Source organism: Colletotrichum siamense (assembly GCF_013390195.1).
Source record: "Colletotrichum siamense strain Cg363 chromosome Unknown KSG_Cg363_contig05, whole genome shotgun sequence".
In the NCBI taxonomy this organism is placed as follows: Eukaryota; Fungi; Ascomycota; class Sordariomycetes; order Glomerellales; family Glomerellaceae; genus Colletotrichum; species Colletotrichum siamense.
This window is the reverse complement of record NW_023501018.1, coordinates 1227427-1366627: the sequence shown is the minus strand read 5'-3', so window position 1 is coordinate 1366627 and position 139201 is coordinate 1227427. Positions and strand designations below refer to the sequence as shown.

Here is a 139201-nt window from a genome sequence, read left to right as displayed (position 1 = left end):
AAGGTATTTAGCTTATAAGTATTAAAAATAAATATTATTTTCTTTTATAAACTTAAGGTTATAAGAAAGTTACTCTTAAAAAGTTATAGTTACTAATTATATAGTATTTATAACTCCTAAGTAATTTATATTAAAATAAGTTTATAATAAAAGTAAAGTAAAGTAATTAAAAATAAGTTTATATTTAAAAAATAAGATATTATTAATATATATAAGTATTTAAAATAGAGTTTTAGCTTCTCTATAGTAGATCTTATTAATATATTTATTTAACTAAATATTAGTATTCTTAAAAAAGGATTTTAAAATAATATTAGTTTTAAAACCTTTAATATAGAAAATATTCTTAAGAATAAGATTTTCTATTTATTCTCTATTAAGTTTATAAAAAGTTTTATAAAAAACCTTTATATTTATTTTATAAATTATTAGAACTTAATTTCTTATAATAACCTTTTTAGGTCTCTTAAATAACTTATAATCTTATAAGTAGCTTATATTATTAATAATATAGTTTAAAGCTATAGTGTTATAAATTATAGAGAGCTATAAAAAGTTATTATTTTTTTTATTTATATTAAAAATAGATCTAAATCCCTCTTTAGGTATTTTAGGAGTAAATAAGTTTATATATAGTAATATAACTATAATAGTAATTAAGTTATTAAAATATAATATATTCTTAGTAGTATATCTTTTTACTTTTATAATATCTTCTAATTTAAGCTATTTTTTATTTATAAAGTTATTATAAATTAGTTTCTACTTTTTTAAAAATATTTTAATTTTAATATTATTTTAGATTTCTATAATAACTCTTAAAGTTAGCTAATAAGATATTTTACTAATTAGTATAAATTTAATTCTTATATAATCTTTAAGAAACTAAATATATTATAAGAATTATTTTTTATTAATAAATTCTTAGTATAAGTATTTTTTAACCTCTTTAGGAGTATTTTTAGATTCCTAAAACTTTTTATCCTTAAACTTTAGTCTTTTAGATTTAGATCTTCTTAAAGTTAAGCTTAATACTTATAAGCTATTAGATCTACTACTAATTATTATAAATATTTTATTAATCTTAAGTTTCTTTTAATAAGAGTTTAATTAGATAATTTCTATAAAGATTTTTCTATAATCCTTTAGTTTAAGAAATAATTAAAATAATTCCTTATAAGTAATAAGATCTTAAATTATTTATTATACTTAATTAGGAGTAATTTAAACTTCTATAACTTATAAGAAGTACTTAACTATAAAAGCTCTTTAGATATTTAGAATTTTATAAGTTAATACTTAGTAGTAGTAATTAATTTATTAATTATAGAAGTTTCTTAAGCTAATATTTAAATAAGTAGCTTTATAAAGGATATTAAAGTAGTTCTCTCTTATTATAGTTTAAGTAGCTAAATTACTCTTTATAAACTTATTTTTAAATAGTTTAATTACTATTTAAAGAGAAAATAATCTATTACTTTTATTATTTAAAATAGTTTAGTTTATAGGTTTTTATAAATATATAAATACTAAAGTAAGATTTATACTATTATTTAACTTAGAAGTATTTAAAGTATATAACTTAAGTAGAAATAATACTTTATATTTTAAAATAGGTTTAAATAAAATATAATTCTTATTAAGCTTATTTAAGATCTAAAGTTTAATAATACTTATAAACTTTTTATTAATATTTATAAAAAGCTAATTTTAGATATATTTTAAGAGTTAGTTTTTAGTTTTCTAGTTATTTTAAATATTAGCTTCTAAAATAAATTATTATTTAATAAATATTTTATATTTAACTTAAAAGAGGGGATCTTTAATTATAATAAGTAATAGCTTAGTTAGCTTAAGAGGAAGTTAAGAATATATAAGTATAAGAGAATATAGAAATATAAGAGAATATAAAAGTATAGAAGCTTATATAAGTATAAAAGTAATAGAGATTTATAAAACTTCTTCTTTACTAACTTCTTATTATTATTAAGAATTAGCTATTTTTACTTATTTTTTTTTTTAAGTTTTATTTACTTCTTATTTCTTAAGATCTTTATTATAAATATCTTATTTCTCTTTATTAAGCTAAGTAATATAATTTTTAAAAAAAAAGATATTTACTCTATTAATATTTCTAAAAATAAATATATTAAGCTTATTAAGATTAACTAAATCTTAGATATTATATATAATATATATAACTTTAAAATAGTTAAATTAGATTAGTTAGTTTTTATAAATTTTTAACTTAATTTAGTTATTTTTAAAGTAAAAGTTTATTTTAAAAACTTTTCTAGATAAATAAGATATTTTATAAAGTATAATAAATAGTTATATATAAATAGAAATATAAAAAGAGAAGAGAGAGTTTTACTTACTCTATATTAAGGAAGTTTCAAGCCCACCTAGTAGGGGTTTTTACAGTAGGGGAAAAAGTAGTAAAAGTACCTTAGTCAGTGCTCAGTCTAATAGCTTCACAGTATACATACCTAAGGGTCCGGAATAACTGCCCACGCTAACCCTAACTCGCCTATTATGGCTGTCAGCCTTATTAATAATAGCTTTATTGCTAGCAAGGTTAACAGCCTCACCTGCGTAACTCACGCAGAGATAGCTTCACAAGGTCTTCAGCTACAGAAAAGCTTATCTTAGCTACATACTTAAGACGCTACTCACGCTAAGCTTTAAGCTTATTCCTCACCCTCAATCTCAAGTTAATACTACTAAAGTAAACCACCTAGATTCCTACACCTTTATAATATATTCTATCCTACTTAATCTATAGGATCTTATACTATAAAGCTTTACCTAAGGTATACCTTAAGACACTAAGATTAATACTAACTATAAGGCTAAGCTTATAGTAATTAGTAAGATAATACCTTTCAATATATAGAGCTTTAGGGACTAAATAGCTATAGCTAGGTCCTACCTTAAGGTCCTAGAGGCTAACCTCAGTAGTAATAGTATAAAGGCTACCTACCTGCTTTAGTAAAGCCTCTCGCTTAACGATATAGATATATTTACTACTAATCCTAGTATTTACGCCTACTTTAATAACATCCTTAGTAAGATAGTATAGCTAGTAAGTTAACTAGGCTAACTATAATATTATAGGTATTACTAATAAATATAGACTATAAAGACGTTAGCCTAATTAATAGAAAGTTTAGATAGTAGCAATAGCACTATATCCCCCAAAAACATCATAATAAATATCTATCTTAGAGGGTATATATAGCGTAAGCAGTAGAAAAGATAGCTAAGCTTAACGACAGAAGGTATATATAAAGGTTAGTAGATAGGTTAGAAGGCTAGAGAAAGTCTACTTCTATAGTAATTAAACTTAGTTAAAGTTATAAAGTTATTATTAAAGTGATATTAAAGGTGATGAGATTATCTAATAGATAGCGTACCTAAGCGTATGTAGGGGAAATAGGGCTGAAGAGATAGCAATCTGTAGAACTATCTAGCTAAGCAGAAATCTAGGGCGATCACGTGACCAGTAGGCCGTTAGCTAAAAGGTAAAGTTAGAGGTCGTTATAGTATAGATTCTAAGTAAAAGTTATAGTAGCTAGCTAGAGGCCTTACTTACTCTATAAGATATTTTAATAGTAATAAAGAAGTAAAATTAAAGTTCTAATAAACTAAGTTTATAACTATTAAGAGCTAGTAATTAGAAAAAACTAAAAAGTTTATAAAAAAGTATATATTACTTAAGAGGAAGTTATCCTCTTAAGTGTTCTTAAATTATAAGCTTATAAGGCTTATACTAGTTATATAACTTACTCTCTTAGTAAGGCTTACTAAGAGGGCTATATAAAGCAGAAGATATATTATAAGATAAATTATTATAAATCTATTTAAACTATAGTAATAAAATATCTTAAAAAAGAGGGTAAAAATAAAAAAATAAATTTATAGTAAGTAAGAAAGTATTAATTATAATATTAATAATTTTTATTAAGAGTTAGTAAGAGTAAATAAAAAGGAAAAAAGTATAATTTTTAAGGTATTTAAGTAATAATTAGGCTTAATTAAAATATTATAGTTAAATATAAAAGTATCTATTAAAGTAAGGTAATTATTATATATATAAATATATAAAGTTATTTAGTAAAAAGTTAGTAGTTTAAAATACTCCTTTTTATAGATATTATAAAGGTGAGTTTAATATTAATAGTTAATATTCCTTCTAAAAATATAATTTTTAAATAAAGAAAGAGCTAGTTAAGTTTAAAAAGTAGTTTTCTAAAAGTAAGATTTATATAAGTAATTAAAGTAGTTAATAGAGTTTTAAAAGTAAAATTTAAGCTTTAATAAAGTAGTAAGTATAAAGAAAAAAAAGTAGTATATATAATTTAATACTTTATAAGGGGTTAAATATAGTTATTAGGGAGTTAGTTAGGCTTATAATAATATATTTTTAAAGAAAGGGATTAATATAGCTTATAGAAGAGTTAAAGTTTCTTAAGATCTATTTATAAAATATTTAGAACTTATAAGCCTCTTTTTATAAATAGTAGTACTTTAATTTATATATTTATTTTACTCTTACCTCTAAAATTTAATTAAATATATTTTTTAGACTAGTTAATCTTAGATTTATAATAAAAAGTCCTTTAAGTTATTCTTTTTTATCTTATTAATAGATTATTATAATAAATAAGCTTTTTAGTTATTATAACTACTATTTTAATATTAACTATCTCTCTTTTTAGATATAAAAAAGTATATTTCTTCTACTTAGTTAGATCTTTTCTTTTTTCTTCTTAATATATTAACTTTTATATTTTTTAGCTTAATTAAACCTTTTATAATAATAGTTAGACCTTCTTAAATTATATAATCTTTATATTATAGATATTAAAATTAACTTTAATTACTTTTATACTACTAGCTAGAATATTTTATATAAGCTTTTCTTTTTCTCTCTATAACGATTTATCTTACGATATATCTTCTGCTTTATATAGCCCTCTTAATAAGCCTTACTAAGGGAGTAAGTTATATAATTAGTATAAGCTTTATAAGCTTATAATTTAAAGACGCTTAAGAGAATAACTTCCTCTTAAGTAATATATACTTTTTTATAAACTCTTTAATTTCTTCTAATTATTAGTTTTTAGTAGTTATAAGTTTAACTTATTAAAACTTTAATTTTACTTTTTTATTATTATTAAAATATCTTATAGAGTAAATAGGATTTTCTCTTCTTTTTTTATACTTCTATTTATATATAACTACTTATTATACTTTATAAGATATTTTATTTATTTAGAAAAGCTTTTAAAATAGACTTTTATTTTAAAAATAACTAAATTAAGTTAAAAACTTATAAAGACTAGTTAGTTTAGTTTAACTATCTTAAAATTATATATATTATATATAGTATCTAAGATTTAGTTAATCCTAATAAACTTAATACGTCTATTTTTAGAAATATTAATAAAGTAAGTATCCTTTCTCTTAAAAACTATATTACTTAGCTTAATAAGGAGAAATAAAATATTTATAATAAAGATCTTAAGAAATAAGAAGTAAATAAAGTTTAAGAAGAAAAATAAATAAAAGTAGCTAATTTTTAATAATAATAAGAGGTTAATAAAGAAGAAGTTTTATAAATCCTTATTACTCTTATACCTATATAAACTTCTATATCTCTATATTCTCTTATACTTATATATACTTTTATACTTATATATTCTTAACTTCTTCTTAAGCTAACTAAGCTATTACTTATTATAATTAAAGATCCCCTCTTCTAAGTTAGATATAGAATATTTATTAAGTAATAGTTTATTTTAGAGGTTAATACTTAAAATAATTAGAAAACTAAAAACTAGCTTTTAAGATATATTTAGAACTAACTTCTTATAAGTATTAATAAAAAGCTTATAAATATTATTAAGCTTTAGATCTTAAATAAAATTAATAAGAATTATACTTTACTTAAACTTATTTTAGGATATAAAGTATTACTTCTACTTAAGTTATACACTTTAGATACTTCTAAGTTAGGGGATAGTATAGATTTTATATTAATACTTATATATTTATAAAAACCTATAAGCTAAATTACTTTAAATAATAAGAGTAGTAGATTATTTTCTCTTTAAATAGTAGTTAGATTACTTAAAAGTAAGCTTATAAAGAGTAACTTAGCTATTTAAACTATTATAAGGGAAAACTACTTTAGTATTCTCTATAAAGCTACCTATTTAAATATTAACTTAAGAGATTTTTATAACTAATAGATTAATTATTACTACTAAGTATTAACTTATAGGATTTTAGATATTTAAAGAGCCTTTATAATTAAGTACTTCTTATAAACTATAGAAGTTTAAATTACTCCTAATTAAATATAATAAATAATTTAAGATCTTATTACTTATAAGGAATTATCCTAACTATTTCTTAAACTAGAGGATTATAAAAAAATCCTTATAAAAATTATCTAATTAAACTTTTATTAGAAAAAACTTAAGATTAATAAGGTATTTATAATAATTAGTAGTAGATCTAATAACTTATAAGTATTAAGCTTAACTTTAAGAAGATCTAAATCTAAAGAACTAAAATTTAAAGATAAAAAGTCTTAGAAGTCTAAAAATACTCCTAAAGAGGTTAAAGAATACTTATATTAGGAATTTATTAGTAAAAAATAATCTTTATAATATACTTAGTCTCTTAAAGATTATATAAGAATTAAACTTATATTAATTAGTAAGATAATTTATTAGTTAGTTCTAAAAGTTATTATAGAAATCTAAAATAATATTAAAACTAAAATACTCTTAAAGAAATAGAAATTAATCTATAATAACTTTATAAGTAAAAGATAGCTTAAGCTAAAAGATATTATAAAAATAAAAAGATATATAGCTAAAATATATTTTACTTTAATAACTTAGTTACTATTATAATTATATTACTATATATAAACTTATTTATTCTTAAGATATTTAAAGAGGGATTTAGATCTATTTTTAATATAAATAAAGAAAATAATAGCTTTCTATAGCTCTCTATAGTTTATAATACTATAGCTTTAAACTATATTATTAATAATATAAGCTACTTATAAGATTATAAATTATTTAAGAGACCTAAAAAAGTTATTATAAAAAATTAAGTTCTAATAGTTTATAAAATAAGTATAAAGGTTTTTTATAAAGCTTTTTATAAGCTTAATAGAAAATAAATAGAAGATCTCACTTTTAAGAATATTTTCTATATTAAAGGTTTTAAAACTAATATTATTTTAAAATCCTCTCTTAAGAATACTAATATCTAATTAAATAAATATACTAATAAGATCTACTATAGAGAAGCTAGAACTCTACTTTAGATACTTATATATATTAATAATATTTTATTTTTTAAATATAAACCTATTTCTAATTACTCTATTTTACTTTTATTATAAATCTATTTTAATATAAGCTACTTAGAAGTTATAAATACTACTTAACTAATAGCTATAGCTTCTTAAAAGTAACTTTCTTATAACCTTAAGCTTATAAAAGAAGATAATACTTATTTTTAATATTTATAAACTAAATACTTTAAATAGAAAGCTCTTAAATATTTAGTTTAAAATACTTAGGAAGTAAAAATTAAAAAACTAACTTATTTAGAATATAAAGATTATTCTATAACTTATTTATAATAAGTTATCTTATAAAGACTATCTAAATCTAAAAATAGATATTTTTATTAATATATCTCTTAAGATCTATTTAACTACTTAGAAACTTACTTAGAAGTTTTATAGTTTCTTATAATTAGGGATAAATATATAGGAAAGCTTTTTAAGTTCTACTTTAGAAATAAAACTTACTATAAAGTCTTCTAAGTACTATAAACCTTTAAAAACTAGGTTTTTAGATAGAAAGGACTCCTTATATATAAAATAAAATAAAATATTAATAGATCTATTATTATAATCTAAGGAATAACTAAATACTAATAATAAGCTTAAAAGAATAGTATTAATATTAAGCTTCCTCCTCTTTATATAAAAAAACTAGTTAGTAGGAGAGAAAAAGTAAGAAAAGAAGTAATTATATAAAGTATATAGATATTAAACTTAGTAGGACTCCTACTTAAGCTATAAAATAAATTAATACTTATAAGTATCTTCTTATATAATATAAGTCCTTATATATTAATAAATTAGAAATCTCTTAATAAGGTTAAAGAGGAATAGTTTAAAGGATATCTTAATATATAAATACTAACCTATAATATACTATAAAGCCTTAAAACTTAACCTTATTAGGGAGGGATATATACTTATAGTTATAAAGTATATATCTTTAAAAGAGAAAGAGAAAGAGAGATAGAAAGAAAAGAGTTTAAAATAGTTTTATATAGCTATATTAAATATCTTATAAAGTATATACTTAATATATATAATCTCTATAAAATTTAGATTTTAATATTTAAGAAAGTAATTATCTTATAAAATATTACTTTTAATAAGAGTAAGTTTTTCTTAAAGAAGGATATTAAAGAAGGATTAAAATTAATAGTTATAAAAGTTATAGTTAAAGAGATAGAGGAATTATTTTTAACTTTTAATATATTTATAAGTTTTAATATTCTAAATAAGAATAATTTTATAATTAATAAAGGAATTATAGTATAATAGTTATTATAAAGCGTAAAAAATAAGAAGATTATACTTAAAATAGCTTAATATCGCTTTCTTATTCTTAAGTAATCTTTAAAACTTATTAATTAGATATTTAGAAATAACTTTCTTAAATAAACTCTAAAGTTCTTAAGTAATAGAGGTTTTAAGAGTAATATTATTACTAATACTTTAGAATCTAAAGAGAATCTAAAATTAACTAATAGAATAGAGTTTCTATTAAAAAATATAAGAAACTTTAAACTAATAGATATAAATAGTTCTTATAAGAATTTACTTTTTCTTAAGGATTAGCTTAACCTTAGAGATATATAAAAAAGAACCTCTAAGCTAAAAAAAAAGCATTTATATATAAAGAAAACTTATACTTAAACTTACTCTTATAAGGGAAGTAATCTTTAGAGTAAACCTAAAAGTGTTTTTACTATTTATATTAATAATATTATTAGTCTAAAAAATAAAAACCTAATATCTAATAAATAGGAATAAAATAACTTCTTTATATTTTATATACTAGAGAAATAGAAAACTATTAAAGAAAGTAAAAAACTTTACTATATATTTTATAAAATAATAAAGGTTAGATTAACTAAACCCTTAAGAGATAATATTTATAAAGGATTAATTTTAAAGCTTCTTTTTAATCCCCTATTATAATCTAATAAGATATATTATACTTAATTATTACTACTCTTAAAGATTTAAAAAGAGATTAAGAAGTTTCTTAAATAGCTCTAAAAGTTATTTATTACTATATATTATAAGGAACTTAAGAAGATTATTAACTTTAAAATATAGAGGATTTTAAACTACTTAAGAGTATACTTAAAACCCCTCTCTTTAAAATAAGTTTTTATTTATAAACTAAATATAAATAGATATTTTATAAATATAAAAGCTTAAATTATTATAAAAAGAAACCTCTAACTAAGAGATCTTAAAAGTACTTATATTATAATACTTACTTCTTAAACTTTTTAAGTTATAATAATAATTACTATATAATTTAATTATAAAGTATACTAATATAATATTATTAATATATTTTTAAATATAAAAATACTAAAAAGAGGAGATTTAGTTACTTATAAGATATTTTAAAGTATTAAGGAACTTATAAGATATTTAGATTTCCTTATTAAATATATTATTAAACTAAATAGAGCTTTATATAGGTTTTAAGATATACTACTTTTATAGTATAAAGAATTTAGCTCTATTTTTAAGAAACTTAGTTTATAAAGCTTAAAAAAGGACCTCTACTTCTTTTAAAACCCTAACTAAAAAGTTATAGTTATATTTTATATTAATAATTTTCTTATTTTATTTTATAAAAATAATAAGAATAAAGCTTATAAAGTTATTAATAAAATTAAGAAAGAGTATAAGATTAAAGAATAAGGAGATATTAAATAGTATTTAGAAGTAAGAGTTATAAAGGATTAAAAAGCTTAAAAAATCTTTTTAGTTTATAATTTATATATTAAGAAAGTTACTTAGAAGTTTAATTTATAAGATATTACTTACTTATTAACCTCTCTACTTTAAGTAGAACTTAAGAAAAATAAAGGATAAGTAATACTATAAGAGGTTAAGACTTTTTAAGAGATAGTTAGATTAATACTCTATATAGCTATACTTATTAAAGTAGATATTATATTTATAGTAGTATTTTTATTTTAATTCTTTATAAATCTATTTTAAAAGTATCTAATTACTATAAGATATACTATATAGTATTTATATAAGACTTAATACCTTATAATTTACTTTAATATCTTAGGGGGTAAGTTTATAAGTATTTAGATATTACTTATAGCTATAAATACTTTATTTATAAATAATAAAGTAATATATTAATCTTTATAAAGATATTTTATAATACTATTTAGGGGATTAATCTAATAGAAAGTAACTAAATAAGTAATAATTATAATATTAATTACTAAAATAAAACTCTTAAGCTTAATAGAAATAGTAAAAGAGATAGTAGCCCTTTAGAAGCTATTTAAAAATATTAAACTTAAGCTTAATAATATATAGAATATTTACTATAATAATTAGTAAATAATTAGACTTATTATAAATAATAGAGAGAGAATAAATACTTACTTAAGGTATATTAATATCTATAATATATAGTTAAAATAGGAGTATTAAAAGAGAAGCTTCTAAGTAACCTATATATTAATAAATAAGATACCTATAGATAGACTTATAAAAAATCTCTTATAAGCAAAATTTAAATATTTTTACTTACTTTTAAATCTTATAGATATAATATATATAATTATAATATACTTATAAAGATTATAAAGTAAAATAAGGTTTCTCTTATTATATATAAAACTTAAAAGAAAACTACTTATAAAACCTAAAAAGTTTCTTATAAGACTAAAAACCTTATAGAACCTTAAACTAAATAAGTTATCTACTAAATATTAAAATTATTATAAAGATTAATATACTTAAAAGCTTAATATAAGTTACTAAGTTTATAAATAGTATAAGAAAAATCTATATTAGAGAACTATTTAATATTAAAGAAATTCTCTAAGTTCTTAACTATAGTAGCTTATTTATAAATAGAAATCTTATTATCTCTTAATAATATTTTAATTTTATTATAAATATCTAAGAAGTTTCTTTTAGAATAATTATAATAATTAAAAATAGATTATAATATATAAGTAAATTAGTAATAAACTACCTCTCTTAAATAAATATAAATTAAAGTAGTATTTTAAATAGAAGTAATAAAATCTCTATTTTAAGAAATAAATAAAATAGTTTTAGCTTATAAAATAGCTAAAGTTAAAAAGTATAACTTAAGAAGAGGATTATTAGTAATAATAGAGATTAAAGTATAAATAAGTTTATAAGAAGTATAAATCTCCTAAAAAGTAATAGAGAAAGTTATATTAAATAAACTAATATAAAGTTTCTTAATAATAAGTTTATAAAAAATAAGCTACTCCTAAAAATATTTAATAGAAATAACTTACTAAATTAAAATAATAGCTAGAGAAATATTTATAAAATAATTATTACTTTTTAGAATATATTTATTTTTATAAATCTATTAATAAACTTAAGATAATAACTTAAGAGTAATATTATTATTTTTAGAAGAATTAATTTAATAGATTTAACTTAACTAAGAATTATAATATTTATAAAACTAAATAGTATAAAGGATAGTTATAAAAAGAGGAGTAATATAATAAAAAACTAAAGAAATAAGTAACTTAAAAAATATCTTATTTAAAAGTTTTTACTTAATTTTAAATAGAGTAAGACTTTAAAACTTCTAAGAATAAATACTTTTATAAGAAATAAGCCTCTTTTAAATCTTCTTTATTTAAGAAGTTTTTTTCTTCTCCTCTTTAATAACTTTATAATATTTCTAAATAGTAGCTATTTCTTAAATAGTAAACTAATTATAAACCTTAAGAGTTTTATAATATTAAGAAATAAAATAGTTATCTTTATACTTATTCTATATAAGTTTCTAAGTATTATAAGCTTTAAAAAGATATTATATATTTATAAATAAAATAAAAAACTTATAAAATAAAAATTTATACTTTAAGTTTTCTTAACCTTAATAGTAATATAAATAACCTTTATTTTATAAATAGTAATATTTAGCTTATTAACCTCTATAGTAATCTTAAGAGGGATAATTATATACTTATTATAATAGCTCTTAAGATATAAGTTATAATAACTAAGATTTAAAGAATAATAATAATATATATAATTATTATTATAACTATTATTTATAATATACTTAAAATACTTTATTTTATTTAGCTTACTAATTTTATAGTTATAGCTATTTTTTCCCTCTTAAATAAGTATAATACTTAAAAATAATTAGTTTATAAATATATAAAAAGAGAAAAGTTAAACCTATTTTTCTACTTCTAAAATAAGAGAGATATATTACTACTACTATCTTAGTAATTCTAAGGTTTAAAAGAAGTATATAAAGCTAACTTTAAAGATAAATTAATAAATAATTTTATAAAAAAAAAAAGAGAAATATATTTTTTATAAACTTAAGTTTCTCTTTAATAATATTATCTTTATAAAGAATAATTACTTTATCCTTACTAAAAAGGAGACGTTTTAGAATATATTTATACTTATAAGAGAAGAAAAAACTAATACTTAAACCTTTATAACGCTAAAGATCTAAAATAATTTATAAATCCTTATAAAAGATCTAATTAAAATTAAGCTTATTATTAATAATAAGAATAGTTTTAAAAATAAGATCTTTAATTAAAAGCTTTTTAAGAGTAGAACTCTTAAGAATAAGCTTCTTAAGAGCTAGCTTTTTAAGAGTAGAATTCTTAAGAATAGGATTTTTATTAGTAAGCTCCTAATAAGTAAGCTTATTAATAATATAAGTATAACTATTAATAAGATTATTAAAAATAGTTTTAAGAGGGTATTTATAAGGATAGTTATAAATATAAACCTCTTAAAGTAAATCTTTATAAACCTTATTATAAGTATTAAGAGCTATAAAGAGGCTTATTAATAATAATAATAAAAAAGAAAAATAAAATACTTACTAAGCTTATTAAATAACTTATAAGTATTACTAATAATTTAAGTAGTTTACTTTTTTACTATTATAACTTATTTAGTTTATATTTAGAAATAGTATATATATATAGTATTATAAGATAATATAATAGTAATAGCTTATAAAATAAAAAATAACTCTTAAGTAGATTTAGAGAGGATATATAATCCTTAAGAAAAGTTATTATAATATTATAAATAGAAAGTAAGATCTTATAAGAATATAAAAAGTTATATAAAGGAAGGAAAAGTTTTATATATACTTTAAGAAAAATCTTCTATTTTATTTACTTTTTAGTTAGTTAACTACTCTTACTTATAAGTATAAAGTATATAAGTTAGTATATTTTATATACTTATAAAGCTAACTAAATATATTATAAATTAAAAATACTTATTAAGGTCTTTTTAATAGTATTATAAAGAGTAAGCTCCTAAGCTATTTTTTTTTAAGAGAGGGCTTTTAATTTTATATATATAATTAGTCTTTATATAATATTTTTTTAGTTTATAAGTATTTTTATATATATATAAAGCACTTTTAGCTATTCTTATAACTAAGGAGGTATATAATAATTTATCTTATAATATATCTTCTACTTTATATAGCCCTCTTAGTAAGCTTTACTAAGGGAGTAAGTTATATAACTAATATAAACCTTATAAGTTTATAATTTAAGGATACTTAGGAGGATAACTTCCTCTTAAGCAATACACACCTTTTTATAAACTCTTTAGTCTCCTCTAACTATTAGCTCTTAATACTCTCTTATTCTTATTACTATTATTAATAAACTAAATAAAGATAATAAGTTTTATTTATATTAAATTATTATATTTATTTTAGTTATAATAAGTTAATCTTAGCTTTAACTAAATTAACTATTAATTTATATATAAACTTTTCTTTCTTTTTTATAAACTTTAGTTAAAAGTTCTATTAGTTTAATTTAGTACTAACTTAGATTTATAAATAAGCTTTATATTAAAGATTATACTAAAGTTATAGTAAAGTAGTTTTAAGAGTTACTTCTAAAGTTTTTTACTATATATATAGCTTTAACTAAGAAGTAAAAAGTATTTCTTTATTAGTTATTTTTTATATATAAGGTCTATATTACTAAAAGTTATTCTAATCCTTAAAAATAATTATATTAGAAGTTAGATAAGTTAGAAGTAGTTAAAGTTTTATTAATCTATATATATAGCGCTTATAACTTTTATCCTTATAATAGATATTTTAAATAATAAGCTAAGATAGCTTTTAAAGTTACTAAGAGTAAATAGCTAGTTAAAATAGCTTTACTATTTTAGGAATATATTTCTTATTAAACTAAATAGGAAGAGGCTTATTCTAATTATATTTACTATAAAAAGGGCTTATTATACTTATATAAAGCTAATTATAATAAAGAGGAGATAAAATAAGTTAAATATATTAAGAAGAGTAATCTATAAAAGAAGATTTATAATAGTATATTTTATATAGATAATAAGGGTATAAAGTCTTTTCTTAATAGTTAGTTAGATTTCCCTTTAAGTGAGGTAATTAAAGAGGATTATAAAGCGTTTTTAATTATATAGATAAATTAAGTAAAGAGTTTAAATTTAATAAAGAGAGAGATATTCTATTTATTAGTATTCCTATAATAACTTAAGTTATAATTAGATAAGTAAACTATTTAAAAGTAGAGAAAGAAGCTTTATATATATAATAGGAGTATAGAGTAGTTTCTAGAAATAATAGTTTTTAGTAAAGTATTTAAATTAGCTTAGATTTAAATTTTTTAAAAGTAGTATTAGTTTTTTTTAAGTTTTTTAGTATTTTTTTAGTTTTTTAATATTTATTAGTTTTTATTATTATATATCCTCTCTTTTTTTATAATAATATATATTAGAAGTAAAAGAAGTAATATAAATATATAGTTTAATATAAATTATAATATGAAAGTAACTAAATAAAGGTAAATAAAATAATATTTTACTTATTAAAAATAGATAAAAATAAATAATTTTTATAGACTTAGTTATTTTTTAGTTTTTCTATATCTCTATACTAACTATTAAATTCTTTATTCTTTATAAAGATACTTACTATTATTTTATTCTTTTTTTTATTAAATATTAACTTTAGTTTATAGTATTTTATTTTATTCTTATAATTACTTAATTTATACTTTTATAATATTAAAATTATTAATTTTTACTTCTTTTAATATAGATAACTTATTAAGGTTTAAGATCTCTATTAAGCTAGGTATATTAAGATTAAGTTAGTTTATAATAAAAAAAACCTTATTAAAGGCTTATTTAAGGTCTAATTAAACTTCTATTTTAGAGATATTATTTAGATAGCTATTCTTATTTATTATAAATTTCTTTAAGTAATTACTAGCTACTATCTACTTAATTAGGATTTTAGTAAAAGTTTTAAGTAGATAGAATAAAGTTTAAGGGGATATTTATTAAATATAAAAGAAGCTTAATTAGTATATATTAAGCTTATTAGAAGAGCTTTTATTAATAGATAGCTTTATATTATAGATAAGAATAATATTCCTAACTTATAGCTCTTTATACTATATTTTATATTTATTTCTTTAGTTATAATCCTTAATAATTTAGTAGTACTACTTTATAATATATTTAAGAGCTGTTTATTAGTTAGAATTAAGCTATTTAAAGGTCTATATATAAAAAAGGAGTTTAGTTTTAATATCTCTAACTCTTAATTAGTTTAATACTTATTAAGTAATATTTTTAGTCTTAATTAAGGTAATTAGGTTATAACTATAAATAAAGTAAAAAAGAGAATATTTTATAGAAGATCTAATTAATATTTAGTTAGTAAAAAGGGCTATATAAAGGACTAAAGTCTAATTTTTCTTACTAAAGTCTAATTAGGTTATAAAAGTATAAATAAGAGGTTAATATCTCTTTTTAATAAGTTTATTAGCTTTTAAATTATATATTAAGATAATAAGGTGTTATCCTCTATAAATTTAATTAAATTTCTTAATAAACTTTTTATTTTTTAGTCCTCTATTAACTATAAGAAGCTTATAGATTCTATAGTAGTAGATAATATTTTCTTAAATAAATTTAGCTATTATCCTTAAATTAATATTCTTAGGAAGTTAATAAGCTTCTATATAACTAATAAGTATATTATAAACTTTAACTAAAGAGTAATTACTAATTTTTTAAATATTAATATAAATATACTAAAATAGGATTTCTAGAAGTATAGAAAAAGTATAAAGGTTTTTAAAACGCTTTAGTTAAGCTTATATATAAGATAGATAGCCTTTTATCTTATTACTTATTATTTAATATATATTTTCCTAAGTATATTACTTATAGAGTTTAGTATATATTATATTTTAGCTTTAATATCCTCTTTTAGTATATATATATTAAATTAACTTTTTTTATTCTTCTTTATTATTTACTACTTATCTTAATATAAGGTTTAACTTTATTCTTTTTTAGAAAAGAAAACTATCTTAAAGTATATATTTTATTATATATAACTTAAATTTCTTAAAATTAATCTAAAAAATAGTTTTTAAGTATAATAATAAAGCTAAATATTTAGTAATTTATTATAAATATTAAGATTAAACTTAATTAAGGCTTAATAGATTATTAGCTTTAGGTTTAAGATCTTCTTTAGCCTTAAGTATATAGATAGAGTTATTAATTATTTTATTTAAGTCTTCTTCTTATTTAGCTTTTTAGATATTAGATTCTCTTATTAGCTTATATAAAAAACTATTTATAGCTTTATTTTTTATACTAAGTATATAGTAAATATTAAAATTAAATATCTTAATCTAAGTAATCTATTATATTAAAACTACTTTAAGTAAATCTAAAGCTATATTACTAATTTAGTTTATAAGGATTTTTATATTAGTTTTAAGAGTAAATTACACACTATATAAGTAGTTTTTAAATCTCTTAAGAATAAATAAGACTAATTAAAGCTTAAGCTTTCTTATATTATAGTTAAAAGCTATACTTATTTAGATTCTATTTTTATACTTAGTAATATATCTCTTACTTTAATAATATTACTTAAGTATAGCTTTTTACTTCTTAGTACTTATATTAATAAATAGATAGATTTTATTAACTTTTTCTTTATAATTAATAAGTTAAAGTAATAAAAAGCTAACTAAGTAAAGCTTAAAGGTTTCTATAACTAGTTACTATTCTAGCCTCTATTTAAAAAATACTTTTTTTTAAAGAAGTCTTATTAGTAAGGTAGAAATAGTTCTATAATCCTTAATCTATACTTAATAGAATTTAATAATATTAAAAAGACTTTTAACTATTATAATATTATTATATTTTTCCTATTTAAAGATCTTAATAACTTTATTCTAGTTAGGTTTATATCTCCTACTACTTATTATATAACTAAAGAGGTTAATAATAAACTAATAAATCTAAGATTTCTTAAAAGAGATTATAATACTAATAAGTTTAAAGTTTTAAAATATTATATTTAGGTTTATAAAGTATTTAAAAATATATAAGTATACCCCTAAAAGCTTAACTATATAGTTATTATTATATATTATTTTAAGCCTTCTAATAGGGATATTATTAAAGAAAAGTTAATAAATACTTAGAATTAAGTTATAGAGGATTTTTATTATAACTTTTATAAATTAAGTAACTAAATTAATTACTCCTTAAAGTAAAGTATATATTCTAAATAGCCTTAAAAGTATAGTAAATATAGTTAGGTTTTAACTTAACTTATTAAGTAAAACTTAGTTATATCTAGAAAATAGATCTAAAAAGCTTATAATTTTATAGTTAGTAAAATCTTCTAAGAATTTATTAGTACTTAGAGGAATAAAAGTATCTTTAATACTAATCTTATTAAGCTTTATATATAAATTAATTAGCTTTATATTACTATCTTTCTTAGTAATAAAGAACTAAGAGTTTCTACATAATTTATAGGATTTTTTTAAAACTCTTTATATAATTTATAATTTAAGTATATTAATAACTTTACTTTATAAAGCTTTTAGAATAAGAATTCCTTTCTCTTACTAAGTAATATATAGAATAGTTTTAATCTTTTATAGTAAAGCTATATAAAAGTTAATATAGCTATATTTTATAAAATCTTATATTAATACTCTTTTTTAATTTATAAGGATATATTTAAGTATCTTAATCTCTCTTAGTAAAAAGTATAGCTATATAATTTTAAGTTTTAAAAACCTCTCTAAAATAAAGTAAGTCCTTTAGTTAAACTATATAAATTATAAATATATATAGTTAGTAAAAGGGGAGTTAGAAAGCTAATAATAGCTTTTTACTTCTTAAGTTAAGATCTTCTTTTAGTCTTTTTACTTATTAAGAATAAACTTATTTAAAAGTAGATTATTAATTAGATAAACTTTTTTATTTTTATATTTATATATTATATAGATATTAATAAAGCTTTAGTTAAGCTTAAGATCTTTTTTAATTAACTTAAAGAACGCTTAATCTTTTAAAACTTTAAGAAGATACTATTAGCTTTTAGTATTCTTAAGAAAATAAGCTTAAATAGTTTCTATAATTAGAGTAACTATTACTTTAGTAATAATTCTTAAGATATTAAGTATAGCTAAAAATAAGATTAAAATAAAGTACTAATTAGTTTTAAAAATAAGATCTTTTTATTTAAAAAAGTTAGTTTTTTTTTTTTTTTAAGTAAAAAAGTGCTCTTTTTTATAATTTATTATAATATTAATATAATAAGTTTAAACTTTATTATATATATTATTAAGGTTTTAGTTAGTCTTAGGTTAGCTTTTAGTAGCTTTAGAAATATTATAGATATTTTTTATATAGTTTTCCTATTTAGGGAAATAGTACTAAATCTAATATAAAGAATTTAATTATATAAAGCTAACTAAAATACTAATCTTTTAGAATTTATTACTTCTATAGTTTTTTACTTTTATTATAGTAGTAATAAAACGTTTTAAATACTTAAAAGTAAGTTCTATAGAAATAGTAAATAGAAATCTAAAGAATAAGTTATAATTAATAGTTTTAAAGTTTACTACTATTATAGTTATTATAATTTTATAATTATTAATCTAAATAAGTATATAGTATACTTTAATAAAGTATAACTTTAGGTTACTTTTAGCTATTATTCTTATTATTAGAGTAGTAATAGAAATTAGAATATTATAGTCTAAGATATATTAATAACTTATAAAACTAGATTTTATATTAATATTAATTACACTTTATATAAATAAGTAGTTATTAAAGTACTTACTACTAATAGAGATTTTTAAAATAAGTTATAGTATAATAATTATAAGAACTATTTAGTTTATAGTTATAAAGATAATAGCTTTAACTAAAAAGATCTTTAGATAGTTTTAAGTTTAAATAATTTTATTATATTTAGAAATTTAGTTAGTTTATTATGCTCTTTTTTTTAAAATTTTAGTAAAATTAGTAAAGTTTATAGGAATAAGTATATAGATAACTTCTTTTAGATTATCTATAAAAATATATATCCTTTTAATAAATTCTTCTCTATACTTTAGCTAAATTTTATAAACTTTTTTAACTAATAAACTAATTAAGCTATAAAGTTTATATAAAATAAGTTTATTAATAAGTTTTTTTATTTTTAATAGATTTCTAATTTTTACTATTAAGGAATATATCTAGTTAGAAGTTATTTTTAAAAAAAAATAGTTTTAAGATAAATTTTAAAAAAAAAATCTTAATAACTTTACTAAGTATTACTTCTCTTTCTATTTTAATAGTTCTTTTTAGTTCTAAAGTATTAATAAAAGTAAAAACCTATTTAAAAAAGCTTTTTTCTTTTATTTTAATATCTAAGTTTTCTTTTTACTTTTCTTAATTAAGAAGTAAATTCTTTTCTATAATTAATATTTCTAGTAAACTTAAATAACTTTTAAAGTAAGATTATAAAAAAGAAAGTCTTTTTAAAATAGTTAGAGTATCTTTAATATCTTATATTATAAAATAAACTTTTTTAGAAAGAGATTTTAGAGCTTTTTTCTTAACCTTTTTAAAGTTTAGTAGTTTTAGCTTTTTTTATAGAAATAAGTTAGTTTTATATATTTTTAACTAAGTAATTATAAACCTAAATATTATAAAATTAAATAAATCTTCTTTAGTTAAACTATTAAGTTATATTAAGTTATATAAATAAGAAAACTAAACTAAATTCTTATATTTCTATTTATTAATAACTAAAACTTAGAAAGTAGAGGCTTAACTAAATACTTTATTTTCTAATATAATACTTCTTTCTTCTATAAATTTATAAAAAACTTTAATTAAATTAAAATTATTATAATCCTATAAAACTTTAATAAATATAGACTAAAGTTAGCTAATATTTTATTTAAGAATCTTAGTAGTTTAAGCTTTTATAGCTTTATAGCTATTTTAATTCTTAAGGTAAATAATAATAACTTCTTAGTTAAACTTATTATTTTATTATAATAAAATAATAATTATCTAAGAGATATAAAACTTATTATTTTATAATTTATAAGAATAATATCTTTAGAAGTATTAAATTAAACTATTTTTTTTATTAACTATCTTTTAAAAATAATAGCTTTTTTTAAAGTTATAATCTATATAGCTTATATATTAGTACTAACTATATAAGCTATAAGGGAAAAGTTTAAGATTTTCTTTATTAATTTTAACTAAATAAACTAAAGCTAAATAATAATTTTTTATAGTTAGAGAAGAATAAATAATTCTCTTAATAGAGATTTTTTAGTTATTTATTATTTTTACTAAGTTAGAGAGTTATTAGTTTAAAAACTAGCTTTAGAAGTTCTTAATATTTTAGTTAAACTTAACTTTACTTTTTTTAGTTTATAAAGGGAGGGTAGCTTCTTTTTTTAATACTTTTAGAGGTATAAGAAATAAAGTATAAATAAAGGTAGTAATTTAAAAAGTTTATTTTTAAGTAGCTTTAAAGCTAAATTAATTTATTAAGTTAACTTTAAATTTATTAAAATCCCCTTTTTTAAATAACTTATAAATATTAATCCCTATAAGTAAAGTTATTCTATCTAAAGCTAACTAATTAAATCTTAATATAGCTATTTAGATAATCTAAAAGCTAATTATAATATTAAAGTTATATTTTATAGCTTTAGTTTAAATATTATTAATCTTTTATAAAAACTATATAGCTACTTTATAGTTTAGATTATTTATTATTAAGGTTATAAAAATAATTTAGTTAATTTAGTTATCTAAAAGTTCTTAATAATCCTTATCTATAACCTTATAATATTAAATAAAATAAATTTTTATAAATAACTAAATTTTCTTATTAAGTTTTATTTAATTATTAGCTTAGAAAAGTATATCTATATAGAAAATAATATTTAATACTTTTAAAATATTAGTTATCCTTATTACTTCTATTATAGCTTTATAGCTTTTAAGAAAATTTAAAATATTATTTTTAGTAAAGAATAGTACTTTAGCTATTCTAAGTTATAATATTTTAAACTTTTAAAATTTTAAACTATATATTTTAGAAGCTTTTTAATAATATTTAATAGAGTTTAAATAGCTTTATATTATTTTATTTTTTAAAAAATCCTCTTTAAGTATTATATTTATACTAAAAGTATTACTTTTAAAAGCTATTACTTTAAAGATTTTAGTTTCTATAATTACTTTAGAACTCTAATTTAAATCTAAAATTAAAAGAGGTTTCTCTTATTAAAGTTAATAAAAAGAAAAACTTATAAAAAGACTTACTAAAATATTATTAATAACTAAGTTAGCTTTATTATTTATTATTTCTAATCTAAGTTATTTATTTTAAACTAAAATTAAAGTCTTTAAAGCTCTAAAGTTTAATAATATTATTCTAAAAAAGATATAAGTAAATTAATAGAAAAAGAAGTAAAAAAAAGCTTTCTTAAAAAAAGCTAAAATAAAAAGATTATATAAGATTTAAATAAAGCTAATAATTTATTAATAGAAAGAGTAATAGAAGAATTTTTATAATATAAGTTTAAAAAGATAATAAAAAGTAAAGAGAGAGATAAAGAAAGAAAGAGATATTCTTATTATTATTTCTATTTTTATCCTTCTCTTTTATCTAAAAAATATATATATATTTATTATCTTTCTTTTTTTCTATTATCTTAATAGTAAAGTTATTTTATACTTTAAGTTTCTTTTTCTTTTCTTTATAAAGAGAGTTTAATTATTATTAGTAATATCTTTAATAGCTTTATTTTATAATACTCCTTTTTTATAAGTTAAATTTAAAATTTAATAAAATCTATAATAAAACTATAATATTAACTATAAATTTTAAAAAAAATACTTTATTTTAGCTACTTATTTACTACTTAAGAATATAGAAGAGGAGTAATAGAAAAGATATATATATTTTTTTTTCTATAGAATTAATATAAAATTATTCTTAAAAAGGAGAAATATTTTTAGTTAAGCTTAGAAAATATTCCCCTCTTCTCTTTTTAAAAAGTTAGTATAATTATAATATTTTTCTTTTTTAGTTTTTTATACTTTTATACTTATAGTAATTTATAATTTAAGAAAGTTAAATCTTAGTATTTCTATATATAAGTATAACTTAGATCTTAAATTTTTAAACTTTTTAGTATTTCTCTTTATTAGTTAATATATTATTAGAAACCTTTTAATAAGTTTAAATAAAGAGAAATTTCTTAGAATAAATTAATTAATTTTATCCTTTTTAAAGTTTATAAAAAGAGTAAAATAAATCTTATTACTTTTATAACTTTAGCTTTAAAAGTAAGAGTAAAATAAGTTTACTTTATTTTAATTATTTTTAAGTTATTATTATAATAGTTTATAATAAAGTAATATATAATAATTTTAAATAAGTAAATAGTAAGCTAATAAAGAGGATTAATTAAACTTATATAAAACCTTATTTACTCTCTTTTACTTAATTAAATACTTTTCTTCTTAAAGTTTTTTAAACTTTTATAAATTTAATTAATCTTTAATTTTAAATATTTAAGTTATTACTCTTTATTTTAAAAAAATAGAGGTTAAAAAGATATTAACTAAATTTTCTTCTAATATAATAATACTTAAATTATTTCTTTTTCTAAGCTTTTCTTACTTTAGCTTAATAAAATAATATAGAATAATTATAAAAGAAATCCTCTATAGTAGTTTAGTTTATACTCTCTATATTAGTTATTAATTTTATAATAAAATAAAAGAGAAAACTTATTAATTATATTAAACGCTTTACTCTAAATAGAAAGTTTTTAAAAATACTTAAATATTTATATATTAATTTTCTAAATAACTATAAGAAATATAAAAATAAATATATAAATATAAGCTTAACTAATTTATATTTTATTTATATTTTTTACTCTCTTTATATTTTAAGTTATATAATTCTTTAAGAGAAAATAAGTTACTAAAAAGAAGTTTAGTAATATTATTTATATAGTATTCTATTCTATCTCTATTTTAAATAATTAAAGAAGTATAATAAGGATTAAAAAAGAGGATAAAAATAAAGCTAACTAAAACTAGAGAAACTTAAAAATATTTATTCTTATTTAATTTTTAAAAAGTAAAAATTAATAAATTTTTTCTATAAACTAAGTTAAAAAAACCTAAAAGCTCTTCTAAGAAAGTAGTTACTAAAGTTATTAAAGAAAAATAGGAATTTATATAAAAATAAGTGTATTTTTTACTTATTTACTTTAGTTTTTTTTATTATAAGCTAACTAGGCTTCTATCTACTTATATAACCCTTTTCCTCTTATAATAACGCTTAATGCTTATAAAAACGCCTATCTACCCCCTTTCCTTTAAGTTAAAATTACTAAAAAATTCTAAGTTCTCTGCCCCTTTTTAATACTAATTAATGAAAATAGTAAAGATTACTCTATATTTAATAATATTATATATAAGTTTATTAATCTCTTCTATTATAATAAGTTTAATAAAGCTTTATTTAGTTTAAAATAGCGTAAGGTATTTACTAACTACTTCTAAAAAGGTATATAAAGTGAGGACTTCTTAGATCTTAAGGATTTTATATACTTATATATATTAATATATATAGTATTACTCTTAATATTATACTTTTAGATTTATTATTACTATAGCTCTCTATAGTAAAGCGAAGTAATTATCTTATATAGTAGTAACTATAGAGAGGACTATTAGTATAAAGTAATTCTTAAGTATATAAATAAAAACTTAAATTAAAGTGTTCTTAATAAAAATAAAGTTACTTTATATTATTAATAATATCTTATAGTTAACTATAGTATAAACTTAGTTTTAAATAAAGTAGTAACTTATAATAAGCTCTTTTCGCTTTATAACTTATATCCTATAATCTATAATATATTCTATATACTTTTTTTAAATATTTTTAATTATAAATATAGGTAGTAATAGTAGTTTAGTATTAATAGGGTTTAGTTAGTAAGTATAGCAGTAAGTAGCTTAGTTAGTATAAAATTAGATATATTTATATTAAGCCTCTTCTTATTACTTTATATATAGTTCGTTCAGTATAAGAGGGTATAATACTTACTATATTAAATTAGGTGCCTCCTCACTATAAAGGTTAATATATTCCTATATACTATTCTAAAGTATATAAAAGTATAGTTATATAAACTATATAAGCTAGTTATATTACTTCATAAAGAATATATTAGTTAGCTACTATTAAGCTATTAAAAAGATATTATAAAATAAATAATAAACTACGTTAAGCTATAGCTTATTTTATAGTATATTAGGGGGTATGAAGTATTATATTAAGAGCTAAGCTTATAACTATTATATAGTAGAGGTTGTAGAAATAGGTGAAAATAAGGTTAATCTCTTAGAAATAGGGATATAAAGCGAAGGCGTATTAAATACACCTATGCTACACAAAGCCATGAAGCTATAAGTGGCTGAGTGGCTACAACAGTAGTACTTACGAGAAATTGAGGCCCAGATGATAGTGATGGAATCAGCTAAGATTTGAACATTGTCGATAGCTCACCTCTTTGAGGCTCAAGATAGTATCACACCCAGCATCCTCAGCTCTCCTAACCCACTGCTTATAAATTTCATTGACATGTATAGTTCCATACATGTTTATGCTCAGTGCTATTACCCTCTGAAGTGAACGCCTGTCCCATGCAGCAGTCCCACAAATAACTTCACCTTTCACCTTTCGCCTCAACTCACCTCACCTTTGTCCTCCCGCCATCCAGGTACCACCACAACCAACCCTCACGGTCTCACCACCCACCCCTTCCTTCCATTATAGTCAAGGTAGCCATCTGGTTCTCTCGTCCTGGCCGGCCGCATCCGTAACTCCAGAGGCCGTCTTTAGCCCAGCGGCAAGTCAAAGTGAGGGTAGAAACCAACCTTCGGGTGAGTTTCATAGGTTCGAATCTCCCTTGGGACTCTGCACCCCAATCGAGATTGTTCCGAACTTTTGCTTTTTTTATCAATTTTTGTTTGCTGAATTGACTGGTTACTTTTTTTTTTTCTTTTAAAAAATGTCTGAAGGGGTTTTGTGGTTTTTGGTTGCACCTGCTCGCGATGATTTGCTACATTTGAATTTAGGACTTTGACCTGGTGACCTTAACTGGTGAATTTCTATTAAAAAGAGTCTGAAGCGATTCTGTGGTTTTCGGTTGCGCCTGTTCTGGCTTGCCATGAAGTTGGAAATGTGATCTTCGTGGAATTAAAAATATTTAAGGGAGCGTTTTTGTTACATCCGATCGTACATGCAGACGTTAATAAGCCCGAGAAAGAATCGCTTCCCTGCGTCTAGTAATCATCCTCATCCTGCTCGTCTCCCGATTCGCCCTCCTCGGCCATGTTCATGAACATGCCGCTCTCCTCATCCTCGTCCTCTTCTTCATCCTCCTCATCGTCGGTATCGTCAACGCCAATGGTGCCTTCCGTCTCAGGCTCCGACTCGGACTCGATGGGGTTCTTGCGACGATGGGCCATGAGCTTCTCGGCGAGCGACATCTTCTTTGGCGGCGCATCCTCCTCCGAGCTTTGTTCTTGTTCGGACTCGTCGTCCGATATCGGGTTTTGTCGGCGATTGCGTTGGAGTTTCTCAGCGAGCGAAAGGGGCTTCTTTGCTCTTGACGGTTCCTCTTCCTCGTCCGACTCATCCTTGGTCTTGTCGACGCCAACTTCTGCACCGCCCTCGTCTTCGTCTTCTTCCTCGTCGTCTGATGGTAGTACCCGAGCGCGTCGCCCTGCCGGTCGTGCAGGCTTCTCTGCCTCGTCCTCCTCATCTTCGTCTTCGTCATCGGATACAACCACACGTCGGCGCCGGGTTGTAATCTGGGCAGGCTGTTCCTCCTCGTCTTCGTCCTCAATCTCGGAGTCGATCTTAAAGAATTCACGTCTTCGGCTTCTGGCTGGGGGTTGCGAGTCTTGTCCCTCGGTCTCTTCCTCCTCATCATCGTCGTCCAGTACCACCAAAGGCCTACCGCCTCGCCCACGCGGGCGGTCTCCCGCAGCCTCCGGCTCGGGACTTGAAAATTGTGCCGCTGAAGCATCGCCGTCGACCAGCATGCTGCCGCCGTCCTCGTCTCTCAGCGGAGAGAACCCGCCAAAGTCAGAAGCGCCACCATCTTCATCGTCTTCGCTTTCCTGGCTGCCGTCGATCTCAAGGTCATCCACGTCCGGGTCCTCATTTACAGACTCTTCATCGATGGTGGCGTCGTCGATACCGTCGCTCTCGTACTCATTCTGATCCGAGTCGTCTTCTTCCGATGATTCTCCGACCTCGTCGCCTTCTTCATCTTCATTGGGGTCGTACTCCCGTGCATCACCATGCTTTGCCAAGAATGCGGGAAACCCATCCGCGGCGTCCCAACCGAAGCATGTCATTCGCCAGTACTTGATGTCGCAGAGCTGCTCAAACATGACATCCCACTCCTCGACAGTCTTGGCTTCGAGGTCAGGGTCCCCTTCCAGGATCGTCTCCCGGAGTTCGTCGCTGAGTTCATCCAGACCGTCCATGGCCGCAAACTGCTCAGATGCGTGTTTCGCGGCAAATTCCGGGTGCTTGTCGACATCAGGCCAGCAGTACACAAAGTGCAGGTCTTCGCCAATCCGGCACTCTCGCTGTAACTGCTGGAGCTCGTAACGGTGAATCTTGTCCGAAGCGCACCATCGCAGCTTCTTTGGGGGACGTCCCTCATTGTGCCACTCGAATTTGTAAAAGTTGATCACCTCGGGAAAGGAGGCGAGAGTCTGCATTTCCTTGAGTTGGAAGTAGTCGATATCTGCAGCGAGGTGGAGCACGTTTTCTGAAAATCCTGGGATGACGGCGTTGTGAGCCCACTCCTTCCTATGGCCATTGATGTGCACAATGTCGCGCTCCTTGTTGAAGTGCACGATCCGGCGACCTTCGCGAATGGCTAGCGTGTCTGGGAACGCCTTGAGCGCGATCTCGCGACTTTCTTGGTGAAGACCTAGCATCGCGTCCACCGCCCGGATCTGGTTATCCAGGGTCGCGCTTTCCCAGATGACATCTTGCGTCGGTGAGCAGACCATCTGAAAGGAAAGAACGCGCGGTGAACGATCAAGATCAGGACAGAAGTACTGCCAGATGCGATGGCGCAGCTCGATAGGCAGCTTCTTGAACTGGGTAAAGACGGCCTTGGGTTGCGCCTTGCGGCTGCTGCCTGCCCCAAGGATGTCGTCGTAGTCTGATTCCTCATCGGACGAGTCGTCGCTGGACTCGGAGTCGCTGCCGCCTGATTCGGAAGCCTCGACGTCGAGGAAGCCGGTGCCCTGGTCTTCGACCTCAGAGTCGACGGAGTTTTCCGAGTCGGATGCATCGTTCTGCACGAGGCCGACGCCCTCGGTGGCAGATTCGTCTGATGAGTCTGTCATTTTTCGTGGGTGCTCTGATGAAAAATGAAGGCCTTTCGTCGTTTGTTGAAAGGTTTTTGGTTGGGCTGGCTTGTCGTCCGGGTGAGACGCGGTTAGGTCGTTGGCGCCGGGCGCCAAGTGGAAATTTGTCACGCGCTGACAGTGCCAGAACACGTGACCCAGATGGCTTTTTTCTCTCCCTTGCTGGCCCCACACCTGGTGCCAGCTGCGATTCGTCGGTGCATTCACTCACTCTCAATCTGCCTGGAAGCATCATGAGATTCTTTAATGCATCATTTGTAACTCAGCCAATCTTCATGCTGACCCAAAGAAAGTTGCATGAATGAGGCCAAACAGCAGCATATCTGCTGATGCCTTGAAGCTTGTTAGTAAAAATCTCCCTTTCTAGATAGAACATGAAAAAACAATGGAAAAATAAACCGGATAGAGAAAACCAAATCTTCACGAAAGCATTTGAAATATGGAAGCGCTGTGAAATTTCATCTCAAATAACTTTGCAGAGTTTTGCAGGAGTCTCAAGCTTCTGAAGCAGCAGGTCTCTCTATGGGTGTTATTTCAGGCCTGAGACCTCATCCTCTTTCTCACTGGGTACCCAGCGTGCGAGTGACTTTAACAAGTTCTTATTGTTCGCTCAAACGTCTGCTAATCATAATGCAAGCTCTACAAAATAGCCATAGCCTCAGATGAGCGCACTATTCTTCAAATGCTCAATTCTCGAATGCTTTCACGTGTCTCTGCGAGATTACAACGCCTCAGCAACAACGCCCAGAGTCTTGACCGCCTCCGAGAGGCGATCCTCCTTCCACTCAACGCTCTCCTCTGGCAGCACGAAACTTGAGTATGCCTCACCCGCCGTCTCAATCAAGGTCTCAATGCCAGGGCCGTTTGTAAACACAATAGCCCTTACAAAGCGGGTGCCGAAGTCGAGCGTAAAGGCCTGTCCGGCAGAAACCAGGAGAGTCTGTCCCTCGCGGACCTCAGTCCATTCCCCATACTCTTTCAGCTTGATCTTGAGCACGCCCTCCTGGACACAGAAGCAATGGTCCACCGTGGGGAACGTCAGCCACCTTGAGAGAGGCGACTTCTCGTACAGCTTAGAGGACTCGAGGCTGGTAATGGCGAACTTGCCGCTGCACTGCGAGGCGTTGATGAAAGGGCGTGACAGAACACCGCCGAGGATGTATCTGGGGCCGGTGTTCGCACGGAGGAAATAGGGCTCCAGAGGTCCCGGGAGGACGTTTTCGCTCTCCTGCCAGTCTGAGACCTCGGGAGGCGTGTAGTTGCGCTCAAAGTGGACATCAAAGCGGTCCTTTGCGGCCATGACCTTGGGAATCAACAAGCTCTTAAGGTCGCGATTGTCGTTTTCTGGTACGATGACGCCCTTGTATGTCTCTCCGACATAGCGGAAGAAGTCTACCCAGTCACCAGGGGCGACCAAGCCCAAGGTTTCCGTATGAGGGCCCAGGAGCTCAGGGTTGTGAATAACTTTCTGTTAAATATTAGAATTCAATCTCTCCACAGAAAGGATTTCGAGCGGGTGTGACCTACAGGGGGAACATAGGCAAAGTCACCAGGACCCATGATCCTGCACTTGTCGCCGTTCCATAGCTTCAAGTAACCCTTGGTAACGAGGAAGACGTCGTGAGCTTCCGAGTGCCAGTGAAAACCGGGTGCATCGGAAAGAACGGCACCGCTGGAGAAGACGGCGATACCACCGTTTGTCTGTTTTGAAGATGCAAGAATTCTGAAAACACCCTTGCTGCCGGGGATCGTGACGCGCTCGCCCTCGAGCTGGTCAATGATGTACGTCGTCCTGGCGTCAGGGGGAGTCGAGTGGACCGGAATGCTCATGTTGGGCAGTAGTGTCCAATAATCAAGGAAAGAATGCCTGTTTGCGGATGAGGTATGTGTGGGGTGCAAGGGGGCGGCAAGCTGATTGCACGTGTGAACGAGTTGATGAGGGGATGAGGGGTTGAGGGGTTAATTGTTTGTCGATGAGTGCTTTTGGGGCGCTTGTCGAGCCTCTTTTTAGAGCTGCGTTTCCCCGCGTTCGCAACGGCGCTGGAGCCGAAATAATGAGGGGACGCCCACCGGGACCACATTGCCTTGTTGGCCTCTAACGTCGGGATATCAGAGCGGCGTCTACGGATGCCCGGAATTCCCGGCAGTTTCCGGAACACCCGCGGAACATCCGCCGTCTCGAGGGTGAGTTGCCACAACTCCACACCCCGGAATGCCGGCTCGGAGGGAATTCTCACGAAGGTCCACAAGCAACGAGTTCTTGTTCAGCTATCTAGGTTGTCCCCGCCGCACTATTACCCCGGACTTTAAGACTGGATTTGTATCCGAGATTTCTCTCTGCAGAAAGATTCCCGTATTGAAGCCAAGCACGACAGCAGCCATGACGACCCAGCCCCCCTTCCGCGCAGTCTACAAGACCATAGGTCAGCAAGAGATCGATGTGGATGTCTACGTGCCCCCGCCGGCGGAGGCCAAGGCATCGCATCCGGTTGGTATGTTCTGACCCATGACTGCCTTTTGCAGCACGAAAGGAGTTTCTTCGGACTAATGTGGGCCTTGCCAATAGTCATCAACATCCATGGAGGAGCCTTCATGCTAGGCTCGTCAAAGATGGTCAACAGAGACCAAGTAAATGACTGTCTCAGCAGAGGATGGATCGTCTTGGCTCCTAATCACCGGCTCTGTCCCCAAGTCTCCTTGCTCGATGGACCCATGAGGGACTGCCGTGACCTTCTTGCTTGGGTGTACGATGGCAGTCTGCAAAAGGCCGTTGATATCCAAGCTGAGGGGTCATATGCTATTGATACTGATCACGTATTTGCGTTTGGAACTTCATCCGGCGGCACACTCTCGCTTAGCTTGGTAAGTTCATGCAGCTCGAAACTAGACTTCAGAGGGACCAAGTCTCCAGATTAGCGAAGTGACACATGGCGCTGACGAGATGACCCAACTCAGGGGTTTGGGGTTCCCCGTCCTGTCGCTGGAATTTACGACATGTATGGCCCAAGCAACTTCACAGATCCGTTCTGGACAAAGAAGCTCGAACACGTCGCCGCTAGACTTCCCTCAGGTCTGACTGAGGAGTTCCTAAACAAAGTGTTTGATGAGGACCCAGTGCCTATTCTGGGTGGCGTTTCCCTCGAGGGACAGGCCCCGGGTCCTCCGAACTTTGACGACCCACGACAGGCGTTCGCCATGACGCAAATCGCCAATGGCAACGTCATGAACACGATAGTCCCATCCCATAATTGGGACGAGGTTGACCCCATAAGAAACATCAGCGCGTCCTTCCCGCCGACGTTCATAGTCCACGGGCAAGCGGATACAATGGTCTCCATTGATCTAAGCAGGGCGCTGTTTAAGACTCTGCAAGAAAAGGGGGTCAAATCTGACTTGAGGGAAATTCCGGGCGAGGAACATACCTTTGCCGCCAAGATGAAAGTCGGATCTCAGACTTGGAACCTCCAGCGCGAAGGCTTCGACTTCCTCGAGAGCTTGATCAAATGACCCAAATGCATTCGATTCATGAGCTAGTTTGATACAAAATAAGTTAGCTGCATCATGCGTTCTTCGTGCCAGCAACCCGGTTCGGAGATCCGGAGAGTGAGACACTCAATTTCTCTTGGTGGTTGTCAGTCAGCCTCTACACCAGCATCGTGATCGCTTGGGCTAGCAAACCACACCGTCTTGTGTCCTGATTGGCTCCTGCCATCCGAAGTGTTATTGAAAGTCAATTGGCATTGACAGCTTAGGCTTGCGAATACAAAGCAACTCCTGCCCGGATGTCCCGTGCTGCATGTTCTCGGTGCAATGTGTAGCGGGTGGCTGAGGACCCAGCATTTTGACACGACAAGCCCATTTTTCTCGGCCTGGTGGAAGTGTGCGATCACCTGCGCAGTTACGTGTCAAGCGTGACAGAACCAAGCTTTGCCCCAATCTGAAGTGCCGATGGCCAAAGTGGCTAGTAGCATCCGGGGACCCCGCCACCCTAAGCGTTGGAGAAGAGTCTGGGGTGCAGTCGGGACTTCCGGCCGCGAGCCCGGATAGATCCCGGCCAGCGTCGCAGGAACCTGCTTGTCGAGTCGGTGAACTTTGATATAATCCTCCGTGGTCAATCAGCCCATCAACACCTGGCCATCGACTGACAATCTAGATCTGTCAACAACCACATCGGAAGGTCCAGTCGCCGACGCTCCGTCTGAACCACAGATCTTCACAGCAATCCTTGAGAGATACCCCGATACCCTTTGTGCATTGCGCAGGAACGTAAAGCACAAGCGAACCAACACACCGGGTCGGCGTTACTACTCACCCGACGACAACGCGGTCGAAGCCGCCTGCCAGGCGAACGACTCTGAACGATGGACTCTCCTCGCGACGAGGTTCACGACGTCAAGGTGGATGTCACGCACAATGAAGAGGCCCTTCGGGAGGCCGACCGCCAGATGAGTCCGATGGAGTGTTTGCGTCGGAATCCGAAGATTGCTCTTTGGACTCTGTACGCCAACAGTAAGTAGTTCGTCCGATCACGGTTGACATGCAACTCTAACAAATGACAACTCAGTTGGATCTTGTCTGGTTGGTTTCGAGAACCTGGCATTGTCAGTATGCTTGGCCATGCCGGCATTCCAGTAAGTCAACAGCGCAAACTCTGCTTCGCCAGACTCATTGAGCGTTTCTAACAATGAGGTGTTTTCAGGATGACCTTTGCGTCTGAGGTCAATGGAGCTCTGATCATTCCGGCGTACTGGCAGTCAGCATGGAACGCCATGTACAACACCATGATGTTCTTTGGATCATTCACTGCTGGATACGTTCAAGATTGGTTCGGTCGTCGGGCGGTCATGGCGATGGCGATTGTCGTTTCCGCTTGCGGTATTGCAATCAGCTACGTCTCAGAGACCCCCTCTCAATTCCTGGGAGGCAAGATCGTCACTGGATTTTCTGTCGGTCTTTTCACCGCGACTACCCAGACGTATGTCTCTGAGATTGCTCCTCTGCCTATCAGAGGCATCGCGCTCTCGGTCAACACCATCATGCTGGTAAGTGTCTTTCACAAGCAGGCGCCAGTTGACAGCTATGCTAACCAGCAACGAACAGAACTTGGGCTTCCTCATCGCCATCTCATCCAGCTTCTCCCGAACCGCAATCATGGACAAGTCCGCTTTTCGCGTCGTTTTCGCCGCGGCCTGGGCTTTCCCCGGAATCCTCGCTCTCGGCTTGCCGTTCATGCCCGAATCACCAACATGGCTGGTGCTCAAGAACAAGCACGACAAGGCTCGCCGGTCTCTGGAGCGACTTTCCGGCGCCACGGAAGACATCGACACCCGCTTGAACCAGATCATCGAGAACGTCGAAGCCGAGCGCCGTCTGGCTGCCGAGAAGGCCTCCTTTGTCGATTGCTTCAAGGGAACCAACTGGCGCAGAACTCGCATTATCCTCATCTGCTTCTACATCCCGCAAGTCACTGGCGCCGTTCTCTCGTCCAACGCCCCTTACTTCCTCAACCAGACCGGTCTTGACAGCCACACCGTCCTCATGCTGGTGCAGGTCGGCATTGCTGTCGGTCTCGTTTCTGCCATCCTCAACGCCTTCTCGATGATGAGGTTCCGCCATCGCCCGTTGATGTTCTTTGGTATCACCGTGTGCGTCTGCTTGTACCTGACCATGGGCATCGCCGCGGCATTCCCGAAGACGAACGCGTCGCTCCTGACCATCGGTGTGGCCCTCATTTTCACATCTATATCCTACGGACCTGCGGTCGGTGCATCCATGGCTGTTGCAGGCGAGGTCTCCGCCTCGAAGCTCCGTGCCAAGTCCCTTGGCATTGGTGTGGCCTTCTCATCCATCGTCAGCACCATCTGGACCATCATCCTACCGTACCTCTTCAACACCGATCAGCTCAACATGGGTGGTCACATTGGGTGGATCTTCTTTATTATGGGCGTTCTCATGTTGGTGGTTCTCTACTTTGATGTTCCAGGAACCAAGGGCCGCACGTTTGAGGAGCTGGACCAGATGTTCGATATGCGCATCTCGGCGCGCAAGTTCGAGAGTTACCAGTTCAACGAGGGGCCGGTGGATACCAAGTGAAGCGGGTAGAAAACAGGGGGTCCTGTTTTGAGTTGTTTTTGTTCATTTTAGCTACGAAAGTTACGAAACTGCGTTGGGTAGTGCTGGAAACTCTTTTTGCGGGTCTCGCTGCAAGCTCCATCAGCTTTTCTCCATTGTGATTGCTCGTGCATATGACTTGGATCGTAAAGATCGTCCGCTTTGTAACATTGGGGACTTTTGATTTCGGCCCTACTCGCGGGCTGCAACGTCGGCGGCAAAGCCGACGTAAACAAGCCGGAATTGCCGGCTGCGAGTGGAGTCGGCCATGACTCTCCTTAGTCTCTATTGGAGGTTTAGTAAGCGGAACAAGGGGTTTGCCAGAGCTGGCCAGGAGCTCAAGGTCGCATTTGTTTCTGGCATTGAATCTCAGAGTGAAGATCGATACTACTAACATGGATTTCATCTGATATGGAAAAGAGAAGAGGACACGAAAATCTTGAGTTGGCCTATATTGCAATGGGTTATGGTTGCTGCCCCTGAACGCGTTGGATGAACACCCCTTTTCGCGCACGATTCAGCTCAACATTATTCGCGCATGACCGGGCCCCTCGTGACTGAAGCAGGCTGAGCAAACAACTCAACAAGACGGCTCGGCCAGATCCCCCATGCCATCCACTTCAAAGCCCGTCAAGCCCGCCCCCGGCCTGAGGAGGAGCTGACCAAGCTTACCAATAAACACACATGCAATTCCGTTGAAGAAGGGGTTCCGCGATCGCAACCTTACCCCACAACACGCCGTCCCCGCATCGTCTTGCCGTCTTATGCCGCTTGTCTTGTGCGGGGAAGTGGAGAATTGATCGTTCCCACGTTCCTGCGGCAGAGCTGCGTTTCGGATGCGCGGCGGGCGTCGACAGCTTCTGCACTTTCTGCATACAACCACAAATCTCTGTGGCACCCCCCGTCTTCCCACACTCGCGAATCGAAGAGTGGCCCAGATTATCAAGCCGAAGACGGGTGTTCCGATACTGAAGTCATTCACGTACGACGCGCAGTCCCACGGGCGGGCAGTTCTCGCTGTTTTCAGCCGCTACAGAGGATGGATTCTGCAGAGGCCCAGCGCACGACGCAGAACTCTGGCATCAAGGTCCGCCGACCCCGGGCCGCTCGAGCGTGCGATCTCTGCAGGGCGAAGAAGAACAAGTGCGATGAGCTGTATCCTTGCACCTATTGCAAGAGTGAGTTTTTTGCGCGATTTTTAATCCCGCAATTGAGCTTGTTGTGGCGACTAATGTGAAAATTCAGACCGCGGCGCAACATGTGTCTACAAAGGCCAAGACATGTCGAGGAGGCATTACACTCCAGAGTACGTATCTCATCTGGAGTCTTTCTAGTCTAACGGTAGCTTTGCTGATCCTCGACAGGTATGTGAGACAACTTGAAGAACAGGTCAAGAGCCTGTCGGCTCTCGCAGAGTCTCAGAGCCAGAAGGCTCAATCGACAGACGACAACGCCTCGGTATCCGCAACTATTCCCGAAATAGCCGAGGGTTTCTCACCGGCAGACTGCAACCTCCAACGGCGGCCATCACGAAGCACGACAGTCGGCTCACCGTCAAATGCACGCTCCAGAAATGCTGCTGGCCAAGAGGTTTCCGGCGTCAACCGACATACTCGGAACGTGGAGTTTTATGGAAGCTCATCGTCAGTCGCTCTTCTATCACATGTGCAGAGAACCGGTGAAGAGCCTGTGGTATCAAATGACTTGGACTCCGATGCGGGAACTTTGCTTTCAAATCTTCACAATCCCGCCTTCTCATCACCAGCAGCCGATCAGCCCCAGGGAGGACCAGCACACACCGGTGAGGAGAGGTCGTCTGCGAGGCCGGTAACTCACTACCCACAATGCCGGCACTTTCTGCAAAGTTTCTTTTCCAGCATACACTACGTGCATCCCATCCTCGATAAGAAAATCTTCTTCGACCGCTGCGAGATGATTTGGTCGAACCAAGAAGCTGCCCGGACGCCATCGAGTTTCATCGCTTTATATTACAGCATTCTGTCTTTGGGCGCCCTTATCGGAGTGCGGGAGGATGAGCCGATTGACGGGATCGAGAACTTGCAATGGAGCAGAAGGTTCTTTGACGAGGCAAAGAGACGGTGTGATCAACTTGGAATGGTGACTGATCTGGAAATGGTTCAGTGCTACTTCTTTTTGGTAAGTTGATTTAGACGGCGGCTGGTTGTGCGAAGAAATGCTGACAGTTGTGAAGGCGAAAGTTTGTCAAAATGAGTTGAACGCGCATTGTGAGTTATTTCATGTGTGTATAAGTCTGCGTTGTTTGAGCTGATGAGTGTCGATTAGGGTCATATATGTACGTTGGACTTGCTGTCAGAACAGCCTTGGCGATGGGTATCAACCGCGAACCTGGCCCAGGCTGCAAGAAAGATCCAGCAGAGCTGAGAGCAGAAACGAGAACCTGGTGGTAAGAGAAGCCGATGCTCTGCAAACAATTCGAACGCTGACAAAGTTCCAGGGGATTATACTCATTAGAGACGTAAGCCTTCAAACTCATCAATCATCTCGCCAACTACTGACTTGAAAAAAAAAGCGAAATGTCTTTCTCAATGGGCAGACCTGACACATTAGGAGCCGACCTCTACCACAACCGACAATTCCCAATTATTGGTGAAACTGAAAATGAGTACTCATCTAGCTCAGACCTCGTGGATCCTCCGTCTTGCGCCATCATCAAGTCGATGGTGGACTACTCAAAAGTCATCAGAAGCATCTGCCTGGGAATCTACTTGCCGGAAACGACGGTTCCGAGAACGGTTACGCTGGCGCATCAGATCGATCAAGACTTGCAAAAGTGGGTTGAAAGTCTCCCGGAGCCGATTCGGCCGACAGGGACGGTTCAGCCGCGTTCACTGAAGAGCGCCAAGGAGGCTCAGTGGATGAAGAGGCAACGACTTGTTTTGACTATGCGTAAGCCTTCGTCGTGTCTCTTCAGCCGTGGCAACCCGCTAACTCGCTTGCCAGGCTATCTCAATTTGAAGATTCTGCTATTTGGGTCGATTCTTCTCACATCGACATCTGCAGAGCGTGCATCAATCCCGGGGTCTCATGAGGGCATTCAGACGTGTCTTGAATCTGCCAAGCAAACGATTGAAATCATTTACCAGACGTATCAACATCATGATTTCTTCCGCACATGGTATGAATTCCCTCACAATAAGCATCGCATGAAGACTTGGTTGACAGCCGCCATAGGTTCTACAACACAACATACACAGTGTTTGCGGCATCAATGATTCTGGTGTATGTCACTCAAGAGGCTGTAGAGTCAGAGCTGCAACCTCTTCTTAAACTCGTCGGCATGGCCATAGAAATTCTCGAGACCATGGACGAGTGCGTAGTGGCCCTAAGGTCGGCCAAGCTTCTGCATAAAGCTATTGAGAAGGCGGAGAAGAAATTCTCGGCATCAACACCGTCCGCGGCAATGATACCAGCCATGCCACCCGCAGATGCAATGCTGCAACTGAACCATTACTGGGGCCCCTTGAACATCCTCGACAATGAGATGGACTTTGGATTTGCGATGCAGTTTGCGGATTTCGAGGGGACGAATTCGCTGTTCATGGCGTTGGATGATCAAAGGACCATGTAAAAGAATCAAGATATACGACCTAATGACGAGCTGCTTGCGGGATCCAGATCATCTTCTTTCTTTCATCCGTCGGTGTAAACCTGCCCCAATGATAGGGAAGCCGTGTGTGGCAGAGGCTGCCTCCGACTCTGATGTTTGTCAACAAACAATGCCGATACAAATGTCACAACTGCCGTGGGGCGCAGGAACGCGGACACGTCTTCGTCTTTAAGTAGTAAATGGCCCGCTCGGAGATTCCTACGATGCTGGACATCCGAATCATGCCCCCAAAACAGCAGCAACCGGCGGAAAAGCCGAAGCGGGGGCGGGATGTGGGGGTCCTTTGCTGATGAGATCTCATGCGGGGAAGTTCCGGGGTCGGAATGTCGGAGGCATCGGGGGGCTGTGGCTCCGACTCGTGCATCATCACATGGGGTAGCTAGCTGGAAGCTCCGATTTCACGATGTTTTGGTGGCGGGACAAAACGATGCAATTTGCAAACTTCATCCTGTTAAAGGTCCAAGTGCCGTCCGTCTTGAGGAGAAGTCCAGACGTCACGAACGGAAACACAACCACAACTACAATCACAACATTTCCACGCCTGCATTGAACCCCTCCACCTTCAATTGACTCCAACTTTTCCACATTTTTCTCCAAAATCACGATGGGGTCGCAAGTTGACGAGAGGGACTTCACAGCCCTCCTTTCCGAACTGACGCTGGAAGAGAAGGTCGCGCTCCTCTCAGGACGTGACTTCTCCACAGCAGCAGGTGTCGCGCGCCTCAACATTCCTCCCATCAGAGTAAGCATACTCTCATGACGTCTCAAAATGTGTCAAGAGACGGAAATTGACTATTTCACTTCCAGGTTGCAGACTCCATTGCTGGGGTTCGCCCGTCAGGAATCACAGCCGACCTCACGACCGCATGCTTCCCCAACACGGCCTGCCTGGGCTCAACATGGGATGCTGAGCTTCTGGGCCGCATGGGTGAGGAGATCGCCAACCAGGCCCGTCTCAAGAGTGCGCAGATGGTCCTGAGCCCGACAATCAACATTCACCGCGATCCCCGTGCCGGACGCAATTTCGAGTGCTTCAGCGAAGACCCTCTGCTTTCTGGCCAGCTTGCTGGCGCGATCACCAACGGCATTCAAAAGCATGGATTCGGATGTTGCCCAAAGCATTTCGTGTGCAACGATTCAGAGACGCTGAGACACTTTTACGATGTGCAGGCGTCGATTGATAGCCGCGGATTGAGAGAAGTCTACCTCGCGGCGTGGCAGCATTTGCTGAGAACGTCGAATCCGGCTGGCATCATGACTGCGTATGGCCCTCTCTTCCCTCAACAGAGATCTTCACAATGCTAACAGCCGATGTGTGACAGGTACAACAAGGTCGACGGCACATTTTGCAGCGAACACGAGCCATTAATCGAGCGCGTCCTGCGAAAAGAATGGGGTTTCGACGGAATGGTCATGAGCGACTGGTTCGCCGTCCACGACGTGGTTGCGCCAGTCAAGGCTGGTCTGGACCTCGAGATGCCTTTCCCGGTGTTTAGAGGCGGGCGGCTGGTCGAGGCCGTCAAGTCTGGCAAGGTGTCTGAAGCAGAGATCGACGCCAGAGCTCTCAAGATGCTGGAGCTTCGAAACCGCACGAGGACAGTCCACGGCGAACGGCCGGAGAGGTCTGAGATAACCGATGAGACCAACCAGATCGCGCGGGAGCTTGCGGCAAGCGGCATCGTTCTTCTGAAGAATACCGACGAAGCTCTGCCCTTGGATACATCAAAGACGAACAAGGTCGCCTTGATCGGAGAGTATGCTGGTGCGCCTGTCGTAACTGGCGGAGGTAGCGCTTCGTGTACGCCGCAGTACCGACACTCTCCTCTCGAGCTGCTGAAGAAGGCTTTCTCCGACGAGAAGGTACAGTATGCCGCTGGTGTGCGAACGAGGCGCGTCATTCCGTTTGCGCCTGCATCAAAGCTTACCGCACAAGACGGACGTCACGGTATGGATGTCAAGTACTTCAACGATGACACTCCGGAGCCAATCTTGACCGAGTTCCAGGAGAAGGCAGATGTCTGGATGTTGGGCGAGTTCAAGGCTGGTCTCAAAGTTCCGGGATCTCACATCGAGATCACCACCAAGTTGACCCCGGAGAGCACCGGAGAGCACACGCTTGCGGTCCGAACCACCGGAGAATACTCCCTCACAGTGGACGGCAAGGAGGTTCTTTCCGGGCCGCAGAACAATATTGCAACGGAGCAGTTCATCTTCAACCACATCAAGCTCGAGACACGCGTGCAACTTGCCATGAATGCGGGGCAAGCCTACGACATCAAGCTCAGCATGAAGTCGCGGGACGCGCTAGTGAGAGGCGAGCCCACACCCTACGCCGCATCCCTTTGCTTCGAGGAGTACCGCTCCGACGAGGCTGGCATCGCCGAGGCAGTCGAGCTCGCGAAGACATCAGACGTTAGCATTGTCTACGCTGGCCGCAATGAGCAGTACGAGTCTGAGGGCTACGACCTAGAGGACATTCGCATGCCAGAGAACCAAGCCGCTCTAATCAAGGCCGTTGCCGCCGCGTCCAAGAAGACCGTCCTCGTTCTTCACTGCGGCAACCCCATCGACGTCAGCGCCGTAGTCGACGACGTCGACGCCATCCTGCTGGCACATTTCCCCGGACAGGAGGGCGCGCAGGCGACAGCGGACATCTTGACAGGCAAGACGAACCCCAGCGGACGCCTCGCGACCACGTGGTTCAAGACGTTGGAGGACGTGCCCAGCTTCGGCGACTTCCCGGCTACCAAGACCGAGGACGGCAGCATCGCGCTGAAGTACGCGGAGGGCCTGGGTGTGGGTTACCGGCACGCTAACGCGGCAACACGGGCGCGGTGGGCTTTCGGCTACGGCTTGTCGTACACGTCGTTCGCGTACTCGGACCTGGACGCGACCGTCTCGGAGGAGTCGGGTGTAGCCAAGCTGAAGGCGACTGTTAAGGTCACCAACACTGGCTCCCGCGCAGGCAAGGAGGTGGTCCAGCTGTTCGTCAGTCCCGCAAAGGAGACCTCCGTCTGGAGACCCGAGCGCGAGTTGAAGGCTTTCACGAAGGTGGATCTGCAACCGGGGGAGTCTACGGTGACGACGTTGGAGGTTGATCTGAAAATCGCCTGCAGCTACTGGGACGAGGCGCAGAAGGCTTGGAGGTTGGAAAAGGGGGTCTATGGCGTTCTTGTTGGAGATCGCCGAGCCGAGATCTCGGTTGCGGCGGAATCGGTCTGGAACGGGTTGTAAAAGGGACAATGGATAGAAAATTCGCCTCCTATTCTAGACTTCGTTCGGGTTTGTGTGGCATACTTGGCGACTGGAATCATTGTGCTTTCCAATTATCATCTATCAAGTTAGTCGAAATTACATGAGTTGACGACACTTCACTGCTAGTCTTCCTCACTCTGGTCGCCGTTCTGAGGCGGGAGTTTCTCCATTGCCGTATTAGTAACTCGCTAGAACCGATCCGAGACATTGAACGCTAAGTGGCTCAAGCCACCAGATTTCCGTGTCTAGACCTTCATATCCAAGACATTAACCCGGGGATGGAGAGGCTAATTCAACAATCTCCCTGGTGTCAGGATCAAAGTGCCGTCAATGTGACATCTCTTGGCGGACTCTATGGATAAAACTGTGTCCATCGCGAATGCGAATTTGTCGTATTTCAGCCTAGGCCTCGTTTGCAGCCTCACCCTGCGCATCCTCTTGCGATATTGGGTCATCGTCCGGTGATCAGAACACTTCCGTCTTCTTTTCCGTGTAGGTGTGCGAGGTGCGGGACGAATAACCTCAAAGAGCTAGGGGTGCGGATGGACCTTCTCTTTCAACCTTGCAAGACAAGCTCTCTCTGATTCGGTCCGCATTCGGGGAACACCTCTGTCGGGGAAGACACTTCAACTTTGATAGTTCAGGCGGTGGAGTTGGAGCATCTGGCCCGCGCTCGTTGACATCACTTGAACGAAATCAACTTTTTTCTTGTGTCAAGGCCGCAGTCAAACTCATGGGTGTTCCCCTCAGACAATGTCTTCACGCGATGGGCCTAACCTCAAAGCATACACGCCACCAAAGCAAGCCACCGGCTCGTCAAAACATAAGCGCTGATCCCAGTTCCCAACTTAGTTTCCATGTCTGAGACCTCTCCCATTTTCGGCTGACAAGCCCGAAATGCATGCCAGCCACGCTTCTCTAGCTCGTGCGTGCGCCCTTTCCCCCTCACGGATCCCACCTGAATGGGTGGGAAGACGGAGAGCAGGGGCCAATGTTTTGAGGTTACGAAGCTTAAGCAATACGGGAGTCAAAACTTATGCAGCCAATGGCCCAATGCCACTCCTGTTTTATCGAACAAGGCAGGTCACTCCAGATGATCTGCACGCCCGTTCGAGTACTCGAGGAGCATGGGCCATGCTGCCCAGGCGGACGAGTTGTCCATGCCTCCAGGCCCGTGATATCCTTGCGATATGAGGTTTTACAGCGAAGCTTAACAGCTTCGTCTGCGTGGTCGTGACTCCTGTTTCCCGCCCATCCCTGGCAACGGACAGGGAACAATCCCTTCGGCTTTATCCTCACGAAACGGAATTTAGTTCCCTTCCCACACCACTGCAGCCTCTCCAGAGGCTCTTCAGCTCGTCAGCTTGGTTTCGTGTTACCAGCCAACAGCGAAGCCTCTTGGCTCCTTTGGGCCTTGGAACGGGGCGTCAACAGGGTGTCTTGGCCAAGATGGTGTAGCGCCTCCGCCCCTTGCATTCCTCTTAGCACCTTAGGGCTGGATGATGCCGGGGTACCGCTTTGACTCTAACGACACTCTAAATCGCTCGCTAGCTTGTCCTTCATGCTTGGGTCTGATATTTTGCCCAAGTCAGTCCGCAGTATCTCCAGACCTTCTCTTCTCCTCCCACCCAACGGCGACCCGCAACCCGACGTTGGCTCGCGCATGAGAGCCACGGCCAGACATCAACACCGCCCCACCGACGACTGTCCACAGACGATGTGAATGGGAAGAATCGACGTCGTGAGCGAAGAATCTAGTCTTTGACGGCTTGGTACTCAATGATTACAAGGCATTTTGGCGACGGCCAAGGCTCGGTCGCGAATCGATATGGATATGGAATCTTTCAACGTCGACGTCATTGAGGATGGCGGCCCGCCCGGTTTGGCGCCCCAGGGGCAGTCTGTCATATCTTGTGCAGTGGCATCGGCTGTTCTTTCGGGGATCATTGTCGGCTTGAGATTCTATGCGCGTCTATCACCGGCGCGACTTTTGGGGTGGGAGGATGCGTGGATTCTGATCGCATGGGTACGCTGAAATCTACACCAAAGACACCAAGGATCGATGACAATCCGCTCGAGCTTTGAGGGAAGCGGTGTTCACTGAAAAGGAATCACAAGACTGACTGCGATATGGAATAGATTTGGTCCGCCTGTCAATCCGCTGGGATGGCTATTCGTAAGAAGCCTGAGCATCCTGTTCCTCTGTCGTTGCTAATTATCTGACAGAAGCAATCACTGGTATGGGCGAGCGGTACGAGACACTGAGTGTGCACCAACAGCAGACTTTCTTCAAGGTAAGGAGAAATTACTGGTCCAGTCCCATGAGTCGTTGAAGTCGAGTCAAGCTGACAGTCATGAGTAGTGGTCGTACATCACTATCATCTTCTACAACCTCGGATTGGCCTTCGTCAAGGTCTCTATACTGCTGCTGTACCTGCGGGTACTACGAGACCTCAATTATCGCAAAGCGTGCTACATTGCACTATCTCTTGTCGCGGTAGTCTCCACATGGACGGTTTTCTCATCGGTCTTGTTTTGTCTACCCTTTGAGAAGAATTGGAAACCAAGGTCTGTTGAGTTCTGTTCACCTGAAATGCGGTTGTTGTAGTGCTGACCATGACTACAGTGCACCTGGGAAATGTCTTGACAGGGGAGCCACCTGGTTCGCCAACGCCGCCATCAATATTTTCACCGATTTTGTGATCCTCATCCTCCCCTTGCCGATTCTTCCAAAGATAAAACAGCCCCGCCAGCAAAAGATCAGTTTGTACCTGATCTTTGCACTCGGGTTCTTGTAAGTACCGGTAATTTTGTCATGATAACCGAGCGTGTGATCTAACCTGCCATACCAGTGTTTGTGTAGTGTCAATATTGCGCATTCCGTCACTAGCTTCGGCCTTCAAATCGACCGACCCGACGTTCGACAGTCCAGGCATAGCTGAATGGTCAATTATTGAGTTGAACACGGCCATCGTCTGCGCTTGCCTAATCACATTAAAACCCCTGGCAAGACGCTTCTTCCCTCGACTTCTGGGATCTACAAATCACGATGTTGGGAGAGAACGTGGGCCGGGCTCGGGGCCAGGAGACGGTGTTCCCGCCACAGTCGGGTCCAAGGAATCGGGACACAAAGCGAATCACGCAAGGCACGTCTCGGACGGGAGTGAAATACAGCTGAATCACGACACATTTGGGGCGAGATCTACGAATCACACTCATGGCTCGCGTCATAGCATTGTGGAGTCGTCGGATTTGGAGTTGGGACTGAAGTCGATACCACTGGACGACGATCCGGCGTCGATGAAATGATACCAGATTTGATACCACTTAGCGTAATGAGAAAATCAGTTTCAATGTTTCGTTTCAGTCTCACGGAACTTTCATTGAGTCCGTCAACCCTTTTGAAAGTGCTTTGATTTCGAACTCTGTCGAAGCTTGTTGTCAATGAGACCGAGTACGTCGGTACAGACTTTCCGCTTTGGGTAATCAATCATCGAACGAGGCGATTTTCGCCTGAAGCATCAACGGTCACCAGAGTACGAACTTGCAGTTACATTATGACGTTTCGTTAGCCTTAAGCAGATTGACCGAGGAGCTATCCGCCCATCTGCCCCTGTCACGATCCCTGGGCCCCGATGCCGAAGAGTTCGTATTCCTCCTATCGCCCACGCTAGTCCCGTGTTTGCCATTAAACGGCCCCTGTTCCCCCATATTACTTCCCTTCAAACAGCCTCTCAAGGCGCAAGTTCGTCCGGCAATGCAACGCTAGTGGATCTTCCCGTGTTAAAAACAACGAACCATCACAAATTGCATGATGCGCGCTGGACCTCATTGGGCAGGTGTCAAAAACAACATGCCGTGCTTCTTGGCGACGAGATGGCATACTTCAACGGCGACTTTCGCGCTCTCGCGATGGCGGAAAGTTTGGCTCGCCATGTGCCTTGCACACGCTCACATTCGTTTTCGTTTACTACGCATCGACAATCATGCGCGCGGAAGCAGCCCTCCTCGCGGCGCTATTCAGCACGGCTCAGGCGCTGCATCAATTCGCGCCTCGTTCACTCAACGAGAGCGCTGCTAGCGATGCGACGCCCAAGAGATACATCGTCGAGCTGAAGTCACGCGCACACGGATCGCGCGTGGCTTCCAAGGCTTCGTCTGGGCTGCCCGGGCTTCGAGTCGTGAAGCAGTTTGACTCAGACATCTTCCCCGGAATCGCCGTCGAATGCGACCATGGCTGCACGGCCGAGTCTATCCAGAGCTCGCTTGATGGGTCCGATGACGAGCCTGTTGTCGCTTCTGTCTACAAGTCTCAGATGTTGCAGCTGCTCCCGACCGTGGAAGGCGAGTCATTCAGCGACGATGCGGCTGCGGTGAACTACTCGGTCCACGGCCTCACTGGCGTTCAGAACCTACATGAGGACGGAATCCTGGGCGAAGGCGCCGTTGTCGCAATCGTTGACAGCGGTGTCCAGTACACCCACCCGGCAGTGAGTAGTTGACTTGCCGCCGTTCCCGACATGATTTGAGCTGATTTATAATCTGTACGCCAGCTCGGAGGAGGCCTCGGTGATAACTACACGGTGATCGGTGGTTACGATCTTGTCGGTGATGGTACGTGATAACCCCTCGGAGCCGGTGGGTTTGTGTGAAAGGCGCTGATTTAGAGTTGGCAGCGTGGCCTGACGCGCCCGCACAGCCCGACAACGATCCCATGGACAGATACGGACACGGCACGCACGTGGCCGGCATCATCGCGGGACAAAGTGATCAGTTGAGTCTTCGCCTAGAGTTATGCTAAAATTTAAACTAACTTGCCAAGATTCGTCGGGGTTGCACCCAAGTCCAAGCTTCTCTCATTCAAAGTCTTTGGTAGCAGCGGCTACTCGAATGAGGAGACTGTCATTGAAGGCTTCTTGAAGGCTTTCGACTCAGGGGTGAGTTGAATATTATAGTAAATGTGCCAGTTGCATCGTAGCTAACAGCCCTTCCAGGCAGACATCATCAGCGCTAGCGTTGGCGAAGGCAGCGGCTTCACCAACAATGCCCTCGCTGTGGTGGCATCCAGGATCGTCGATAATGGCGTCGTCGTCGTTTTCGCTGCCGGCAACTCAGGACAGGATGGTCCCTTCTCTATGGCCAACGGCGCCTCAGGGAAGCATGTCTTGACAGTTGCCTCGAGCGATCCTGGTGTTTTCCCCGCGCAGGCCTTTTCCGCCAACTTCAACCTCGATGGAAACTCCAATAATACCGAAGTCGCTTACGTCCCGGGCTCAGGGTTCTTCCCGGATACCATCGTCGATTGGCCGATCAAGCCGATCACCTTGAACGCTTCCGTTGAGAACGATGCCTGCCAGCCTTTGCCCGCGGATACCCCTCAGTTGAACGAAACTGTAGTTCTGGTGAGACTTGGCGGTTGCACCGTGTCGACCAAGCATACCAATGTGGCTGCCTTTGGCGCGCAGTACATTCTCTTCTACAACAACCTGGACATCTACCAGAGCCCTGTCAGTTCGAACCGCGTTGGTCTCACTGGGGCCATCGAGGGTAGCGCCGGCGAGGCTATCGTTTCCACCATCCTAGCCGGCGGCAACGTGACAGCTTCTTTCAATATTGACACAGCTCACTATGTCGGTATCCGGAACGCTGGCGGTGGACGGCCCGCTCTGTACTCCTCCTGGGGTAGTACCTATGATCTTGCTCTCAAACCCGATGTGTCCGGCCCGGGCACCAAGATTCTCAGTACCTATCCGACAAATGAGTATCGTGTTCTCAGTGGCACAAGCATGGCAACTCCTTACTTATCCGGCATTGCTGCTTTGTGGGTTGGCAAGTTTGGCGGAAGGTCGGCGCATAAAGATGACCCTGAATGGGCGAAGCGCCTCATCGCTCGCATCACGACCACTGCCCGCGCCGTCCCCTGGGCGGACTGGGCTACCAGCGTCACTGACTATGGTTTCTGGGCCCCAACTACTCAAGTGGGAGGCGGCCTTGTTGACGCCGAGAGAGTTTTGGGCTACACAACTGAGCTTAGCTTTGACGGCCGCAAGTTTGAGTTGAATGACACAGTCCACTTCACCGGCACGCACTCTGTTGATATCACGAACCAGGGCTCGGAATCAGTCACCTACAAGTTTTCACTTCAGGACGCGGGTGGCTACGAGTCTTACGAGCCTTCAGTACCTGGTCAGCAACAGACTTTTATTCCAGCGATTCCGCTCTATCCGGAGATCAACCCCGTCAAAATGACGCCTGATGTTGCCTTGCCTGCGGAGGTTGCTGTTGGACCGGGAGAGACAAAGACTGTGGAGTGAGTTTCCGCGATGTGAATTGTTTCTTACAAATGACTTATACGGCGGACAGGTTTACTTTCAAGGTACCCGAAGGTGTCAATGCTACCAAGCTTCCAGTTTACAGCGGAAAGGTGCTCGTAAGTGGAAGCAATGGCGAGGAACTTGGTGTCCCGTATTTTGGTAATCATCCCCGAATCTCGTGGAAGGCGTTTGACTGACGACTCGACAGGTGTCGCCACCGACTTGAGACAGACCATCGAAAATGTCTGGGCCTACGGTTGGAGCCTTCCAAACTTGGTTTCAGGAGTCAACAGCGTCAGGCTTGAGCAAAAGTCCAAGTAAGACAAGTCATAATATTGACTTTCAAAGTAAATCTGACAATCCACAGCTTCACATTCAACCTTACACGGGAGCAACAGGACTTCCCAAAGCTCACCACGCGCCTCATCTGGGGTACCGAGGAATTACGTTGGGACGTGCGTCATCCAAGAGTCCTGAAACTTCACGAAATGCCGCAAACTGACTGTCGTCATACAGATTTTCCACGGCAACTACTCCGAAGCCGAATGGTCCTATCCTCCCGTTGTTGGTGAGAAGGGCTTCGTAGGCTCAGCCACCAGCTGGAACGGCACCGCAAGCTCTTCTTGGTTCATCCCCGGCGAGGACAGCGAAGATGACATCTTCACGTTCCCCCTCTATACTCAACCAGGAGGCCGAAATGGTATTTATTACTGGCTGGGAAGATACGCCAATGGGTCCCAAGTGCTGCCTGGATCATACACGTGAGTTCCGCTGATTACCTACCATCAGGATATGAGAGGCTGACCGTATAAGTTTCCGGATCGCAGCTCTGCGACCCTTTGGTGTACGCGAGGTCGCTGAGGACTGGGACATTTGGAAGACCCCCGCCATCACTGTGTTGCCAGGAAGCACATTTGAGGTCTAGTCGGGCTATGCATTCAAAGTGTATTTCATTGTGTGGACTCGAACTGACGGAGGATTACCATTCTCATAATCATCAACCTGTGTGCTACTTTGTCGAGTAGACACTAAGCGCAGATTAGAAAACATATGGCTAATTGTCACACTACCGCCATAAGCGAACATGAAGTATTGACGAGGTGTAACCGAAGGTGAATCATGTCCATCAATGTCGTACGATCTGGGTACTCTACCCGTATTTCTCCCCAAAGATGGGCTATCGTGTTGCCTCAGTCAGGCAGCATGGGTATGCGACAAGCTGAATACACCTCATTGATCCACGCTTTTCACGGTGAACTTGTGCATTTTTGTCAAACACAACTTACTTGCAGATAAGAACATGGCTACTTACAACTGATGCGCCAGTAGGCATTTCCAAAAAAGATATTTGCCCTTCCCATCGTTGACAGTGCTATGTGCAGTCACACAGTTCTCCGTTCGTCCATGACATCCTGACCTGGGCTCCAATCGACAAGACACGACGTCTCGGCGAGCTCTCTCGGGTTCATCGCCGCGCAAAACGCTTAATCATTCGATTGTCAGAATTGGACCCGCCGCTATGACACCCTGACGCCCTGTCGAGAGCGAATAGAGTGCTTACTTCGGGGAAGGGAACGGGAATCATCCGTGAGACGACAAGTGACCAGAGAGAACAAGGTGAGCCCGAGTCAGCTCGATGCAGGGAAGCGCAGGGGTTAGGTCTTCGAAGGGACACCACGATCCCAGTCCGTGCTGGACTGTCAAAATGGGTCCCGGACGGAGGGGTGGATCACGGATCGACGAGGGAACCCGTTTCAAAATGCGCGGCTCTACGGCATTTGGACCGTTGCAGAGGATGATTTTCTTGGGTTGCCGAAATTAGCTGCAGGTGCGCAATCCTTCAGCGTCAATCTTGCCAATTGTGCCTGTGCTCAGGGAAGCTTGATGTTGTTTATCGGACCATGATAGACGAGATCTTTCCAGATCGGTGCGGGCTGGCTCACGGTTCACGGTGACGGATCCTCTGGATGGTGGGTAGTAATTAGCTTGTACATTCAATCGTTTCCTAAATTACATGTGTCTTTGAATAGGTATACAGAACATTCCGAAGCGCCCGCACTTTTCCCTCCGATAGCCATCCTGGGTATTCGCATCCTTTTAGTCCCTGCCTACTGATAAACATCTCATAATGTTGTTGCCTCCAACCGCCTGACCCATCCTAGTGGAAATCCTGCCGTGAAGACCTGTGAGGCATGTGATACATGTGCGGCTCAGGGGTCGCCCTTGAGATTTTGTACTCCGTAGTAACCACGATCTTGTTCTGCTCGTGCTTCCTCGACCTCATAGCGTTGTTTCCGCTATCCGCCGCCACCTCGGCGTCGGTATGAGGCAGATAGGGGCTGGATGGCTGCTTGCCCGAGTCGATCGAGGCTTCCTCGCCTCCCGAGCTAGCGCCCTTCTCGGCCGAGTTTGCAACAATATGCTCCTTCGACCCCCACTTTGTCTCGTCCGGGATGGAAAGAGGATGGCTGGACGGCCCTTTCTTTCCAGGGTAGCTGCCCAGTCTGTAGCCCTGGCTGTCACCCATGGCGCCGCTCTTGTTGGTGCTTGCGTTGCGACTCTTGTCGATGACGCTCTTGAAGAGGGGATACACCATCGGCATGTTGGTCAACACGACGGACACGAAAGACTCTCTGACGGACCAGTAGCCCGACTGCGCACTGTCTGTTTCGCCGGCGGTGAGGATGGAGACGCAGCGTAGGATGCCGAAGGCCATTTCGAGGAAACCACCGCTGAACATGATCAACAAGGTGACCTTCTTCCTCCACGGCAGGTGGGACTTCCAGACCATAGGAAGAGGGATCGCCATGAGGTAAAAATCGGTAGCCGTGTTCATAGCCATAACGAAGATTGTTTGGATAAAAGAGATAGCTGGAAGGCACTGGTCTGTTGACGGTTAGTCAACGCAGGTTGTCGCATGAGTTGTTCAACTTACTGCCAGGATTGGGATTGATCTGCCATTGATGATCGAAGGGGATGCACTTGAAGAAAGCGACAAGCAGACAGGAAACATAGGTAACAGGCATGATGATATAGGCCCAGAAGATGATGCGCTTCATCTTGTGCACGCCGTCACTAAAGTTGAGATTAGCTTGGAGTTGCAAAGTGTTCGGCCGGCGGTGCTCACGTCAGACGGGAGTAGTAGATAACCCAGCATCCTTTCAACAGCCACAGCAGAGTTGTGTATAGCAACAGTCCAATGACGTGTGTCTTTGAGCCGTTTACTCGTAACATGTACTCTTCCGACGTTGGACTTAGCGCGGCTCGTTCTTCATCTGTCATGCCATTGTTGGCAACTCCTTTCCAATATGCAACAACAAAATATGCTGCAACGGACTCGGCGGTATACACTAACTGCAAGCACAACAATCAGTCATGCGATAAGTTAGAAGGATCAGGTGTCAACTTACAACTGCCACTCCCATCAGGAAGTCATCCCACGCAAACTTCCTCCATCCCAGAGTCGAGAGCCGGCTGTAGTACCGAAGCCCAACAACAAGGTACGCGGCACCTTGCAGGCCCCAGACCTCTCGGATGAACGCGTTCGCAGCTTCTGCAGACATGTTTGCTGTTCCCTTGCCAGCTTCGGCCCGCGCACCAGCAACGTATCGGATGAGGGGGAAGGGGGTGATGGACAAACAAGATGTTGGGAAAGTTGGGTCCCCGCGGCTAAACCGAAAGAACGTTGAGATAGATCGGGGGCGGACGACAAAATAGTAAATAATAAGCACCGTCAACAAGAGAAGAGGAGGTAAAAAAGCTCTGAAGCGAAGAGGACGTAACCAGGTTTCGTTGCGACAAGGCGCCTGAATCGTTCATTCGTCACTGTTTCCATCCCTTTACCAGCCTTGTGCTTGTCCCTGAACCCGGTTCTCCTGGTTCAGTGTTCCCAAAACGTTCACGACGTTAAGGGCCGTGAGGTGCCGATCGCAAATGAAGCTGCAGGGTATTACGAGAAGATGCGAGCCCGTTACGCTCGACTCAAAGGGCTTGGGATCAAGGGCCCAGGAGCGGCACTTCCGTCTGCGGTTTCCAAGGGCAAGGGGGGTCCTCAACTCCGCTTTCGATAGCAACGGTAGGAATCAGACCCATCGACAAGTCCACACTAATACTACACCATGAGGACCAAACCGTCCGATTGAAGGTTTACCTCGGGGAACCGGAGGACGGGGCCCTCTGAGGAGTCGAGTTGGGGTGTGATCTTCTCCCCAGTACTAGCACTGGTACTAGAGAAAAATGCAGGTAAGGGCGATAAGGAGCGCGCAGTGGGGCGTAGTACCTCTTTTACTTTATAAATTTCCCCGATTTAGAAGTAGCGTCTCTACCTATAAGTTATGCAAAATTTACTCCACATCGACGAAGTACTTTCGCGCTCTAGTACTAGTACTAGACATTTCCGCCTAAAACCCTGTTTTTCCTATATAAATTTCCTAGTACGCGGAGAGGGTTAGAAGTCACCCTCTCTGCGTACTAGACTCTAGTACTAGGGCGGTTAGCTGCGGCAGAACTTTTATGCCCCCCTAAAGTCACTTTTCTCTAGTACCAGTGCTAGTACTGGGGAGAAGATCACACCCTTGATCTGGGCTGAAGAAAAAGCATTGCAAAGATCTGGACTCTCTCTGGAAACGAAAGGTGCGACTTGTGGCGCAACGCCACCGTGATATAACAGCATCGACAAATTGCGATTGGGTGTTGAGTAATCTGCTAGCTCCTGTCAGAGTGCATGTTTAGGACCGAGCCGTTGGGGGGGAGGCACCTGCAGCATGTCATCGAGCTACACATTACTGATACCTTCAACCCCGGTGGCTGGACCGGCAACCTCTACCACACCCAATGCGGCTCCCCTGGCTTCTTTTCCCCTGCTGCTTTGCATGAAACGACATGTTATCACGACATGAATGATGAGCCGCCGAAACGCGTCGAGCGCTTGGCCTTCCCTCGGGCTGCGGCCAGAGAAGACTGGGTCGGCGTCGCTTCTGTCATTTCTCTGATGCAGCAGCCCAATGGAACCGTAGGAATGTCGACCTTGGCAGTACCGGTACCGCTGCACAGGATTCCTCGCCAAAAAAACAAAACACGACCCCGGCCACCGGGACATTTGAGTGCAGCATATCAATCCATCGCGGTGTATGTAGCATCAAGGTTACGGTTCCTTCAGATGTACTAGATCATCGCATCATAATAATGTCGAGAGAAACATATGTGAACAGTCTAGAGACGTCTACACCTGTCCCAGCATCTGAAAGGTTAGCGTACTACTTGCGGGGCTTGGCTATATGGGAAGCCCCGCAAGAACCGCACTAACCTTTCAGATGCTTGGACAGGTGTACGACCTTCATTGCGCGTTCGGATATTTTCCCCTTCGCAAAAACATCTCCGGTCGGATTTTACATGTGACTCGAGTCAGGTTCAGTTCCAATAACGAAAATGAATCGCTGAGGTGCTCCAACAGGTAGTATCTTGGTGGAACCGCCAGGCAAAACCCCCAAGGCGCGCAGGAGGGCGCAGGACCTGCTGCAGATGATTTCTGCCCGGGGGCTCGTCCGTCCTCCACAGTGGAAAATGTCTGCCCAGGGGGGGATGGTGCAAGGGCCCGCGGGTTACTCCAGTTATTGAGGAGACAACAACAGCTCTGCCGGCGAATGAGACTCTGGGACGGCATATACTTGCGCAATTAGGTCTCTATCGCAATGGGGCGCCGTTGCAGCATTGATCCATCGTCCCTTGCGAGCGGAGGAGGAGGAGAAGGGAAGCTGCGGGCATCGAGGTCGAAAGTCTCCAGTTCATAAGCTTGTCGTTCCTAGTGCCACGTCAACTGGCCATTCTGCAATCTGTACCGTTGCAACCGCCTTGTCGAGCGTAACTGCCGCCGGTGGGATCCTCAGAAGAATCGCACCGTTGTCCACAAATTACGGTTCGCAATGGCCCCGGTTTAAAAACGCCCGGGAGGGTGGGAGAAATTGCGAATCACTTGCTCTGTCTGGTCGTCACAAGGGGCCAGTCCTGATGTGCCCAGTTGATTGATACGCCGAGAAGCTCGCAGACCTCGCTTACACAAACACAATCGCGGATTCGGCAACTCTTTTTAGAGACTGCAGTGTGGTTGTTGAAGAAAAAGAAAGCATACCAGTAACCAGTGTGTCGGTGGCGCACTACTGTCAGATATCAATCAAGCAACAAAACCCGGAAATGCCGGGCTTAGGCCTCCGTGCTTCCCCGTCTCTTTAGTGCCGTGCTTCTCTCTCCAACCAGATGCTGTGTGCTCATGCCGGCTGCTCATCACCCAGACTTCGCTTCCACGACGGCAGACTCTTCCGGGCATCAATGTGATAACATAAACAACAAGCTTAAGGGATGAAGTTGGGCTTGAACAATCATTTCGGCCCTCGTCCGCTCAGAATCCAAGACCAAGACACACCCCCACGCCCAACGGCGCGCCGTTTGAATTGAACATCCAACGGCGCCCCATATCAACGGACAACGGGCGCACGGACAAGCAGCCTGCCTTTCCATTTCGGTGATGGTCCCTCCCCGACTGCGTCCAAAAATGGTACAGATCAACGGTGGCCCATGAACCGGGCCCTTGTCGGCGGGACGCTCCCGGACGCTGGACGGATGGTCACCATTCTCCACCGGGGAAGAGAGAGAGAGTCCAGGGCCGGTAGGGTAGGGTCCTGGGTCGTGTCCAACACCCCGCAGTCTCGATACTCAGGTCGGCGGCCATCCCACCCTGAATCCATCCATCCATCGGCGTAACCAGCCCAACCAACCCGTACGGAGGACGCGGCCAAAAGTATTCGTACATCCCCACTTTTAATCACAGTGCGGCTAACTAGAAGCTAGCTAAACTTTAGCACTAGCCCCTAGTACCTCTAATAACCCCTTTACTTTACTTTAACGTATATAGTTAATTTTACTATTATTAAAATTATAAAAAAATACTAAATTTTTACTATACTACTAAAAGTACTTTATATAATATAAATATTATATTTCTAAAACTATATTTAATCTCTTTTACTTTCTTTTATTTAAATTCTTATTTTTCTATATTAAAATTATTATATTATTAATTTCTAATTATTCTACTTCTTTAGTAGTATATATAGTATATCTATTAACTTTATAATTTAAGTTAAGATTATTAAGCTTATTAACTATTTTTTACTATAGATTATTATTATTTATTACTATAATATTTAGCTAAGCTAAAAAAGTATTAATTTTAGTATATAGTATTACTTCTTTTTTTATTATTAATATTAATAAAGCTACTTTTTTTTTATATTTATTACCCCCTTTTAGTTAGATTATTTATTAGATATTTTATTAGATTTACTTTATAAAGTATTATAACTTCTTAAATAAGAAGTTTTTTTAGTTTTTCTTCTATATTTAGGTTAATCTCTAGTAGTTATTAATATTAATAAACTTTTACTATTATTTTAGATATACTTAAAGAGGTTTAATTACTAAGAGATCTAGTAAATTAGCTAACTAGCTTATAAGAGTTATACCTAACTTTACTTATAGCTCTTAATTTTAGTATAAAGTATAAAAGCTAATATTATTTTCTTATACTATTATATCTAAGTAAGTATATTATTATTACTTAATAAAAAATATAAAAAGTAGCTTTAGAATTAAATATTAATATTAATATTAATTAATATTACTTTTTTTAAGCTTTATTTTATAATACTAATTTTAGCTATATATTTCTATTACTTAAGCTTTAAAAGCTTCCTTTTTAAGCTAGCTACTCTTATAACCTCTATAGCTTCTTATTTTACTTAATCTACTACTTTATAGTATTAATTATATTTACTTATCTATTATATATATTACTCTTACTTATTTTTTATTTCCTATTACTATATATAGTAAAGTTTAACTTTATACTAATAAAAATATCCCTAAAATATAAACTTTTACTAACCTTTTTATTTATATTTAATAATATAGTAGTAAAAAGTTTTATAAAGTTTCTATTAAACCTTTTACTTATTATAGATTACTTTTAATATTATAGAGGTTTTATTACTCTATATAACCCTTTTTTAATCCTTAATTATCTAAGAACTATACTATAGTATTTATTATAGTTATACTTTTTTTTATTAGTTATTTAGCTTAAGTTTAGTTATTAATTTAATATTATAGAAGTACTTATTTTTAAAGTATTAATATATAATTTACTAACTAATTAAGAAGTTATTTTAAATAAATATATAGTAGATTATATTAGTAATTTACTATATTAAATACTACTTAGTTATTAAATTTTTTATTAGAATGTTTAAAATTAAAACTTTAAACTTATTAATAATAACTAATAAGTATCTATATTAATAGCTATTCTTAATATATATATTAAATATAATATTTCTTAGCTACTATCCTTAATCTATAGCTTTTTTATATATTAAAGTAAATATATTTTAAAATATCTTAAAATCTCTATAAATCTTAATAACTATTAACTTATTTAACCCTTATAAAACTAAAATTAAAGTTTTTATTATAATATCTTATTCTTTTAATTTTATTAATATTAAATATATATAATAGTATTAATAATATTTAGTTTAAAATAAAGATACCCCCCTTTTTAAAACTAACCTCTAAATAGGATATTAGTATTAATATAATAGTATAAGCTAATTTTTACTTAAAGTATCCTTATTTTAATATACTAATATTACTTCTAAAATAGGTAAAAGATTATCTATAGTTTCTATAGCTATAACCCCACCGATAATCGCACGGCGATATAGGCCCCCTAATGTACGAATACTTTTGGCTGCGTCCTCCGTATGTGTGTCCCTGTCCCATTGCGAAGGCGTCCTGATCGAACGTTGTGTGGACACCAGGCCAAGACGCGCAGGCCCAAGGTGCTATCGAGGAACGAGTCAAGATGCTCGTATGCCCTCCCTCCCCTCGCAACCTTTGATAGCTTGTTGCGCGAACTTGTTTGTTTCCTTTGACCTCTCGCCGACCCTGAACGTTCGCACGCACAGCTCTCTCCGTTTCCCTTGCTCTCTTTTGACATCCTCCCACCCCAAACTCTAATCCTCTTCCCCTGACATCGCCAACCGGCTTTACAGACGCCCGAGCACGCTTTCCGGACGAAGGCACATTTGACGAAATGGCGAGCGCACAGGTTCCCGAAAGCAATGTCGACGTGTAAGTTGTCATTTTTTCCCTCCCGCAGACTGGAAACAGCAAGCACGTTTCATGAGAGCCCGTTTACTGATCTTATTGCCATCACCACAGGCTCATCATTGGCGCCGGCCCTGCGGGGTAAGTCTAGTCTCACACAGTCGCGCTTGGTGGCGGCCATGCTTTCTTTTCGACGGTGGCGACGGGGAAGCTAACGATGAGGCGCCGGATAGGTTGATGGCTGCCGCGTGGATGGCGCATTGCGGCGTCAAGGCTCGCATCGTCGACAAGAGAAACACCAAGATCTTCTGCGGCCAGGCCGACGGCCTGCAATGTCGCAGTCTGGAGATCTTTGACTCGCTCGGCTTCGCGGACCGCGCGTGGAAGGAGGCCAACCACATGATTGAGGTATGAGATCTTCATGGTAATGTGTGATGGTGTGTTTTGCTAACTTATTCACACAGATCTGCATGTGGGTGCGTAGTCATCTCATCACTCTTGGTAACTGTTGAGGCAATATGCTCATTTCCATGATAGAACCCCGGCAACGATGGCATCATCCGCCGCAGCGACAGAATCCCCGACACCATCGTCGGCCTCTCCCGCTTCCAGCAGATCGTCCTCCACCAGGGCCGCATCGAGCGCTTCTTCCTCGAGAACATCAAGAAGCACTCCAAGGGCGCCATCGAGGTCGAGCGCGGCGTGCTCCCCGAGTCCCTCACGATCGATGAGTCCAAGGTCGACGACGACGCCGCCTACCCCGTGACCGTCAAGCTTCGCCAGCTCAACGAGGAGGAGTCCACGCCGCCCCAGGCCGCCAACGCGAGCAAGGTCGCCGACGGCCTCTTCCGCAGCAACCTCGTCCAGAACGATGACGAGGACGACCTCATCCGCAAGAGCAAGGCCCGCGCCGGCGACAGCGAGATCGTGCACGCCAAGTACGTCATCGGCTGCGACGGCGCGCGCAGCTGGACGCGCAGGCAGCTGGGCTTCGAACTCGACGGCGAGGCGACCGATTTCATCTGGGGTGTCATGGACATCATCCCCATCACCGACTTCCGTGAGTGACGCTTGTCCTGGTGTGACGTGGGTCTTACATGAGCGCTAATGTGGGATGGTAGCTGATATCCGCATGCGATGCGCCATTCACTCTGCGGATAACGGCAGTTTGATGGTTATTCCCAGAGAGAACAAACTGGTCCGCCTGTACATTCAGTTGAAGGAGATCAGCACCGACGTCTCAGGAAGAGCCGACCGCTCCAAGATCACCCCTGAAATCATCTTTGGGGCTGCTCAGAAGATTCTGAGCCCGTACAAGATTGAGTATGAGTACTGCGACTGGTGGACTGCTTACCAGGTATGCTTCCTTCGATAATTGAGGCGTTAGTTTCAATTTCAACTAATACCTTTCTCTAGATTGGCCAGCGTGTCGGCACCACCTTCGACGCGCACGGCCGCGTCTTCCTCGCCGGTGATGCCGTCCACACTCACTCCCCCAAGGCTGGCCAGGGCATGAACGTCTCCATGCAGGACACTTACAACCTCGGCTGGAAGGTTGCCCTGGCTGCCAAGGGCATCGCCAAGCGCAGTATTCTCAGCACGTACCAGAGCGAGCGTCGCCGTGTTGCCCAGGACCTGATCGAGTTCGACCACCGCTTCTCCCGTCTCTTCTCCGGCCGCCCCGCCAAGGACGTCATGGACGCCGAGGGCGTCAGCATGGAGGTCTTCAAGGACGCTTTCCTCAAGGGCAACATGTTTGCCTCAGGTCTTTCGGTCAACTACGGCCCAAGCAACCTTGTGATCAAGGCCGGTGATGCGCTGGAGCAGGGTGACGGCAGCAAGGCGGTCGAGGCCACCGCCGTCGCTGTGACCACCGAGGAATTTGAGAAGAAGCAGGCCCTCGCCAGCGGCTTGCCCGTCGGTATGCGGTTCAACAGCTTCAAGGTCCTCAACCAGGCATGCGCGCGCCCGTGGCACTTCCAGGAGCGCCTTAAGGCGGACGGCCGCTTCCGCGTCGTCCTTTTCGCCGGCAACATCCTCGACGCCGCGCAGAAGGCCCGCGTCGACAAGTTTGCCGCGGCGCTGGACGCTCCCGAGAACTTCCTGCGCAAGGCGACGCCCGCCGGCGCCCCCATCGACAGCGTCATCGAGGTCCTCACCATCCACTCCGCGAAGCGCACCGAGACGGAGCTGCTCCGCGACTTCCCTGACATCCTGCACCCTCTGGATCCCCACTTCGGCTGGGACTACAACAAGGTCTACGTGGATGACGAGAGCTACCACGAGGGCTTCGGCGATGCGTACAAGAACTACGGCGTCGACAAGCAGAGGGGCTGCGTTGTCGCTGTCCGCCCTGACCAGTACGTTGCGTGGGTTGGTGAGCTGGAGGACTTTGACCAGTTGCAGAAGTACTTTGAGGGATGCTTGGTTCTTGGACAGGGTGCTACCAACGGTGTCAATGGTCACGCCAATGGCACAAACGGCACTGAGCTGCCGGTCCGATGATAGGCTGAGCTAGGCCGCAACGCTGCACGAATTCATGTAATTATTTTGGTATTGAGAATAGAAACGACAAATCTAGATCATGAGTCGAACCACGAGCTCAACACGCCTGGAAACAAGTTGCACTGACCAGTGAAATAGGTCTCGCAGTTGCTCCTGCCCAGTTCGGGCCCGGTGAGCCCGGTCTCCCGCCGATCTCGGGCCTGTGGGTCCCGGAACACCGTCCGAGGCGCCGGAGTAGCCCGGATGACTAAACTCGGATGTCTGCGGATAACCGTTTTCCGCATCCGCAGAGGAGCTCCGCCGCGAGGTAGCCACTCCACGTATCTCGCTGCATCAGTCACCGAACACGAAATCTTCAAGCACACGCGAAGTGAGGAGAATTATCCGAATTATGGGGCAAGTCTACGTCACACGACATAACGCTGCGTCTAAAACTCCGGTCGCGGCTCATGCTGCACCATTCTCATGCGGTCCAACCACTGACGACGGACCCCAGCGCCAGACTGCCGGCCTTTTCTCCGGCGCTCTGCAGCCTGATGCGGATCAGGTTGAGCGCCTCCGCGCCTAGGAACAGCGGCAGCTTCAGACGTTGCGCCTCGTCGACGGCTTCCTGCAGCTCCTGCGCTACTGTCTGCAGCGCGGCTTGGCCCTCTGAAGCAGCCCAGCCCTGGCCTGCGCTGCTGTTCTTGAACGCGTCTAGGATGTGTCTGCCTTCGCTGGAGAGCATCTTGCTTCCGCCGGCTGCGTTGGTGCACAGCTCAAAGACCTGCTCCAGGTCCAAGCCGACGAAATGCGCAAATGCGAGGGCCTCGGCTGCTGCGCAAAGGTGGATTCCACGGAGGAGGTTGACGACGAGCTTCAGCTTGGCCTCTTCCGTCTTCACAGTCGGCTTGACGGGCCCGATCTTCCCCTTGCCCTCAATATACAAGCGCAGCAACGCAGCATCGTCGTCCGGGCCCCATCCTCTTCCCAGCGCCGTGAAATAAGCTTGCTCTGCAGTGCTCGTCATCGGTGTCGGGAATCCAGCTCGCCGGGCTTCTGAGGTGATGATGCTCGTGTCCTTAAGGATGATCGTGACGGCGCTTGCGATGGGCTTGAAGTCGGGGTCGAGGATCCGCGGCAGTCGGTTCTCGTGCATCCAGCTCCATCCTTCCGACTTGACGATATGCTCACCGGTGCTGGGGAGGTCGAGGCCCAGGTGGCTCGCGAAGCCCATCGCCTCGCTTGCAGAGAGAATCTGATTGGCGGCGAGGACCTGGTGGCACATCTTCATGTTGCTTCCTGCCCCGATCCCGCCCTTAACGATGTACAGCTTCTCGGGGTCCGACATGGCCTGGAGGAGATGTAGGCCTCTGCTGATGGACTCTTCTGAGCCGCCTGCCATTATCGAGAGCGTGCCCGCCGCTGCCCTAGCAGCGCCTCCTGATACAGGACTGTCGACGAGGAAGATGTCGCCGCGACCCTTCTCGACCAGCTCCTTCTCCAGACCTTGCACATATCCGCAGGGCACTGTTGAGCATAGTAGAAGGACGGCTTCTTGTGGGAGGGCCTTCACCAACGCGGCATCGCCTTCGAAGATGATGCTCTGTGCTTGCTCTGCTGTTGCAACCATGCAAACGCAGAACTGCTTCCCTGCAACGGCTTCAGCTGGACTGGTCGCCGTGAGACCTCCTGCCTGCTTGAACTTCTCCAGCGTCGGCGCCCACACGTCGAAACCTGTGACCGGGTATCCCTCGCGGATGAGGTTGTTGGCCATTCCGAAGCCCATGGCTCCCAGGCCAATGAAGGCCGTTGAGGGCTTTGTGGATCCCATCGCGAAGTGTGATTTCAGAATATCCGGTGCTCAAACAATGTCTCTGGAGTTGTCTTAGAGATGGAAGAAGGGATCAGACTTGGGTGAGATCAACGACGCAACTTCGTCATGCATGAAAATGAAACAGCCGAAGCGAGAGAAAGAAAGAATCTCATGATGACAAGGCGAAATCGGACAAGACCCTCTCTTTGGTTCGGTAAACAATCCGTCCCTCGGGGTAATATGTCATTCTGCCGAACCGATTGGAGCTCCGAATCCCATCCGTCCCTGCGGCCCCGCGCGGAAAATCGGTTCATTTCCGCCTAAATTCAAGATCCCCCGCAATCCGGCATTACCCCTCGGGACGAAGTCCGCGATTTTGGAATGTCCTCAAATGACCTCATGTTTACTACTCAAATGAGTGTTGTTGAAAGCTCGCTTCGAAGTTAGAGATAGTTTAACTACACAGTCAATTTCCTCGCTATCTGCATTGCACTCTCATAACGACTCACAAACTCATCTTCAGTCTACAGACCATTAACATACCCACAATGCCGCGCCCACCCCTCTCCCAGAACCGCACGATGCGAATCGTCAACGCCGCCCATGACGGCGGCTACGCGATCGCCGGCTTCTGCTGCTACAACCTCGAGGCCGTCGTCGCCTCCGTCAGAGCCGCCGAGGCAACATCATCCCCGGCCGTGGTCCAGCTCTTCCCCTGGGCAATGCAATACGCCGGCAGCGCCCTCGTCCGCGCCGCCGCAGAGCTGTGCCACAGCGCCTCTGTGCCGGTATCGCTGCACCTCGACCACTGCCAAACCCCGGAGCTCGTCCGCCAGGCCGCGGACATCCCCGACGGCTTCGACAGCATCATGGTCGACATGAGCCACTACGAGAAGGAGGAGAACCTCGCGCTGACGCGCGAGCTGGTGGACTACTGCCACGCGCGGGGTATCGCGACGGAGGCGGAGCCCGGGCGGATTGAGGGCGGCGAGGACGGCGTGGCGGAGACGGTGGATCTAGAAGGCGTGCTGACGACGCCGGAGCAGGCGGAGGAGTTTGTGGCGACGGGCATTGAGATGCTTGCGCCTGCGTTTGGGAATGTGCATGGCGAGTATGGGCCTAGAGGGATCAAGTTGGAGTTTGATCGGCTTGAGAATGTTAACAAGGGCGTTGGAGACCGCGTACGGCTGATTCTGCATGGCTGTGACCCCTTTGACGAGGACCTTTTCAACCGTTGCATCGAGAGGGGAGTGGTGAAGATCAACATCAACAAGGGCATCAACAACCACTATGCGCCGGCGCAAGAAAAAGCTCGCGGCCGCCCAATTACTGCTACTATCGAGGCCGGCACAAAGGATATGCAGGCGGCATGTGAGAAGTACATGCACTGGTTCCGTTCTGCAGGCAAGGCCAAGGCGGCATGAGCAGCGGTGGGTGATAGCATCATATAGACAATCAAGATTTTACTCTATATTTTTACATTAGGCGATTTCTCTGGAAACAATCATTTCCTGGTTAGCTCTGCATTGAATGCTGGAAATACGACTTCCTCTCTTTCAAGATACTAGATAGTAGTTGTGCCCTATTCAAGTCGGGCGAGCCACGAGACAGTCTGCTTTTTGAACTTGCCTCCTGACTCTCATAAACCCCAAGCAATATCACTTCCAAGGTTCAATTGTGAGTAATTGATAAAGTTTGCAACCAATCAAACTATTAAGCCGAGAGCCATCTTTCTAAGCGCACTGGCAGCGAACCATCTTTAAAATAATGTTGGCACTAAAGATAGAAAAGTTGCATTCAGCCATGACCAGGGTGGCGGCGTTTTTGTCCACCAACCAGCACACGTCTCAACTACTCCCTTTCTCATAAGCCTTGTATCCTTGGTATGTGTTTGAAGGCATCCCGCATCCCCACAGTACGCAAGGCTTAGATCGGGCATCCCACGAAGGTTTCCGTCAGCTCGTATGATTCTTCTTTGGCCAATCAGGCGCTAATCTCCGTCTGAACGCTGGCGGGAACATTGCTCTGACTTCCGGAGCTACCCACCAGATGAACCCTGAACTGGTTGAGCAGTTGAAAAATTGAAAGCAACTGTTGATCTTGAGTCCACACAGCGTTTGAATTTGAGTCCATGAGGAATTTTCGCTGGGTCGGAGAAACCCGTCTGCAAATTAGCTTGACACGCTTGTCACTTGTGCAACGGAGAAGTCCAGACGATATAGAAAGATTTAAACTCAAAGTTGGTATACGATGCATTCAATGCTAATTGCTCTTTTGGTATCTTGAGATGCTTCAATGTTCCAAATATCGACCAGCTGTCAGCTGTCCCTTTCCCCGTCTCTTGATTGACGCGCAACCACTCATCCCCTATTGGCTTTCTCCAACTGTATCTAGCAAGGGTAGCCAGCAGAGGTGCCGGCCTTGTCGCTGGCGGTGGTCGCAGGGCAGCCGGCAATGCAGTGCTTGCAGTTCTGGCCGCCGTTGCCCCAGGCCTCCTCGGCGCCAGTGCAGGCGCCTTTGCAGCGGCCGGAAACGAAGGAGTTGAACTGGCAGTCGAAGCAGGTATCGGCTCTCTTGACCAGAGCGTCGCCCTCGGCAGAAGGAGCGGCGATGACGCCGGCCGCGAGGAAGGTGATGGCGGTGAAGATGGCGGAGGCCTTCATGTTGACTGTCGGTGCTGGAAAGTTGAGGGAGAGGGTTGATTGCTGGAAGCAGTGCTTGTTAGTGATTGTGTCGAAGAAGCAGGCACTTCCATGCCAAGAACTGCCTCGGGAGGACTTACAATATGGTAGAGTTTGTTTTCGGGCTGAAAGTCCAAACGTTTAGATGGCACAAAAGCTTGAGTTGCTAGAGTTGCGGAAGAGCCGGATCAACTAGACTTATATAGTCGACTCCTGGCCAACAGTTCATAATGCTTCACTTAAGGCTGTAAACGCGTATTGGTCTCCTTCGAAAAATTCGGGCGGGCTGATCGTGCGACACGGCGAGTCAGATCTAGCGCGTGTCGAAGTTGATGGTTCCCCAGTCTGTGAACTCTATTTTCGAAACTTGCCTATTGAGATCTGCAAAGCTGCCAATTATGGCATTAAGTGTGGGTAACGCTCGTACTATAATCACCAAGTATATTAAGTCATTAAGTCATGCGATCCAAGCTGCTGGGTTCTGTCCTCGGAATCTGTGGGCTTTGTTCTTCGATTGACTGCGCCTGGCTGGCTCTTGATGTCAGCGGTTGCCCGGGTCTTGAATGCGATGCGGGCCGGGACCGGATCTACGGCACTTTTGAAATTTCCGAATCCGGGTGCGAATGGCTGTGGATTAATGATCCTATTACTTTCATTCAGTTCGCAGTCGATCCATCACAGTTGTCAGCGCTGCGTATGCGTTATCGCAGCCATGGCTGACCCGAATCACCGTTAAGTCCGGCTTCAGAGGAATAAATGTTTGTGCATATTATGTTGCTATAAATCGCGGTACAACTCCTCATTGCCCTACTCACTGAAGTCTTCTTGGGAATTGACACTTAGACTCGCAACGCTTGCGGCGCGGGTGGTGGACCCGACTTGTGGCTCACTTTTCAATATTACTATTCACGATCACTAACTCAACCCGAATTGAAAACACGAGATGTGTAGTCCTGCCCTGGACATAAGATAGCGGCTTCCCATGAATGCTGTGTGACTATGAAGTGCCTCTCTCTTCCCTTTGGAAGAAAGGGATGAGGCTTTTCTCCTATCTCCACATCAACTTTTTGGTGAGATCTAAGCAATAGGGTTGAAATGTCGGAAGCGATTGAGGGGATCGTATTTCGCCTTCAGCAGACGAAGCTTCTCCAGCCTCCAGCCTTCATGGCCATATAACTCCTCAATCGGCTCTAGCCCATTAGCGTAGTTGAGATACACATTGGTAGGCCGCTCGGACTGGCCGTTCACCCAGTGCTCTTTGATTTCGTCCACCCACTTTTGTCCCGCTTCTTGCGCAGCAGGATTACCAGGAGGGACGAAGACCATAGGGAGCATCAGGTGATGGTCGTCGCGGAAGGGATAAGCGGAATCGTCGGGGTTTTTGGTCTGCACAGCTGCGGTGGAATACCCTTCGTGAACTATAGTGGTCCTCGCAGCAAGTTCTGAACCAGCGGCAAGCCGCTCTTTGAAGCCGTTAAATATGAGGCGCTCAGAGGTCAGATTATAAACTTGCAACCCTACTGCAGCGATGGCTCTTGTAGTGCCCTTTTGGCAGAAGAAGGATTCCTCATTCATTTGTTGCGCCGCAGAAATGGAAGGGTAGGGACCGTCGTCTGACTCGTCATAAGCAGACTCGATCGCGTTGAATGGCGCTAGGTGTTGTTCCGCTTCTTCCGCAGACCCACGGTAGGCGAAAGTCCAGAAGATGACGGGCTCTTCGATCGTTATCGTTCTATTGACCAGAAAGATTCCAAAGTTGGCCGTCATGTTGACAGGGGTAGACCCATTGTTGTGGAAGAGGTTCAGGGCCTCGAAAACCTCCTCGAGTTTGTCATCCCGCCAGACGTAGTTGTGGTAGTGCCACGTGTCGGGGCCTCGAGGGAATATGTTCAGCTCAAAGCTGGTAACGATGCCGAAGCCGTGTCCTGCGCCCTTCAATGCCCAGAATAGATCGCTATGGCTTGTTTCGCTGACCTTCACGGACTCACCACTAGCCAGGACAACATTGAGTTGGATGAAGTTGTCGATTATCAAGCCGTAGAGGCCCTCATGCCGTCCATGGCCCCCTCCGAGACCGGGGCCCATCATACCAACGCAGTCGCAGGCTCCTGTAGTGGCAACATACCCGCGATCCCACAAGTACCTGGTGACGTTACCACCGTAAACACCGCCTCCAAACCAGGCGGATGCGCCGTCTGGCTGGATATCAATACTGTGCAAGTTCTCCAGACTGATTTGAATGCCCTCGAAGGTGTTGAGCGATTGACTCCAGCCGTGACCGCGGTTCACAGCCAAGAAGTCGATGCTGTTCTCATTGCAATACTTGACCTAGTAAATCTTTTAGTACTAGCCTCTGGATAGTGGGAGTCGATGCCCGAAGGTGTATAACATACGATGATGGATACATCAGACTCTTCTCCAGGCGCGATAACAACTTGAATTTGTGGCGCTGCAATCGGGTTCCACCTGGCAGTCGCGTTGACATACGAAGCATCGTCGGGTCCAAAGATGGTGGAGGTTTTGGACACGCGGCATCCCAGTTCTCGTCGAACCTGCTCGACATCCAACTGGCTCCGCGTGACAGGCGCTTTAGTGAAGTAATTGGGTATGCTATAGGCGAGAGCGAAATTTTGGAGTAACCCGAGGGCCAACAGGAAGCACAACAGTTCGTTCATGTTGAAAAGTCTGACAGGTTTGACTCGGGGCATTGGGGTAGTGTGGGAAACACCTCAATTGTTTTTCGCGGATGTTTGTCGAATGAGAACAAATCGGGACTGCCTTGGTTATAAGTCGTACAGAAAATGCCCAAGGCTACACTGAGTCTAGCACGCTAGGGAATACGGCCTTGGCCACTCACCGAGTCTGAGACAAGAACGTCCAGTTTCCTATTTCAGCAAGTCGGCCAAGAGATTCCAAGAGTTTTCTTGTGAGACGGCAGCAGGCAAATGGTCTTTCCTTTCTTTTTTTCCCGTAACCTTCTGCCCAATGAAGTTTCTATCTTGATGCCTATACTTATAATTTCGGTCCGTAATTGGTGGATTTTGACAGTCTTGAGAAGCAGGCTCTGTGGTTTCACCGAACTTTTAATGTGTATTAACGCATGCATGTTGCATTATTGAACGCCGCGCGTCCGCAAGAGTCCACACAGAGAGCTTGGCGTAAGCACACACACCACCTCGAACTCAAATGTTGCAGTTCATTGGGCAAGACAACCTAATGATATGCCCCAACATCAAAGTGGTTTTCTGGAACAGAAGTATTCTCAGAATCAATGTATTTGCAGCCAATAATCGTTGGAGCAGGTTGGTTTGGAGGAGTTGCATCAGTGCCTTGCATCAGCTCACGTGGTATGGTTAAAGGGCAGTGCGCGGTCTACTTGTCAGACTTCAGACTGGAGCCCATGCCGAATCGTCCAGGGTACCGCTACGGCCTACAGCCTGCAAGTCGCAAGTCGACAAGTGCGACGAGGAGTAACCCACAGCGACGAGAGGAAAGATCACAGGTTAACGACGATGAACCACGAAGGGCTCTTGCTACCGAGTTTCTTGTGATATTTCAATTTTGTCCCCAATCTGTAATTGTAATTGCTAAGCAGAAATTTGGCCTTACGTCGTGACAAAATTTCTTTGAATATCGAACAGTTTTACAGATATATGACCTTGACGTTGAGATCCCTTGCCAATTTGCCCAACATTTGATCCAAATGCTTTCGGTTGATTTTCACCCGGAACCAGTCTTTTCCGTTGTTATCCAATTCCATTTCAGTGTACGCGCGAACGTCAACTATGCGCAGGCTCCGGTATTGAGACTGACAGTTAGTATTAAGGACCACGCTTAGATTCTCGAGAGAAAGCAAAACTTTCGTAACTGAAGATTCCCATGATAGCCGGTCAAAGTACATCGGAACAAACTCCAAAGTCTGCAGTGTCCGTCCTACATTTCCAACATCTTGCTGAGATTGTAAGAATTTTGTATCCCCAAGAATGTCGATAGGAAGCAACCATCTAAGATTATTGGTTTTGATATGCTTGAGAACCTTCATGCTAGAAATCGCTCGGGCCATATTCGAATGGTTTGTTTCGTATCCTACCCACACAAGGGTCTCCAGCGTGCTCCCAAGACCCAGGAAAGCGTTCTCAGGCATCCTGTGGAAGCTGCGATAGTTTGAAAGTAGCTTGAGAGACGGAAGCCTCGATAAAATATGCTCTCCGTCCCCTGAAAGAAATTTACAGTCGTTGAAATATGCCTCTCGAATATTACTTAGGATGGGAAACCCGTGAGTTTCGAAGAAACCATTCATCGACAGCCGTTCTAGACTGGGTAGCCTTGGAAGCAGTCTGTACAAATTGTCTTCATACACTCCTATATAGTCGCGAATTTCTAGAGACCTCAAATTGACCAGGTTGTTGAGCAGATCTGGCTTGAAGTATGGGCGAATGGATGTTTGCGCATACCAAAAGGTCTGGATGGAAAGATGTTGAATATATGTTTGCACAACAGGATGTGAGGTGATTCTTTCGAAGAATCTTGCGATGATTTCATCATCGCCGTGAATGACTGGTGTGCGATAAATCACTGTGCCGCATGCGGCAAAGAGGTGTGAGCTTGTTGCGGTGAGGTTGAGGATATCTTGATTTCGTCGCTTGAATTCCTTGTAGGCTGGCGGCTGTGATCCATATTCGATAGGCTTGTAAGACAGTTGATCCCGACTCCAGTATTTTTCTACGACAGATTCTGCTGAAATGTACTTCAGCGGCGGGCCGATGTGTGGGAAGTTGGCGTCATCTTGTAGGTGCTTGGCGATCTCGACCAGAAGTTCCGTAGGAAGCTTTTCGAGACTGCTCAGATCCGAGTTCCGCTGTGCTGCCTCGGCTGCAGCTTGTCTCGGCATTTTGTCGATGTGTGAAGTGTTCTGTGGTGGGCAAGTGCGCATGGAAGGACGGATGGAATTGTTGATTCAAACAAAAAAAGCTTTTAAACCGAGCGTAAGGCTTTTCCCTTTCAACAGGGTACCTGTCCGGAGGTATGACTCTCGCTATCACGTTTGGGCGCATACGCCACGCTGGCAGAGATAAACTTTTCCCGTCTGTACCTTGATGATATCGAGACCGAGTTCCAGGGTGGTGTTTTGGGCGTATGCACCCAATCAAAACGGCCAGTTGGCATCCTCATTGCGCGCTTTGTAGGCTTGACGCATGGTGAAAAGAAAGTAAAAACGAAGAAAGAAAACGAAAAAGCGTAATTGTCGTTGTGAATTCCCGCGTTTGCTGCTGGTTGAGCACCTGAGCCTCGAAAGAATCTATTTGCATACCTAGACAGAAGTATCTCTTATTACATGCTCAGAATGGACTGATTTCACTATATTCAACCGCCTACATGGTCATCAGCGAATAGCAACTCCACACCTAACCTCCGCAGCCGTTTTTGATAGTCAGTCAAAACCTCTCCTATATCCGTCAAGGGTGGCTTTCCTTTCGATATCAGATCTACTGCACGAAGGTCCACGATCCGAATTCTGTTAGATTCCGCCTGGCACCGCGCTTCAATCCAGCCCAAGACTGATGCCAATTCGGGGGACGAAGCCCCTCGCCTGCCCCCACCGTGCCACGAGGGCATCTTAAATACCGTGTGAAGCTCGAAAGTCTCCAAGCTTGGCATAAAGTCATCTCTTTCTGGGCCATCCCTCGTACGCAAGACGTAGCTTACGAAATGGTACCAGCAGAGACTGAGACGCTTGACCCTCGTCAGGCGAGACACAGGAATCTCGCCTTCGAGGAAGCTGTCCAGACACGTGCGGTCGTGCTTGTGCGACCAGCCGAGGAACTCCAGCTGAGGTGCGATGGGATCTAAATGTTGCGACTTGCAATCTTTAACACACCAGGAGGAGTGGAGTGAGTTGTAGGCGGCCAGCGATCGAAGAGCTGGCAGCTTTTTCAAGATCGATTCTGCCTGCGGTCGTTTGTCCCGCCAACTTGAATTCCAGGGCGCGCAGTTGTAAAAGTGCGCCTCGGTGATTCGAGGCAAGAGTGGTAGATGCAGTTCGAGGCCCCTGAAGTGTTTGAACGAAATGCGTTCCAGGGCGGGGAGTTTGGGTAGAAGTCTGCACCACTCCACGACGTGCTTTGGCTCCTTCACCCATGGCTCCAGGGCAACGTCCAGGCTTCTCAACATTTTCAGCTGCAGAGTGTCTCCGTTGATGCGGTTCTTCAATCGAAGCAGCGGGAACCAGTTCCATGTTTCGCAACTTGACTGTTCGAACATATCGTACACGACAGTCATTTCGCAAACGAAATCTTGTAGACGGTTCCGTTTGGCAATGTTGGCAAGCAGGCTTCGTACATTCCTATGACCCACAGCAACTGGTGCGCGGTAGCGGCTCACATATAGAGCGAAAAATATGCGTCGGCTCGTGAGTGAAAAGTTGATGACATCTCTGCATGGCTTCGGACGTCCTCCTTTGCGCAAATGGCCCAATGTTTTGCGGTCGGCATGTCGTCTATGGTAACCCTTTATCTCGTCATCGTGGTGACGATACGAAGCAGGGAAGTGTGGTGCCCAGGGGTAATACTGGCATATCGTGCCATCAGTTGATGTATAAGTGCGCTCCGGATCGCTCGCCGGGAAGATTTCGGGTTGGAGATACTCGGCGATGTTGATCAGTATTTCGCCGGGCAGGTTGTTCAGGTTCGGCGTTGCGACCACATCGGTGTCGTGCGACGAGGGCCCCTTCCCGCACCAAGTCGGGAGCACAATAAATCGGCGCCAAGGCATCGCGCCTTATTTGCGTACCAGGAAGGCGTCCAGCGACTGATGGATATTCAAGGAAGAGCGAAGGTGAGCATCTTGCTATTAATATCAGTAACGAACTTGAAACCCTTATCGATTCTGGGTAAGCTAAAAAGAACAAAGACCAGCGACAAGAATTGAATACAAGAACAACTTCACGATTCAGGATGTGAGGAAATGTTTATGTAGTACGTGCACTGTGGCCGTCCAGGTAGCAATCCGATGCTCAAAGTTTTCCATAATGATGCTATCGCGCCTTTATTGATTGCTCCTGCAGCCAGGAAAACTAATTCGGCAGTTTGAACGACATGGCAAATCGCTACCAGAGAATTTTGAGCGCTTTACGATTTTGAAGCTGCAATAATACCCGCCACAACGGCAAAAGCCTCCAGTGTTTGCCTGTGCATATCCAGTCTCTTCCAATCGGCAGCCCATCCGCGGACTTCCTCAAGGCTAGCGCCACCGCCGGGACCATCATTTTTCTTAGGGTTGACGATTCGTTCGTGTTCGGCGAGGAGCTTGTCGTTGACGGGAAACACCCTGAACTGGGTGTATGGCGCCACGGACGCCATGAGGACGGCCGCGGCGAGGTTGTAGATAAGTGCAGGGCTTTCGGCGCCGTCTGGAGAAGATAAAAATAGCACGAAACTGTTAGCCAAATGGAAAATAATAGTAATACGCTTTTTGGTATATGTGTGTGTGCTGCATTTAGGTTCGTGCCGGCAGCACGGCGAAGAGACAGGGGAGGGGCCGAACCCACCTTTCCAAGCAAGGAAACCGAAAACTGCCGCCGTGCCGGTCACCATTGTGGGGCCGTACTTCCGGCCGAAGTCCCACCCTCGGAACCATAGCTCGGTGATTAGGTCCTTATCTCGGAGCTGCACGATGCTGTGCATGGCGAGTTTGTCGCTGCCATATTGATATCCTGGTATTGTTAATAAAGTCTCGGGCCTTCTTCTCGGGCGTGGAAAGAGCGGAGGCCGTTGTCCAACATACCTACGAGATGTGCCGCTCCAGTAAGGTTGACCAGTTGAAGCACACGGGTCCAATTGATACCATCGGCCATGCCGAACGAAGGTTCCGTCTGAAACTGTGGGTCAGATAAGGGTCGTAGAAGTCAGGGTGTGGTTAATGCGCTTGAAAATAGGCAGGCGAGGTGCGCGATAGTCGTGATCAAACTGCAAGATCAGCTTCATCAACAATCCAGCGATTGTCGTTCATTTTGACTATTAGATCCATCCCACATATCCCGCGGCCAAACCGTTGACAGCCCCTCATCTTGGTCATCAATTTCGTCACCAGTGCGTTCTGATCCCCAGATATGCAACCTGTGCCGCCATCCCGCCATCCCACCGGCACACCAAGCCCACAGCCCCTAGTAGACGCGGGAGCCGAAATAGCGCGACGGCGAAATCTCTTTTAGCCCCGTCTCTCGGCTAAACAGCAAGGCTTGTCTCAAGCCAGACAAGGCTGTAATAATAAGGCCAGATTGAAGGGAACGCCTGCTGTCACGTGGGGCTCTGTCCAAGCCCAGCCCAGCCCCGCGTTTCGGCAGTCGGGCCGCAAAACAAAGGGTCACGATCAGAGCGCGCAGCAAGTTCGAGCGTATTTCACCCGTCTATTCGGTGCTAGCTGGGGCCATAATGGACGCCCGTTCCTTTTAACGGCTCTAATACAAATGGTTTGATATTCTCGATGAACTCTCTGTCGCTCTCCGTGTGCTTCATGCACCAGCACCAGATGGCCATTCCCAAGCACCGGTCCCAGGAGAGGAGCGGTATCAGCGGCTTGTTGTCCATCATCATGACCGCCTTATCGCACATTCTGCTGATTATCAAAAGCTCCTCGTCGCCCTGGTCGTCCATGAGCTCGGGGTCCGTCGGTATCATGCCGAACCACTGCGCTGCTGGGCCGTCCCACATCATTAGCGGCATGGGCACTTTGACTCTGAGCATGGCTGGCTCTGCGTTTCTGGATATTCGGAGCGCGGGGTATATCGTAATAAAGACTGCTTGAAGGATCAAATGTAGTTTGAACTGAAAAACGGCAAGACTGTTTCGCAGCAGAGTTAGCAAAAGATCTTATAGTTTGTGTGCTTTGGACCAGAAGTAAATGACGACGCCCACTTTCGGTACAAATTTCCCTCTTCTTTCAGAGCGACATGTCCCAACATCAGATGAACCTCGTCAGAGGAACCACTCTCTTCTGCTTGTGATGCTTTCAACGAGAAGGGGGCTCTCAACGTACCGCTGACATGATTCCCGGAAAACCCAAGGATATCCACTATTCCCGCAAAGTTGCGAAGCTGCGTTAATTTTCGACTGGTCGTATAGGCCCGTCGCCTTGAACGTCTCCAGGAGCATTGCGTGCGTCATCATCACGTTCTCCATCGTCTTGTCGGCCCGGTACGGCACCAAGATTGTTGAAATCAGCATGGCTTGGAAGATTGGTAGCAAATCTACTCGCGGGGACAGCATGCCCCTTCTTGATTGTTCTAATAGTTCGAGCTGTAGAGACTTGGTGTTAGCGTACTGCGGTACGGTACTGACTCGGGTCGCATTTAAAGTGGAAACCAATTTGCCCGTACGTTTGTAAAGGCCAACACGCAAAAAGAGAAGTTATCGACACTTACGATTCTGTTGCCTACCTCTATTAGGAGGTGGTCGTGGAACCTGATGGCGAGATCTCGTGACCCCGGTGCCGAGGCAAACCATAGTCCAACGGTGATGACGGCCTGCATCAGCAGCTTAGGCTGCATCGTGGACTCGAACGTCTCCCTGTGCAGCATCGGCCACTGTGGGTGGAAGTGGTCAAAGTAGACTCTCTGCAACTGCATCCTCATCCCCTCATCCAACATCGATCCAGGTGCAAAGTCGAAGGTATCGGTCATCTTCATCGGTGCCGGTGGCATGATAGTCTGCGTAAGCAAGCCGGTGGGCGACATCCCCGTTGTCAAGGGGTCCGGCATGATGACGGGATTCGAAGGCGCCATGCAGGCAGCCAGCATGCTAGAGCCGGTAGAAGGGGACGATCCCACCGCTCGTCCTGGCGATGGTTGCTTGCCGCGCGGCTGCGGCCACTCGCACGATCTCCCCTTATCGTTGCACGTCGAGCAGGAGGGTTGCTGACCATCGCATCTTGTCTTTGTGCGATGGCACGGGACGCAGGCTTGTGCTACGCGTGTTGGCGGGGCAGTCGGGCCGTGGAGAACCATATGCCTACGAAGAGTATCTCTATTATGGTGTTTTCCGCGTGTTAGTCTAGATGTTGTTCGGGTTCGGGTCCGTTTCCGACCAACGCGAGATGGCCTCGGGTGCCGAGCTGGTGCACCACTTTGACACTTTCTCTACAACCACAACCACAACAACAACGACAACCAGCAACAACTAGAAGACAATGGTAACTGCAATGACATACCCTCTTGTAAATTTTGTACCACATGATGGGCAGCAAAAAGATGGTGTAGCCGCGTGCTCCTTTTTGTGACGCGTGAGGTGCTCTTTGCGTAGATAGGAGCGGCCGCAGCCGTCATGGTCGCAGGTGAACGGCATTCTGGGCAGCTCCAGCGTACGGAAGGAACAGATCCATCGCACTGGAGAGTTGGTTCCCTATACAGTTGACTAAAGGATGAGTAAAAAAAGGGCCTGGCGGTAGAGAAGGGGCTCGGTGCATAGAATAGCACCGGTGCACTGGTGCGCTGTGCTGTGTGTTGAGATGTTCGGACAGGACCTTCGCTTGACTCCGAGACCCCCTGGGAAACTGTGGGGCCGGGGCTAAACCTCCCGCGGCAGCTGTACGCGCCAAAGCTCGCTAATGATTGGTCTCCCACTCTCCCGGTGCTTATTAACACGCGCTGACTCAGCGAGTGGGATACCGGTTTTGTGGGGTCCTGAGGCGCCGGGGCGGGGGCTCCGGACGCCGAGTCTGCTGTCAATCCGCCGGCGAGCCGGTAGGAGAGCCGTTGAGCACCACGGAGCTTATGAATAGCAGTTTGAAGAGCCCCGGGCACGCCGCCGGTGATATAAGAGTCCACCGGAGGACCGGAGGGTTAGATGTCGCGATATGCAGTCGAGAGAGAGACAGCTCGAACGCCTTCACTGTAGATAGAGGGAGGGCACATACGACGAGACAGACATCCCGCTGAAGATTTCGCTTTCTGAGACACCAGTTACTCCTCAACTCGCACACACGGCAGAATAATAATGGCTGCCCTTAAGAAGATAGCCGTCATCGGTGTAAGTACATAGTCCCGTCCACCCTCCCCTCCCCTCACCGTGCTCCCCCTTGCCTTCCCCTCCGGGCTCCAGCATTGACCAGTGGCCCGCACGTGGCAACTAAAATAGGGAACGGGCGACCTCGGCCATGTCATCGTCCAGCAGTTGGTTGCCGCCGGCATCTTCGACGTTGCCGTCGTTACCCGAGACTCCCGAGACTCCCGAGGCAAGATCCCTACGGGCGCCAAGGCCGCTGAAGCCGACTACGAGTCCCTAGAGAGCCTGACCGCAGCCTTTCGAGGCTTCGACGCCGTCGTCTGTACTCTGCCAGGCCATCTGGAAGCCTTACTTCTGCGCATTCTCGACGCCGCCATCGCTGCGGGCGTAAGGCGCTTCATTCCCTCAGAGTTTGGCTCAGATCACCGGCAGCCGGCCGCCCACTCCGTCCCTCTCTCCGCGAGCAAGATCAAGGTGGACAACACACTTCAGAAGGCCGCCTCGGAGGACCGCATCGAGTACACGTCCATCTTGGGAGGACCATGGATCGAATGGATCATGACTTTTGAGGAGGGCATGAGCATCCCCGAGCGCAAGTTCTTCATCCACGACGGCGGCGACATCCCCTTCGGCCTCACCACCCGAAAGGCATTCGGCGACGCGGTTGCGGGCGCGCTCAGACACCCCGAAGAGACCAAGAATCAGCTCTACACGATCGAGATCATCAGCCTGACTCAAAACCGCATCCTGCAGCTCGTCAAGGAGGCCCTGCCCGACCTCGAACTTGAGATTGTCCATGTCAACACCAAGGAGCGTTACGAGCGAGGCGTCAAGAAGCTTGTTTCGGGCGTCTTTGACATGTCTGTTGTGGGGGACATAGTTTTGAGATTCGTCTTCGACTCGGAGCTACAGCTTACGTCCGACACCAAAGCCGCCAATGAGTTGCTCGGTGTCGAGAGCATCACCGAGAAACAGTTCAAGGAGCTCGTCAGATCCTTGGCCAACTGAAACTGGGGCCGCCAATGGAAAGCAACGTTATGTGCGTGCCTTACGTCGTTAAGCACAGCAGATGTCGGTCAAAACTAGCAAAGAAACGTGTAATAGCGACTAGTATTCATAGAAACCAATTGAGAACGGCTGAAACTCAAAGAGGTCTGTAAAGATCCGACGGGAGGTTCCATGAGCCTGGAAAATTTTGTAAACCCGCGGCACTATTGCCTCAAAGCGGACATAAGTCGTTACGCCAAAAAGCGCCAAGCCAGCGCTACAGCTCTGCCTAAAGGCCTCTAGACCGTTAGTCTGATGCTCTAAAGACCCTCCTAGAGACGGACAATTAGAGTTGCCCACGGCCGCCGGCTATCCACTGGCCCTCCCCTGGTCCGGGATGTGGGCGGCGTCTCCCGAATTGCCGGAATAGGACATGGCACGGTGCCTACGATGAAGCTTAAATGAGTAATGAACTCGTTGGCGCCCATCGAAAGAACGGACGGACGGAACCAACAACAGGACCAGACGAGAACGAGATGCAGCAAGAGCTTTGACAACAGCCCTGCGCAAATCGCCAATGACGATGGCAAGATCAAAGATGAGAAACCCAACGGTCGCGACCAGTCACTCTTTGGGAGCTGATGGCGATTCCCACAGACGGATACGGCCCGACAAGAAAACGAGATGATGATCGATGACGGCACGAGCCCAACGATGCAAGGTCCGAACAGCCTACGGCTCCTAAGCCGGGTATCAATAACGCCATCGGGTTCATGTCCCGAGTTGGCACCAACCCTCATCCAAACTTGGGCCGAAGTTCGAACAAACTCAAGCACGGCAGCAACACTCAACTAGTCAGAAACGCTTTCTTGGATTTCTCTGTTTTGCCGCTCCACGGAGCCGACAACGGGCCCGTTCAGAACCAGTCCTACAGGGCCGCTGGCGAGCCTACGTGGCATGGAAGTTTAAAATAGGAATATCTAGTCGAGGGCAGGCAGCGCAGGTTGGCAAATACCCCGCCACACAAGTCCCTCTCGTGAAACCGTGCGCCCACGGACGCTCAACGGTCTCGTCGGCAACCGCGCCGTCTCATTGGTCAGTAACCAGGTTTTTACATGTCTGTTGTAATGTACAAGTTGGGGTGAAAGAGGGTAAAAAAAGAGGTCTTTGCCCTGGAACATTTTTATATACATTCTATAAGGTAAGCAATACTGTTGGTGATTCGGGGCTTGTTCCGAACCTGCGCTTGCGCTTCCACCTTCCGGGTATCGATAGTCCGGGTCTAGTAGCTGTAGCGGAACTGCTTGTTCTCCTTATCAGTCATCGAGGCCCAGACCTCGGGGGCCATGAAGGCGTCCTCGGACTGCTGCTTGGCCCCGCGTCTCTTGTTCTCCCAGCGGTAGTAGGCGTACAGGGCCAGCGTGACGACGGCGCAGCCGGCCTGGGTGCCCATGACGGCGATCTTGGCCGGGCGGTAGTCGGGGGCGTCGCGGGCCTGGAAGGTCTGCGGGCCGATAATGTTGCCGAGGGAGAAGGATCCGCTGACGATGGCGGCGGCGAAGGCGCGCTTGGTTGCGCCACCAAAGTTGGCGGCGGTCCACTGAAGAATTTTTCCCGTTAGACACACTTCTTCTTTTTTTCATCTGCTGTGTCTCACTCCAAAACTTCGCGTGTGGAGAGGACGAAGGACAGGCTAGGCTACTTACGGCGTAGAACACGGTCAACGGGGCGACGACGGCGTTGACGAGGTAGATGCCCGCGAGGCAGCCGGCGCGGTTGCTCACGGGGAGGAAAGACATCAGAGCGCCACCGATGATGCTGGAGCGTCAAGATTAGCAAGGTTTTTCTTATTTCTACCGTTCCGTTCCCCCATCTCGAACGATTTTATTTGTGACTTACGCTGGGATGATGCAGGCGACGATCCAGGCCCAGCGGTTCGACTGGTAGCGAATACCGTATCCGACGAGGAGCGTGAAGAAGATGCTCACAACACCGGAGGGCATGTTCATCAGGGCGGCGTGCTTGGAGTCGTAGCCCAGGTTACGGATAAGAGTGGCAGAGTAGGTGGTCACGACACCGCTGGAGACGGAAAGCTGCGGGTTTGTTAGCGAGGCTAGAAAGCTGTTAGGGGGTTCGCGGTACGCACGAGGACAACGGCAATGGTCATCAGGTACATCTGAGGGTCCATCAGAGCCTCGAGGATCTGCTTGGGACGGAACTTGCGGCTCTCGATGCCGGTCTGGTTGACACTGACGTGCTTCAGCAGGGCGACCTTCTCGGTGTCGCTCAGCCAGCGGGCCTTCATCGGGGTGTCCGGGACGAAGAAGAAGGTGGTCAGGCCGATGGTGACGGTGACGCAGCCGAGGACGACGAACATGATGCGCCAGCCCGCGAGGCCGGCGCCGGGGGCGACGTGCTGGAAGCCGTAGGAGATGGCGCCGCCGAGGATCTGGCCGAGGCCGAGGCCCAGGTACCAGAAGGAGAAGCGCGGGGCCTGCTCGGACTTCGTGTACCATTGGGAGCTGATAAGCATAAGGGACGGGCCGATGGTCGCCTCGAAGATTCCCAGGAAGACACGCGAGACGAGTAGGGAGGTGTAGTTGTGCGCGGCGGCACCGCAGGCGGTCGCGGTGCCCCAGAGGATCACGTTGATGCCCAGCCATTTGGCGGCGGGAACCATCTGGAGGAAGTAGACTGCGGGGTGTGGGTGTCAGTGCATCCCTCTTTGCTTTTCCGAAGCCTCTCGTCCACGAGACCAGCGCTTCGCTTTTCTTCTTCCTCAAGCGAGGCCGGGGAGGGCCCAATGGGAAACATACTGTTTGGAATCTCGAAGCACAACAAACCCACGAAGAGGAACGTGGCAATGTTGGAGAAGTCGTTTCCAACCAGCTTGAGGTCCTTGTTAAGACCCATCACGGCCGCGTACTGTTGTCACTCATCAGATTACTGTTTTACTCTCAGGAGATACGGCTGGACCGCAGAAGCAAGCGCCCGGGCAGTCCAAGCTGAAGAAGGGGGCGAGACGCACGTTGAGGATGACCTTGTCCAGGAACTGCATCGTGTAGCATCCGAACATGAGGGGCACGATGTGCCAGTCAATCTTGCGGCGGAGCGCATTGATGTCGACCGAGCTAGTGTCGCCGCCGGCCTCGCGGTGGTCGTTGAGGAACTTCCAGGCCCCGTCGACGGAGCCGGAGGACGACGCATCATGGTCGGACGCAGCCGAGCTCACGAGGTCCTTGGGGTTCTTCTCGTCCATGGACATGGCGTGTGTCTGGAACTAGGGTGTTTTCGAGAAAGAGGTTAAAAGAATAAAGTGAATTAAAGAAGAAAGCAATATGCAAGCGCAAAGTGGACGAGTGTGACGTGACGCCCTGGAATTACAAGCCCGGTACGACCCAAAAGCACGATGTCTGTGATCGACGAGGAGGGCGCACAGGCTTCCGCTGCGGAGCTGCTGAACACTTAGAGTTTTGCTGATCAGCGAAAATAAAAGAGGTGTCAGATGGAAAAGAAAGAAAAGCGACGGCGAGGAAAATAAAACGCTGTCGGCCGAGAAGGGATGGGATGGGATGGTAGTACACTCCGTTGCGTTGACAGCGTCCGCCCCCCCTTTTTGCCGAAATTACGCACGCATAATCCCTGTATATACATGAAAATTTGCCCAACGCCACGTAGATATTCGTAGTACGGCAATTGACCTATTCTGATGGCTTCAATTGATCTATTTCTATTGAATCTCATTATCTGAGGGCATCGTGATGCCTCCTAAACGCCGCCGCGCGGCTCGGCAGGCGGATGATGACCCTTCTGGGCATCGTCCGTCACCCATCGCCAACGGTACGCGGAAACAACGACGTATACAACAACTGGCACAGGACGCCGCCAGAGATCCTCCTCAACGCTCTGCCTCGCCGTCGATCAGGATCGTTACGCCCGCCGAGAGGGCTCGCCGGGCTGCCGCCGCCGAAGAGGCCGCCGAGGAGGCCGCCGAGGAGGTTATCGTCGCCGAGGCTGGACCCGAGACTAATGATTTGGTGGCGGCTGAGTCTACATCGCGAAGAAAGCGTGTACTTATAGCCCCTCCGTCATCACGAAGAGCTCCAAAAGCGTCCTCTCGCCAAAAAGCAACGACAACGCAGAGGAAGCGAAAGAAGGATCCGCCGCATACGATCCGGCTCCGAAGTACTCTGCCTTCGTCGATGCCACCGTTTCGACCAGACTCGACCCCAGTTAACCCAACCCCTCGTCAAACCACTCGATTTGCGGACGATACGCCTACGGCCCCTCGCCATAGCGCTGATGATACGTTTATGTCGTTCCACGATGTATTTGAAGAGGAGGACGATATGGGTAACGAGGAACCAACTCTGCTACAAATCCAGGTTACCCGTGGCCCAGCGCTCAAGGGTAACGGTTTACCTGTTCTCGATCTAACCATCGAGAGCATCGCGTATAACAGATTCAGTATTGCTCCTGTATTAGATGCGAATAGTAGAGACTGGGAGGCAGACAGCGGCGCCCAACTTGAGGCAGAAGTGGCTCACTCGTATATTGTGAAGAAGGCCAATATCGCTGTTGTCGTTGCTTGGAGGAAGCCCACCAACGCATCTAAACCAACACCAATCTTCACTCGGGTCTATCCGTCTACTGGAGGGGTCACTTGGCCAAGTATTCCATGGGTTGATATTGTCCCCTCTCTTGAACAAGCTGAAGAGAGGGGTGAAGTCCACCTCACCGTCAAGTGGCAATACAGCGCCGTACCAATCTCTGGTGGTATAGTGACTGGCGTACGAACGCCTCGAAAAGGTGGCCGAGCAGGCGTTTCAGCCGGCATGCAAGAGGCGATCGATCGTGAGGCTAACGATCCTGCAAACGTCGAGCGTCGGAAGGAGGGTATGCACAGACAACTTCTCCGTACGCACATCTGCCCAGAGTACCAGAGATGTAAGAATAGTTCGGGCGACGAGAAGTTCAACTGGTGCTATATACTAGGCCAGAAGCACTACAAGATCAAATCTCACCATATAGAGAAGTGGGCGAAGGCTATTATGACTGGACAGGCTGGCGTTGACAATATGGAACCACCTAAAGAACTGCTTGGTGAGATTCTTCACGACCAGTTTATAGAGGATCAGAAACGCCAGGGCAAGAGAAGTAAGAATATCGTGGAGGTTGATGATAACCAGGAGACGACAGTGATGACGGAAGAGAAGGCTGAAAATGCCGCACTTCCATCATCAGGGTCAAGATCTGGCCTAACCAACGCCAACAGCAACGCCATCGTCAATATATACGGCAACGCGGGGGCGCCAGATCGTCATCTTCAATATCCTAACCCATACGTACAGCTGCCGCCGCCGGCGCCGCCGCCGCCGGCATATTGGCCATATGCGAACATCTCACAGTATTCGTTGCCAACTCTTCCGCCATTGAACCTTCCAAGCACTCGTCAACCAAGTATCGCACTCCCGATTCGTTCGTCCTCGCCAGTGGTACCGGATTCGCCTCGAAAAGCTCTAGATCAAGTGGCCAGCTTCATCAAGTGGTTTATATCCGTCCGCGGCAAGCGATATAACGTCGACGAAGGGTTCAGAAAGAAGCTACAGAAACTGCGATCAGTAGACAGTAGCTTGCGGGCAATTCGCAAGTTACCAGATATTTGGTTTACTGAACAGGGTTTTACTCAAGATCTTACCGAAGATGTCAGGAACTCGATCAAATCCTTCATAGACAACAGCGCCTACTACGGAGGGCAGTCTGACGCCCTCTCCGACGTGGTATCTCACTCTGAACTTCATTCAAACCATCGAGAGTCAGAAGGAGATGTTTATACAAGAATATACGCTGGATTGCCAGGAGGGACGGCGGCGGCGCCAGTTGAAAACTCTGCGGCGCTAGTTTCAGGCGAGTTGGGGTCATCCCGACATATCGACGCCCTAGTGCCACGTCAATCCATCGAGCAAGAGATCCGTGGTACGCCAGTTGAAGTTGGTCGACGTGGTGAGTGTATATAGAGCTGTTTACTGTCGAATATGGCTAACTTTGTAGGCGTTTCGGAACTCTTTGGTTTCGTTTCGTCACCACTGCTGTCAGCGTCGCAGATGCTGCCCACGCAGTTACAGATCGAACAAGACGAAATCGAGCAAGGCGATGAGGACAATCAGATTGAAATCTCGAGTGATACGTCGTCAACAGAGACGTATTACTCGGAGGAGGATAACGAAGAAGAGTGATACAGCAAGAGTGGTGTGAAGTTTGACTGTATGCGCGATTTTTTTGCATGACGTGTTCAACCACGGAAAAGTCTACCCATAGCCGTAGATTCAACACTGCCGCTCTATACGTATAAAAGCAATAGAATTACTGTTATTTTGGATCTGCAAACAATACACTTCGGTCCATCCCGATACTGGTTAGGGGCAGTTGAAGTCTCTGACTATGGTTGAAGTCTCTGATCGTGATGACGTGTCATCATCACAAATCATCGTCACAAGCATCAACAACGCGTTTCAGCCGTTATACAGGCAAAATTGATATGTATACGTAGCTACCGACGAAAACAATGGACGACGGTATATTTTTTGTGTTCTGGTGCGCTTGTGGCTAACCTTTTGGCAATCTTGTTGGCTACAATCATGGATTTGATGATTGACCATCATATGACGACACGATTAAGATCTATTGCGCGCGAACGCACGATGAAAATTTGGATTGCTTGCTGATGTTCAATATTGGCAGCAAATCCTCCCTTTTATAGTTCGATATCGTCAAATATATGCTCTGTCCCATCAAAGTTGACGAACGAATGGCGGAAATGGCCCTCGATCTGGGGTAGACGATACCCAATCTCCATAGCGCAGTCACGTAGATATTCCATGAAATCCCGAGTGTCATTCTCATCGTTGTTCCACTTCGAATACGTCTTCCTGATGTATCGCTTTAGATCGCCGAAGTACTCTTCGATGGGGTTGAAGTCTGGTGAATACGGAGGCAGAAACTCGAGATGGACACCTGATACCCGGCATAAACCCTCGATTTCAGGTATACGATGGCAGGAGAGGTTATCCATAACGATGACAGAGTTTGGCTCTGGAAAACGCCCACATTTCGGGATAAGGCACTCCTGTAGCCAACGAAAGAACCCATCGCCGTCAGTCGTACCATAATACGTAGTCAAGTGTAGGATACCGCTCAACGTGAGGGCTGGCAGGATCTGTACGCGAGAGTTCTGAAACCGATCAATCTCTGCAGTTCGAAACGCAGCAAGCCCTTTCGGCGCCCATCCAGTCCTCCGTATCCCAGTATCCTTATTGACGCCGGATTCGTCGACGAATACCAGCTGGTCGGGGCGATATCGTCGTATACGGTACAAGTACTCGTATCGTAGTTCGTCACTTCGCTGAGCAGCAATAATCTTGGACTTCTTGTTCGTCCAGCCAGCTGAGTTTAACTGTCGACTGATTGCAGAACGACTGATCTGGATCTCGAAGGCTTCAAATAGGAAATCTTGCATCTCTTCAAGAGATAGATCGCTGCGGTACTGCAGTAGTTCAAGAAGCTCTGTACGATGCCATATTTCCATCTTTTGTCGACTCTGGCGGCACCTCTTATATCTCTGCACTTCGCCAGTGATATTACGTCGTGATCTATGTCGTCGAATCGTTCGTTCGGTACAGCCAACGATACTTGCCAGCTCGTGGGTCTTTTGGTCTTCGAATGGCAGTATCATCGCGATCGTCGATAGCTGTAGATTCGATATTCTGGGCGCCATTGTATCGTCGTCGTCGCCCGGCGTCTTTCTCGATGTATCTGATATAATAAACCACGGACATGTACTGACCAGCGGCAAACTGTAAGTAACAGGGCACAATCTATACAGCAGTAGACTCTTGCTCAATATCGTGAACAAGCTGAGCTATCAGGAGAGTCATTAATCCTGTTGACTGCCAAAGCATTTGCTCTGAAGAACCGTATCAAGCCCCTTGGTATGCTTATATATTACTCAGAGCCATACAAACCGTATGCTGAGTAGATATATAAAGTCATACAGCAGGTCTCTTCTTCTGTTCCTCAGCAAATGTCATCTTGATCTCTCATGACGAAAATAGACCTTTTGTTGGTCGAATGGTATGGGGATGAGGTGACTAGCTGGGTTGGCAATGCCTCGATGGGTAGATTGACTGCTACGGAAGCATGAAATACACACCTTATGTCTCTATCGTGTAGTTATACGTTTGAATACTACTGGGACTATAGTGATTGACGGCAATTGAGGTGTTGGTGATGACTTTGACGCGTTTTGCGTGCGATGCAGAGAAATGCGCGTCACAGCGTAAAATTGGCTTTTTTTCATGTTTTTGCATAAGCGGGGAAAAAAAAGGGGGGCGGACGCTGTCAACGCAACGGAGTGTAATGAAGAGAGGGAGGAAGAAGCAACGAGGGAGGCCAAGAGCTGATTCGACCGCTCTGATTAATCCTGCAAGTGTAACTGCTACCCCTGTTTACGTCGGGCAAGGTGATGTTCCCATTCAATTATGAATCTGGTTCCGATTCTGGTTCGAGGAGGGCCCAGAAGCACGGCGTTGTGGTTCTTGTTGGAGCTGCTTGGAAGATGCACCTCACACCAAGCTGCAAGCAAGTGCTTTCTACTACGTCCGCCCCCTCGTGGTGCAGCATTTTTTCAACATTTCCTTTTAATGTAACCCATCCTGTGCCTCTCAAGCCAAGCCTCTGAGCTACCTGGGAGCTCGTAGTGCCGTACGGCGCAGCTCCCCGATCCCCGCCTGCATTTTGCAAGGTTTGCGCGGTCGGGGGGAGGGAGTGGATTGCAGGGTTACGAGGGGGGGACCCTGGATACCTTTTTCTCGACCAGGGCCGACCCTCGCCTCGTCACTCTCGCCAACGAGCTCACCTCACACCCCCCGGCCACCGATGCACGCAACCTGGACCTCCAGTTCGAGAGCCGAGCATCGCCGTCTACGGACGCATAGGATGAGACCAGTGACAAGGTGAATGATGCATCCTCAGCTGAGAACTGGATCCAGGTGTGAAGGCGCAGAAACGGTGGGAACAAGAACAGTGGCCGACGTTGCCAGCATCCCCGTCGAGGGCCCCATTGAAAGCAGTCCCATTCATATCCGGCCGCATCGCAAGTGAGCCTATGATCGAGTGCCAAAGCCAGAGCCATCTGCTCCCATCTCGCCAGACCGGCCCGCTCTTCAGAGTGCACGCGCGGGGATCCAGGCTGATGGTGGCGACGAAGGGGACGATGGTGAAGGAGCCCCATCATGTTCCCATCCGCAAGGCGGCGCTCTCTGCTGATTCTTATCTCCCCATCCACCGGAACGAGGTCCGTAATGTGGCGGCGTTGTCAAAAGAACGTCCACCTGAGAAACAGCAAACGGGTACTGAGCCCACCAGCTGGTCCTGAACAAGAGTCATGACGCAGAATTTCAGGACTCTGTTAACCACAAAAAAATGAGAGATAGAGTGCTTCGAAAATCGTGTTCTCTGGGCGGGGGCAGTGCGACCGACCACGTTATTGTTGGGGGCGCCTTTTTTAATAACAGCAAGGCGGGCTCTGAGGAGCGTGGACGGGCAGCGCGGTATTTGCTGGACATGCCAAAGTGTCAAATTTACGCTTCTGCCGTCGAACGATATTAATCTTCTGCCCGGGTCAGAGGTTCGCACGACATTGTGTCGAGCAGAAACTTTCGCCTCGCCTTGCCTTGAAGCGAAGAGGCGGCACAGCAATAGACGCACCGTTTGGACGGGTTTGACAGATACCGTCCGCTCGTCTCTTCCCGTCCCTCCCCTCCATTCCCCTTCTCTCGCCGCAATTGACCAGTCACGTCTTCTTTTGGGAATTCGGAGGTGGTGTGCGGTCACTTTTTTTGTCGGCCGCCATCTTTAGCTTCCAACGTTTCCCATTCCCAGATGCAGCTTAAACAGCGACGACCCATGTTCACCCGCCGCCGTAGCTTGTTGCACCATCCCTCTCCAGGGACCGAAAGCGATAGCTTAATGTTCTTTTGTCATCCCGGCCTCCTGCCCCTTCGGATGGCACTCCGGACGGCATAATGGAAACGGTGGAAGCTTGAGAAGCGAAGGAAGAAGCAAAGGTTCGGAAACGAGACATGCGTGTTTTCCTTGGCGGAGGAATGCCCAGTCTACACACGCACCCTGCCCCGATTTGCCTCAGCCAGAGACCACCACCACCGTAGAGAAGCGATGCACCTGTGCATTCGTGGCGGGGACCTCGTTGATCCCCCAAATAAGCACCCAGGCTTCTCGGCTTTTCCAATGTCACCTTGTAGAGGTTAGAGAAGAGGGAATCCACCCGGAGTGGCATCACTGATTTCCTCCGCGCTCCGTGAATATGCGGTGCGGGCCCGTTCATTGGCCATGCAAGGCCATGCCAGTCTTGGCCGCGCACGACTCCCGCGGCCTGGCAAAACCCTATCAAATTGTTCGGAATTGGCGTGAAAGATGCATCCTTGCGATAGTTGAGACATTTGAGGATCGGGCTTTTCCTTTGGCAAGGCACCCCTCAGCTGCGATGTGCCTCGCACGCCAGATCAAATCACTCCCACGGCCCAGAAGATCCCTCCATCTCTCCTAGGTCCCCTACCTTACCCCGTCATCGACCACCACCCCCTCCTCCATCTAAAATGTCGTGACCCAGTCGGTAGCAGACTTGCAAAGGGGCTTACCGAAACTGCGGAAAGGTCGAGCGGGAAGACACCAAAAGCAACACTTGTCACTGGCCCAGCTGCCTTATTCGTGGTGGATAAGGTGATCTCCCAGCCAGCAGCACACAGAAAGGAGCAGGGCCAGAGGTAATAAAGATTAAAGCGGCTCCCCCCAGTCCCCGTCGATTCAACGCCCTCGTGGAGCTGAACGGTTCTTCGGCCTCTCCACCATTGTTTGTCCCTTGCTTCCCAAATCTGCAGGCTAGGCTTCTTCTTTACCAGTCCGCCGGCGCCTCCTTCAAAGTCCCCTTACTTGTTGGCTTGATTTATTCACCTCTGGTCCCTTCGCTGATTTCCTCGCGCGTGTTGGTTGTTGTCTTGTAAAGTTTGTTCATGTCTTGAAGCCACAAAGCGTGCGGCTCTTCATTCCCATCGGTTTAGTCTACTGGGTCACAAACGGCAGCTACCCGCAGCACATTACGCCATGGGCTGGGTATTGAACGCCACTCCCGAGGTCGAGGCCATCTCGCAATGGCCGACCATCATCGCCATCTGCACCGTCTTGTCGGTGCTGTCCGTCCTCATCGTAGGGTCTCGACTGTACATTCGACACACCGCTAGAGGTCTGGCTTCAGATGACTGGATGTCTCTGCTGTCGGTGGTTTTCGCCCTTGCATACTCTGGTCTTACTATCGGTCGTAAGTAACACGGCTGTCATCCTCGTAAACATACTCTGACGATTACAGAAACGAGATATGGCCTCGGTTTACCCATCAAGCTCCGTCCCAAAGCGAACTTGATTCAGTACACACGCATCAACTTTGCCGGGCGCCCCATCTACCAGATTGGGATCAGCTTCTTCAAGATTGCGCTCTTGATCAGTTACCTGCGCCTGCTCAAAGGCACCGATCAGAAGAGCTACCGACGGGTAGTCTGGATGACCATCATCATCGTGTTTATCGCCCATCTGGGATGCGCATTTTCCCTTGTTTTTGCATGCACTCCTGTAAGAAAGTTCTATACCACTATGATTACACATTATTAACTTTCTCCTCTCAGGTTGCCAGGTCATGGAACCCGACACTCCCTGGCACATGTCTAGCGCCAGGCCCGTCTTTCACCGCGTACGCCGTGGTCACCATCGTCTCTGACGTCGTCGTGGCACTCCTGCCCATCCCGGTGCTTCTCAAGCTCAACATCCGCTTGGAGAAGAAGGTCGGTCTCATCGCCATTTTCCTGCTGGGTCTCTTCACGACGCTCTGCTCGATTCTTCGCTACCTCGAAATCAACCGCATCCAGTTTGGCGACGGAAACTCGACTATGCTGGTTTTGTGGGGAACCATCGAGTTCAACGTTGGTGTAAGCAATTGCCAAGCCCCGGCTTTTCGTCTCATAATGCTAACGAGCGGCACAGAACATCGTCTCCTCGCTCCCTTTCCTCGCACCCGTGTGCATGAAGAAGGCGAAAGACTACCGCTCGAAGTACTCTGGCGGCTCCTCCCACGGACGCAGCGGGATGAAGCACGCCGAGCGGTACAAGCTCAGCGACATGAACCACGACAAGAGCGTCTTCGCCTCGGCGAATCACAGCAAGGGCGACAACGGCAGCGAGGAGAACATCCTCCCCGGCAACATTATGAAGTCCGTCACGTACAGCGTCCAGGTCGACGACAGAGTACAAGGCAAAGGGTCCACACGGAGGAGGGATTCGAAAGATTCGGTTTGAGTTTGGACGGAATGATTTTACGGTTGACACAGCGGCTACGGCACAAAACATAAAAGATGTACATGATAATGTGTAAGGGTATTAGAACAAGAATCGAGGCATCGATAGATCTGCAAACAGGCGTTCGGGGGCCATTTTACTATCATCATCACGAGTTTCAATTTTTGTGAGCGATCACTTCCCATCAGGGGGACTCCAAAGTCCGACCCCAGAGTTGGATCTAGATGAGGGAATCATCAGTATCACCATCCATCTTCCCGTCAGCGAATGCGACTCTCGATCGGAAATCATGAGCAGTAAAAATAGGGGACATGGACTGCACGGGCTGCTGATCACTCTCCACCAGTCAACTGGGGCACAATTACGTGGCTCATGCTCATGATTCAATCCCCCTCCAGATCCCACTTCACGAGGAACATATGGGGAGTCGAACGATGGGCAATGCAAATCTTTTCCCACTCTTCATTCCCAAGAATGCGGTGTACGCGATGGCCACGGCGATGCACGTCTATTAATCTAAAGTGGTATCCTGAATCTATCCTGAATCTATCTTACTCTTCATCAAAGTGAAGCTTCATCTCCCGCTTGCTGAGGAGCGGGCTCGTAGGGCTAATCTTGGGCCAGTCGTGCGCGTCCAGACAGGCCCGCCGCGACGCCAGCACGCCGGGCCGCGCCCTGGCGACGACGGCATCTTCATAGGCGTCCATGGCCGCCCTGAGCTCCGGGAAGCCGGCGCCGCTGCCCAATTTCGGGCCCACGGCCTCTGCGAAATCCAGGACGTCGAGGATGGCGTGGTTCGCACCCTCGCCTCTGTCTGTGCGTGCCGTCAGCCATCATCCTCGTTAATTTGAGACGAACCCTTCTCCCGAGGGATCCTACGGAGAAACCCATCGGGTAATAAGGGGGATGGAAGCCAAAAACATGAAAGTTTCAATGCTATAGGGGCGGGCACTTACACATTGCCATGGCGTGGAAGGCGTCCCCCATCAACACCGCGCGTCCTGATGAACGAAGGCCCTTTGGTGGAGGATAGTCGAAGAGGTCGAGTTGTTTCACGTCGGTGTCAGCAGGAATGCCGAGTGCAAGGGAGCGAAACGGCTCCGACCAGCCGCCGGCGAACGACCTGATGAGATCGAGTCTGCCGCCGTTGGTCTCCGGAAATCCCGTCGGCTCCGGCTTGCCCAAGAAGCCCGGACGATCCGGCCACGAGATGCACATCTGGCAGCTGTACTTGTCCGCGCTGTCATCATTGTTGCCGGGGGCGTCGAGCACTGCGGTAGAACAAACGCACAAAGTTCGTGTTAGTCTTTTTCCATGCCGCGCGCATCCAGAAGGACGATGCTAGGGGGGGTGGATGAGGAATTGGGCATAGCTCGAGATCAAGGTTTTCTCCGCCCTTCGATAGCGCGCTGGGTATTTGCGTCCACGGTCAGGGACAACCCTGCCTCGGCGATACGGTTGATCTCGGATCATCGTCCCTCACCATCGTCGGGAAATCAGAAGCCAAGAAGAGGGGAGGGAGAAATCGAATGCAACGTTGGATGAGAGAAGAATGACAAAAAACAGGTACTCACTGCTAAGATACAGAAAAGTGTCATTCTGAGACGACGTCCCTTGCAGGAAGAAGGGATCAAGCTTCCGGATCGGCTCCATCTCTTCGGGGGACAGAAACACCTTGAGGCCAAGAACCCGGACCGGGATCCGGTGCCTCTGGTGGTGATCCGGGAAAAGCTGCGTCCGCACTCGGGATGCGCCTCCGTCGCATGCGACGAGCACGCGACCGGCGCACGTTGAGCCGTCCTCGAAGGACACGATGACGGAGTCCTCCTTTTCCTCGTAGCTAGCGAAGCCCTTCCCCCACTATATTGCAACTCAACATCAGGATCTGGTGCGGAGAGGAGGAAACACAGAGAGCCCCATAATCTAAAAAGGTAAAAATCGCGAATCATACCTGGATGTCGATGCCGGTCGCAACAAGCCGACGCAACCTCTCCCTCGTAACCCTGATCCGCAGGCTCTCCGGCGCACGAGGGCTTGCACCCTTCAGCTCGCCGGTGCTGAGGTCGAAGAAGGGGAACGCGGAGGCCTCGCCCCTCGCGACGGCGGCGCGGTCGACGTAGGCCTCGGGCAAGCGGGCGACCAGGTCCTCGGGCAGCAGGGACCGCAGCGCGGGCAGCGACCAGTGCAGCGTCAGGCCCCAGCCGACGCCGCGGGTGGTGAGGTCCGTGTCGCGCTCGAAGATGCGGAAGGGCACGCCGGTCTTGCGCAGGTGCTGGGCGAGCAGCAGGCCGCTGACGCCGGCGCCGATGATGATCACGGGGAGGGGCCCTTGCTGCGCTGAGGAGTCTTGGACCGCCATGGCTGTGGCTCTGTGTCTCGGTAAAACGGCGTTTGACGAATTATGGATTAAAGGTAGGGGGTGTGTTACTCGGCTGGCAGACCAAGACGTTTTGCTTTTTGATGTGCGGTGCAGATGCAGCGGAAACAAGCGTAAGCAACAGGGCGAGCAGCCAAATGAAACGCAATGGCGGAAAACGGCACCAATGACAACTTAATGCTGAACTGCAGTTGTTGTAATGTATGTTACCAGTGGCGTGTATTAGCAATTGGCGCTCAGCTTGCTTGTCTTGGCTGTGCTATGTCGGACTCAGTCACTCAGAAGGCACTTCCGGTGCTTGAGATGGCACTTCCGATGCTTGTGGACGTCCAATTTCACTCTGTCTATCCATAGAGGGCCCCGTTTCTCAACTTATCGAACCACCCCGCTGCTAATGTTGAACCGAAAACTCTAATCCCACTTCCCATGCCCTGGACCCAAAGTGGACGAGGACGCAGAGTCGCCTGATGTCAGGGGGGTCGACGGCCAGGATGTCCTAGCGAGAGAGACCCTTGGCACGGGAGGATCGCGGAGCACCTCCCCGGCGCCACTGTCCACACCACCTAAGAGACGCCGTCGACGGGTGCTGGCGGCCTAGAGACCCTTACGGCAGCCTCCCGGCGCCATTTCCTTCAGCGACCTCCCTAGGTGGTAACTTCGCCGGTAAGGCAGAGCGGGAGCGGGAGGGAAGCGGAGGGCGTCTCGTCGGCTAATGATCTCTGTCGTATTTCGAGGTCTGTGCAACTGACAGAGCGCGGCGGTGGGATGCCGCAACCACACTACCATCTGACAACATCGATATCTGTCAACCCGTCTTTGACGTCTGTCGATGACAACCAATTGACCTTGGGCATCGATTGTCCATCCAAAGAAGCCTCACCTGAAGAAGTATCGAGTTGTCCAGACAGAAGAGGTGGCTGCGAGACCACACTCCTTCGTCCTTCGGTCTGGCTCAGCGAGCCAGGGGATGCTGGCCCAGCCAGGACCGCTAATCTCGGAGTGGCTAAAGGGGGTGGAGGTAGCAGGCACAACGAAAGCAAAAGTTCGCAACTGGGCCCGTACGTAATTCCACCGAGGAGCCCTGCCCACAGGGCGAAGAAGAGAAAAAAGTGGTCGGATTTCGTGTTGGTGTGGTGGTTTCTCCTCCTTGCAAGTTACCATTTCTCCTCCCCCAGAGCCACACAAGCTCGCCGCCTTGCCCTCCAGTCCATTCATGGCTAAGCATTTTCGCGAGTGGATGCTTCTCCGGGAACGCTATGCCGTGACCCAGGCAAAAAACAGAACAGAAAACTCCACTGTCGTTGACTCTTTGTAGCGCACCAACCGCGCAGCCAGTCAACGACATTTCCCAAGGATGGTCGCATTCGTTACCAGACCACCAGCCCTTCCTGTCCCTGAACTTCACAAGGGATGCCTTGCCGGCACACAGGCCGCTCTGCCCTCTGAGGCCAACCCATTGGCCCAGTTTACGCCACGCCAGACCTGGGTTTCGAGGGCCTGAGCATATTCCAGCCTCTTAAACCCGAGATATTGGATGACATTGAAGCTTCCTCTGTTCGTTTCTTGGACCCGAGATTGATCCGGGCCCCCTCAAACATGAACTCACTGTGAGCATGCCAGAACTCCCTCTCCATTCGATCGCGCGAGGAAAGATGCGCCGAAGAGAGTACCATCGGCCGCAGATCAGACTTTTTTCTCTCTCCCGCAGTCACTACCGGTCAGCCATCCCAAGAAAGCACCCCCTGTTGATGGGCCGATGCAGCGCAACGGCGCAGCGAAGCACACCTTCCAGCCTACGTTAGCTGCATCCCACGCCGGTTCTTCTCGGTGATTTCCCTCTCGCATCGCCGCCATGAATCTGGTAAGGCGTCCGGTTTCCGTGTCATGTAAACGAGGGAAATCCCGCCCGAAACCGTTCCTGGGTCGTAATAGCGTACGGCGCAGCAGCAAAACGGTCGTCGTAAGAACTTTTTTTCTACCTAATTTTTCCGGTTGAAGCCTCGGGATGGAACGTCACGTTGGCGGCGGCGGCACTTGTCGGTCCTTTTCTCTCGGGCTCGATTGATTGTTCCATCAGAGCTACGGTGGACTTCACGCCCATCGTTGGTTCAAGGTTCTGACTGTTTTCATTTGACAAGCAAACCATTAGATCGAACCCGTCTATGGGAAATGCTCCGACCACTGACGTTCTGGTTACGAAACTTATGGTGCCCGCCCCTGGATCTCACCCCCTCAACGACACCGATCGCCTGGATCTTCCAGCGAATGGTGCGGCGGATGCGAGCGATGCGCGCATACTCTTGCGTGCCTCGTTATTTCCCATGTGTTCTGGGTTGTAGATGCAATGCATAAATCACGCCGCACCGAAACTCGCATTTGCCGACACGAGGGGCCGGCCAAGATGCCGTAATGCAAGTTCGTTACGGACGCAGTGCACCGCTGTTCACACCGTTCATTCAACGTGTTTCCCGTCTTCAGATCAAATCCAGATACGAAAATGACAAAAGGGTCACAACGCAGCCGCTCACATTTCCACTTGGTCGGAGTCCCTCCGCCGCCCTATCTACCCTATCGCCAAGCAGGAACCATCATCTCGCGCGCCTCGACTGCCTGATGGCCCCTGAGGCAAGCGACGCAAGCGACGCGAAGCGAAGGGGGCCAGATTCCTCCCCTCGAGCCTTGAAATCTCTGGGAATCTTTCCTCCGGTGGAGTCGTAGGCGAGCGAGCGGGGGGTGCCGTGTTGAAGATTTTTGATGACCACCACCCCTCCCAGGGTCCCCAAGCTGCGCAGGGGAGGGCGCGGAGGACCCATCAGGGCTGCGTCGACGAGTGAGAAGTGACAGCATGGGGGCCAGATGCTGTAGCCCTGTCGATACAACGCAAGCCATGGGCTCTTCATAGAGTTTTGCTCGTCCATGGTACCGATGTTGCTTGCCCTTCAGAAACCTGGGATATTGGTCCGGAGGTCTGGATGAGGTTGTTGGCGCCAGAGGGGGCGATCGGGCGGCGTCGAATAACATCACCATGTCCGGCGGAGAAATAGTGGTGAGCCCCGGCCGATGGGGAGTCCCAGGTTGCAGGTGAGGAGTCGGGCGTCCGCCGACGGCATGGAAGCATCTTGCTGCCCGTCGTGTGTCGTCCCATGAAGTTGTCCAGACCGTTGAGTCCAGGGTCCTTGGTGCAGAAATGGATTCATTCCCAATTTCCTGGGTTGGCTTGCATGCAGACAGGCCACTGGTTCTAACGAACACGGAGACATGGCGCTTTCAGTGTCATCGGAAAGTAGCTCCGTCCCGGTTGAAGTTTTCTGGTTCCCAATCGAGTAGTCAACAGCCGTCGCGTATGCTTTGCCTAAACGAGCGGTTTTTCCATGGGCCCGTGGACGATGTCTCAAGGGAGAACTTCGGGTCCGACCATGAAGAGCTTGCCTAAGCTAGCGACAGACTCGGGAGACTTGTATGTTTCCGATGTTACATCATGATTCATGACTCTCGCCCATGAAGCTTCGAAGGGGTCGATGAGAGCTCATCTCACCTTGCTGTCACGAGGATGTCTTGATGTCTTCGCCCCTGAACCGGTCACAATACTTTACTCAACGTTAACCGACTTTCAATAGTCTAGACTCTGTTGGCCTGTCGCTGGCAGGCTTCTCTTACGCTCCCTGGTCACATAACACACCCTGACTTTGGGGGCGTTTGAGACGGTCTCTTAAGTCTGCGCATCCGCAAATACAGCACCTAGCTACCCTTTAGTATGCGTGGCGCTCCGTGATGAAAGTGGCTGCCTGGCTAAGAACGGCCGCTAACGACGATCTCAGTCTATGTCTCATCCTTCGTGAGAAGTTTGTTCAAAGATCGCCTCAGTTCATGATTGAATCATACCACGAAGAGCTGCAACATTCTGAAGAAGTGACACGTTCATCACGCGCTTGTAGGGATTCTCATCCATGGGCAGGTATCGCTTCTGCAGGCTCCATACGTTCGCAGATACGATGGGACTCGCCTTAGTAAAAGCCACCCGGCATAGCTCCGTCGGTAGCCGAGGGAGGACAAGGGAGCCAAAATGTCATTCAGGCTAGGAGCAGTAATTATTGAAATGGGGGTCTTGGAGCCAAAACCGAACCAAGGGTCGTCTAATATTAGCATGGAACGATCGAAAGAGAACTCAACTATGAGATTTACACTTTGCACTAGCGAAAAAGAGTACCTGTAGATGGAGACGACTGGGGCTTCATTGGAGATACGGCCTATGGATACCGTGGTTCTGGGAAAGCTTCGTTCGTTGAAACTGGCTCACATGTTTGATACAACATGCGATAAATGTATCAATTCTGGGGACACCAATGCTACCTTGCAATAAGGGAAAACAGTTTTTGAACCCGTCGAGATGAAGTATCATCTTTGCCTGTCAGTCGCTTGAGTTGGAGCCTACAGGATGTGAGAGATGGGTTTTATGACGAGTTTTGCTATCCGGGCGGATACTTCTAACTAAACGGGCAGATCACTACCTGCTATAACAAAAGATCTTTCTCTCTGTAAATCCCTCATTGCTGTCGTTGTCGTCGTTGTCGTCGTTGTCGTCGTTGTCGTCGTTGTCGTCGTCGTCTTCTCCTTACTTGTTACTGCTGTGGTATTTTCACTATCCGTCCAAATCCAATAGCAAAAGCCTTCATAAAATAAGCTGTAGATAATCATAGGTCAGTCGTGACTGGATGAGTTCCATGTTCGTTCCACGCTTCGCTTCAGTCACTAAATGAGATGTAGTAGAAAGCTCTATGGCCCAGTCCTTGAGACTACAGGAGATATCTGAGCACCCGCTCACTTGAGCTCGATGGCAGAAGTCATATACGGAACATCTTGAGGAGAAAGAGTTAATTATTGATGACTTATTGCAAGATGTTGTTCAATAAATAGTATGCGCGACATGACGTTGAAGAAAGATCAGAGGCCAAGATCCAAACAAAGTCTTTTCGCATTCCATCAGACCAGAACTTAACTAGGACGTGGCACATCCTCATAAGTCATCGTGAACGGAAGCCACTTGTACCAACTCGTGTCCGGCAGCCTATACCACGCAGGGCGGAAATAGTTGATGCTTCTTCCATCGTTCCTATAGTATGAGTTGGCCTGGAAGTCGGGAACCTGTAGCGATATCCCAAACCTTTCCACGCCTCCCGCGTCGATGATGGAGCAGGTGAGTCCCTTTGAGCACGGGTCAGAGTCCTTGGCACATTTGGCCAAAGTGTAGCCGTTGAAAGACTGGTCCATGGGTTTCATGTACACCTCGTCCCAATAGTTATCGCGGACGTATGGGTACGAAGTTCCGAGGACTACAAGCCTGGAAGGTGGCCGTGTCCACAGCTTTGAGATCTCCCCCAGCGTAGTCCTGACCGCAGATGATCTGATACTCGTTGCCGGTTGTCGTTTTGAAGGTCTTGCTGTTAGTCCCGGCTTTCGAGCAGGAAAAGACATTGGAAACAGCTGATTTGGTGGTCGTGTCTTGGATCTTCTTGCCGGTCCAAACCAAACCAACGGGGTTCAGGGTGTTGAGGGTATTCTTTGTCCAGCAGTATCTGCCTGAAGGGTCGTAAGGAACGTCGACGCAGCGATCGCCAACGTCACATGCCTTCATACACTCTTCAAAGGTGCCATACTGAGCAGCTCCAATGTCCTCGCCCCTGTAGTCCACACCGCAGAGGATCTGGAATGAGCTCTTGGTTGCTTTGTACGTGGTGCCGTCAGCAGCGTTGCCAACACATGTGACCTGCGACGTCGGCTTCTTCTTGTCAACCTTTTTTGCAGTCCAGATGGCTTCAAAGGGGTTGGGTATGGTGAGTCGGTCTTTGGTCCAGCAAGTTTTCCCACTATGGCTGTACGAGACATCCAAGCACCGGGCATCATTGTCGCAAGCCTTGATGCAGTCCTCGAAGCTGGCGACCTGGAGGGCGGCGATGTCGGCACCAGCGTAGTCCACGCCGCACACAATCTCGAAGTTGCCGTTGGCACCGTTGGAGGCACCGCCGGCGCAAGTAACCCCTGAAGCCTTGGATGTTTTGCGTGCAGAGTTCACCCATGCAAGAGCTGTGGCCGGCGTCTGCACGTCTTTCAGATAGCAATCCTGCAGGTCGTTGACGTAGGCTACGGCGATACAGGCTTCTTCGGCGTCGCAGGCCTTGACACAGGCCTCAAATGTCGGCGCGTCGATACCCTTATAGTTGCCGCCGCCATAATCAGATCCGCAGAGGACTTCAAAGGTGCCTTTCTCACCGGTGTAGGTCGACTTGTGAGTCGCGGGCTTGGTGCAGTCGAGGTTGGTGGAAAGGGCCTGTCGTCGAGTGGAGTGACCGAGGCGAGAGAAAGAGTAACTACAGTCACGAGCGTGACTCTCTTGAATAAGCTAAGCATGGTGACGGAAGGAGAGAATGAAGGACTGGCAAGGACCGACAGAGCACCGCCAAAACGGAGTACGAGCTTCCTCGTGACGATCGAGAACCAGAGACGGAGGGAAGGGACAGAACGTTAGACATGGGTGCCTGCTGGTCACCGAGTTATCTAGATAACTCTTCATGTGCTTACTGTGAAGTGGATTTCAGGGCTCCTCAGATTTCCGCAATCTTCAGCCCCCACGTTGCAGTCTGCGAATACTTACCGTCAGCTTGTAATGCAACCTTTCCAAATCGAATGCTAATTCAATTCATAATGAGCTTATTCTCACCTCACATCGGTATTATCGATACACTTTGGGTACTATTTTCTTGGCAGTAAGACCTTGTTTCGAGACTGTCTAGGTATTTTTCCTGTGGCTCTATTCTAGTCTATTGTCGTTATCTTTGCTTCTATCGTCGTAGTCGCTTCCCATATCTTCGTCGTTGTCTTTATTATCATTGTTATCGTCGTCGTCGTCGTCGTCGTCGTCGTCGTCGTCGTCGTCGCTGTCGCTATCGTTCCCATCGTCTTCAAGGAGTCATTCAGTACACAAGAAACGTAGCGCGTAGACCTAGGAACATTAGGCGGTGACTTTCTCATAGGTCATTTAGGTAGCCTCAAGTCTAATTAAATTTAAAGGCTAAAGAGGTACATTAGATGCTTATCTGTGAGAAGCTCATTGAATCGCGGGGCTAAAACGGCCGCCATCATTACCGCGGAGGACTAGCGAGCACCATCACCTATTAGAGTCAATCTAGACCTCCGCTAATAGTCTACACATACTGGCGACTTGATTCGAGACACCGAACATTCCGTACCACTCGATACATGGGTCATAATGGTAAAATATTCCATCCGATGTTAATGGGCCCAAAAAGCAAAAGAAATCATCAACTCATGGGTGGGATTTAACCACTGTATCTCCCCGAGGTGGGCTCGAACCACCAACCTCCAGATTAACAGTCTGACGCGCTAGCCAATTGTGCCATCGGGGATGTTGAGATGTTTTGTCTGATTTGACTTGGCGGATTGAGGGAATTTTGGGAATATGGAGCTCACGATGTGGACCTAGTGATGCTGGGTGGATGCAAACGCGGCAGATGGACCCAGTTGGACAATCTCAGCCCCATTTCCATATACTTATCAGTATTTCTTTTCTCAGATACGAGAGAAGACATAACGTATATTGTATCCACCTTGACTACCTATTCTCTTTCATCTTGAAGAGTTTCTCACTTGCACACGCATCAGGCGTGATAGAGAGAGTTGTTGTTTGAGGCTATTCCGGGTTGTGGGCGAGTTCCTTCAAAAAGTGGGGCATTCATCCGGGTTGTGTGAAAGTTTACATAAAACTTTTCTCTTATTCACCAGTCATTTGACAGCCCGAAATGATTAAAGCTTTTGAACATTGAGTACCTATGCATCGGGACTGGGATTGGAAATTCAAATTGAGTCACAAAATACCCGAACTGAGCAATAAGCCAACGCATTCATTACTTGATCTTTTGCACTGCACTCGAGACGACAGAAAACATCCATTGCAACCGCGACTACCTAGCCCAGACTAACATAAGAATCACACTTTCCATAGGAAAAGTAAGCTTGCGCTCTCTGTCGCCTGAACTCGCCCCTCAACAATCACAGGTCAAACTTCTGTTCTACCAAATCCTCGCTCATGGCCCAAAGCTTCTTCGCATTCTCGCCATCAAGTGCGTACTCTCGAGGCGTTCCGACCTGGCAGTTCTGGATATATGAGCCGCTGTGAGCTGCAAGCTCGGGATCCAGCGCAGCCGCCAATATAGACGAGCACCCTTGAGTCGCGGTCTTGAATGGCATGTCAATAGCGAAAGGCAGTCCGGTGTTCTTTCGAGAGACCTCGTCGCCCTTGTCAAGCTCTGTCATGGAAACATGGTTGAAGAGACCAGTGCCTCCAATGCTTCCGGGGTGGACTGACCTCGTGTTAGGCGGTCCTTGCTTTCTCGTAGTGAGAAATTGGATAGGTTTTACTCACCAGACAGGGATACAATTCCGCGATCTTTCAATCTGCGAGCCAACTCAACACTGAACAAGATGTTTGCGGTCTTGGATTGTCCGTAACCACTCCATCCATGGTAGTTTTTGCCCTTGTTGAAGGTCGGGTCGCTCCACCACACGTCGGAGAGCTGATGTCCGTGGCTCGAGACGTTGATAATGCGAGCATCCTCACCAGCGGCAAGAATCTTGGGCATCAGCAAGTTCGTGAGCAGGAAGTGTCCGATATGGTTGGCACTGAATTGCAACTCGTTCCCCTCGCCATCGGTCGTGAACTCCTTGACGTACATAATACCGGCGCAATTGATCATAACGTCAATCTGGGAGATATCGGAGTCTTCGAGGATTTTGGCAGCTGCGGCTCGAACGCTGTCCTGGTCGGTAAGCTCGACAGCAATGAAGGTGGCACGGATAGACGGATCAATGGCGGCGATCTCCTTGATGACAGGCGCTACCTTGGTTTCGGAGCGACCAGAAAGGATGAATGCCGCGGGCGACGCCTTAGCAATAGAAGTGGCCATATAGGCACCCAACCCGTTGGCGCTAGCACCAGTGATGAGAAATGTGCGGCCTTTGACATTGGAAGCGAAGGTTGAGACAACTTCTTCCGCGGTAGTGTCGAAGCCGAAGGAGGCCATTCTGAGAGGTGTTTCGGATCTCTGTTGAGATTGATGCCTTGTAAAAATGGATTGGAACGACAATAGGGTTTTGAACCGGGAAAAACGTTGGTTTCTGGGAGAGATACTGGGTATGATGTGATGAGAGTGCTAGATATCTTCATGTTGGTTTGCGGACTGGAAAGTCCCCTTCTTTTATAGACATTTCGTCGCATTTTCAACAGTGTTACTTTATCCCAAGATGCCGAGCTCAAATGTTTCAAGTAGCAAGTGCTGCGTATAACAATCCGTTTTTGAACAAGCTCAACTTTGAGGCACGCAGATGAGCCTCTTCTGGGCTGCAGAAGCGAAGTTGTGCCAGCGATGTACCGTGGAGAACACGACATACCCTAATTTGTTCATGGGCATCAAGGTAATTGTCCTAAACCCGAGTGTTGACCAAGCTCCGCGATACGGCAGGCAACAGCATTTGCAGAAAGCCTTCTCTCAAGACTAATACAATTCTTATCAGTAAAGTATTATGGGGAAATGGTTGAATGGCTATTCGCCGCCTCGTAGGAAACAGCCCACTAAGTCCGCTCTGGGGCAGGATGCATCATGCAACCCGCGTCAAACACGCTCTCTCGGGCTTAGTGCTGATGGTGCATGGTGGGACGATGCAAGTATTGATAATACATCCCACATGTCTCATTGGGCCGTCATATTCCCTCGATTTAAGCGGGATAACCATGTGATTAATCATTGAGGTGGCACGAAAAACTCGGAAGAACGTCTTGTAGGTATTTGAGCGCCGAGACTCGTCTCCAAACTTAGGTTGGTAAGCATCGTCGCGCGTTGAACAGCGGGGAGATTGACTAACCCCTAAACTTAACAGCGTTGAACCCCTTCCGCGACTTCACTTGTGTTCTCAGAGTACTCAGCAAGTACATTGATACTGGTGTACTATCCTAAACGCTCTTCGCAAGCATTACGCGACGTGCTTATGCGACCTGAGTATGCAAGCGCCCAAGACGTCGTCACGACGAAGGCAGCACCACATACGCAGTCGGACTGGGTGCAGTGCCTGCAAAAAGAGACATGTCCGATGCGATGAGAAGCGACCGACATGGTAAGTCTCATTGGCACTTCTTTGACTTTCTCGCATTCCACCATACCGAATCCATGTAGCTATTATGATCTTACCTCTTTGGGCCACATAGACGCGTCGTACAGGAGGATCAGACGATCTTGCCAGAACAGCTTTTATGACCCTTGCCCCTTTAGATCAGATATACGCGGGGTGCATGAGAATCGGATGATCTTGGCCAGTATCGCTAGGCCTTTAAACCGCTTGTAAGGGTGGCGACGTGGAGGATCTTTGTCATAGCAAGCAAGAATGAGCGAAATTTCTCTGACCTTTCTGACAGCACAAAATGTCTCGTTTCTGGAACATCGTGCGTCTACCCCCCTCTCGAGCGATGGATCAGCGAGATCGGTGATGGTAGCATTTTGAACGGGTCTCGTCCCAACTTTACAGGGAGGGGTGGACGGAATGCCATCTGGCAGCTTCCCAAAGACCCCAGGACCGTGGACCCATTTGATAGCATGCCGCTATACATGTCGTCCAAGTCCCATGAGCTGTTCCGATACTGTGAGTCTACTTACCTCCTGTACCATGGAGGAGGTCTCCATACTTTGCAAGCCTGATCAAGCCTGACGTCCGCCTTCCGGTTAGTCCTGGACGTCAACTCCCCGAAGGATGGAGATACCCTCAGGCACAAACAGACGTAAGTCAAATTTTTTCCTTTCCCCTCGATTACTTCGACCTTTTTGGCTAATAAATACTAAGTTGCAGCGTCGGCAAGGTGGCCAACAATCCAGATTCTTTTCATGGTATTTTGTTACTAGCCGGTCTGCATTACTACTGGAACAACGGCAACCTTGGGGAATTTGCTTCGACATACTACATGCACAAGATCAATTGGATTCGTTCCATCAACTCATATCTTGGAGGGGCTGACCACAATGACCCCAGTAAGTTCAGGACTTACCTGAACATTGTGGGCACAATCGCCCTTATAGAGGTAAGGCTACAAAGCTCGTCCTCTGGTCAAGGTACTCTGAGGACCTTCACTGACAACTTCATTTCGTTTGGTGTATACAGATGAGCATGGGCGATCACGACGCAGCACGAGCCCACCTGATTGGCCTATCCATGCTCAAAGACAAGTTCCAATTCCTCCAACAGAAAAGCTTGACCGGTTCGAATATGGCCGATACGCCGTCTACATTTGCAATTTCCACAGATGACACTGTTCAACTCTATCTGGCCCTTGTCACATGCGACGTGATTATGGGGACTTCGAGTTCGCTCCAGCCTCCTTTTCCACAAGAAGTGACTAAGCGACGACAGCCCAAAGCTCCTACAGGAGAGGAGCATAAATTGCCCGACGGTCGACTACCCCTGTGGCTCGTCACTTATTTTCTCATGGCAAGCTATGATATATCCGGCGAAAACTTTGATCTGACTGATCTGTTGGATTATCTGCGCTTGGTTACCACCGCACATGGTGGTTGCTATACCTCGCCGTCCTTGCCTGTTATGCCCACCCCTGAAAGCCAGACGGACACCCAGACACCCCAAACTCCCTCGCCTTTTCACACCAAAATCCCTTGGGGTAGCACTGTCGCTGCCGGAGGTGCCTACATACACTGCATAATCGGTCTACCATGGACATACGGACCCAGCACCGGGGGCGGTCCCTTATGCTACATGATCCCCGCTATCCAGCAGGATGTTGCTGCAAGCGAAACCGCTATGGCAGGGTCACGGATCAACATCAACGGCTGCACAGAGGGGACTCGGCTCGGCCAGGCCCTGTGGCTATGGAAGGTCGTGGTCGGCGCTTGCACCATTGCGAGCGCTCAAAAGGCGGGCCTCCCGGCTCCGGAACCTGGGGGTCCGGGCAGCGAGCCATATCACCAGGACGTTATTCCCAGAGCGTATCGTGACGACAGCCCGCTCTGTGACGATGACGACGAGCTGTATGCCATGCTAGCGGAATGGTGGGCCAGAAGGCTGAGGCGATGGAGTAGGGCCACAGGGGTTATTGAGTGGAACGCCGCGAGAAAAGTGTTGGCGCTGGTGGCATGGCCGGAAAAGGGTCCGGGTGAGAGGCTGGCTCAGAGGATATGGGAGCATGCAGTCAACAAGCGGGTGACATTTTAAGGAAGGTACTTGACTCCAGAGTATGTCTTGTCCGGCGAGACGAAAAGACGATGGCATATTTGGGGCAATTGATAGGATCCAATCTCATATACAGTATCGACTTGTCTACTTTGGCACTCTAAGAACCCCACCCAAGCTATAGATCACCCCCCACCTCAGATCAGCCTAAAAACGCGTCTTCTGCATGCTTCACATTATGTATTATCCTAGTTAATACTACTTTTTTAACGCTATAACGCACAAAATAAATTCTTTTAAAAATACTAATATATATTTTATACTTTTATATACCCCTACTAACGTTACTATAGTAATTACAACTATATATAATAGCTACTTTCTCTAAAAAGCTACTAAAAACTAAAGCGTACTATATATAACCCTATAATAATATATTAATAATAGTAAAACAATAGTAGAAGTAAAAGCTACCTAGTAACACTTTAGCTTTAAGTAAGAAGCCCTTTTAACTACTTAGATCTTTATATAAAGTACTTTAAACTATATACCTAGCTATAGGTATATTTATCTCTTTATAACGTAGATTATATATACTAGTAATAATATATATCCCCTTAGTATATATTAGATAGAAGCCTTTTTATATTACTACCTATCTATTAAAACTCTAAAAGTATATAAGATTAGTACTTAACGTATAAAGGATATTATAGTTAAAGATATAAAGAAGTTCTTTATAATATTTAATTTTCTAGAAGTTAAAATTATCTCTATAAGTTTATAATATAATATAGATAAGATAGGTATTATAGAGGGGGCTTAGCGTAATAATTTAGTATTAAGATATTCTAAGAAGTCTTTTATATTTATTTAGAGCTTTAATAACTATACTTAAATATCTATAGTTAAATATATTAGTATTAATAGTAGTTATCTCTTACCCCTAATTATCTTTAAGAGTAAAATAGTTTAGTATTAATAGTTCTTTAAGGATCTCTTAGAATTTAACTTATAGTACTTTATATTAACTATAAATAATTAGACGTCTAATAGTATTAGTATTAATTAGCTAGAGAATATATTTATACTAAAGATAGTAGTAGAAATAAAAAGACTATATTCTAAGTGTTTACTTATTATAGATAGCTATAGAAGCTATATTAATAATAACTTTATATAGAAATATTATACTAATAATATTTATTTAGTTTACTTATTTACTTATTTATTTTATATTATATAGCTCCTTAATATATTAGTATTTATACTTCTAAAGTAGTCCTATAAAACCTATTTTATAGAATAAAACTACTTACTTAACTTTATACTAATTAGTAAGTAGAACTTCTTATAATACTATTTATATATATATTAAAATACCTTATAACTATATATTATTAAATTAAGATAAAAAGTAATAAAGATATAGCTTATTAATATTATAAAGCCTTTTATAAACTAGTTTATTTATACTTCTACTCTAACTAATATTTTATAAGCATTAGTATAGTATTTAAGACCTATAAATAATAAATAAACCTTTTAAAGTATTATAATTAAAACACTAAAGAACTTAGCTAATTTATACTAAATATAATAGCTTTTTAGTAATAAGTTAAGGTTAATAGTATAAAGAGATTATCTTATTAATTTTATAGTATAGATCTTCTTCTTTAAGAAGTTAGGGAAAACTTTAAACCTTAATAATATAACTATAGTAGATAATTAGTAAGTTATCTAATCTCTAGAAGCTTAGCTAGAGAAATATAAGTTTATTAAATATAGTAAAGTTAAGCTAAAACTAAATATATACTTTATAGTAATTAAAAATATTTAGAAGAAAAAATAGGAAGTATAGAACTATCTTATTAAATTAGAAATAATATTAATTAATAGTAAATCTTCTAATAATAAAGAGAGTATAAAATTATATATTATTATTATAAAACTATAGAGAAATTATATAGAATATAAAAATATAATTATAGCGTTAGTAGGTTAAAAGTATGTAAAAGTAGTGATCTGAGGTGGGGGGTAATCTATAGCTTAGGTGGGGTTCTTAGAATATCGTCAAAACGATCTTTATAAGGTTTTAATAGCAAGTTCATCCTGAGTTTGTTTTTCTTCCATATGTTTTGACTAGGTAATGTTATATGTCAGTCGTTTGTTGAGTTAACTGACAAAGTGTCTTGAGCATGGCGGTAGAGCAATACCTATGATGACTTGCAAGAAAATAATTCAGTTGGCAGTATGTAAGTAACTCCGCACTCGAAGGCTCCAATATTCAAACGTTCTTGAGCATGATCAGTTGCGCATCAGCATCGATCCGATCGAAGAACAGCTACACAAACACAGTATACCGAAATACTTTTACAGTAACAGCAAATGTCGAAGTTGGAGGCCACTGTCTCATTCAACTGCTAGGATGACTTCATGTGTGTTGTCTGACAGGTTGGGATGATGTGCATATTCGTATCTTGTGAAACCGGGCTGGCAATCTGCAAGGCCCTAGTTTCCCACAACGTTGCGGAGTCAAAAGCCCCGCAAGATAACTTGGGCTGGGTCGAGTCATGGCCCATGTCACCGGACCGAGCCTGGGTCACTCCCCGGGTAATGTCTCTGATGTCTCCAGGGGTTGTCCTTGCGATCCGATTTCTAGCTCGATGGCGATCTGGCCAATCATTCGTACCCTGTCTCTGCTGATCGCGACCTATGGTTCAGCAGTCATCACGGAATTCATGGCAGCGAGGCTTGACGGTGAGAGTTTTGTGTATTGGATGGCTATTATACGATTGCAAGCAGTCCAGTACCGGAGTGGCAACCGACGTACTCGAAGTGCTGCTGCTCCGGCTTCAACACCAACACTTCGTGGAACAGACGAAGCGAAACATTGTTCTCCAACTTCTTGGCATATTGCAAGAAGCCTCCGAAGATCTTCAGATGTGTCGGGTGTTCCTTCGCCCAACCCTCGAGGGATGCAAGGTCGTCGAAGAAGGCCAATCCGAAAGTGCGGTCCTTATCAGCTTTGCCCGTCGCGGGGTCGACGAGATCCATAAATCTGCAGCTGTGGCAGCCGACCTCAGCGCCTTGGTCGCGAAGGAAGTTCATACCCTCGATGAGCACGGGGTGCATCGTTGACAGGTACAGCTCCCGCTCTTCGGGCAGTGTTCCAGACCAATCCTGGCCGGATCGGATGACGGCGAGGTTCTTCTTGCCGGAAACCTGGACCCTTCGAGGCTTGGGGACTCCGTTGCCGTTTGTCGTTCCGTTCGTGGCACGCTCGACCTTTTCTCCAACAAGCTCGTCGTTCTGAGCTGCTGCCATTCTGTCGCGCATGCTGCCCCAGTATACGTGCTCCTTGATAGGGCCGATCACACGTTCGCGCATGTGTGCCGCTCCCTCAGGAATCTCGTTGTTGGAGAAGACCGTCTCGAAACGGTCCATCGTGGGGAGGAACATCTCGAGGAACCAGCCGTGGCGTTCAGCTTGGGGATCAAGCTCGTCCCACCATGTCTTGAAGCCGGAGTCGACGGACCACTTCTCGTATGCCGCCTTGCTGGGCCAGTAAGCCAGGTGTGCAATGTTGTAGTATCCGTGGGTATCGGTGACGGCAGCCCACTCCGCGAACTGTGGACGAGACTCGGGCTCGACGGCTTTGGAGGTGGTGAACTGCGTCAACCGTGCGACGGCATCGCCATCTGCCTTGTCTTCGGAAGCATACTGGGCGCCAATGACAGCAAAGACGAGGTCTTTGGTGGCTTTGGGAAAGCCAGCGCTGTAGGCTGGGAAGGGAGGTTGCCAGTCCGTAGGTGTCTTGGCGGGGATCTTTCGGGGGCACTGAAGGTGCTCTGCGATGGCGGAGACGAGCATCTTGTAATACGTGATATGGGATTGGTGGCGGGGAATGATGAATCTTGCCGGGTCAGAAAGGAGCTCGGGGGCCTAAGCTTTTAAGCTACATGGAGGTACAAGGACCAAGGCGACAACTCAAGACCAGGTCCCTCGTCAAGAGTTGGCTAATATTCCTCGGTCGAACAGGATGGCAGAATCCACGCGCGTGCCGCCATCTCTGCAGCTCTGCAGTTGCAGGGATCTTAGACAAAGGCCATGGACAAACATGGACCGACAAACATGGAGGCAAGCATCGCACGTTTGGGCAGGGGACTTACCAATGTTGGACATATCCTTGCCCGTTGGATCGGGACCTTACTTCCTACTTTGGAGTAGTCTCGAACAGTGGCTGAATCCTGTGATGAAATACTCGGAATATCCGTCCAGTTTCCGTCTCCTTTTGTGACCGTAATGAGTGTCTTATCTCGAGCAAACGGCTTTCCAAGAGGCCGTTGGGCGCTATTCTTTAGCGTACGCGTGGATGATAAGACATACCGGACTCTGGGGTTGGGTTCCGCGGGCACTGACGGTAGGCTAGAAAAGTGGCTTGCGGGATGACAGGTCCGCACCGGTAAGCCATAACAACAGACTGGGAGATGCTTCAGCCCTCACCAGATGACAGACGCATAAAACCACACAGACTGCGCGTCATGTCTTGGGCAGCACCCGAAAAGGGACCTCGCAGGGATGAGGGACCGGTGCGCAGCCGACTAATGTTCCACCAGAGACACAAAACCCCACCACCCAAGTGGGCAGCAGGACGCCTTTCCCAGTCTCTGCAGCCTCGGGTCTTGGGACAAACTCGCTGATCTATATTGCAGACCTGACACTAGTACCGCGGAAAGGCTCCTTCGCGATTCAGGCACCATATGGCCATTGGCCTCCCCCTTTCAAAGCGGGTTGTCGGAATGCAACTCAAGGCGTCAAATGGCACCACACGTAGTCAATCTGCACCCCTGGTTGAAGAACATTTCTGATTTCGGCCGTCTGGGCGGACAAGGCTGCCAGGTCCGTGACTCGATTTGGGGTTGAGGAGAATTTTGTATAATTCATGCTTGGGCCCCGACAAGCTTTGCAGTGAAAGAAAAAGGGAGGCCGGCCACATAAGAGCGAAGAGGGGGCAAACTTGCGGACGAGAAACCACCGCAACTGCATACCCTATCCTCACCCCACCACCACCATTCCACCATGGCGACACCGTTCCAGGTCGAGGCTTGGACCGAGTATGCCATCGGCTTGCTCGTGCTCCTCGTTCGCATTGTCTACAGGTCAACTATTGTCGGGACCAATTGGGAGGGCGATGACTACTTTGCACTGATTGCAGTGTTCTTCTGGACGGTATGCGGAAGGTCCCTGACCGCATCGGGCTTTGAAGAGAGGTTGAAACTGACTTTTGGGTTCAGGGAGAACTGGTGATGCTAGAGTTGATCGGTGAGAACACTCTCGCTTCCCCTTGACAGTTGATGTCTAGTCTGAACTCTAACGATCGTTTTGTCCAGGACAATATGGCAGCATCACTGGAATGACCGATGAGATCGCCTTGACGCTCTCCGATAAGCAAATCGAAAGAATAGTCGTTGGCTCCAAATGCCTGCTGGCAGGATGGATTCTATACGTTACCCTCATCTGGTGCTTGAAGGCGTGCATGCTCTTCTTGTACCGCAGACTCACGTAGGTTCCCATTGGGTATTGCAACTTTGCGATGGACTCTTTCATTATTAACACGGTTGATACAGGCTAAACTTGACGCAAAGACGGATGGTTTACATCACTGCTTGCACCTGCGCCGTTCTCTATATAGTCACCATCATCGTGATCTTGACGAGATGCCAGCCGTTCCACGCGAATTGGCAGGTGTATCCCTACCCAGGTGGTGCGTTTTGACCCCTTTCTCGTTGCTTGACATGTCTGATTTGTGTTTTTGCTCTAGACGCTTGCGCACTGAACATTCCGAACTACATTGCTCTTGCAATCACGAACGTCACGTAAGTCCACCAAGAGAAGTAATTTACGACCGAGCAAAACTAACAAACCATCTTAGAACGGACATGATGATTTTGTACATTCCATTGCCACTATTGTGGTCTGTTCAAATGCCAATGGCGCGGTAGGTTTCTTTCGCTGCAAAATCCTCCGTCAAATGCAGTTCACTGACCAAACTAGCAAAATCATCTGCTCCCTCTGGCTCTGCACTGGTGTCTTCATCATCATTGCCACGCTGCTTCGCTGCATTCTTTGCCTGCAGGATGCACAGTCCATCAACCTGGGCACCATCTGGTCAATCAGAGAAACAGTAAGTGTGGCCCACGCACCTCACGCAATCTCCCCCAGCCCCCCTTTCCCGCACCCCGGCAAACTCTGTATGCGCGTCGAACTAACCCGTTTTCCCACCCTGGCAGTTCGTCGGCATCCTAGCTGTCAACGCCCCAGTCTTGGGTCCCTGGATCGCCAAAAACGCCTCAGCGGTGCGTTCCCGCACCTCCAAGAACCGCTCGAAGACGGGCGGCCAGGAGTCCGCCAACCACATCGTCACGATTGGCGCGAAGGAGAGCACCCACCGCCTGGACCGCCTTACAAAAGACGGCCGCCGGGGTCTGGGGTGGACCGAAATTGACAACGACAGCGAGGAGCGTATCATGAAGACGCAGAACGATGTCGCTGTCTCGGCGAAGCGTTCGGACGAGGAGCTCAACCGTGAGGTCAGTCCCAACGGTATCCATGTCAAAACAACCTTCCAAGTTTCTGGATGAGACGACCGGAGAGGACACGGAGGAAAAGAATACCTCAACGCGTTGTAACACGATGTAAACTGTGTAATGTAAAATAGATGATTGGATACGCATGGAAGTTAGTTAGTTAGCTCAACGGGTCTGCTGTCACCGTCGTGGCAGAGTGAGCTAAAATCACGCCAGCTATGCTGTTGGCTCATAATACTAGTTCATATATGACATCGCAACGGTGCATTAGTTCGGTTTGGGGATGATGAGTGTATCTCGTTTGGATATTGATGTTCCGCGTTGCCTCGAAACCTGGAGTTGCAATCATGTAATTACCGCATAACAAAAAGCCTTCCGCGAGTCAAGATATTCACGTGTAGGATATCTGAACCAGCAGATGCCAGAAATCCATGGACCTTTCCGTACCACGCGGAGGATTCCATACCATCGCAATTGGGGCCGATGGAGATGATACCGGACATGGAAGTGAAACCATGCCGGTCATCACTCGATGCTACAAGAGAGAAGAGACAAGATAGGAAAGCGAGAACTGAGAACCACACCGAAAGAGAATGCGATGGAGCGACGACGTGGTCGGCAGATACGCTATATCCACCGGTGGGACTGCGGAGGGGTCCACTCCGCAGGTCCGCAACACTTCTCATTGGCCGAGACTCAACAACACCTCGTCCTTGTACGATCACATCACAGGCTTCACTTGGTTCTTGCGCTTCACGTTGGGCATCAGGGTACTGTTCACGAGTAATTCCCCTTGTCGATATCGAATTTTCAGTGTTCAGCTCTCCGATGGTTGAAGGCGCGTTTTGCAGTTTTCGGAAATCTATTGAATCGCACCTAGTTCGATAAGCGGGCCGGAATCCTGCTTTTGCTCCCTTTTGGAAGGATTTGAGACATGGCTGGAGTCTTCACTGTGAAGTGACATAGTGTATTAAAGTGTACTTTTTGGAAACTCTACCAGCACGCAGGCTACCCTTATAACCCCCCCCCCCCCCCCCCCTTTTCCCTTCTCCCTTCGCTTCTCGCTCCCTAGTTAGCTTTAATAGTTAAAGAAGATTATAGTAATCGCTATAATTACTTTATTCTTATATTCTTTATATTTATTTAGCTTATTAAACTTATTCTAAACCTCTTTTATTTTCTTATTATATCTAAACTTCTTATAAAGTTTCTTCTAGTTCTTTTTATAAATATTAATATTTTTAATATTATTAGATTTAGAGAGGAAGTATATAGTAATTTAATAAATAAATATTTAGTAGTAGTATTTATTTTTAAACTTATCTAAAGATCTAATATTAAAACTTATATTATTAATTATAATTTAAAAGTATTATTTATACTTTTTTATAAAAGTAATAAAGTTAACTTTCTATTTTATTTTCTAATTTATTAATTTAGTAATAAATATTCTAATAAGTTTAATTATAATAAGTTAATTTTATTAGGGATAGTTAATAAGTAGAAGAAAACCTATATTCTTCCTCCTATATAATCTTATATAGTAAGTTATTTATAAATTATTAAAGTAATTAATAATATTCTTACGAACTTAGATTAAAGCTTTCTTAGTTATTATAAATAGTATTACGATATATAGTAAGTATCTATTAAAGTATAAACAGAATTTTCATAGTATAGCGTAAACCTCCACAAATTGGATGTAGCTGGGCTCAAAGGGTAGAAGATATGGCTGGAGTCAGTACCATCCGTTGGGACATCTTGGTTCTCCTACATATGTGTGCTGATGCCCTCTTACCAAGCACTCAGGGGCCTTTGGCGCTCTATCCGCGATTTGGCCAAGCGCGAGGCTCTAGCAACTCGGGCATCCACGTCCTCGGATTCAGGGACCAAGAACACTCTTCGGAAACGTCGATCTTTGTCGGCGCTATGCGTTCGGACTTGCTCCAGTGGAATTCGGCCGTTCTTTGAGAGACTATCTATGGAGCTTTTGCATATGCAGTTACCAACGGGACCTCCTGTGGCTAGGCCTCAACGCGTTGAGAATGGGGAGTTAGGAGACACAGCGGTGATCAGCAATGAGCGGTCAGAGAGTCGAAATGTTGGACAACAGAAAGAAAAGCCTCGATACCAAAATCTGACGAATCATCACGCCCAAAGTGCGCACCGGCCGCTTTCGACAATGCCCAACAACCCATGGACACACATCGAAGACGCCCGATCACGGTTGAGTGGCCGTTGACTACGTGCGCACTCGTGAAGCCGATAGAGAAATGGAGTTCAGGGGACAGAAAGAGGCTGGATATGCCCAACAGAAGGAGACTGGATACATTATTGGCGGACGAAGTTATATGGTTGGGACACTGGCTCAACTAAATTCCGGAGTTGTTGGAGGACGGCCGACTGAACAGCCCGAGGTAAGTGAAAACAACGTGACGTGGACACACAACTGCGAGACCGACTTTCGCCAAAGCCAGTGAAATCGCAGGGTCTGTGATCTCAATTGCAAAGGACACAATCATTTTCTTCTCCTTCTCGGGTCGAGGAATGCGAGATTCATATTCCCACGGACAGCCGATATGACCGTCTCCAAGCTATCCCATCGCCTTCCACATGATGCCACCGCGAATCGTCACAATTTCTCCAAGTGCCGCGTCGATGATCTTCTTGCTGGCTTAAAATGCTGTTGGTCAGTCGTAATGACTATCGATTTGCTATGCCCGCGCTCATTTATGCACTGGCAGCATGCCGCAGTTGATGGGATACAGGAGACGGCGATTGAAAGCTGCAGGCTTCATAGCTTCCCGCCATTTGGTCGAAGATATCAGCCACGAAACGGGATGATTTGAACCTCAGGTAAAAGTCCAGAAAGATCGTTGACGATATTCTGATCCCTCCGTCTTTCCTCTGCCTGCCAGCTTTTCCATCTTCAACATTCAGCCGCATCTTCAGCCGTGAACATCATCAAACTCGATTCCTGCCGAGTGCTTCTGTACACCCTTTGTTTCTTACTGCGCTCGAGCTCTCATGATCAAAGAGATCTGACTAAATGATATTAAATCATAAGAGATAGCATGGACTTCACAGTAATCACAAATACTGCTTGGAAATAATCTGCTTCATGGCTTCGGAATATGGCCAGTCCCGAAGTGTTGTATACCGCCTCCTGAATAGTAGACCATGGAGACCAAGTGAGACCATTAGAAAAATGGCAAAGCTTTCTGAGACATTAAAATGGCTTCGATTGGAGACGACTTGATGCGAATCTAGAGATCATCTGGTGTCTCATTCAGAGGCGAGATAAAACACGGCGAGGCAACAACGTCTTCGTATGATCACACGAAGCGGCGGAGAGAGACAATATTCATCGAGCCTAGCAGTCTGCATTCTGAAACGAGGGCCGAAAGTCGTCGGCGTGGTCGGGATGAGTCAACTGTGGTCGGTTTTGTTGATGGCAATGGTTCAAAATGTTTACGTCACGAAGCGCAGAAACACCTTTGGCTTGATTGGAACCAATCGAGAACACTAGTTGAATTATACCTATATTAACAAGCTTCTCGCAAAAGAGTGTAGGGGTTTCAAGCCTCCGGTGCCGGGGTCGAAGCCGGGACCGCAGGTGGGGCCGCTTCTGGTGCCGGTGCCGGAGCAGGAGCTGCGGGTTGGGCGGCAGGCTCGGCAGGGGCGGGCTGAGCAGCCGGCTGTCCCTCAGCTGGTGGCGTGGCAGGTGCGGCTTGCTGCCCGTTACCCTTGCCTTTGCCTTGTCTTTGAGCACCCCCGGGACTAATGTTGATACCTAAGATTCATCAGTTGGCGCTTCTCAAGGTTGAAGGCGAGGGTAGACCATACCGGATTTCCCACCAACAGAGGTGCTGCCATCACTGCCTTTGGTGATGCCAAGATTGCCGCCAACTAAGTTGATGATGTTAGTCGTAAGTCAAGCCAGGACGGTTGAAGCATTCCTACCATTCTGGACCTGGCCGTCGGCTCCGACGGTGATGCCGGCATTGTCCTTAAACTGCTCCGACTCTTGAACTGCCTTCGGTTGACCACCTTCTCCAGCAGGCTTCGCCGCCTCGCCGCCCTGCGCGGGTGGAGCTTGTCCCTCACCGGCAGGCTTCGCCGCTTCACCGGCCTGTCCGGGCTGGGCTTGTCCTTCGCCAGCCGGAGGAGCGGCCCCAGTCCCAGCGCCGCTGCCCTTGCCCTTCCGCTGTGCCTCTTTCGCAGCCTCCTGTTGCTTGGCCGCCTCACCAGGATTCGAACCGAGGCCCTGTTCAGCCTTCGCCGCCTCGCCTGGGTTAGCACCAGGTCCACCCTCTCCCTTGCCCTTTCCTTTGCCTTTCCCTTCGCCGCCGGCCGCACCTCCAGCTGCACCTCCAGCCGCACCTCCAGCGTTGGCAGTACCGTTCTTCTTTCCATTGGCCGCATTCAGGAAGGCATCGAGGGCGCTGTTCCCAGTGCTGCCTGCATTCTTCTTGCCGCCGAGCTGGATTCCTCCGACAGAGAGACCGCCGTTTCCACCGCCGTTGGCCGTCTGGTTGGCCGCCGCTCCGGCCTGGCCGTTGCCCTTTCCTTTGCCACCGCCGCCGAGCTGAAGACCTCCTGCTCCGCCGATGTTGATCCCTCCGCCCGAGAAACTGATTTGCCTCTTGCTGACTGAAGGCTTGTCGACGCTGGGTCTTACGAGAGCAGCTGCACGGCCAGCAACGCTACCCTATCAGGGGGATGAGGTGTTAGTTGGTTGTTCAGGCAGATTAGGATAGACATAGGTGATGATCATGTCTTGGTAGTGTGTAGCACATGGTAGTAACTCACACCAAACATCTTCAACTGGCTTTCTTGGCGATCATCGCAAAGTCCCCCCTCGCCAAGTGCCAAGAGGGCAATGGCAACAAGAGGTGAGAAACGCATTATTGCCGGGACGAATGAGATCCCAGAAGTGACTGTAAGTTCAAGAAGGGCCGCCCAGCAGCAAAGAAGTGAAACGTCGAAGAAAAAATTGAAAGAAAGATAAAATGAAATAAAAGTAACTGCAAAATCAAGCGACGAAGCCTCAAGCTTCAGTACCGCCAATAAAAGAATGAGGGACGAGAAGAGGTAAGTTGACGGGCCCGACAGACGAGATGAAGTGATGAACAGTCCGGGGGAAAAAGAGGGAACCGGCGTGTTAGTCCCACATATTACTCGGGGAACGGCATATAGAATCAGATGTCGTCAGAAAAGACAGCGAGAACATGTTCTGCGGCTGCCTCCTCCCCCTCAACCACCCTGGCTGACGTGGACGTGAATCCGGCCCGGAGAGCGTGACATTGGAGATCGCGAGCCGCATGAAGCCTCCTACAACAAGGACGGCCCCGGGGCTCGGGCTCTGCGAGATCTAGACTTTGCAGTCTTTCTACCCTCAGCGCCCCGAAAAGGTCCCCTCATCCGCCCCAAACCCAGCAGGTTGGATCGGCAGAGTCACGCTAAAAGTTCCATTGTTTAAGAACGACAGAGGTTGGCTGCAAAACACAAGCCAGCGGAGCCGAGGGGGGATAAACAACGCTCGCAAAATAGCCCGGTGCGCATGAATTTGGATTGGTTTGGGCCAACATCGGACGGCGCCGCAACTGGCTCGTCTGGAGTTGACTTGCTACCGCCTCCACCATCTCGGCACGGCTTGGCGTCGCGGAGCTGCGGCAGCGCGGGCTATTATTGGGTTACCGGGGGTCGCCTTGGTGTTTATTCCGTAGGCGGTTGTTTTGTGCAACTCTCCGAGACAAGTTCAATTGACCATGGGCATGTTTGTTGTTGTTGCGAAGGGTAGGGCAGGGTTACAATACTACCCCTCTAGAATTCAATTAGGCTTAACCTGTTTTCGTCTCTTTTTTCTTTCGTCGTGAGGCCGTCAGACATTACGAAGAATACAAGTCGCGCGCGCACAGAAGATTGAGGGACACCAGGTTTGTAGGAAGTGCTTCAGGGGGTATTGAAGTGATCTCGAGATCGGCCACACTCCCGCCACGCACCATGCTTCGTTCTCAACTCTTCCCGCTCAAAGTTACACCAAACCGTCACCATCCAAGAAGTTTTCCGCCTTAAAAGAAAGGGCGCGACATAAGAAATTAGCAAGTCTCCTTCTCCCCCCAAACCTTTCACTCCGGTCCTCCGCTTCGTTTCGCCACAGTTTACGTGATGACGATGTCGTCGTCGTTGTCGCTGTCAAGATTCCGATGAATCTTTTCGTTCGCGGTGAGCTGTGTGCGCGCTTAGCAGCCGCAGGCGGTCGGGGCCAGCTCGAGGGGCAGGTAAGTGGTCCTGTAGACAGTCTTCACGTTGTCGTCGGCGCCGCCGAAGGAGCCGGTGGGCTCGGGCGAGTTGGGGGCGCGAGGGGGCTTCGTCAGAGTTACGGGGTGATTGTAGCCTGCAGACCAGCCAATGGTGTCAGGACAAACGCCTTGGTAAACAGTGGTCACTTGGGTGACGACGGCGGGCGTCGGAGTGACCTGCTGAGCCGCCGAAATGCCGCCCGTCGCCGTCGCGGTGGAGTTGGATCTGGAGAGGGTCTTGCTCACCGTGACAGTGACGGTGGCCGGCGGCGCGCAGGTGGATGGCTCGGCCCCGATCGGGGTGGGGTCGGTGCAGTCGTCGCCGGAGATGGAGAACTTGGGCGTCTGCGCGTAGATCACGTAGACGTTGGTGCCGTTGATGGCGTTGCTGCGATTCGCGAAGGGACAGGATGTTAGCCAACAATCTCTCTTTCTCAGTGCTCCGCCCAATGACGGAAGAGCCAACCGTGAAGGCAAGGCCCTTGTTGAGGTGTGGTGGTGTGCTCCGCTTTTCATTTAAGATGACGGACACCTGACTCGTCGAGTACCCCTGTTTAGAACAGACTGAGGGGGGATCAGCCCTTTCAGGGGCTGGGCTGAAGAAAAGCAAACCTCGAAACGACGCCTCGAGACAGAAGGAAAATGGGGGTTCTCACAATTGGTAGCCACCAGAGTTGATGGCAGAGCAGGGGACGTCAACGGAGGCGGCGCCGGAGGCGGTCTCGATGTTCTGGGCCAACAGAGTGTAGGAAGGAGGCCAGTTGACGAAGTTGACGAGGTAGACGCTGAAGACGGAAGGGTCCGTGTCGACGGTGTCCCAGCTCAGCTCGTACTTGGAGCCCTTGGTGACGGTGGAGTTGAGCGACGGGCTGGTGAACTCGATGGCGGAGACAGCCAGAGGGGCCGCGAGGGCGAGAGCAGCAGAGAAGCGCATGTTTTCTGTGGAGTTTTCTGATCCGGAATACGATACAAAAGAGTGACTGGGATCGGTGAGGGAACAAAAGATCCTGAAAGGCCGAACGGCTGAGTTAGGGGGGCATCGCGAGCATTATGTGCACTTTTTTCGCGCGTCCACCTCGAGTCGAGCTCAAACCATGGGAAATTGCCAAATTGGCGACAGGCAGCCAAGTTGCTGGGCCGCAGGAGTAGTGGAGTCTCTCGCCCGGGGGACCGACTCTCGGCTCCGTCAGCCCAGAGAAAGATATTGTGTGAGAAGTTCGTATTTTACTTTTAGCAATCCTGTTAACTTGGACGGCCTCAAGGGCCCATGTGCGGTTCAACAACAGCGGACGTAAGACTCAAGACAGCAATTATGACACGGATCGCATGTCTTGGATTGGCAAGGTCGCGTGGCGTAGCGTCAATCTAAGCGAGAGAATTAAGCACTATGCGGCACAGTCTGAGCCGATTCCTCTCTCGGCTCTGCCCCTGAGTCCTGCGCCTTTGTGCCCACGAACTGGTGCCCCCCCTCCAAAACTTCATAATGGCCCTATGTAAGGGGGTTTGCCCGAACCGGACCGTTGAGACAGGCGTACGGCCGGGCTATTGGGCGTCCGGCAGGGGCGCGATTCCCGATACTCGGGCTCCCACGCGCGGTCACTGGTCGTCCAGCCTTCAGCCAATTTTCAAGCCATCCTCCTCGATCCTCCTCACTTACTCTTTTTCATCCTTCTCTCAATGAATCGACTCAATCGAGCCATGGCGCTACGTCCTTCCGGTTCCTTTGAACGCGGCGTTGCGGCGTGGCGCTTCGTAAAGGACGCCCAACCATGGCTGTCATCTTACCGCCGCGCCGCACACTTGCACAAAAGGGGCATCGCCCATTGAGCAATAGCAGAGCGCCTCATTTCGATGTCCGTACAAACAGTACGGATTTGCAGCCATCTTACTCGACGAGCCGGGAAACAATGGCAAATGGCAAAAGGTCCCCGCAGAGAAGGAAATTGGAGATGAGCAGGTCGCCGTAAAGAGGGGGAAATCATCGACGTTTGCTGGTGTTTTTGCCGCGCGAGCCAGCAATTGAGAAGTCGAGACCCCGCCACGCGCATTCGGTGTCATTTCGTCTCCTGATCGTCTCGTGGGCGCGTCGCAGGACATCGTCGCGGGTGCGGCGGGGCCCAATTCAACCCGGCGCTGGTGACTTGCCATGACTCCGGCTTGGCAGAAGTGACATTTTGCCGACGGGATGAAATCCGTCAACCAGATATTTGACTTGCGGCAAAAACAACAGTCAACTGCCACTGATACGAATGACAGTGAAGCTTGGTCCATTCGTTTCCCGATAGCCAGTCAAGACTCATGTCGGGCCAAGCTGGGCTTCAGCCGATGTCAAAAGATTAGCAGCCCCATTTGTGGCCCCGTCTTAGAAGCGACTCTCGGCTTACAGGGCCGAAAATCTGGGGTAGGCTGCCTCAATCTCTATTGTGACCTGCGAAATTGGCCCCCAAAGCGACATTCAAGGCTCACTGTTGCAACTTGCCCAACCAACTCATTTCGGCGCTATTCTCAACTGTGGCTCTTCATCTTGCAACTCCTGCCAAGCAGATGCAACTCAGTCATGTCCATGATTGTGTGCCTGAACTACCGTGCCGCAAACGTACAACTTGAGCCAAAGCCACTGCTTTGTTTTGGTCCCAATCAAGTCAAAAATTGTTACTTGATGGAGTGGTGGTCCATTCGCCAGGTTGCTCATGACTCCGACTTCACTCCGCGTCTCGATTTGAATTGTGGCCGTGACTTTTTTACCTCGAATTTCAAACAACAGGAGTACGGCCTATCTATTCCAAGTAATTATACCAAGAACTATCAAGGCCTGGGTCAGTCGTTCTGCTGAGACTAGCTGTGTGAGTTCGAGTACAAACAAGGCTTGCCATTTAACAGGATGATTCATTGAACCATTGGTCAAGTCCTGTTTGAGTAACGGCGAGCATGCAGTGAAACAGTACATTCCTCGTTCTTTGATCCAAGCTAAACGCCCTTGCATCACTGGTTTCGACGCATGTAGTTGCGGAGTATAAAGACTCTCGCACTCTAAGGACATTTTTCAGCGCAGACCCTGAAAGTGATGCCTCTCGCATCACGACAATTGCGCGCCATTGACGATGCTGTCGACGCTCATGCGACTTTTGACGATAATTACCCTTATCTTCAGGGTCAACGCCAAGCCCTTGACAGATTATACTATCTTCGCCCCAGTTTACTCGTCCGACTCCCAGCAACTTACCGAAACGGGCACGGCGCTTGGAAAGCTTCATGGAAACGAAACCACCGGGAAACGCGAGGAAGGAAAATGCCATTACGTTTCATTCTGCAAAGAACCCAAGTACAGAGGGAAATGCATCACTCATTGCTATCCCCCAGACGAGTTCGTGATTATGGCGTCCGAGTGGCAAACGGAGACTAAATCGATCCGGATGAGACAAGGTGCCGAGTGTTGGTTTTACCGGTGAGTAATCAAAGCTGGTCAATCGTACTTTTGACTGACCTCTTCTCTGGCGGAACGTCGCTCTGTGAAAAGAACCGCCGCATGACACCGAAGCAGTTTATTGTGTGGCCTGGGGCTGACCTCAAGCCACCTGTTTTGGGTAATGTGGGTTGCATGTTTTGCCCAAATGTAGACGCGGACTATTTTGAGTGATGCCCGCGCTTTCAACAAATACCCATCCGATAGCGGGACTCTTCAACATGCTTGGCATGAAGGGGGGACGTGAAGAAACATTTCTGTCGCTGCATATAAGTTCTTGGAGGTTTATCTAGACAATCACAACCTCCTGGAAACTCTGTCTCAGCCTGTCATTCATCATCTCTCCATGCATGATCCCGTGGATATATGCTTCCCCTACCAGGAGGTAATCCTCACCAACTCCACCCGTCCTGCCTGACTTTCTTAAAACCAACGGCATCCTCCCACCTCGCATCAGCCAAATTTCATCTCCAACCTGCGCCTCGGCACGCCCGAGGCCCAGGAAGCCTCCTTCAGTGATGATAACCTGCCGTCCGGGTGTGACAAAATCAATGACTTTGGTGATGTGATTGTCAATCAGGCTAGAGCGGAAACCATCCTGAGACCCCCTCTCCAGAGCGTCGTCTACTGTCATGAAAGGTTTCCTCCGGTTTCTATTCTTAACTCCTGCGGGGAGAACCGGTTTCTTACCATCTTTACTTAGCAGCCAATTATATGTTATGCAGTCCCTAACCCAATCCTCACTTCGCTCTTTGTAGTCCTTTTTCAATATGACTCTTGGCCTAATGTCTGCGCTAAGTGTATGCACAACGGCCTCAGCTGACGATTCACTTTCAGTAATGTAGGCGTCATTTCGATTGCAAAAGTCCAAAATCCAGGAGACGTTCCAAAGGACTCCCTGGTCATCGTGATGTAGCTTGTGTGTCTTCTTGATGTTATCGATGCGACTGCCTTCGAGTCTCAGTCTAGATCCCTCGATACGAGCGAATGGCTTCGGGGATTCGAAGAGGCTTGTCGTGCGTGTGGCGTCGAGCGGTCCGTACCAGCGAGCGTACTTCATCCTGATCTGGCGCGCCCTCTGCAAAGACGTGTGACACGCCGGGCCATGAAAAGAGAAGTCGGGCACCCATGACGGCAAGGAACCGCTTCTTCCTAAGGCAAGGCCTGCCAGACCTAGGATATCCAAGTTGGGTAGGTGTGGGATCAGCCACGTCGCGACGTCGGTGAAAGCTTGCTCCACAGAGATATCGTAACTTGGGGTCACCCCTAGAGGGTACTTTGGTCCAAGAATCAGGGGCATCAAGCCCAGGGTGCCGTAGATGTGATCCAACGGGTTCTGAAACTCATAAAATCGTAGTCGGTGAAAGTTGTGCAAGACTTCCGCATGCCGCACCTCCTCATCAGTGACCGCGCCCCAGCGCCTGTTTTGCCAGTCGACCATGCTATCATTGATGGTCTCTTCTTGGAAGTCTGGTAGGGACGTTGAAACGGGGTTCCAGAGACGATCGATGGTCCCTTTTCTCGCCTTCCATTCTGGTAGAGATTCAGTAAGACTTGCCTCCAGTGTGTCGTCCCAGCCAACGTTAAGAATGAACGAGGCGAAGTTGTTGATGGTTGTCCACGAGAACTGACTTCTGCCGCACAACAAGACCACAGTGTACGGCTCTGGTATTGCCGCCTCTTGGACGACCCATCCCCTGGTCAGCCATCTCTTCTTCACAAAGAATGAAAAGAAGTCAGCATATGACCGACGCCAGCGCGCACACACCCCTGCGCCTATCAGCTCCTCGGCTTTGGGATGATTCAATTCGTGACCGGTATCCTGGCACAGCTGGATGACTTTAGGTCTTGACGAAGATCGTGACACATGCAGCATCATTGGCGCAAAGCTGTTGATGACCCAGTTGACATTATCGTTAGGCTCTGTATTTCCAAGCCACGCAACGACGCGACTTGCGGATTGATAGATCTTTCCCATCAGCTGCACTTGATCCGACCTCTCGTCGTCATTCTGCTGATCGATGCAAATGGCGTCGACCCAGAAGTTGAAATGCCTCTCCGGAAAGACCAAGCGCCGAGAGTTTGTGGAAGGCCTTGAATACATTTGGGGGCCAGAGGGATCTGATGCAGCCAACATCTCTTCGTTCATGTGTCGCAAGAAGTCGTAGAGGCTTTCGCCAATCTCCATATCATTCCCATCGCACTTGATGCTGAAACGCTTTCCCTCCGCTTTCTCATCCTGGGGGTCGTCGCTATGAAAATCCGGAGAACCCCATGTGTACGAGAGCGCCCAAAATGGCGGTAAGTCGTGGAGGGAGTGAGTCGTCAAACGGACAGAGAACCCATGCTGGCTGCAGTCGTCGTGGATGATGTTCACCAGCCGGATGAACTGCGGCGATGGTAGTGGCTCGTAGTGATACATCGCTTTCCTTGCAATTGGGATCTGGTGGAACTGCTTTTGTCGAACCCGTCTTGCCATGCGACTCAATGCGAACATCAGGAAGAACACATGCACATTGTTGAAGACGTTTTGCAAATTGGAGGATTCATTGTGGGACGGGTTCCGCCCGACTTTTCACTGGTCCAATGATTTAAGCAGAAAGCACGCTTATGCAAGTAAGACTGCGCCTTCGCGCAGGATCTGCTCGGCAAGTATTTCGCGACCAAACCTGATTGGATGCAGTCTTGGCGCTATGAAAGATGACGCTTCCTTGGACTGGAAAGGATCATGGTGATGGAGCATTGTTGTAGAGGCCGGCTGATTTGGTCAGGTCTTAACTTCAACTCAGCATGGCTTGGCAGTTTGTCTGCCCATACATCTTAGCTTGTCGCTTCCACGTATTCTTACAATAATTCTCAAGATACTCGCATCAGACACATCAAATGCCTCTGGTGTACTTCGAGTTGGCTAAGGTAGACTATTTTAGAGGTGAAGGTATCGTTAAGTCTCCGAGGTTCAACCTCACCGCTGTACGCAACATCAACCGGCACAACAGCTCTTTTCTAACTTCTTTGTGATTTCTTGCTTTTGTCATTATAAGTAGCCATACCTGAGGAGCTTTCATTCGGGAAGACAAGACGTCTATGACGATTCAATCCACTGACTTAGTATTGCAATAAACTGACACGCACTTCGATTTTGTTTCAACCTCACAAGATGCTCACACGATTTAGACCTACATATAGCGCATCGCTTTTGTGCCTTTCTTTGCGGTCTGTCCCGCCCAACAGATCAGTAGACGTCTGTGACAGACGCCCCATCAGTTTCGCTCCACTCCATTCAATCGGATCCATATGGTAGCCGACAATTGACTCCATCATCAAGCAGCGCATTACCTAATCCCCGATGGCACAATTGGCTAGCGCGTCAGACTGTTACGATCGAAATTGGTTGTTCACGACAACCAGGATGGTCATCTGGAGGTTGGTGGTTCGAGCCCACCTCGGGGAGGAGTGACACATTTTTGACAGTTTTGTGCATTGAACAAGGGGGGTTTGCTTGCGGAGAGACGCCCACAATATTTTCAGCTCAGCCGGCGACGAATGTGTCGCTGATTGCGCCTCGCTGCTGAGAATGTGGTAGCACATTGGCAAGCTGATCTATTTTGCCGCCACCCGACGACTTGTAGCGGCTAATTAATTAACAACAGCTACTACGGTCGTAGGTTTTCGCTAGCCACGGTCTACATATCATGTGATACGCTGTGTAACCCAGACTTTCGCTAATTATCGTATCCGTATTTAAGACATGGCTATAAATCTGTCGACCCCGCACGAATCATGAACACATTGAATCCCAGAAAGAACCACGTACGGCCCGATCACGATGTCGTCCGAAGTCCTGCCAAATTTGGCGATGAACCACTTGGTTCTCGCCGGGTTGATCGTTATCTTACCGTTGATTTTCTTGACTGTACGTTCCGATAGCAAAGATGACCCGCCGTCAATGGCTGAGACTATCCCCTTCGTGAGCAACACGTTCCAGTACATGACGAACTCCAGGGTGTTTATGCAACGCGCAAGGTATCATCATCACTCGACTTACGATTGTGGAGATGTCTGACGAGGCACAGCCAAGCTTTAAGATCCAATAATATCGTCAAACTTCGTCTTGGACCGGTACGCGTGTATCTAATCAAGGGAGGCCATCAAGTCCAGGCGATGTTCCGAAAGTCGACCTCCATGAGCTCTGACAAATTTGTAATTATGGTCTTGAGAAAACTCCAGGGGTCGGCAGAACAAGACGTCGCCAAGTTTGCCACCGACAAAACGGGACGACTGAAGATCCCGGAGCCGGGATTTGAGAGCGTACCCGAGGACCAACGCTACTGGCACACTTTGCATCAAATTACCACCAAGAACCTTTCCATCATTGAGAACACGTCCCAGCTGGCCAGTAAGTATATCGATTTCCTGGGCGAGGCTTTGGAGAAACAGCCATTGGGAGAGTGGTCAACGGTTCGGGTATTTGAGTACCTGAGAAAAGACATGGCAGAAAGTGCGGTCAAGTCACTCGCCGGTACGAGAATCTTGGAGATCAACCCGGGATTCATCGACCAGTTCTGGAAGTTTGACGGCGTTTCTCACCAGGTTCTTAACGGCCTCCCGCAATGGATCAACCCGAAGCCGGCACGAGAGCGAGACAAGCTCCTCGCGATGACGGAGAAGTTCCTGAAACAGGAGTTTGACAAGTTTGATTGGAATGGACTGGGCACAGATACGTATTGGGAACCGAATTTCGGCTGCGGCTACTCGCGCGATCTTCAGAAGTGGACTTATGACCAGAACATGACGATGCGAACACGTGCAGGGTTTCTTGCGATGTCGATATTTGCGTACGATTGCTTCTAGCATATGCTGTATGACTTTTGAACTGATGCATCGCAGGGTCAATTCGAACACTGTGCCCGTCACAACGTGGTTCATCATGGAACTCCTCAAAGACCCGGGTCTCTTTGACGCAGTCCGTGCCGAGGCCTCTGAGGCGCTGTTGATTGACCCCCAAACCGGGAAACGAGGATTTGACTGTCAAAAGCTAGTTTCGTCGCCATTGCTACAGTCGATCTACATCGAGTGCATGCGGTTACACGTCTCTATCGGGATCACCCGGGAGATCATGGAAGACACGGTCTTGGACGGCTACCGCTTGAAGAAAGGGTCTCTAATTCAGGCGCCAACGAACCTTGGGCATCAGGATGACGACGTCTGGGCTAGAGATGGCCATCCTGCATCGGAGTTCTGGGCCGAGCGTCATGTCAGGCACATCCAGAAAGTTGATGAAACCACAGGCGAGGTGAAGATAGAAAAGATGTTTGTCATGGCAGGAAAGCCAAGTGACTTCTTTCCGTTTGGTATGCAAGTCCCATCTTTGAGATATACAGAGTAGAGCTAACTTGTGAGTAGGTGGTGGGGTCTCGATGTGCCCGGGACGTCACTTTGCCAAGCAAGAGATTCTGCTCACAGTCGCGACTCTAGTCACGAAGTTTGACATGGAGATCTTGGAATGGACTCACATGGACGGGAGGAAGTCTGACCGGCCCGCGAAGGATAACGAGAAGTATTTCCTGAATGCGGCCGTGCCTCCCGACCGTGATGTAAGGATCCGGTGGAAGAGATTGTGGTAGCCGGATGGGCATAGGAAATCGGTAATTACAGGAGAACGTCTTTGGAAAAGGTCTAGGAGAACTGGGGAGGGAAGCTTCTAAATTGTGTATGTACGTCTGTGAAGAAATTGACATGAAGAGAATTGCCTATTTTTCTCAGGCCTGTTCCGCTGATTTTCTCCATCCTGCAAACTGTTCTCGATCCACCCAAGCATCTAGACTTTGCTTGCAACAATAGAGGGGTCTGCGTTCTCAACGAGCATCTGAACGTACTCGTCAAACCACTCTCCGGCCCTCGGAGCACCCTCAAGTCCGCAGCGTCCGTCGCTCTCACCACCGGGCTTGACCCAGACGATGGAGTCGATATGGGTGTTGTTGACCGGGGTGCCGGGCTGCATACCAAAGCCGGCAGGGCTGACGTTGCACCACTCACCCCACTCCTCCCTGCTGTTGGAAACACGGCCCTGGTCAATGATGAAGCGAGACGGCAGACCCTCAGCTTCAAGATGAGGGGCAAGGGAGAGAGCGTAGTGGTTCTCGTCCCATGAGTTGCTCCACTCAGTGTAGTTGGCGCGCGGGTTAGCGTTGAAAGGATTGTAGTTGGAGACGTTGGTCGAGAAGCCACGGATTCTGGTGTTGTTGCCGGCTTTCTGGACGACCTTGGCAAAGAGCTTGGCCGCTTTGAGATTTTGTCAGCAATAGAATACAAGTTGTGCAGAGTACCTGAAGGTCAGTGACTTACAAGGTGCGAGGTTGTCGTCCCATCCAAGCCATCCTCCGTGAGCAGCATCGATGTAAAGGTGGACATTGTCATACTGCAAGCTGGAGATGGCGTAGGCGATACCCTCCTCATACACCGGTGCAGCCTTGGCACAGAACTCGACAGCCAAGTTTGTAACCAGGTTTGCCAGAGAATCAGGCTCGAGCACGACTGCAAATGTCAAGTCGCTCGCGGCAGCCAGCTTCTCGGCATACGGCTTGATGTACGTCTCCTTGTACAGCTCCAATCCGTTCTCCTCACTACTGAACTCACCAGCGCTCTCTCCAGCGCTGCAGTCTCTATCGGGGAGATTGTACAACACCAAACCAACAATTTGCTCCTCTCCTGTCTCCTTTTGAATGGCACGGGCTCTTTCAACGGCAGTGTCGATGTTGACCAGGCTGGCGGTGTTGGACACCCAGACAAAGGTGCCGATGTTCTGGATCGTGCGGACCTTACCGGCATTCTCGCTGTCGCCCTTGGCTACGAATGCGTCGTGGGTTTGCTCGAGCTTCTCGGCCCAGTCGGGGTTGGCATAGAGCTTCTTGCCGTCAAAGGGGTTTGTCGTGTCGTTGGTGATGGAGCCCTGGCGACGGAAGTGGTGCCCCCTGACACCCCAGCGAGGGGATGCCGAGACAGCGCCCAGCGCGGAGAGGAGAGTGATAATTGAAGCGAAATGCATTTTCAACGAGACAAAAGACAATTCAACGAGGAGCGAAATTTTTATCTAGCACCGGGCTAAGAGGCTCACCACAGAGTCGAAAGCATGACTATCAACAAGCGCGACTGAGGTGGTTTTTATACCCTGAAGATTCCATGGCCGAGTCGCAATTTTCCTTCTAGTCACGGAGCCTCCATCACCATCTCAGGAACGGAACCAAAGGCGCCTCATCACATTGGTACGGTCTTGCACAGCCAAGAGGCTCTTGAAGAGACGTCTCCGTCCGAGAAGCCTCTTCAGGCCATGATCACCGCCCCACCAGACCCATGGCGCCAGACTTGGGGTAAGCTGGGGAAGGCCATTGTGAGAGATATATTGCTCGCAATGAACAGATTTCTGGTTCCGGCTGCCGTCCCGTGTTAGCGTCCGGCATCTGGTTCGCTAGAGCACAAATTGCCGCGCAAGGCCAAGAACCCCGATTGGAATACTCGGCTTCCGCTCCGAAACTCCAAATATGGGCCACGTGCCGAGCCGCTTGCTTATACAAATCTGGCCTCAGGAGCAATATGTGTGCTTGCCACTTTTGATTGGATTGACGTTTAGTGCAACGTTGGCAGTCAGCAAATCTGGAAGCGAGGTATTGAGACTGGCGTGCTTCGGGTGTCAGATTAATGAATCTCACAATTATCCAGCCGAGAGGTTTGACCCAGATGATCAGAAGATTTGCGAAGTTCTGCCGATCTACTCGCGAAAAGCATTGCCCCCGAGTGCACGTGAGAATCCTCGTGCCTTGAGGTGTCACCTAACAATCGTGGAGGAAGATGAGCTCTATGACATTCTTACAGTTCATGAATTCTTTTGCTCCTTTGCCTTGCGTATTCACCAATCCTTAAACATGTTAATCGGTCTTGAACTACGGTAAAAGAATCAAGCAAGTATTCGCCGGAGGCGGTGCTCGGCCTTTCTGATTTCCTTCGTTATCGTTGAGGCAACCAATTGTGTGACATCGGTCGCGAATGACTTCCTTAATGGCAACCTTAACTGCACGCACAGAGGCTCGGCAAAAGTCATCCAATGTCTCGATAAATACGCTCTTGCTCTCACGGAACACATATATGAGGAACCCAGTCTCTGCTCAATTATCTTGTCTTGTGCGACGTTGATCCGTCGCCTCGGTAAACTTTCGCCCCTCCCGATACATGGGAAAAGCCACCCCGGTCCCTCTTTTCCGATTGATTTGCTGTTTACGGAAAGCATGTCATGCTTTTGACTTGCGCACGGAGTTTGACCATCTCAAAGTTCAACTACGGATGGTCCGGGGAGTTCATGTTGGGATGCACCAGAAGGTTGGACGGAGGCTCGCAGGCTACTCCGCGCCCGCATGGCCTAGGTGCAGCCACGAGGTTGGCTGGCCGTTGAGCCAATGCCGGTGCCCAAATTGAAAGCTACTTCAGATGATGCGCTAATCTAGAAGTTTTCCGGCGACGGTAGGCTTTTACGAATCTGCTGTGCGAAAAGTGCGCGTAAAGCTGGCGTATTGAAACCCTCGCATTTGTCTACAGGCGGCGAATGCGATCAAACGAATGGCTGGATCTCGATTGATGTGACATTACACTGCAGGCCATGTAATCTCCCGAACGTCCTTGCAAGCTTCTGACCACCATAATCTGTCGGAGAGCACCAATGAGGGGCGCAATCGAATACCCCGCGAACGCGAATTCTCACCTGCATCACTGCGGCACTGCTGTGGCGCTTGAAGGATTTTGGAGCTTTTTTGAAGTGTCCCAAACGCTTAGTGGGAACATGACGAGGGAGGCACTTCAGCGAACGATGGATGTCATTAAACTTCAGATGACGTCGAGGAGAGCGCGAACGCGCAAGACAGGCCGTTAAGACCAGATCCTTTGGAAAGCTAGCTGCACCGCCTCCAGTTTTGTGCCGGATCCGAAGGCAACCGCGTCCGTAACGGCCATAAGGGTCTAAGGGTAGAACGTGAACTGCAAGGAAACGGGTCTTTGGTTGATAAACACGCCATGATCAGGGTCTAGCGCTTATTTGATCTGCCGTGCGTAGTGAGAAATTAGGCGACGCGAATCTACTTTGGGCACAAGCCACAGGAGCAACGGGCGGACTTTTGGAATGCTTGTCCTTGTCGCGGGCGGCTAGTTTCACCTTCGCTCGGCGACGTAACACGTCAAGCTTACGAGAGACACCGAGGCTTAAATCTTTAGCGGATATTGGTGTAACTGGTGGAACGCGAGCGACCGGTGAGGGGGACAAGTCTCGATACTGCACGTTTGTTAAAAGGCGGCGGTTCGACGGTATCTTTCAAGATGGATGGTCTTTGGTCCACTTGCGCCTTTCACGCTTCGAGAATTTGGGCGTGGCTTCAAAACACTGACAACATGTTGTGGCAACTTTGGGCTCCCGTCGTCTTCGCGACAGCTGTGCTAGGGCTTTATCGACTATGGAAGAAACTCACCACGAGACTCAACTTCCCAATCGTGGGATCACCGGGTGATCAGAATATGGCATACGCAGTACTGGAAGGACACCAGAAGGTAACGCTCCCGACATATCTTCCTAGTCGATTTTCAAGATGCTGATCGACGGTCGCTTCCAGTACCCGGATACTCCATTCATCGTCCCGGCAGATCCGCCGTAAGTTGACATACCCGAGACATGTAAGAAGCTTGGCTAATCAGATATCATAAAGGCGAGTCATCCTTCCAATGACTCTCTACCAAGAAGTCATTCACGCTGCTGAATCCGAGTTCTCCTTCGGTGCCGAGCTGTACGATGTCTTCCTCGGTAAATACACGCACATTGGAGTCGACAACCCCGACGTCATTGGCGCAGTGCGAGTCGATCTTACCAGGAACTTGAATGGAGTCTTGCAGCCCATCCAAGATGAGGTGCGCCATGGGATGGAGCAGCTCGTCGGTTCCTCGACCGAGTGGCAGACGTTCAACCTCCACAAGACGATTCTCCGTATGGTCGGCCTCATGAGTGGTCGGGTGTTTGTTGGCTTGCCTCTAAGCCGTGACGAGGAATGGCTGGCAGCGTCAATCAACTTCACTGTCGACGTCGCAAAATCACGCGTGGCAATGTTGAGGCTGCATCCCTTGATTCGACCGTTTTTCTTGGGCTTCTTGCCCGAGGTCCAGCACATGCTAAGAGAACAGAAGAGGGCACAAGAGTGGATGAAGCCACTGGTGTCAGATTTCGTTCAGAATGAGTTCAACCTAGAAGAGAAGGCGAAGCCTGGGTCGCGGGGCGCCTTCATCTCATGGATGATGAAGTATCTGCCACAAGAGAGGCGAACTGCCGAGGCCGTCGGCAATAATCAGATGCTTCTTTCGTTTGCGGCGATACACACCACATCATGCACGACCACTTTCGTGAGTACTGTGACAAACCCCCAAATGTTCTGACTACTGACGTTGAAATAGGCGGTGATGGATCTTCTTGGTCATCCGGAATACATCCAGCCTCTCCGAGAGGAGATCCAACAAGTTATAGCGGAGGATGGATACCAGCAAGATGAAACCGGAAAGAACTATCTATCGAAGACATCTCTCAATAAGCTGAAGAAGCTGGACAGCTTCATCAAAGAGAGTCAGCGGTTAAGTCCTCTGAACTTTGGTAAGGCGAAACAACTCCACACGCTGATTCAAATACCGGTGACTTACCCATATCATTGTAGGTGGTTCCGTGAGAAGAGTTCGGAAAGATTACACATTCTCCAACGGCCTGAAGCTTCCTGCCGGAACGTCAGTCGCGTTCCCACTATGGGGTGTTTAGTAAGTTTCCACATCGCCTTCATCCATGACGACGATGACTTACATAGCCACAGCCAATCAGAAACAACGCAGACATTTAGCCCCTCGTACAACAGCGAGACGAAGAACGCGCCGCCCGCAGAATTTGATGGTTTCCGGTTCTCACGCCTTCGCGAGATTCCTGGTCGCGAGATGAAGCATCAAGCTGCCACCACAGGGCCAGACGCTTTCAACTTTGGGCATGGCCCACATTCCTGTCCTGGTCGTTTCTTCGCTGTATACATGATCAAGTGTATCCTCGTGGAACTACTGATGGATTACGATATGCAGTTGAAGAGCACTGGCACGGGTCCTTTACGGCCTGCAAATATTGTTAAGCAGACGCTTGTTATGCCTGATTCGAGGGTTGATTTTGAAATCAAGAGGCGAGTTCAGGTTTAAGGACGGAGGCCTAGGTCATGAACAAGGGTGCCAGTGATGGAATGGGAAACCGAAGTGTAATTTCAAATACCAAGAAGGCAGCCGTGTTTTTTGCTTTATTGCGCCTCATATTTATGCGATCATCTAACATGTGGCAAGCGACACCCCCAATCGAAATGACAACTTCGATACTTCGATTCCATCAAATAGGTGACTGGTGGTTCACCATCACTCAACCAAGCTGTTGGCGTAATGTGTTGCTCGCGGCACCGGCAATATTCATGCCGAACCGAACCTGGGCACATCCTTGGCACCTTGGCACATCAGTTATTATATATGTGTCTGGTTGTTTCCCTTATGCTTATCGTTATTTGACTTCGCTGCTGTTAAAGCTCCTTCTAGGGCCGCCTATCAGCACTCTCGAAAAGTCGAATCTTCTCACTTTAGGTATTGAAAGCACTTTCGGTCTGGTAAGATACCAAGGAAAACCTATTTATCACTATATCTTATCAGCTTTTTCTTTTTAAGATCAGAAATCACTAGCCCGAACGACATAGACAAAAAGCCGCTGATGGATGACAAACGCCTTAGGTCGGCTTCAGACGAAGCATCAGCAGATGGCGCTATTCGAAATGTAGCGAAAAGAAACCAATCGGAGTTGCAGTCTTTCGTTCTGTTCATCCGGAGATTCGTCAACGACGTTACTCCCCCTGTCTGGGTGTTCAAAGCTTTTGGCATCGTTCTCGTCGTTTATTATGCACCATTTTTCTTGACTCGTTGTCTGAAACTACTTGAAAGAGGCATCAGAAGCTGCAGAAACTGGCAGAAAACCACTCGAAAGCAAGGCAGATGAAGTCTGAGGAATTTCAGGTTTTCATCTTGTAGCGAATGAGCCCTCCTGGCCCATTCAGCATCCCTTTCGGACCTTACAGTCATTTCTCTTTCATGTAATCACATCCCTGGGAATTAGAGGGCTCCGTAAACAATATCTTGTCATCAAAATTTCCAGAGAACACGGGCTCGAAAACAGAACATAGAGCGCCTTCCTCGTGGCATGCACTCGCCGGCTATCTTGGGGTTAATGGCGCCTTGCTCGAAGGCCTGACTCTTTTGTATATCGCGAGGTTAAATGAGACCGCTGAACCAATATTGGTGTTGCCGAGGAGACTCGCACTTGAAGATGTCTGCAAACATGTGCTATGAATTACTGAGAACTGCTAGTCACAAATGAAGTGGCTTGTGATCCAGTGTCACCTAGAAGCATATGGAATCCAGAGCCTCTAACGACAGACCTGGGATAAAGGCATAATTGATTGGCTAAGAACGCAGCTGTCGTAAGCAGTGGCTGTATTCCAAGAACAAGATACAGCCACCAGTAAGGATGGAGAATCTTCCTCGAGAGCTCAACGGTCTCATCCGATGGGTGGTACTTCCAACTCTGCATCAGGTCCGTGTATTCCGACCTTGGTGCCAACTTTGGGATCATGAACACACCGCGTGCCCAGTACGATCCGACTAGTGCCACAACGAAGGATGGCATTCTCCAGGGAGACCCGGCTCGAATGTCCCATTTGGGATATTCTTTAAGAAGGAGTCCAATGACGGGTAATGTGTCAAGAGTGAAAGGGCTAAAGTGGACAATGTCAAAGAAAATCTGTGACTGAGGCGTCATGCCAGCTGCAGCTGCCGAGCAGTTCCCATGCTGAAGGTGAAATGATTGTTTGGTAACGCGCCATGAGGCTGTGCATCTTGTGCGATGAGTAGTAAATGCCATGGCAGACTTTCGGAAAGCTTGAATTTCGGCATTTTCTCTCGGGTCATTGGTGTTGTTGTAGTAATCGAACCAACGAACATGGGTGGGGGAATAAAAGCCCAATAGGGACGATGTGGTGCCGTCGCCGTTCGGGATCCACGGTACCATGCCGAGAGCTGTTGCGTTGGCGAACTGTGTGTACGCTGTCATTCCTCTGTCCTGTGTGCGGATAGTGTCATTCCAAAACCTGTCGTTCGCCAAGAGTGTATCCGCGGTTGTGTTCAGCCGAGTGATGTATGCTTCGACGGTGGCATTAATTATTAAACCTTCGCCGTCCTTGATCTTATTCTGCATTGTTCGTATATAGGGATACCTGGGTAAATCAAGTGCAGCGGCTGTATTGTTTTCCAGAAGGAGAATATTATGACCAAACGGCCTCGGGAAAGAATTTGGCGGACCAAAAGTGTCGTCAACCGCAGAAGTTGAAAAAAAGTCGAATGTGGCGTTTGTCAGAAGATATGGCGAGTTACTAGCGCTCGCGGTGAGGCTCTCGTTCGCTAGTGGAAACAATCCATATAGCCTGCCCGACTCTAAAGATATACTGGGATCCATAGCCTTTGGATCGACAGTCTTCGAGACCTCGCCACCAATAGCACTTTTATACGCAACTCCGAGACCAATAGGGAGAACCCAGAGTACCACCAAGGGCATGTAAAACCAGCCGCTGTCCTTAGGTCGGAATAGACTCTTGCTGAGAACAGCGTCATGCTTAGGCTGAGAAGGACCGTAACGTTCCAGTAAGGACAAGAATGTGGCGCTTGATATCTCGTCCAGAAACGTTTTCATGAAAGCCAGAAGTAAGCCGACGAGTATAAGTTGTTTCTCGAAGCCGAGATGCCACGGCCACCCTGCTTTTGGTGAGATTACAAAGCACCCAAGCACAAAGATTATCCACGAGGCCATCAAGACGCTCGCATGAACCCATGTGGGACGCCGGAAGACGCTTTCATTTGTCCCAGCACTGTGATTGGATCGTCGTGAAGGTGCCATTTCGCGAGAGGAGCGAGCTGGTGAACTTTGATGTTCAGCAAGAGAGCTTGTGTTATCTCTTCTTTCTCAGCTGGGTTGGACCCCGTTGAGACTACTGTTTTGCGAATTGGTCTGGTGGGCCGGATTTCGTGTAGTCGAAAAAGTATTGGCTCGTTATAGGTGCTGTCATCCCGGTGATAATTTTCAGGTATGTTCAGTTTCATTTCCAGATGTCTCCCAGAGTAACAGCATCACTTTCACCTGCCACCTGAGGGCCGAGACATGACTATATATGCTTGGTTCGACGTGAAGGACGGTATCGTTCTGTGGAAAAGGGTGCCTGGTCAGGATCATCTTGTACATTTTTGCTACAAAGTTGGAAAAGCCTTGTTGATTAATAATTAATCGATGAAGAGGTTGCATTCATGGTTCTCCGTTTGGAATGATCAACAGAACAGGCCGCGCGGGGCGTTCTGCTTGGTCAGACCCGCCGCAATCCTACAGCACCGAAGGCCAACCAGGTGGCTGGGTGCAAAATGCTGTAAGACGCCAGCAGCACATTCCCGGTATCGTTCGAAATACTCAGCCCAGAGAGGTGAGCACTTTACATACAACCTTGCCCATAGACCATGGATCTCTCGTTGAAGGCAAATAAGGACGAAGTACTAGATCGCTCTTGGATGTAACCTCTCCATGATGGCTGCCAGACCAAGTCCGAGCAAGGCAGACTCAGATGCTCCTCAGCCACTCTTCGCGTCAACTTTGCATCAACGGAAAAGCACATCGTCTTGACACATGTTTATACACTTATCTGGCGGATGCTCATCGAGCTACGGCGATTGCTCTGTTGGGTAGCCAGTGTTGAGCTGCAGTCGAGTCCATCTACCCAGTCCTGCTTACCAGACACGAGCGTATTGGTCAGCAGTCAGTGAAATTACAGTGCTGAAATTGTACTTAGGCATTTTCCTCGTGAAGAGTAACAAGTCCCGACCCATAAGCAAAACGCACGGCAAAAAGCAAAAAGGAAGGTCAATCGCTGACGGGAATTGAGCCCGACGTGGGGGTCGAACCCACAACCTTGAGATTAAGAGTCTCACGCTCTACCGATTGAGCTAGCCGGGCAGATGCGAGCATCTGCTGGATTGCCTGACATCGACCGGTGGGAGTGGCATCATGTAGCCGTAGCCGCGCAATTTTCGCTGGCACGATGCGAAAATTTCGTGTGGTGTCTCCAGTTGATGCGAAGTGGATCAGCGTTGCAAGCCCAAACCATGTCTCCAAACCCTCGCGGGCTCGGCGGCGGGCCAGTCGGATGAGCGATCGACAGGGACCCATCGCAAAAGGTTCAGTCAAGTTCGGACGAGCAGGCCGACTGAACAGGTCTCCTTAAGCTTAAGAAGGGCTTCGGATGATGGCCAAGTCTCTCGAAAGGACTCAAGATCTTCGTCGCAGAGGGCTTGCGTCACACAAGTTTGTCAGTTGTGCAGTCATGCGCCCATTGCAGCCAAGGGTCTTCTTCAAATCGGTCCCCTCATCTACCCCTTTCGCCGCACACGGAGCCTCTCGCTCCGCGTTCACGTTCACGAAAGTCAAAGCCCCCTCTGTCATGCCCCGGCAGGAAATCTCCAAATCCCGGCAGACGCTGCTCGATGGGGGAAGCGGGTGGAAGTGGAGACGCAAAAATAACCTCCGTCGCCCCCTGGAATCTTAATGATCTTCCCCTCCTGTGATTCCCCTTACGTCTCTTGGCCATATGGGCGAGATTGAGGGGGCCTGACAGGCTGTTTGAATTAGAATGGTCTCGGGCAGTTGGAATAAGGTATATATCCCACCGGCCGCACCCGTCTGTCTGGATCTGATCCAGACGGCTTGAGTTGCATCCGATCTTTTCATTCGCTTTTGTTTCTTTATTCCACCCCCGTGCTGATCTTCCGCGATAACCATGGCGAGATCCACGGCGCTTTCTCTCCGTGCCGTCCTCGCGTTTGCCGCTGGCGTGTATTCGCAGTCATGCATCGGCACCGACGGGGCCAAGGTTTACGAGGCCGAGGACGGTGTCCTCTCCGGCACGACGGTTGACACTGCCCAGGCTGGCTTCACTGGTGAGCACCAAAAGCTTCCTTTCGGAACTACACCAATCTGACTTCGGCTTCCATAGGCACCGGATACGTGACCAGTTTCGAAGACGACACCGACAAGCTCACCATCAACGTTGACTGCACCGGTGACGGCCAGAAGCTCTTCGATCTCAGCATCAGATACGCCGGCATTTACGGCGAGAAGCGCACCAACGTTGTCCTCAATGGCGGCGCTGCAAGCGAGGTTCTCCTCGCGGCTGGCGAGACGTGGGCAAATGTCTCTGCTGGTCAGGTCCTCCTGAACCAGGGCAACAACACAATTGACATCGTCAAGAACTGGGGATAGTGAGTTCATTGACGCGATATGACATTCTTCATGACTGACCTCAGAAGCTACCTTATTGACTCCATCACCCTCACGCCCTCCGCCGCCCGCGGACCCCACAACATCAACGAGGCCCTCGTCAACGCCAAGGCCAACACCGACGCCAACGCCCTCTACAAGTACCTCCGCTCCATCTACGGCAAGAACATCCTCTCCGGTCAGCAAGAACTCTCCTACTCCAACTGGGTCAACGAGCAGATTGGCAAGACCCCCGCCCTCGTCAGCGTCGACCTGATGGACTACTCCCCCAGTCGCGTCGAGCGCGGCACCGTCGGAACCGCGGTCGAGGAGGCCATCACCCACGCCGAGCGCGGCGGCATCGTCTCCGTCCTCTGGCACTGGAACGCGCCCACGGGCCTGTACGACACCGAGGAGAACAAGTGGTGGAGCGGTTTCTACACGCGCGCCACCGACTTCAACGTCGAGACTGCGCTCGCCGATACCACCAACGCCAACTACACCCTCATCATCCGCGACATTGACGCCATTGCCGTGCAGCTGAAGAAGCTCCAAGATGCAGGCGTGCCGGTGCTCTGGCGCCCGCTGCACGAGGCCGAGGGCGCGTGGTTTTGGTGGGGTGCCAAGGGCCCCGAGGCATGCAAGAAACTTTACGCTTTGTTGTACGACCGTCTTACGAACCACCATGAGCTGAACAACCTTATCTGGGTGTGGAACTCGGTTGCGGAGGCTTGGTACCCCGGCGATGAGACTGTCGATATCCTTAGCGCCGATGTCTACGCTCAAGGCCACGGAGTAAGTGACACCCTTACTCACATTTAGAATGGATTTTGCTCACCATCATCTCAGCCTATGACCACTCAATACAACGACCTCATTGCTCTCGGTGGCGACAAGAAGCTCATTGCTGCGACGGAGGTTGGCAGTGCTCCCTTCCCTGACCTCCTTCAGGCGTACGAGGCCCACTGGCTGTACTTCTGCGTCTGGAGTGATACCTTCATCAACAACGCCGAGTGGAACAGCGTCGCGGATCTGAAGACGGTAAGAAAAGCGCCCACGGTTCGATATTATCAAGAACTAACAGTCGATAGATCTACGAGAGCGAGTACGTGCTCACCTTGGATGAGATCCAGGGCTGGCGTGGCTGAAAAGCATCCTTCAGTGCCCAGGAACATATTTCACTGTAGATATTCAATTGAAACCATCTGTACATTGCTTGTCAAAATTTCCTGACTATTTTCTTTGAACTTCGTGATGCGTCTGGTCTGCAGCCCGGTGAGGAAAGGTTCTTTGTCAGATACCTCGATGTGATGTGGATTGACCACCCCCTATCCCCACTCCATCCCTTGTGTTGTTTTTCTTTGTTCCCAATGTTTTCCATTGGCCAAGTCGGTGAAAGTTGCAACGCAACAAGACCCAGAAAAAAAGTCTCTTCAATCGACGGCCTCAGCAATTCCAACTCTCGACACAATTTCAGAAAACCATAATCACCTCAGGTGCAGACCCTTGACAGAGACTCTGCTGGTCTCGCCGCGGCCCATGAGGAGCTGGTTTAGATCGACCGGTCGCTCCGGCTCATTCTGAGGGGGCAAAGGAACCTCCCAAGGACGAAAAGGCCTGGGCGATACATGGCACCCGATTACGCCGGCATAATGAAAGACGCCGCTTGAAGGCCCAGATCCCCGTGATGCGAGACTTGATCCGGCGTCGGCAAGACCTGTGGGCTGTCTACAACGACCGCGCCCGACCGTATCCATTGCACAAAGGTTGACCCGACCTCCCGCGAGAGGTACTAGGCATTATCCTTTCCCAATACGATACAAACGACCCAGATCGTGCTTACACAGAGCCAGTCCCAAATCGCGGACGCGACATCGTTCAGGACATCCAGTCGATCCGGTTGAGTTGTCGTCAACTCAACGAGGAGGCATCTCGTCTTTTGGTGCCTCACGTGTCCATCGAAATGACGACCGATTCAATGGAGCATCTCGAAAAGGTCATTGCTCGCCCATTTATTGGACCTGGAGTTAAATATCTTCGCCTCATTCTTCCATACTACCCCTCAGAAATGGCCGACAGCCGTGTGGTGTTCAAGCAGGTTCAAATTCGGCGTCAGATTCGCCTATGGGAAAGGACGTACCAGCCAGAATACTACGTTGAGCACCTGCAAGTAAAGGTCGATAGAGCGTATGCTGCGTACAAAGAACTCCACAAGCAGCAAGAGGAGATGAAGCAGAATTTAGGGGAAAGTCTTGCACAGCTGATACGGAGGATGCCTGGAATAACGCAGTTGGAAATCTATGATGAGCCGGTGACGGGAGGCCTCAAGATCCTGGGCTGGAATGCATCTCAGTCTCCCACTTCAGGAAGGAAACTGGATACCTCTCTGGACTTCTACAAGGACGTTATGGATAACCTCACTGAGAGGTTCACAGTTCCTTTCTTGAGGTGGGGAGACCATGACTACCTGAAGGGCGACCACGTCCTTACAATGGAGGACGTCGGTTTCGTGCGCAAGCTTTTGGTCTACCTTGGGACGGCCGGAATCAAACTCACTCGACTTTCCATCAAGCCATCAGCGCCAAAGGACCTCTCAGGTTTCAAATGCGATGACGACGAGAAGACTGCTTTGCAAGCCCTCGCGGAAAATCTCCAACACTTTCACTTTTCGACAGGGATACAAAAGGAGAACAAGCTCCGGTCGGGCAAGGAGCTGACGGCAGTCAGTTCATTCATAAGCCCACTTAGTCGTATGCCGAACTTGCAAGTGCTTGCCGTGGACTTTGAGGGCATGATGAAGGCCAGGGCATGGTGCACTCACTACACCCCGATTCTCTCACAAACACCTCAGAGGCCTCTGAAGAAGCTCGCCCTCCGCTACGTCAACATCAAGGGGCCTGTTTTTGGGAAGTTCCTCGCCAATTTGAATTCGTCGCTGGACCTGGTGATATACAAGTGCAAGATGGTCGACGGGACTTGGCGCGAGCTCATGGACACCATGAAGGAGTTGGCCGATCCGGCGAGACCGAGTGGCAAGCGTCTGAGGCTGCGTGAATTTACGTTCCCCTCTGGGGCCGAAGTCGACTCACTGGGGAGCAAGCGTTTCGGGCACATTTTCGGTTGGGGGGGGGGGGGGGGAGGTTCAGGCAGGCTTACAGGCAACGGCGAGGAAAGGTTGAGTCTCGCGCGTGCGTATGTCCTACAAAAGTGCAACGTTGTGGAAAATCCTCTTAGCACCCCATCCATTGTTCAAATGTTGAATTCCAACTAGGCTCGAGCAAAATACTCCAGCAACATGAGGGATCAGGGACCTCGGAGACGGACATGCAGCCCTTCGGTCGGAGGCAAGGAAATATCGCCTAAGGCTTGGCAGCTGAGCAAGGCGGGGACTGACGGAAGACGTCATCTATAAATATCCCGATATTTTTCATCCCATATGAAGACTGTGCCAGGATCGGTATGACATCTAATCAATCAAAGAAAGGACCTGTCCTAGAGTTTCAAATGGTCGGTACCGCGTGGATCCCTGCAACACTTCCCGACTGCCCACATAACGTAGATACTACGGCAGCGAGGACAAGCGTAGAGGATGGAAAAAGGCGGGGAGGGAACATAATGCTAAGCTTTCTGACCAATAAGCTCCTCGGGGAAGACGGATTACCGATTATTTGAAACTCTCGGCTAAGG

General features: G+C 45.5%; 32 protein-coding genes across 32 annotated transcripts; 15 read left to right on the top strand and 17 right to left on the bottom strand.

Moving 5' to 3' along the window:
- Positions 1–26119: 26119 nt before the first annotated feature.
- Positions 26120–28213, bottom strand: CGCS363_v007999 (uncharacterized protein; the record flags this gene model as incomplete). Its single annotated transcript, XM_036639848.1, has 1 exon — positions 26120–28213. One exon carries the CDS (start codon positions 28211–28213, stop codon positions 26120–26122), a length of 2094 nt encoding a protein of 697 aa, XP_036494193.1.
- Positions 28214–28955: 742 nt separating this feature from the next.
- QDOI-2 (Quercetin 2,3-dioxygenase) lies at positions 28956–30064 on the bottom strand (the record flags this gene model as incomplete). Its single annotated transcript, XM_036639847.1, has 2 exons — positions 28956–29702; positions 29762–30064. The coding sequence occupies 2 exons, from the start codon at positions 30062–30064 to the stop codon at positions 28956–28958; spliced, it is 1050 nt and encodes a 349-aa protein (XP_036494194.1).
- Positions 30065–30614: 550 nt separating this feature from the next.
- Positions 30615–31741, top strand: ausA-2 (Non-reducing polyketide synthase ausA; the record flags this gene model as incomplete). The annotated part of the gene is made up of 3 exons (XM_036639846.1): positions 30615–30726; positions 30801–31096; positions 31190–31741. 3 exons carry the CDS (start codon positions 30615–30617, stop codon positions 31739–31741), a joined length of 960 nt encoding a protein of 319 aa, XP_036494187.1.
- Positions 31742–32595: 854 nt separating this feature from the next.
- fmqE-6 (MFS transporter fmqE) lies at positions 32596–34327 on the top strand (the record flags this gene model as incomplete). Its single annotated transcript, XM_036639845.1, has 4 exons — positions 32596–32743; positions 32799–32865; positions 32934–33276; positions 33335–34327. 4 exons carry the CDS (start codon positions 32596–32598, stop codon positions 34325–34327), a joined length of 1551 nt encoding a protein of 516 aa, XP_036494188.1.
- Positions 34328–35384: 1057 nt separating this feature from the next.
- Positions 35385–37955, top strand: CGCS363_v007995 (putative transcriptional regulatory protein; the record flags this gene model as incomplete). The annotated part of the gene is made up of 9 exons (XM_036639844.1): positions 35385–35523; positions 35591–35651; positions 35710–36502; positions 36558–36591; positions 36650–36770; positions 36822–36842; positions 36897–37273; positions 37328–37502; positions 37559–37955. 9 exons carry the CDS (start codon positions 35385–35387, stop codon positions 37953–37955), a joined length of 2118 nt encoding a protein of 705 aa, XP_036494404.1.
- Positions 37956–38598: 643 nt separating this feature from the next.
- On the top strand, positions 38599–41228 carry cbg-1-1 (Beta-glucosidase; the record flags this gene model as incomplete). The annotated part of the gene is made up of 3 exons (XM_036639843.1): positions 38599–38736; positions 38802–39256; positions 39317–41228. 3 exons carry the CDS (start codon positions 38599–38601, stop codon positions 41226–41228), a joined length of 2505 nt encoding a protein of 834 aa, XP_036494186.1.
- Positions 41229–45235: 4007 nt separating this feature from the next.
- vpr-18 (Minor extracellular protease vpr) lies at positions 45236–48488 on the top strand (the record flags this gene model as incomplete). Its single annotated transcript, XM_036639842.1, has 10 exons — positions 45236–45739; positions 45803–45863; positions 45926–46022; positions 46072–46186; positions 46244–47559; positions 47613–47722; positions 47772–47880; positions 47931–48018; positions 48080–48324; positions 48377–48488. 10 exons carry the CDS (start codon positions 45236–45238, stop codon positions 48486–48488), a joined length of 2757 nt encoding a protein of 918 aa, XP_036494191.1.
- A 1233-nt stretch (positions 48489–49721) lies between these two features.
- Positions 49722–51126, bottom strand: CGCS363_v007992 (uncharacterized protein; the record flags this gene model as incomplete). The annotated part of the gene is made up of 4 exons (XM_036639841.1): positions 49722–50449; positions 50499–50638; positions 50691–50917; positions 50974–51126. The coding sequence occupies 4 exons, from the start codon at positions 51124–51126 to the stop codon at positions 49722–49724; spliced, it is 1248 nt and encodes a 415-aa protein (XP_036494192.1).
- A 5585-nt stretch (positions 51127–56711) lies between these two features.
- PHHY-5 (Phenol hydroxylase) lies at positions 56712–59230 on the top strand (the record flags this gene model as incomplete). The annotated part of the gene is made up of 7 exons (XM_036639840.1): positions 56712–56749; positions 56840–56866; positions 56959–57133; positions 57190–57201; positions 57263–57785; positions 57847–58082; positions 58142–59230. 7 exons carry the CDS (start codon positions 56712–56714, stop codon positions 59228–59230), a joined length of 2100 nt encoding a protein of 699 aa, XP_036494189.1.
- Positions 59231–59693: 463 nt separating this feature from the next.
- On the bottom strand, positions 59694–61043 carry ltnD-1 (L-threonate dehydrogenase; the record flags this gene model as incomplete). The annotated part of the gene is made up of 1 exon (XM_036639839.1): positions 59694–61043. The coding sequence occupies one exon, from the start codon at positions 61041–61043 to the stop codon at positions 59694–59696; it is 1350 nt and encodes a 449-aa protein (XP_036494190.1).
- A 530-nt stretch (positions 61044–61573) lies between these two features.
- On the top strand, positions 61574–62449 carry CGCS363_v007989 (putative fructose-bisphosphate aldolase; the record flags this gene model as incomplete). Its single annotated transcript, XM_036639838.1, has 1 exon — positions 61574–62449. One exon carries the CDS (start codon positions 61574–61576, stop codon positions 62447–62449), a length of 876 nt encoding a protein of 291 aa, XP_036494867.1.
- A 966-nt stretch (positions 62450–63415) lies between these two features.
- On the bottom strand, positions 63416–63935 carry CGCS363_v007988 (uncharacterized protein; the record flags this gene model as incomplete). The annotated part of the gene is made up of 3 exons (XM_036639837.1): positions 63416–63730; positions 63808–63872; positions 63929–63935. 3 exons carry the CDS (start codon positions 63933–63935, stop codon positions 63416–63418), a joined length of 387 nt encoding a protein of 128 aa, XP_036494866.1.
- Positions 63936–64783: 848 nt separating this feature from the next.
- On the bottom strand, positions 64784–66381 carry chyH-4 (FAD-linked oxidoreductase chyH; the record flags this gene model as incomplete). Its single annotated transcript, XM_036639836.1, has 2 exons — positions 64784–66034; positions 66100–66381. 2 exons carry the CDS (start codon positions 66379–66381, stop codon positions 64784–64786), a joined length of 1533 nt encoding a protein of 510 aa, XP_036494508.1.
- Positions 66382–67349: 968 nt separating this feature from the next.
- On the bottom strand, positions 67350–68597 carry CGCS363_v007986 (uncharacterized protein; the record flags this gene model as incomplete). Its single annotated transcript, XM_036639835.1, has 1 exon — positions 67350–68597. The coding sequence occupies one exon, from the start codon at positions 68595–68597 to the stop codon at positions 67350–67352; it is 1248 nt and encodes a 415-aa protein (XP_036494863.1).
- A 2236-nt stretch (positions 68598–70833) lies between these two features.
- Positions 70834–73460, bottom strand: encC (Anthrone oxygenase encC; the record flags this gene model as incomplete). Its single annotated transcript, XM_036639834.1, has 6 exons — positions 70834–71114; positions 71253–71417; positions 71489–71576; positions 72169–72544; positions 72740–72999; positions 73125–73460. The coding sequence occupies 6 exons, from the start codon at positions 73458–73460 to the stop codon at positions 70834–70836; spliced, it is 1506 nt and encodes a 501-aa protein (XP_036494865.1).
- A 1234-nt stretch (positions 73461–74694) lies between these two features.
- Positions 74695–75711, top strand: CGCS363_v007984 (Isoflavone reductase-like protein P3; the record flags this gene model as incomplete). The annotated part of the gene is made up of 2 exons (XM_036639833.1): positions 74695–74727; positions 74836–75711. 2 exons carry the CDS (start codon positions 74695–74697, stop codon positions 75709–75711), a joined length of 909 nt encoding a protein of 302 aa, XP_036494864.1.
- Positions 75712–76972: 1261 nt separating this feature from the next.
- Positions 76973–78955, bottom strand: CGCS363_v007983 (Thiamine pathway transporter THI73; the record flags this gene model as incomplete). The annotated part of the gene is made up of 6 exons (XM_036639832.1): positions 76973–77290; positions 77397–77508; positions 77590–77783; positions 77837–78384; positions 78507–78615; positions 78719–78955. The coding sequence occupies 6 exons, from the start codon at positions 78953–78955 to the stop codon at positions 76973–76975; spliced, it is 1518 nt and encodes a 505-aa protein (XP_036494860.1).
- Positions 78956–82444: 3489 nt separating this feature from the next.
- Positions 82445–83275, bottom strand: CGCS363_v007982 (uncharacterized protein; the record flags this gene model as incomplete). The annotated part of the gene is made up of 1 exon (XM_036639831.1): positions 82445–83275. One exon carries the CDS (start codon positions 83273–83275, stop codon positions 82445–82447), a length of 831 nt encoding a protein of 276 aa, XP_036494859.1.
- A 3593-nt stretch (positions 83276–86868) lies between these two features.
- Positions 86869–88110, top strand: CGCS363_v007981 (Satratoxin biosynthesis SC1 cluster protein 4; the record flags this gene model as incomplete). The annotated part of the gene is made up of 4 exons (XM_036639830.1): positions 86869–87082; positions 87131–87390; positions 87444–87743; positions 87799–88110. The coding sequence occupies 4 exons, from the start codon at positions 86869–86871 to the stop codon at positions 88108–88110; spliced, it is 1086 nt and encodes a 361-aa protein (XP_036494862.1).
- A 551-nt stretch (positions 88111–88661) lies between these two features.
- Positions 88662–90469, bottom strand: CGCS363_v007980 (putative FAD-dependent monooxygenase; the record flags this gene model as incomplete). Its single annotated transcript, XM_036639829.1, has 4 exons — positions 88662–88924; positions 89067–89381; positions 89685–89970; positions 90062–90469. 4 exons carry the CDS (start codon positions 90467–90469, stop codon positions 88662–88664), a joined length of 1272 nt encoding a protein of 423 aa, XP_036494861.1.
- An 8082-nt stretch (positions 90470–98551) lies between these two features.
- CGCS363_v007979 (Short-chain dehydrogenase TIC 32) lies at positions 98552–99582 on the bottom strand (the record flags this gene model as incomplete). Its single annotated transcript, XM_036639828.1, has 2 exons — positions 98552–98862; positions 98925–99582. The coding sequence occupies 2 exons, from the start codon at positions 99580–99582 to the stop codon at positions 98552–98554; spliced, it is 969 nt and encodes a 322-aa protein (XP_036495213.1).
- Positions 99583–101145: 1563 nt separating this feature from the next.
- Positions 101146–102769, top strand: CGCS363_v007978 (uncharacterized protein; the record flags this gene model as incomplete). Its single annotated transcript, XM_036639827.1, has 4 exons — positions 101146–101191; positions 101276–101327; positions 101396–101624; positions 101705–102769. 4 exons carry the CDS (start codon positions 101146–101148, stop codon positions 102767–102769), a joined length of 1392 nt encoding a protein of 463 aa, XP_036495214.1.
- A 2745-nt stretch (positions 102770–105514) lies between these two features.
- Positions 105515–106600, bottom strand: oxd-4 (Phenylacetaldoxime dehydratase; the record flags this gene model as incomplete). Its single annotated transcript, XM_036639826.1, has 1 exon — positions 105515–106600. The coding sequence occupies one exon, from the start codon at positions 106598–106600 to the stop codon at positions 105515–105517; it is 1086 nt and encodes a 361-aa protein (XP_036495215.1).
- A 1209-nt stretch (positions 106601–107809) lies between these two features.
- CGCS363_v007976 (uncharacterized protein) lies at positions 107810–109371 on the top strand (the record flags this gene model as incomplete). Its single annotated transcript, XM_036639825.1, has 8 exons — positions 107810–107959; positions 108025–108052; positions 108121–108292; positions 108358–108494; positions 108552–108606; positions 108663–108728; positions 108785–108914; positions 109021–109371. 8 exons carry the CDS (start codon positions 107810–107812, stop codon positions 109369–109371), a joined length of 1089 nt encoding a protein of 362 aa, XP_036495216.1.
- Positions 109372–112895: 3524 nt separating this feature from the next.
- CGCS363_v007975 (uncharacterized protein) lies at positions 112896–114225 on the bottom strand (the record flags this gene model as incomplete). Its single annotated transcript, XM_036639824.1, has 4 exons — positions 112896–113110; positions 113164–113226; positions 113281–114028; positions 114130–114225. 4 exons carry the CDS (start codon positions 114223–114225, stop codon positions 112896–112898), a joined length of 1122 nt encoding a protein of 373 aa, XP_036495217.1.
- A 1337-nt stretch (positions 114226–115562) lies between these two features.
- CGCS363_v007974 (UPF0619 GPI-anchored membrane protein) lies at positions 115563–116556 on the bottom strand (the record flags this gene model as incomplete). Its single annotated transcript, XM_036639823.1, has 2 exons — positions 115563–116010; positions 116279–116556. 2 exons carry the CDS (start codon positions 116554–116556, stop codon positions 115563–115565), a joined length of 726 nt encoding a protein of 241 aa, XP_036495184.1.
- A 2818-nt stretch (positions 116557–119374) lies between these two features.
- Positions 119375–121507, bottom strand: CGCS363_v007973 (Heterokaryon incompatibility protein 6, OR allele; the record flags this gene model as incomplete). The annotated part of the gene is made up of 1 exon (XM_036639822.1): positions 119375–121507. The coding sequence occupies one exon, from the start codon at positions 121505–121507 to the stop codon at positions 119375–119377; it is 2133 nt and encodes a 710-aa protein (XP_036495218.1).
- A 1404-nt stretch (positions 121508–122911) lies between these two features.
- On the top strand, positions 122912–124709 carry CYP7B1-3 (25-hydroxycholesterol 7-alpha-hydroxylase; the record flags this gene model as incomplete). Its single annotated transcript, XM_036639821.1, has 4 exons — positions 122912–123108; positions 123159–123920; positions 123973–124436; positions 124489–124709. The coding sequence occupies 4 exons, from the start codon at positions 122912–122914 to the stop codon at positions 124707–124709; spliced, it is 1644 nt and encodes a 547-aa protein (XP_036495219.1).
- Positions 124710–124903: 194 nt separating this feature from the next.
- Positions 124904–126130, bottom strand: CEL6B (1,4-beta-D-glucan cellobiohydrolase CEL6B; the record flags this gene model as incomplete). The annotated part of the gene is made up of 2 exons (XM_036639820.1): positions 124904–125367; positions 125431–126130. The coding sequence occupies 2 exons, from the start codon at positions 126128–126130 to the stop codon at positions 124904–124906; spliced, it is 1164 nt and encodes a 387-aa protein (XP_036495220.1).
- Positions 126131–128708: 2578 nt separating this feature from the next.
- On the top strand, positions 128709–130332 carry P450-3 (Cytochrome P450 monooygenase 3; the record flags this gene model as incomplete). The annotated part of the gene is made up of 5 exons (XM_036639819.1): positions 128709–128770; positions 128826–129510; positions 129562–129754; positions 129816–129912; positions 129966–130332. The coding sequence occupies 5 exons, from the start codon at positions 128709–128711 to the stop codon at positions 130330–130332; spliced, it is 1404 nt and encodes a 467-aa protein (XP_036495221.1).
- Positions 130333–135035: 4703 nt separating this feature from the next.
- manA-1 (Mannan endo-1,4-beta-mannosidase) lies at positions 135036–136662 on the top strand (the record flags this gene model as incomplete). The annotated part of the gene is made up of 5 exons (XM_036639818.1): positions 135036–135195; positions 135252–135516; positions 135565–136309; positions 136364–136555; positions 136606–136662. 5 exons carry the CDS (start codon positions 135036–135038, stop codon positions 136660–136662), a joined length of 1419 nt encoding a protein of 472 aa, XP_036494512.1.
- An 815-nt stretch (positions 136663–137477) lies between these two features.
- CGCS363_v007968 (uncharacterized protein) lies at positions 137478–138785 on the top strand (the record flags this gene model as incomplete). Its single annotated transcript, XM_036639817.1, has 1 exon — positions 137478–138785. One exon carries the CDS (start codon positions 137478–137480, stop codon positions 138783–138785), a length of 1308 nt encoding a protein of 435 aa, XP_036494511.1.
- Positions 138786–139201: the final 416 nt, after the last annotated feature.